Genomic DNA, 144,179 nt, shown 5'->3' with positions numbered 1-144,179 from the left:
TGAGTTTCAAATCTTTTAACTTTTTTATTTTCTTATCTTTCTGTTCTATAGTGAAGGAGATTTCCTTCTCATCTCTCTGTCCTTCTAATAAATGTGCAATCTGTTCCTCTCACATGGCATCTAGTTTCTGTTTATTTTATAAATGCAACTTCCTTCAATCTCTCTAAGAATACTTATTAGAGCTTTTAAAGGTTCTGTTCATTACTTGATTTACTCCTGTTTTTACAGGATCTTTTTTCTGGGTTTTGATGTAATTTTATTTAGCATTAATTGCTCCTTCAAATCTTTTGCTCATATTTTAGAATATAGAAATAGGAAGAATACTTGAAAGCTCTTTGCATGTGAACAAGGCTTTCCACCTTCAGGCTTGATTTTACATTTCAGAAGCACGTAGCTCTTAATGAGATGGAACCTCTAAATATAAGCACTAGCACCCCTACTAGCTGTCCTGATTTCCTCTGGAGTCAATCCAACTCCTTTAGAGAAGAATCATCTAATATATATTAATGGAGGTTAGCATTTGGTGTAGACAGGGAAGAGTGTAAACTATTAAAGAGTCTCTAGTTTGTACAGTCTCAGGCCAAGTGATCATTTCTAGTCTGTTCTCTGTTTAACCAGGGGTCTCTGTGTCTATAACAATAGATTTTCCATGCAGGCAGTGCTATTTCTCTCAGCAGTGCTTGCTCACTGTGGATCTACTATACAGCTAGCTCCTTCACTTCACAGGTGCTCAAATTTATCTGCAAGGTAAATGCCTAGAACTTGAATTGTGAGGACCAGGTACATATGAGTTTGTATTTTGATATGTAGTGATAGTTTTGCCTAAAAAAGGGTAGTTTCATTTTACATTCCCACAAGCAAATGATGAGTCTTTCCAAAACATTGTGTCATCAAAGTTTTCTAATATTGACAGATCAGTGACAACGACATTTCAGTTTAATCACCTTATTATGAATGAAGTGGAACATCTCATTCTGTATTTAGGAGTTTTTTATATTTCCTTTCTGTGAACAATCTGTTCAATTATTTGTCTAAGTACTCTGTTGGTCCTTTGTCTTATTGAATTTCAGAAACTCTTTATATATCAGAGATATTAAGGATTTGATCATGTTATAAGTTGCAAATATTTTTTAGCCATTTTGCAATTTGTCTTTTGGCAGAATTAATGATTTTTTTCAAGAAAAATTTTTTTTTTAATTTTATATAGTAAACTATTAATTTCCTTAATGGCTTTGGAATGTGGTTAATAGAGGACATTTGCCTTCTCTAGAGTAATACAAGGGTTTTTTCATGAATCTTCTAAAATATTTTATAATTTCACATTTTTATATTTAAGTCTTTGGTTCACTTGGAATGTATCCTTGAGCTAAGACTATATGACTCTTATAAAATATTTTGTGCCTTTTCTTTGGGAAAAGTATATTTCCTCACCCTCTGGATCTCAGCTTAGACCATGTGACCTGCTTTGGCCAATGAAATGTGAGCTGAAGTAGTATATGTCACTTCTGAGCAGGAGTTTTAAGAGATGGCGCATACTTTGTCCTGTTCTCTCTTTTCTCTTCAGCAAGGCAATAGCAATGTATCAGACAGAGTCTGTGATTCCAGAGTGAGAGTGATGATGACTGGAGCAGAGTGCAGACCTTCCCATTATGGATAAGTAACATTAATGAGAAACAAACTTTGTTAGATTAAATTAAGCCACTGAAATTTAAGAGTTCTTTTTATTGCAGCATGACCTAAACTCTATTTTTGATGTAGGATTTAACTTCATTTTTTTTTCCCCAGATGCCTGCCCAGTAGTAATATCTCAAATTGTTGAATATTTTCTCTTTTTTCATTTATCATATGCAAATTTAAATTAGAGTCAATTTCTGGACATTTTTTCTATTTTCTTTGTTTTCCATTGGTCTGTCTAGTCATACAACAAAATCTTACTTATCTGGTTATATAGTATCTTTTTATACATGCTAAGAGTATTTCTTGCCCATTGCCCTTCTATTACAGTTTTCTTCACTATTCTTTCTTAAAATTTTTTCCACATGCGTTTTCACCTTTCTCAATGTTACACATTTATTACTAAATATGTCATTTTTAAAATTTATCCTTTGACTCCAACTATTACAAATAAGATAGAGTTTTTTTCTCAATCTCTTTCTTTTTTTTCCTTTTAATAATCAGATTTGCCTCATTTCTGTATTACCAGGTTGTTTAGTACCCACATTTATGTGTCTTGGTTTTACTGTTAAATATGTGATACTTACTTAAGTCCTTTCATTGTGGTTTCTTTTAACATCTCTTCATTATCTAAAAAGCAATTTCTAATAACTTCCTCAGATGACCTCATAGAAACAGTATTTTCCTAAGTTTGTGCAAATTCAAAATGATTTGCCTGTAGCCCTTGTCGTTGAAGACATTTTGACTGATTATAAAATCCTTAGCTCACTTTTTGTCTCTTGGATATTTTTGTCATATTACAAAAGTAGCTGTGAAAAAAAAAAAAAGCTTGATTTTCACCCCCATGTCTCATTTTGCCAGGTGCATTGAAATGTCTTTCTTTACTCTTGAGGTCTAATAGTTTTACTAGGAAATGTCTCAGGTTGATTATTTGGGCTAAATATAATCTGGGATTTGGTATACTTTTTAAATACAGATTTAAGTTGTCTATTAATTCAATGGAAATTTTTGATGTATTATATATTTAAGTCAATTTATCAGGATTGTTATTTTGGTTTTCTTCTCAGCAGCTCACAAGTTAGATCTCTTTTGTTATCTATATTTATTTTTCTCTTCTTGATCTTTTTCTTTTATTTCAATAAAATTTCAAGCATAGTTGCAACAATAGTAGAAAATACTCTCCTTTTCCCTTTAACCAGATACATCAATTGTTTATATTTTGCTCCATTTGCCTTATGATATGAGCATGCATTCTCTCTATATATCTCTATCTCTATGCATACACATACACTTATTCACACATATATTTAATTTTTAACCAATTAAGAGTAGGTTACTGATACTATACCGTTATACCTTAAACATATTAGTATATTCCTTAACAATAAGCTTTTTTTTTATATAACCACAGAAAATTTTTCAGATTTAGGAAGTTTAATATTGATAAGATATTATTATCTAACTCACAGTTTCTATTCAAATTTCAAATGTCTCAACAATGTCTGTCATAGTGAGCTCCCCAGCCTCCCACCCTCAGTCCAGGACTTAATAATGGGTCACACATTATATTTAATTATCATGCCTCTTTAGTCTCTTTTAATCTGAAGTATTCATTACAGTTTGGGGTTTTTTTTGTAATGACTTGTCCCAGTTGTTTTGTAAAATATCACTTAATGTGTGTAACTGGATGTTTCGTCATGATTAGTTACAGGTTGTGCGTTTGCGGCGGAAATACCACAAGAAGTGATGTTGTGATCTACTCAGTGAATCATATCAAGAGGTACTTGATTTTGGTGTGTCGCAGACTTAACTTCAATCGCTTGGGATGTAGAGTCATGCATCACTTAATAGCAACAGGGATACATTCTAAGAAATGTGTTATTAGGCAATTTTGCCATTGTGCAAACATCACAGAGTTGCTTACACAAACTGAGATGATCCAGCCTACTGCACACCTAGGCATGTAATACAGCCTACTGCTCCTAGGTTACAATCCTGTACAGCACGTTATTCTACCTAATACTATAGGTAATTGTAACACCATAGTAAAAATTTGTGTATCTAAATATGGAAAAAATACAGTAAAAATATAAAAGATAAAAAATGGTAAACAGAAGTATTTACCATGAATGGAGTTTACAGGACTGGAAATTGCTCTGGGTGAGTCACTGAGTGGTGAGAGAATGTGAAGGCCTAGGATGTGATTGTATAGGACTATAGATTTTATAAACAGTGTACATTTAGGCTACACTAAATTTGTAAAACAACACAAGAGTAAATCAAGCAAAAGTAAGAATGCAATCAAGAAACATGGTAAACACAAGATGTATGAGGTTGCTGCCGACAAATACTTTTTTGATAAGTAGAAAAAGTACAATATAAAATAACAATAAAAATTATAGTATAGTGCGTACATAAACCAGTAACCATATTTTGTTATCATTATCAAGTATTATGCAGTGTACATAATTGTACGGCTATACTTCTATACAACCGGCAACAGAATAGGTTTATACCAGCATCACTGCAAACACATACGTAACACATTGTGCTATCCTAGGATAGCACAACATCACTAGATGATAACAATTCTTTGACTCCTTTATAATCTTTTTTTAAGTGTTTACTGTATTCCAGTCACCAGGCTAGCACTTTTAATAAGTTATCTCAAGTAAATTCAAAGACAGGTGAAAATACAGAAGAAAACCTGTAACAGAAATTGTCTGGTCAAGTGAGCACAGGATCTGCACATATTCAGAACGCAAGGTTGTTGAGCTTGCAAAAGCTGCAGGGTTTATCAATGGAGGTTTATTTTATGGGAACAATGTTTATATGTAGTCCTTAGTTAACTGAAATGTCCTTACATGGCACATGATGATATGGTGTCTGCAAGGTTTCTCTGCTGTAAAACTACTGTTTTTTTCCCGTTTGTAACTAATAAGTATCTTATGGAGAGACACTTTGATGGGAAACAGGATATTTACATAGCCTCAAACTTCCACCCACTGGTTTTGGCCTGAATCAATTATTTCTTTAACAGTTGTCTGACATTAATTTCCTAACTCCATTCTTCTCTCGACTTTTCTTTGTTGGTTTTTACAGTAAGAGAGAGCTTTTTCTTTTTATTATTAATTAATTAATTTATTTATTTATTTATATCAGTAAGGATTAGTTGATTCTCATTTTACTCAACGGCCAATAATTCCTTTCTATCATTTATTTTGATGCTCAGATTGTTCCAGAATTGACTGGTGGAAATATCTTTGTAAGTTGGCTCCTGGAGACATCTGGCATGTCTCCATCATCCTTTGATTGCTTTTTTATTTCCCAAAACAAATGGAGGTTTTATTGTTCATCTCATACTTTCCTTGCCACAATGCAAGAATCAGTCATTTCTCCAAGAAAACCATTTCCTCAAGTCATTTTATTAGAGAATGGTACTTAGAACCAAGTTCTGGGTACCCATTGGTGCTGAGGCATAGTGCTCCTTCAGCAAAAAGGGCTAGGAAATATATGAATTTGTGTATGTGTGTGTGTGTGTGTGTGTACATGTGTATATGTGTGCGTAATCATGAAATTATGCAAATACTTCCAATCTCATTACATATCACAGGGTTTATTTTCTCTTTACCTTCTCTGTACTTGTAAGTCAGTTTTCCAACAAGAAAACTGATTCTAGCACTCTGGCAAGGAAAGTACAAGAAATTTGAAGGCAATTATTCGCAATATATTTATTTATTTGCTCAATTCTAAGATACTCAGCATAGTGTCGGAATTACTAACCAATATGACTATGAAAAACAAAGCTACTAATTAGAATCAATATGTGTATACTATTTTTATCTTTAGTCCGAGATACATAGTCAAAATACCATGTTCAAAAGATATTTGGGCTAGTTTCTCTCATGCACACATACTCTGCAATATTTTCAGCATTTTTTTCTCATGTTCTTTTGAGCTTTTTCATCTCTTCTCTTCATGTCACCAATTTTTTTATAAGTGATGTTTTACCTTTGGATTTCATTCAGCTTCAACCTCATTTTGATGATGGTTGGTTGTTTCATCATATTTCTACCCTGAGTTCTATCAACCTATGTTTAATATCCCCCTGCTGGCTTACATCTCATTCCTGAGTTCTTGCATTTCTGCTTCATTATATACCTTTTTAAATGGTATTTCTTTTAAATTAATAAAAATTTTATTTTTTACAATTTTCATCTCTCCTAAAACAATAATTTCCTGGGGAATTTCCTTCCTCTGTTGTTAATTTTGCTTCTCCTTTCTTCCCTTTCTTTTGTAATATCTTTTTATGGATATTGTTTATAAAAGGTTCTAGCTCTTTTTCCACCACACTAGTCATAGGATTTGGTATTTTGGAGACATACAATCTATCTGCAAGAGATTTTTGTAGAAATAAGGAAGATTGCAAAAGTTTTCAGATTGGCTCCATTCCACAAAGCACATGCTCTCTTTCCTCAACCTCCGCATGCTTCCTGCAGAATTTTTGTTTCCGTGAAGTTTTACATGCCGTCCACCTCCTCTGCTTTTCTTTACTGTGCTATCCCATTTCCATACAATTTTTTCACAAATCTTCCATCACATGGGAGCCACACATTCTCAGATTTTACATTTGTTATCACTTTGGAAGATTTCCTGTCAGTGGGTTGTTGTTAAGAACTTTCACAAAAAGTTGTTACATCTACAGATTTAGTCTAATAAAAATTATATTTTCTTAAGACTCTGACCTCTAATTTTTACAACTGCCTCCTGCCAAGAGCTAGTAGTTATTTTCCCAGGGAACTAATTGAAATGCATTCAATGGATTTATCAAAGACTGTGTCAAGTATGTTTTTATGGATGTAAGTGTTCCAAATTGTTTAGCCTGGTTACTCAGAAAGGAGAACCTGAAGCATAGACGTAAGTGACACTGCTTTATCAAGAAGTGAGATCTCATGGATCAAGAGTGAGAGAAAGGGAGAAGAAAGCAGGGAATGAAGAAGAGGCTAGGCAGGAGAGTATGGCAGAGCTAACCATCCTTCACATCAAGAATGGCTATTTGTTTGTCCATTATAGTGTTTGGAAAGACCCTTTATGTCACTATCTCTTATTACAGTCTGTTAAGAGAAGGAAGGGAGAAAAAAATAATCCACCAGCTCCAACGTCCCATTGATCAAAGGTTTACTCCACAGGGTATTAATTTTCTCATACTTCCAAGTTGCAGCATGCATAGGCACAAGCTGAGACCAAGATTCTTACAACCCAGAGTCAAAAGGAAAGCCATGAAAATAATTGCAGGTGAGCAAACAGAACTCACTGTCAGATGGTGGCCACTGGAAGTCACTTGTTCAGACTTAGCTTGGCTATATGTTCTGGTTCACTAGACATTCTCCCATTCTCTGTGTGGCCACAGTGTAACTATTAAAATCATCTCCTTTTACTCTAAAAACTATTTGGATTGGATGAAAAATTGTATGATTATAAGGCTGATCCTGGAACAACTGGCCAAGATTACCGGAGACAAGTGAGTCTGAGCAGCGGCGTATAAAAGGTGTTTGATGCACAGTCCAGAACATTTTTCTGGATATGTCCTACCTTCAAGTGTGCTATCTAGTCTGTCAATCACTCTGAGAGAATGAGAATGACTTTTTCCTTTGTTCAGAAATGGTAACCTTGATGTTCTGGGGACCTAACTCTTTTCACCATTTTTCTGTTAATATCTTCAGATGTTCATACAAATAAAATGGCAAAATACAAGTTGGAGAGAGGTTGTGCTGACCTGATATCTCATAAGAAGATGATGAGATGTTTGTGCAGAGTTGATATCCAATACAACTTTAGAAAAATAAATGTGTATGAAGTGCAATATTCAACCCCAAAATTATTGACTTTCAGTATCATTCGTTGAACATGTTTAATTAACTGGTCCGTATGTACTATTAATAAGGGTCCTTGCTCCCAGCTACTTCAAGAAAAGGCATGTAATTTGGAAATTGGTACAAGGTGCTAAATTTAGCCATGTCTAGAAAGAGTATTATCAAGAAAATTTTTCTTCCCAAACAATCTCTAAATATTTTCAAACAACCCAGACATAGTATCCAATGTATGGTTCTGCTCATTGTAACTTTGGCTTCAAAGGTAAAATCTAATTAGATATGTTGAAAATCCCAATGAAACGCCAGAGATAAAAATGATTCATTTTAATCACAAAGTGTCCAGAGCATGTCAAATGAACAGTGGATGGCAAACATCCCATATGTAGATCATAAGTCATTCTAATATGAAAATCACAAAGCAAGGGGCAAGATTTTTCAAAATGTTTCTCTCCCACAGACTTCAATTTGCATTTGAAAGCATAAAAATAAATTTCCAAAAGGTTTGATCACAACACCAGCAAGGAAAAGGATACCAAGAGAAACATTAGCTATTAACTGCTAAAAAAGCTCTTTGCTGAAGCACAAAAGAGAGAATTGTGATAGGTGAGCCATGGAGCCTTTTAATCAACACAGTCAACAGATCAAAACATTAGGATATGAGTATAGAAGAAAATGTGTATAAGTAAAATAACTAGAAAATAAAAACTATTTTCTTGATTCTATGACATCATCAATTAGAAGGTGCATCATCAATCTAACAATAGGCTTTTGGGGAAAAAAAATGTGCATATGTTTGTTTTTGTTGTTTTACTTTAACTCAGCAAAAATAGCATAATATCACATGCTAATTCATCATCCTTTCCTTCTGTTATTATAAAAAGCTTCTTACTTTTAAAACTAAAGATTATTTTTAAAGATTTTGGTCATTAGTAGCCATGGATAAGATTATGATAATACATTGCCTTTGACAATCCATACTTGTTTGTGTTCTTTACATATCTAACAGCTTTAGGATCAATAGCATATTTTGAAACATATCAGATGATATTAGGGTTTTGTCTGCATTTCCTGTGGTTAAATATATAGCTTAATTTTTATCTGACTTGAATTGTGTTTTGCTGAAAGTTAAATGGTTTCTCTTGAAAGTCAAATAGAACTTTTGACAGATAAATATTCACTGTCTGAGTGACAGAAATATAAATTAATTGCATTAATCATTCCACACTCCCACTATGAGAGTTTTGGCAATTTCTACTGCCTTTGGTTATATTGCCTGGAATGTGACAGGAATTTTTTGGCATAAAAAATGGTTGAATTCTTAAAACTATAGTTATAAAGTTATGTTTTTAACATATTTTTAGCAATGAATTACATAATCAAAACAGAGTTAAATTTAATCTATTCTTTTTAGTCATTTGACAATATATACATAGATCAAATAATTACATTGTACACCTTAAATTTATACAATGTCATGTGTCAATTATATCACAATAAAACTGGAAAAAAATAAATAATCCAACACATCTAACATAATACAGTGTATTATCAGGACAAATGAAAACAAATCCTGTTCCAATAAAAACAAAAACATTATCTTTCCTATCTATGAACCTATGGAATAGATGGTCAGCACTTTTCCCTGTACTTCAAGAAAAAGAGAATAAACTAAAGATTTATCAAAATAAGAGCAATTGAAATTTTTAAGAGGATGAGATGGGCCAAACAATTAAAACTACTCAGATTGGAAAGGCTGAACATATACACAATAGCCTGACATTTTACGAAAATAGAACTCCGATCCAAAATCTGTAGCAATTGGTCTGGGAAACCAAACCTCAACGATGGTCAGGGCTTGGTCAATGACTGACAGCTTCCCTGTTTTTGTCTTTGCTTCCAACTAGGGACCAACCAGAGAAAGCCAAATATGCTCCTAAACCAGTCACACAGGATGCTCCATGCTAACAGTCTCCAATTAGAGCACACCTGAAGTCTTCCATTTTAGCTTTTCTACTTCTCACCCTGCCTTTGAATCAGCCAAAATATAAGTGATGGTGCCTGACTCTCAGCTATGAATAGCCTGTTTATTTTCATTTAATGAACTTTGTTTATTTTTTCAAAAAAAAAAAAAACCTTAAGAGTTGAGATGAGAAATATCTATAAAATATGGAAAGATATGCATAAAGTAAGCAGAGATTTATCAATAAATATCATCCTTTGAGAACAAAGTAAGTTTCTCAATGTTATCTAGCCTTAAAGCCAAGGTCAGAAAATGTCCCCTATGAAAATGATCATAACTAAGTAAACATATCATAATCATAAAGGTACCCATCTTAAATTATTTCTAAAGTTCATATTGCTATACACTGCGTTACCTCTGTTTCTTCCAATATCTGCCAGTCAAAAAGTTGACCCAGAGGCCAGTAATAAATCTACAGTAAGATGCAGAAATAGAGATATTTGAAGGTTAAATCCAATTCAAATTCTACCTCTTTCATGAAGCTGGTGTAGATCTTTTGAGCATACCTAGTGCTTTGCCTACCATCACACACTGCCCTCATAGACGGTGATCACCCATGACCTTAAACTCCATGCTGTACATGATGAATAATTAAGTAATACTGTCTTCTGGTCTTGCTATGCTTCATAATTCAACCTCAGCTCCCTCAAGCAAATGTTAATTTTCTGAGAGCAGGAGCATAGAATGTGCATTTCCTGGACTACTCACTGTAGTAACACAGTTGGACTGACCAGGAAGGTTGATTTCAGGAGGAACCACTGTCACATGTCCTCCTGAAGTAACTATGATTTCCCACATCATAGCTCTCCCCATAGTGCATTGCAGTGGGTTGTTTTCTTACCTGTGTCCACCATCTAACCAGAAAATCTTTAGGGCAATGACTGAGTTTTCTTTTCATCTTTAAATCCCCTGTACTTAGCATAGTAGCTGGCTTATAACAGGGCCTTGATATTGAATGTTTCGTTAACTGTCCACTTCGGTCTGAGAAAGAACAACGTATGAATCAGTAGTGATCTGACTTGGTTGCAACAGGTTCATTTAACATATCAAGGGGTAGCAAAGTTTTCCTTAAATGGGCTGATGGTAAATTTTAGGCTTACACGATATAGGATATCTGTGACAACCACTCAACTATATTCTTGTCAGCCAAAGAAGCCCTGGACAACAGTAAGCAAATAAGTGTGTTGCTGTTGTTACCACTTTTCCCACAAAAACAAGCAGAGAGCTGGATCAAGCCTGAGACCCACGCATGCATGCATGGAATTTCAAGGCTTCAAAAAGAAGTGGGAATTAGAAATATTCAACAAATCCAAACAGTACTTCATAACGGCCAACGGATTAGCCTCTGGACAAAACTCAGGTGATGTGATGTTGTCTACATTTATAATGGAAGAAAATGTTAAATTTCAGTCAGAGGCTAGTGAATACAAAAGTGGGCCTGGGTGAAGAACCCTATCCTAGGAGAAATGGATCCACTTTCCGTCACTGGTCTCCATAACAACATCATTCATGAGGGATTACATACCATGGGTTAAACATTTAACATACATCATTTTATTCAGTCCTCAAAGAACACTACAAAGTAGGCATCATCATTTCTATTTTATTCTTAAAGAAACAGTGATGTAAGTTAGTAAAATGTCTTTCCTGAGAACATGAGGCTTGTATGAAGACAAGACAATGTTAAGTCCAGGTCTACCCAGCTACAGAAGCTGCGTGCTCTTCAGGCTCCATGGAGAGGGTGGGAGAAACCAATGTCATGCAAGGTGTGTTGTATATGTTTTATAGCAATGACCTGTGTGACCAAGTAAATTTAGCTTGTATTCTAAATACAATGTTTGACATATTTTTAGCTCTTGAAATTTGTCACTTAAGTATTAGGAGGAATCCTATACAATGGAATTAAACATCTTGAACTAAGAATTGCATTGAAATTATATTTATTATCTAAGCAAAATCAACAAATTGTACATTTTAAAAGAAAGAAGTTTTTATATTAAGGCAGTTCTAGCTAAATGAAAGAAGAGACAAAAATATAAAATAAAAATAAAGTGGTTCTAGCTATTTCAAAAGTAGAAAATAGAGACTATTTTTACTTAAACACATTTTAAAAGTGTTTAAAGTTCTGGTTTTTCAGTTCTCACAAACATGAGATTGAACTTTCAAAATGTAACATTGATCTATAACATACAACTGGCTATGTACTCTATATCTGGCAGACTTTCTTATCTCTTATCGACAGTCTTCCTTTCACAGATTTCATTAAAAGGAAGCATGTGGATTTTTTTGAGGGAGAGAGGGATTACTAAAAACTGGCCTGCAATGTAACTGGCTCAAAATATGCACTAAAAAGATTATGTTGATTTGTTCTCCACTAGATTTTGACCTAAACGCATTAGCTATCTCCTTTCAAATGATACAGACTTTATAGAGGCAATGCAGAAACAATGGTTAGATTATCGGGTGTAGCAATGAAATTTTTCTTTTTGAGATACTGCTAAAGAGGTCATTCATGTTTGTTTGCCTGGTTTTAAACACCCCCCGCACACACACACACACACACACTTCAACACTCTAACAGTTTAAACTTGTTAGAGTTCAAAGACTTCTAAGCCCTAGCCCTCCAGCTGAGGAAGTCTTTGCACTTGACCGCACCAACCCCGCCCCCAGGGAGCACCTCCTGTGCTAGAGCGTCTCAAAATCCCCCTGCTCTTCAGAGGCCTCTTTGCCCTGTGAGCCTATCCTGGGGACTTTAGAAAATTCTTGCTTCCTCTTACAATGGTTTTAAAAAACAAACTCTTTTTTTATATATAGCAATTTCACATTTAGGTTATTTTGAAGCCTTCACAATCAAAGGCTGCACAAGTAAAGGTTCTTATAGCACTTTCACCCACGTGGTCCATATGTTATATTTCGGATAGGCAAGATGTTAAATATAAGCTTTAATAAATGCAGTGAGGCTAAATGAAGTCAGAAAACGTGAGATTTGCATTTACTTTTAACCATGATGTTGCCTCACTATCCCAAATAAAGACACAATCTTGAACATGAGAAAGAGAAAAAAAAAATCATTGTCTACTTGTTTTTTTACCATTTTGTAGATAAATATTCTGTTTCAACTCTACTATCTCATTCAGTCTTCTTTTTTTATTTAGATTTTTACTCATCTCCTTTATCTCTTCCTTCATAATCTTATACCATGGCTCACACATGGGGGGCGGGGGTAGGAAAATAATATTTCTGGATAATAGTTCTCAGGTATGTTTGCAGGTAAGATTAGAATACAGTGGATCATATTTGCCTTGGACTTGTGATTCATGTGATGTGAGTTACCATCTGGATGACTGTAGTGCTTTGTTTTGTAATTCAAGAATACTAATGATTGTGTAGTGAAAAGAAAAGCTAAGGAGAAATATATCTTTGTTATTTGATTTCAAGTATATTCACAAATAGCTTTCAACAGTGACAAAAGAGCAACACTCAGGTACTCTTCTTGTCAAGTAATGCCAAACATCTGGATGAAAACTGAAAAAGAAGAATCAAGCAAATTACCTATTATTGAATGAATAGTCATGAAGTGAAACACTCAGGTCTTTGGAAACATCAAACAACCTTTTGATGAATGTATCCTGCTTTGAAGCCACAATCCTATGAAGACTGCTTTGTGTTCTTACATATGAATTAGTGTCTTGTGTCACAGAATGATACAGAGTGAGAGAGAAATTAGAGGGCATTGGAGAGGCTATTCTAGAGGCTAGCATGTCCTCTAGCAAAGAAGACAGGAAGTGGAGAGATTCTACAAGAGATAGTTCTTAAGAAATGGAATAATATCCATTTACTTATCCCTGCACCAGGGGTAAGGCAAAGTACTTCATATGCATCACCTCATTTAAGCCTCAAAACAACCCTGGGATGTGATTTGTACTGCTATTATTATAACACTAATGTCACTAATAATTAGTTCAATTTAATAGATGAGGTATTCAAGACCCACAAAAGTCGACTTGCCTAATCAAAGTACCGGGGGAAGTCACAATCTATGTAAAGAGAGTAGTCCTAGAGAGTACCACAATGTGCAACCTATCCATAGTTCTCTGAAATCTGGGACAGTCTCAAAATGTTGTCTAGGGATCCCCTTTCATCCACTCAAGAAATGATTATTACGAGTAGCTGTTCTTTATGAAATGCTTATCATGTAAGACACTATGCTAAGTACTTTACAGGCACTACATCTCTATATTTTGTTACTTTTTTTCTTAGAAAACTGAAATCCAGAGAGGTTAATTAACTTGCCCAAAGTCAACAGCTATTGAAAAGGAGAATTTGGATCCATATCATGAAATTAAAGCTCTGAATTAAATACTTCATGAGCAATTTTGATCACATTCCATGGCAAAGTCTGGGTTAGATGTTGCATATGCTAGAGAGAAAGGCAGAGTCTTTTCCAGGGAGGAGCTAAGGACCCCTTGAAGAAGACATACATAGACCAACAACCAAACTATCTTAAAATGATTGTTTTAATTAAATGAGGGTGCATCAGGAAAGCACTTCATATAGGACATAGCATTTGACCTGTCATTTGAGGGATACATGAGAAGTTAACTATCAGAGTGATGTCAGGCTACAACAAAGAGGAATCTAGCTAAGATTAAATATATGTTTCTAGTCATGTGACACCTGTGAGAGACTTATATAACATACAAATAATATTTCACTGTAGAACCAGAATCTTTTGCTTGGGCTTGCACCATATTATGGCTTAGAATGTCCCTTCCTCCTTCTGTACCTTTTCATCACACCCACCTTTAGTTTCTATATAGCTTTAATACTTAGTATTCCTAAGGCAGATTTAAGTCACAGCTTCTTTTCAAGTAGTTTTCATCTTACCACGTTATAATTGTCTCCTCCCATCTCCATCTCTTCTACTGGATTGTGTACTCATATTTTCATTGCCTAAGTCTCTAGGTCTCTCTCAAGCCAGTGCCTTGCAGCCACTGAGTAGGTGGTTAAGAGGAAGCTTTGGTTAAGAATGGATCCCAGCCTTCTCATGTACTGAGAAGTTAAACTTGCCCCCAAACATGTAACTAGTAGGTAAGAGTCAGAGCAAAGATTTAGGTTTCGAGCTTTCTGGTATAGTTTTCTATCTATCACAATACATTGTCCCCAAATCAAACAGAGACTGATTAAACTGATGACCCATGAATAAAGAGCTATTAAATCAAAGGACTGGAACTCCAATTTAAGTCTCTTGAGTGAGACTTAATAATCTCCTTCACAGAAAATCAGCTAGGATTTCTTTGCAAAAACTTAAGGTTATATATATATATGGAATGACAGTTGTTAAGGCAATGATGAGGAGATATGAGAGAAATAGTGAGGAATATAGTGATTACAATATCAGTGATCAAACTGGGAACCATCTAAGTGATAGAAATCAAGGTGTTGTGTGTTATACTGAGTAGCTACCCCAGGAACCAAAGATCCATGCCAGATCTTCACACCTGACTCCTTCTTCAAGCTCCCACCTTCAAGGTTAGACTTGGCTTGACTTTTCCTAAGCTAAAAAAAGCTCTTCTCCCTCTCAAAAGCCTTTCAGAGCCAACTTAAGATATGAGCAAGCAAAAAAGGTAAAGGGGTTTCTAATATCTGGTCTGACGTATAAAGATTTTAAAAGTTATCACTCCCGTTCACATAACAACCGAAAAATAATAATAATAACTACAAACTGAAAAAATGAACAACTCTATTTAGATCAACTAGAGATTTAAAGTCATAGGGCAAAATACCAGCTCAAGTAAATACAGAGGATCACAGCTTACTGGGAGCAGGAGTTTTCTGGAGCCACAAACTGATAGAAAAACTTAAACTATAATTAATGAATTGCTAGAGGTTCTGTGTAGGCAAGCTTGAGAGATAAGCGAGGAGAACTCCCATACATTTATCAGTTTTAGCCCCAGGATCTTCATCAGGTTTTCACAATAAGGATCAGAGAAAAATCCCCTCCTTCTTCTAGCAGGAGAAGAGGAAAGTAACCATTTTGGACTATGCTCAGAGCTTTGTTATATTTAATAAAGGCCTGCCTGGTGGAGGTAGGGGACTATTTTAAAGTCAGAGCCTAAATGACTTTAAGTTTACTAGAACCTAAGGGAAGGGAAATACCCAAATCCAATCCCCTCTAGCTTTCCTGTTCCACCTAAGTGGAAGAGAAAATTGAGAAGCACTCATAAAGGTCACGGCCCATTGACACAGGCTCACCAAAATACTGAGACCTAATCATAGAACTATAGGATGCTTTCCCTCCTCTGGACACTTACGCCATATCTATAGGTATCAAGAGTTCATCTCAGCCACTCCATGGTATTGCTGCCTTGGCATTCATTTTGTTTGATCAAAGTGGCCTTCGGGGACCTCAAACTGACACTAGCCCCTTCATGCAAGTACACGCCCTAGATAGCAGCCACAGAGTCACAAGCATTTAAGTCCCTGATATGACTTCCCCACCAGTCCTAGTGATCAACAGTCTCCCCTATTTCCTAGTGCCTGTATGCCTTATGGCATGCCTTAAAGAAAACCCCATGGGGCTTACCCAAACCCGACTCTTTTGCTTTAATTTTACCAATCCAGCCCTGCCATGTGAACCCCAAATAACTCCAGCCATGGACCCCAATAAAAGCATGTGTCCCAGGTCATGCTTCTCTTTTTTTTCTCTCTACCCTCTGTGTAGCCCCTCATGGCATGTCATTTACTTTCTCTAGGAACTGTGAGTAATAAACTTCTCTATTTCAACTTCTCTGTGGTCTATTGTCAAACCATAGCTCACCATCCAGCACTCTGTGCTCTAATTAATGAATATGAATTTAACAAAGTTAAAACAATAAAGTTCACGTATAATAACAATGGGTTACAGGTAAAAGAAGTATGAGGCTCACACCCTTGTTCAGAAAAAGTCTCCAGGAGAACCAAAAGATAACAGGAAAGACAAAAATGGAAACACTAAAAGAAATTTTAGCCACTGACACAATAGCCAGAGTAAATTCCTAGACAGAAAACATAAACCTTCGTACTAAAGTCCTATTGATCTCAGTTTCTTTTATGCAATATATCATTTCTCATGTTCAGCAAAAAAAAATTGCAAAGCATACCAACAGGCAAAAAACACATTTGCAGAAACAAAACAGATATCACAACCAGACTCAGGTATGACAGAGATTTTTAGAATTATCAGACTGAGAATTTAAAGTAATACGATTGATATGCTAAGAATCAAATGGAAAAAAAGGAGATGACATGTGATAACAGATGATTAATATAAACCAAGAGATGGGAATTTAGAAAGAATCAATAAGAAATCAAAGACACTGTAATAGAAATGGAAAATGCCCTTAATGAGCTCATCGGTTAATTGAATATGGCTGAAAAGAGAATCAGTGAACTTGAAGATATATCAGTAGAAATTTTGCAACCTGAAAAGTAAAGAGAAAATAAAAGGATGAAAAAAAAAGAATAGAATATTCAGGAACTGAAGAACAATTATAAATGAGTAGTTTATAAGTAATAGGAATATCAGAAGAAGAAATATTTGAATTAAGAATGGCTGAGAATTGTCCAAAGTTAATGATAGACATTATACAACATCAAAATGACAATCCATAAAAAAAAAAATTGATAATACATTAAAATGAAAAACACTGGCTCTATGAAGGACATTGTTAAAGAGAATGAAAAGACAAGTCAAAGACTTGGAAAGAATCTTGGCCAAAACATATATCTGATAAAGAACCTGCATCCAAATATACAAAGAACACTTGGAGCTCAACAATAAAAAAAAACAATCCAATTAAAATGGGCAAAAGATTTTTAAGATACTCCTCACCAAAGATATACAGGTGGCAAATATGCATATGAAAGAACATTCAACACAGTATGTCATTAGGAAATTGCAAATTAAAATAACAATAAGATACCACGGAGTACCTATTAGAACAGCTAAAATCTAAAACACTGAGAACACCAAATGCTGGCAAGAATGTGAAGCAACAGGGATGCTTTTTGTTGCTGGTGGGAATAAAAAATGTGTATTTTGTAGTAGTTTTGTATGTATGTCCTCTATGGATGTCGATTCCAATGGGAAATTGTCAGGTCAAGTTGGTTAATGGTTCACTTAAAATCTTTTGTATACTTATCGATTTTTTCTTCTGATTTTGTTCTATTATGTAATAAGAGGAATATTAAAATTTCCCATTGTAATTGTGGATTTCTATGTCTTTTAATTTTGTGGATATTTGCAGAATATAGTTGAAGCTATTTAATCAAGTGCCTACAAATTAAAATACATTTGTCTTCCTAGTAATTTGAGCATTTTATCATTATGAAATTTTCTTCTTTTTCTCTGGTAATACATGTTGCTTCGGTACTTACTTTGTTTTGAATTAATTATAGCTACACCAGCTTTTTTTTTTTCCTTCCTTTTACTTTCAAACTTTCCATATCCTAAAAAATAAACTAATTTTTTAAATGACTTGTATAGGCATTTCTCCAAAGATGATATACGAATGGCCAACAAGCATGTGAAAAGATGCTCCACATCACTAATAATCAGCAAAATACAAATCAAAACCATGATGAGGTACCACACCCATTAGGATGACTTCTGTCAAAAAAGAAAAAAAAGTGTTGGTGGGTATGGAGAAGGTACATCTTTGTGCATGGTTGGTGTGATTATAAAATGGTTCAACCACCTGGTAAACAGTATGACAGTTTCTGAAAAACTGAAATAAAGAAAAAAACTGTCATACGATCTAGCCATCCCACTTCTGGGTATACATTAAAAAAAAATTAAAAGCAAGGTCTCAAAGAGATATTCGAATACCCACATTCATATCAGCACTACTTAAAGTAGCCAACAGGTAGGAAAAAATAAAATGTCCATGGATGAATAAATGGATAATCTACATGTGTTATATACACACAATGGAATATTATTCAGCCTTAAAAAAAAGTTAATACTGTCACATGCTGCAACATGTATAAACCTTGAGGACATTATGCTAAGTTAAATAAACCAATCATGAAAAAGACAAATAACTATAAAATCAGCCCAATCCAAATTTATGTTTCTTCCACTATTATCCCACACCCCTATACATTCCCACACATATTCCTTGGACTTGTGTTTGTATAAATTAGAAAACTCAACATTTGGAATGTAGCACACCTCATCAGGCACACTTTGTATCCCATTTTTAAGGGCCTGCTGGGACTTAAATTTAGTTATAGGTCTAGAAGCAAAGAGGGGTAGTGCAGGTGTGTCCTAGAGAAAATCACCAGTGTCTTGCATGTAACTGCCTCAAGGGAGGCCCTACAGTTTCCTCAGGCAATGCAGGCTTAATTTCTTCAGATGGACATATGAAAAGGCTGCTTCTGTGGGCAAAAATGTTTCATCAGAATTTAGGGACTTCAAGGTCACAGCTTCATCGTGTTCTTCCCATTGTGCATGGTGACCCAGATTCTCGCTCCTTGTAGTGTTTGATTAGGAATAGCCAGTGGCGATATTTAGAGTATCTCTATTGTGAAATCAAACCATGGACTATCTGAGCTCTCTTGACTACTGGAAACTGAGTCATTAGTATCTTTAAATCTAATTAGGTTAGACTGCCAGAAAACCCAGAATAAATTCTGAAGATTCATCTTTAAGATTCTGTTCCTCTAAAAGCATCCTCAGCACCAAAATCTGTGTCAGTCAGTGCTCTCTAGGGAAACAGAACCAATAAGATATGTGTAATTTTGATATCCATGGAATATATGGAGATTTATGGTAAGGAATTGGCTCACACGGTTATAGAAACTGGCAAGTCCAAAATCTGCAGTGTAGGCTGGCAAACTGAAGACAGAGGAGGACCGCTGGTGCAGCCCCAGTCTGGAGGCAGTCTTTTGTAGCATTCCCTCTTGCTTGAGGAGGCAAGTTCCTTTGTTCTTTTCAGATCTTCAACTGATTTAATGAGGTCCACTTATAGTTTGGGAGTCTGGGGCAACCTGCTTATTCAAAGTTCTCCGATTTAAATGTTAATCTCATCCAAAAAACACCCTCCAAGTTGGCACATAAAATTAGCCATCTGGGGAGCTTTACAAAATACTGATGCTTGAGTCTCATCCTCAATGATTTTGATTTCATTGGTCTAACATGAGTTCTAAGCATCTAGATATTTAAAAGTCTCCCAAGTGATTCTATTGTGCTGCCAAAGTTAAGAATCTCTAGGTTAGATCAATTAGGATTTACATCCTTGGGGCTAGAGAAGAGACATGGAACAAAATTAAGATTAACAAGAAAGAAGTAGGTTGGGGTACTGCGGCAAAGAGTTTGGGATTAGGAACCTATTGTCTCAGCCACAAAGTTAAAAATAAATTTTTTTCTAATTGTTTTTATTATTCATCAATATCCTCTATCATCCATGTTTTATATGTGGTCATTTGAATTTAAATTTATATTATAAAGAAATAAAATTAAACATTCACTTTCTTAATCACACTATCCACTTTCCAAGTTAACCACCTATGGCTAATAACTGCTGTGTCAGGCAGCATAGACAAAGGATATCTCCATCTTCCCAGAAAGACTTCTGGGCAGCACTAACCTAGCATAACAAATTTAGCAGAGTTCAGTTTGTTCTTGTGCCGGAAACTGAAGACAGAGATTATCAAGACACAGTCCTGCCCTCACAAAGCTTCCTATGCAGCTGAAGAAACATAGCATATGAATAAACAATTATAAGAAAATGTGATATTAACTATCATAACATAGTCATTACACAAATACTTCACAGGTAAAAGGTATCATGATCCACTATTTTTTTTTTAACAATTCACTTTTTCAAATATTTCAGGCCGATTTTTCCCCTTAGGTATTAAAATGGTACTTCCAGAAACTTAAAATGTTTATAGGCATAGGTAACAAGGGGTAATGGCATAAAAGAGACATCTTTTTAAGGTATTTGTCCACTCCACAAAAAGTTATTCTACCATTGTCACCAGATACAAGAGTTGATCCAGAACTGCCAAAAAGTGACCCCAGACTTTTGCCATTGTTAGTAGAACCTGGAAGAACTTGAATTAAACTAGAAATGAGAAGCATGTGAACAAGAAATTTCAGGATTTTCATTAAAAGCTTCTGTAAATGTGCTTGCTGCATGCAAGAGCTCATTGCAGAGCTCTTTTGCACCTTGTCCTATTGCCTTTTGCTCAACAAATGTAACTGTTTGTACTGTTTGTACTCCTAGCAGCTCCCGCTTTCTGTAACAATTTGTATCAGGAGACAACTGGAGACAACTCCTGGCCTTACCAATGTTACTACTTGTAGTCTCCATAGCAACTCCTGCTGTTTGTAACGGTTTGAGTTCAAACTGACCAGTTAGCTTGTGTAAAAATTCTGGTCTATAAGCAATGTTGCAACTGAGCCTACTGCCCAAACCTTCAGAGCACTAGCTCCTCTGGGACTGGGTGTAACAAACCTGAGTTCTCCTTTCTCTCCAAGTTACTGCTTGGTATTTCATTGGACTGGTTTGGGGTTTTTTCCACAACAATGAATCCTGAAATTTGACCAGAACTGGGGATGTTAGGTCTCCTTTGGAAAGCACACAAGATGTAGAAGTATGCAACCAGAATGCAACACTTATATTCATAACCAAATGGATCAGAAAATTATTTCAACCCCACTGATGAATTCTACCCTGGTACATGAGCTACATGGGAAGCCCAGGCATCAAAAGTTCATTTGTGCACATGGCACCAGTTATTCCACCTGGGCATGAAGTGGCGGCAAACCTGGGGTGGCCCAAGGAGTCTATGATTACAAAAAGGAATTACTGGCCAGGCTTTCTAGACACAGCGACGAAACAGTCCTTGATACACGGAAAAGAGCAGCAGATCAACGTTAAAAGTCTGGTTTTGGATCAGCTGAGGAAATAGTCTCCTGGACTCTTTCCAGGGTAAGCGACACACTCACTCCCTTCTCCTAGAATTCCTAACTGAAAACTGTTTTCAGAAATTGAGCAGCTCTTGCTCTCGCCTGCTCAGAACACTTGCTCACTCTACCACCCACACTCTCTTACAGAAGCTGACTTCCCATGGTCACATGGCCAGACCTTGCCAGGGTCTGAGGGGGTGACCAGAGGCCTCTAATCTCTGAGATCATGGAGCTAACTGAATGTTAAATGATTCAGTCCTTGAAGCCCTGTCCCCTGGCTGGTGAAGGATGCTCTTTTGCATTAGTAGAGAATGGCAGGCATTTGGAAACCTTTAGAAGGATTTGTAAACATTTAGGTGGATTTGTAAACCTTAAGTAACGTTGTCTTCTCAAAGAACAGACATGCTGGAAAGCGAAAATATGAATGAAGAATGAAAAGGTGTTTGCTTTTCTGATAGAGCCTTCATTATATACAATTTTAATCCTGTGAAATATATCTTAAGAAAAGAAAAAGGTTCCATAGTGGATTGAATAGTGGTCCTTAAAGAGATATGTCTGAGTCTTACCCCTCAGAACCTGTGAATGTGACCTGATTTGGAAAAGGGGTCTTTGCAGATGTAATTAAGTTAAGGATCTCAAGAGGAGATCATCCTGGATTATAGGAGTGGGCTCTAAATCCATTGACCAGTGTCACAAAGCAGAGTTACAGAGAAGCAGGCTATGTGAAGATAAAGGTAAAAAGATTGGAGTGATGCAGCCACAAATCAAAGAATACCTGGAGCTACTAGAAGCTGAAAGAGCTGAGAAAGGATTCACATCTTTGGCCCTACCAAAACTTTGATTTTAGACTTCTGGCCTCCAGAACTGGGAAAGAATAAGTTACCTTTGTTGTAAGCCACTACATTTGTGGAAATTTGTTACAGTAGCCCTTGGAATCTAATACAAATGTTAAATCAAAATGTAATTTGCTGAATCATTCGATGCTTTGGCTATAGGAGGGATATACCTAAAATCATTTTTTGTTGTTGTTTGTAATAATTCTTGGTCTGATGCTAAAAAAATATTAAACAAAATGCTTAGTGTTTATCCAAAATTATTTTCTTTCAAGCCACGCCAGATTTTGGGAAAGACCTGGCCTGATTTCACACTGGCTTTGAATTCTGTTTCGTAAGTCAAGAGCAATGTCACTTTTGACTGCCACTAGTGGTAGCAGAGAAAGATAATTTAAAAGGGAAGCTTTATCTTCAAATGTATTTCAGAATTCTTATTTGGAATGTTTCTAACCATGTGAGTATTTTGACAGGCACACTTAAGGCATTTAAAAGGATTTCATTGTTTGGTTCCATATTTTTACATTTCAGGCCAACATAAAACATGAAGAAAAGGTAAAATAGCTATTATCCTTCAGGAAATAGAGGACACAGTCCCTTCAATACATTTAAATTGGTTTCTTCATATTTTCACATTTTTCTCAGTCTTGCAGCAACCAAGGAGCAGAAATAGCATTTCCCTCTTATAAGGCATCACAGGGTCCCAGCAAGGAAAGCATCTTATGTGATTGTAGGAAAATTAAACAATTATATTTCCAGTTGAATTCTTACAATGTCCCAGTGTGGTAGTTCAATATTATTTCCAGTTTCTTGACATATGAGGAACCAAGGTGTTAAATTATTTTCCCCAAAGCATTGTGGCTCAGAAAATGACAGACTTCTGCCTCCCAGGAACCTGCATTAAAATATCAGGTCTTAGCATTAATTTACTCATCCACATGGCTCACTTGCCAAATCAAATCTTCAGAGGGATGCTGCTTTCTCTTAAACCAAAGCCAGATGTGAGCTGACTCCAGAACATGTGTAGGTGGCAACCCATTTGCAATTGTGTGTTATGAAGAACAGAGAAAAACAAAGCTGGTATTCCCCCTGGCCTCCCATCCCCACTCCCCATCCTATAACAGGCAGCTACTCAGAGGCTCAGTTGCCTAAAATTGCCCATTAGACACTCATTCATTTCTCTCTTAGAATGTAACTCAGCCTGGAGTGGTAACACAATCAATAGCTCATTGTGGATTTGTTCAGTGCTGTCTTAGAGAGATGAGCCATGGAGTTCCTCAAGAGCACTGGGGACTGCTCTTGAAGAATATTGGAATAGAGATTTCAAAAAGGTCAGTGAAGATGCTGAAACAAGACCCAGAGAAGTTAGCACCTCTCCTGCAAAACACATAGAAAAGCAAATAGCATGGAGGGAGGGCTGCAGATAAACAAGGCATTTTTTTAAAACAGATATTTTAGATTGTATACCAATATCTTTCAGTAGAACATTACAGGTATCTAGTAGGTATCTGTTTGGTTAGTGTTGATGATGTTGTTAGTGCTCTGCTCATTCTCCACCAGGTCTGGCCATAGTAACGTGCCAGGCTGACTTTTAACTGCCATCATTTCATCTCACTACCTGGAGACTTTCTCTGGCAGCTGGAGTCCTCTTAGCATCAAAGAATTAACACCACCTTCCACTGCCCGCATCTCTCAGGCAGCCCTTGAACAGAAATTGACAGGAACTAGTGCATAAACCCTGACTCCAACATACTCCAAGCTCTGTACAATGGTTGTGTCCATAGTACCCAAACACAATTGACCTCTGAGTGCCACATTGGTTATTTGCTTCACAGTGTACCCTTTATTCGCTGTCTCTGCTCACAGGTCTTCCTTCCCTACTCTCCCTCCTATTGATGTTTTCTGGGATCACCTCCAAACAAGCTTACACTTGTCTCAGGTCTGCTTCTTGGAAAACCAAACTAAAAATTTGGTTTTGGCAAAGTTATCTGTAACCAGAACCTTTCCTATGCCTAAACAACTGCTGGCCTGACATTCACAAAGGTTTTCTTTGTCAGTAGTGCTATCTTATCCTCTAAAGAAAGGATCAGCCAAAATAGTTATCTGGTCTAAATACATAGTAGTTTCCTTCTTGGCTTATAATTTGATTTTTAACACAGAAATACTTTTAGATCTATTATTTTTAATGCACCAACAAAGAAAAGTATGCCATGGTATCAAGGTGGTATCAGCTGAGGCCTAGAGAGGTACCTAAACTCTCATCCCTGCCCAGCAATACCAAGGAGTCTTATCCTGTCCCCACAGAGGCCAAGTGGAGAACTGAGACTTCTGCTACCACCTGGGAATAACAAGGTGGCATCCCTTTTCCCCCACTGGAGTGGTGTCAGAAGAGCCCTACCAAAACACAGGATTCTTATAATAGCCAAGGTATCCAGGTTTAAATTAAAAAATCACTTGTCATACAAAACACCAACATCTCAAACTAAATGAAAAAAAGACAATCAATAGACGTTGACACCAAAATGACACAGATGATAAAATTATCTGACAAAGATTTAAAGCAGCCATCATAAAAAATAATTTAATGACCAAATATGAAAAGACTTGAAACAAATTTAAAAAATAGAAAATCTCAAAAGAGATATAGAAAATGTAGAGAAAAATCAAATTAAAAGTTTAGAACTAAAAAATATAATAGCCAAGATAAAAAACTTGATGAAGGGACCTACTACGGAATGGAGAGGAAAGAATGAATCAGTGAACTTGAAGATAAAACAATAAAAATTACCAAATCTGAACAACAGAGAGGAAAACGGTTAAAAAAAATTGAATGGAGTCCCAGGGACATGTGGGATTATAACAAAATATCTAACAAAATATCAATATTTATGTCATCAGAATTCCAGGAGATCAGAAAGAGGATGGGAATTAAAAAATTTTTCAAAGAAATAAAAACTGAACATTGTCTAAACTTGCAAAATGCATAAACCTTCAGATCAAAAAGTGAGCAATCTTAAAACGGAGTAAAACCAAAGGAATCCATGCTAAGACACATTATAGGTAAACTTTTGAAAACTAAAAACAAATGAAAGTCTTAGAAGCGGCCAGAGAAAAATGACACATTACCAACAGAGGACAAACACTTCAAAATGACAGAATTTCTGTCCAGAAACAATGGAGGGTAGAAAAAAGTGAGACACTTTTCAAGGGCTTAAAGAAAATAACTGTGAACCCATAGTTTTATATCTAGTTAAATTGTACTTCAGGAATGTAGATGAAATTCAGACATTCTCAGGTGAAGGAAGATTAAGAGAATTTATCACCAACGGATCTACCCTGGGGAAAAAAGACGGCTAACAGAAATTCTCTAAATTGAAAGAAAATTATTTGTAAAAAACAATCTTGGAACATCAGCACAGACAAAAGAAAATGTAAGAGTGAAATATGAGAATTGCATTTCTTTTCTTTCCTTTTTTTCTTTCTTTCTTTTTTAAGCAAGGCAGCCCTTGGTTGACCTCACAGATTGCAAGGACCTTGTCAGTTTACAATCTCTTATTTTTTTATTTTTTACACCTACAGCACCTGGTCTTCCTAGGTGGTCTCCCATCCAAGTACTAACCGGGCCCGATCTTGCTTAGCTTCCGAGATCAGATGGGATCCAGCTTGTTCAGAGTGGTATGGCTATAGACAACATTTCTTTTCTTATGTTTTCTAAATTATATGGGCTAATGGAAGCCAAAATTGTAACAATGTCCAGTGTGGAATTCAATATATGTAAAGGAAATACATACAGGAAGGACATACAGGACATACAGGACATACAGGAAGGAAAGAGAATTATAAATGAGGAAATACATGAATGTAAAGGGACATAAGATTTCTACACTTCACTCAAACTGATAAAATACTGATAGTGGTAGAATTTGATTAATATGTACCTGCAATATACTTTCTAAAGCAACCACTAAATAAACTGTAAATAAGATAAAAGCAAACACTATACGCAAGTGAAATAAAATTCTAAAAAATGTTAGTAGTTCACAAAAATTAAGAAAAGAGAAACATAAATGAAAAACAGAAGAGTGAAAAGGAAACAAAATATAAAATGGCAGACTTAGCCTTAATATATCAATAATTAAATTAAATGCAAATAGCCTAAATACACCATTTAAAAGTCAGAGGTTGACAAAGTGGATTCAAATGTGATCCAAGAATACATCGTCTACAAGAAACTCACTTCAAATATAATGACGTACATAGTTTGAAAGGAAAAAGATGAAAGAATATATACCCTGCAAACATTAATCAAAAGCAGAGATGGCTATATCAGTGTCAGAAAAAATGACTTTCAAAGCAAAGAAAATTATCAGAGACGGAGAGGGACATTACATAATCATAAAAAGGGTCAACCCATAAAGAAGACATAACAATTCTATGTGTATGTGAACCAAGCAAAAAAGCTGCAAAATATGCGAGCTTAAATGAAAGGTGAAGTAGAGAAATCCACAATTATTGTCAGCAACTTCAACACTTCTCTTTTCTCTCTGGTATTGATAAATTGCTAAACAGAAAGTCAGGATTGTGAAGAACTCAACTACTCTAGTAACCAACAAAATCTAATTGACATTTATAGAACACTTCATCTAACAATAGCAAAAACAAAACAAACAAAAAAAAAACCCCACATTATTTTCAAGAACCCAAAGGAATATATACCAAGATAGATTATATTCTGGGCCATAAAACCAACTGCAACAAATTTAAAAGTATTAAAATCATAAAGACCACATTCTCTGACCACAATGGAATCAAACTAGAAATCAATAACAGAAACATAATAGAGATATCATCGAAACCTAGAAACTAAACAACACACTTCTAAATAATCCATTAGTCAAAGAGGAAATTTTTAGAAAAAATAAATAATACATTGAACTGAATGGAAATGAATGTACGACATATCAAAATTCATGACATGCAGCTAAAGCAGTGGCAGGAGAGAAATTTATACCACTGAATACATACATTAGCATAGACAAGATCAACATCCAAACATCTATTATATTTCTATATATTAGCAATGAACACATGGAAACTGATATTTAAAAAATAAAATTCTTAGAAATAAAATAAAACCTGTACTGAAAACTACAAAATACTGTTGAAAGAAATAAAAAGAAGATGTAAAAAAATGGAGAGATATACCAAATTTGTAGGTTCACGAAAGTCTGAATATAGTAAAGAAGTCAATTCCTTCCAAATTGATACACAAGTTTAACAAAATTCCTACCAAAATGGCGAGAATGTTGGCAAGAATATAGAGAAACTGGATCACTAATACATTGCTGGTGGGAATGTAAAGTGGTGCAGCAGTCCTCAAATAACATGTATTCTTTTGTGTCTAAACTATTTATGTCATTATTATGATACTTATAATTATTATTAGGTTTAGTATATATGAGTACATGTAATTAGTATTTTATATTAATATTATTATATTAGTATGGTTGAAGAATTTTGGAATGCTTCCAGATAATAGAAGTAATACTTGGGATAATAGAAGTAATAATACTACTAAAATCCTTAACTTATTGGTATTGTCAGTCTTTTTTTAAATTTTAGCTGTTCTGTTTTAGAGAATAATTACAGATTTAATTTGTATTTCTTTACAGAAGAGGTTAAACACCCTTTCAGCTTTATTGCTCGTTTGTATGTCCTCTTTTACAAAATATCTGTTGATTTTCTTATTTTTGATGTGGTTGCTATTTCTTACTGATTTGTAAGTATCTCAAGTTTCTTCTCTCATACTGTGAATGCACTTTTATTCTCTTAAAAATGTATTTGAATGAACCTCTTTTAATACAGTATGGAGAAATTTCCTACCCCAAAATCAGATATGCCAATATGCTGTCTTGTTTCCATAACAAAGGCCTAGTTGGGGAGGAGATGGATAAAGTCCACAAGACAGGTTAGGATGCTGTGATGGTACAGCTTTGGTACACAGGAGCACAGCAAGCAGTGCCCTCAAATTCTGGTGCCAGCCCTGGTACCCACGGCAGTCACCAAGTGCTTGAGATGCAGATAGTACTATACTCAGCAAAGACTGAAGCACAGGAAAGATTTACTTTTGAACACAAGTGAGATCTTAATCCTTCCTCCATTCCTCCAGATCTAGGGATCCTGGAAATACAATGCAAAAGACGTGAGATAATTTAGAGTGTCTAGCAACGGAGAACTAGAAAAAGAACTGGCAAAATTTTTGTTGTTATTCCTGGTAGAACAAGGATATTGTGGCCTGACAAAAAATGGTGAGCAAAGAATGAAATACTTCCTGGGTTTCAGAGTAACCGATCTCATGATAGAGGTGGATCCCTTTGTACTGTGATAAGTGGCATCAAAGGGTCACTTACCACTTAGGATGCAGGAGCCAAAAGAGGAAGTGGCTAATGTTAACTGAAGACACAGAGAAGGTATCAGATAAGAAGGGACAGCTAAACTGGGTTAGGAAAGAAGACGGAGGTATCGATAATTTGGGGAGGAGAGAAGGAGAGTAGAAATCAAAGGCTCTCAAACTTTTGTTTAGTGTCCTCAGTATCTTAGAAATTTTTCAAGGGCCTCTAGGTTAAGAGAAATACCTAATAGTTTAGTTCTATTTACTAATTAGTTGGATCCAAATAACTTTAAAAGTATATATGTATGTATGTATATATATACATATATACTTTTAAAGTTACATACACATATATATATATATATGTATATATGTATTCTAACAGCTTAGTTCAGCCGATTCTCATCATTTGCAGAGTCTATTTTGGGAGTTCTCCTACTTGCTAAAATGTATTTGTAACACCAAAATTGATACCTATGGCACTTTCATGGTCATTTGCAGACACATGCAGAGTATTGAAATTTTCACAAGATGAACATGTTTCCAGTTGAGGTCAAACAAGAGGACCCTCTACTTTCTAGTTTCAGTCCTATACGGTAAACAAGTCTTTCCGTGATCTATTAAGTGCCATATTTCTCATATTTTTATGCTTTTTGCTGGTGATTTCACTGTTTAGAACACACTGAAGCATGATGATGAAATGCTGTCTGTTTCCTGAGCACAGGAAGCTTATGAGGTGCCTTATGAAGAAAAGACACGTGCTAGATAAGCTTCCTTCAGGCACGTGTTATAATGCCACCAGCTTTGAGTTCAGTGTTAATGAGTCAACAGTATATATTAAAATGTCTTTAAACAGAAACACTAATTAAATAAGGTTGTGAACTGGTAAAACTGCTGTGGTCAGGAACTTGCAGGTATTTCTCCTTGGAACAATGATTCAGTATCTGTTAATTCACTGTTAGTGGGAACATTCTAGAACATAACAACTGCAAATAACAAGAATCAACTGTGGTGATTTTTAATATAATACATATTAATGGAAGATTAAAAAAATGCTTTTACTTCGTTGCTAAATACCCCAAATTATGTACTTATGTGCCTGGTGAGCACTGCATAGTTTCTCAAACTTGGACTCACATCAAACACTGCTGCCTTCATTTCTGGTTTCTCTCTGATTTTCACATGATACTTACTTTTAATCACAACAGCTGTCAGAAACACAGTTTGGAAGAGATCCGAAACCATCAATAACGACGTGGCACAATCTGATGTTGAGACTGTCGAACTACATGATCCTGCAGGTATCAAGCGGCAGGCACTGATTTCTCTTGAAAATTTAAAATATCCTGTATCATTTCAATGAGTTTGCTGTGGCATCTTGGGCATCTCTGCACACACAAGGTGAGAACCATGGGTCAAATTAAAGAAATAAGAGCACTATGAAACGGAATATTTTTTTAAAAAATAAACTGTTTGGTAATTTTTCCCATAAGGAAAAACATACATACTTTTGCAGAAAATAAGGCTGGAAAATGAAGTTTGAACCAGCAGATGAAGACTTTAACACCATTTTAAAGTGTTTAGTTTTTATTCTTAAGGTATTACAGCCAAAGAAGGTTTTAAAGAGGGGAAGGCCTACTGAAAAATCTGTACATAGATATGTTTGTATGATATGTAGATATATGTACACATAGAGATAAACTTATATATATGAATATATATTATATATACAAATAAATATAAATATATAAATAAATACATATATAAATAAATATTGGCATATATATATATATATATATATATATATATATATATGTATTTATTTTAGGAACCCAATATGATTGCCATAAAAGATGACTTGAATCGGGCAGAAATTAGAAGTAGAAAGACCAGACTGTACAATGTTTTTGGTGAGAGATGATAAGAATTGGACCCAAAGCAAAAGAAATGGATAGTGCAAATATAAGAGTTAAATAATTTGATTAACAATTAGGGATCAAGAGGGGTGTGTATCCTATTTCACTTTCTGCTTCCCAGCTTGTGTAAACAGGTAGATGCCATTAACCAAGCTATGTTCAGATTTGAGTTTAGAATTTTTTTTACTAGTGTTGGATGAGAAGAATAAATTAAAGCTAAATTTTAGTCCCTAGGCCAGTTAATCCTTAACACAGCTGCCGGTATCCATCACTGTTTCATTTTTCTGTCAATGCTAAACTACGTTCAGTACTGATGGCCTGAAATATTACCGCTTTTAGAGTTTGAGAGGCCTAAATCTGCACATTCCAGGCTATTTTCAGAGTTTGTTTTCAAGTCAAACCCTACTAAGTCAGATGTATGACCCTTGGTAAACCTACCCAGGCAACAGTTCTAAGATTAACATACAAAGGTAACAATTATTCCCATCTTCCCTCAGGACAACAAGCAGGGCCCATTAAAAACATAAATGAGGCTTTGGGGGGTGGGGGCGATGATCGCTATGCACTGAATGTCTGTGTCACCCTCAAACCCATATGTCAAAGCCTTATTTCCCAATGTGATAATGTTTGGAGGTAGGCTTCTTGAGGACACAGCAAGAAGCCCGCTGTCTGTAAGCCAGGAAGTAAGTCCTCACCAGGAACCAAATCTTCCAGCACCCTGATCTTAGACTTTTAGCCTCCAGAACGATGAGAAATACATTTCCGTGGCTTAAGCAGGCTAGTTGATGGTATCTGCGTTATGGCAACCCGAGCTAAGGCAAGTATGATGCATTTACCTGTAGGTCTGAGGAGTTCTAGGTGATCGGCAGGCAGAAGCATGCCTGGGGCTGGCCTGGGGCTGGCCTGGGGCTGGCCTAGGGCTGAAGTCGGTGGATGCCTCACACTGGGGGACATCATCTTACTGGTACCCTGAGGGTGATTGCTAGAGACGCTGAGTTGACTTCCTGAGGAAAGGCTCCAGAACAGGATGAATTGAGGGAAAGGGCCCAGATTTTAGAAGAAAGAGGGCAACTAGTTGTGCCGGGCTGCAAAATGAATGTGAGGTGAAATGAAGACAGAGTTAGCATGTTCATTCAGGATTCAACCAACAAATATTTACAGAACACTGAACACAACAGATGACATTCTCGTTTTTATTGATTTAAGCAGGGGAAAGAGATGCCACAGAAAGTGTGCCATTATACTTTAAAAGTATATACTTTTTTATAATATTTAATAAGTGAATAAAATCTGATTCTTTGCTGTTTCCCCTTTTACCATCCCTGGCCTGCTCCTATTGCATTTTGTCCCATTACTTTCTCAATGGGGCTTTCTCTAATCAGCTTTTTAAAAATAGCAACCCCCACTCTCCAGCAGTCTCTATCTTCCTTCCGTGTTTTTCTTTCACTGTAGCTCTTATTATCACCTGACTTACTATATAATCGATGTGTTTATTTGCTTATCGTCTGTCTCTTCCCCCGCCTCCTCCTCCCCAACTCCTGCACTGAATGTAATTCTATGAGAGGCTAGGTTTCTTTTCCCAGAACCTAGAACAGATCCTGGAATACAGAAAACACTCAATATTCCATGAGAGAAAAGCACTCTGTGCCATGAAGTTATATTTTAAAAAGACAACACAGTCCAGGCTATCAATACATTTTTCTCTGAGAAATTGAGGTTTAAGCTGAAATGTACAAGGTGAGAAGAATTGAGCTGGAGGAGGCAGAGGGCGGGCACCAGGCAGAAAAAAAGAGAGCAAAGGCCAGTAGGCGTGAAGGCCCCTGAGCAAAAGGAGAGGAGAAGTGGTAGTCTTAGGAAGAGGGACAAGGCAAGAGAGCCAAGTCACACAAGCCCTGGGGACAATGGCAAAGCTCTTGGGTTATTGAGGGAGTTTAAGCAGAAGCCAGACTAGTGGAGCTCAGGCTATTGTCAACTCATCATTGAGCCTCACCACATTTTAGGGTGTTTTTAGGGTCATATGTGTTCCAATCCTCTACCGTAGTGATTCCCAAACTTTTCCTTCCTGGCACTTCTTTACAAAACTACTGAGGACCCCAAAGAGCTTTTAGTTTTGTGGGTTACAGCTATGCCTGTATACTATATTTTATTTAGGTAGGTTATAGCTGTTGCATATTTACTAAAATTGAAACAGAAATGTTTTACATATTTGAGTCTTTTAAAAATAATAATAAGCTATTGTGTGTTAATATAAGTCACATATTTTTGTGAAAAAGTAACTATATTTTCCAAAACAAAACAAAAATAATCTAGAAAGAATCACATTGCTTCACCTTTTTGCAAATTGCTTTAATGTCTATCTTGAAATACAGGTGAATTCTCATAGCTGCTTCTGCAATAAATCTGTTGCAATATCACATGTCACATAGCCTCTAGAAAACTGCACTGTCCACTCATGAGAGAATGAGAATAAAAAAGGAAGAAAATATGTAATATTATTATAGAAATAGTTTTGACTTCAGGAACCATTATTGAGAGGGCCTTGAGGAGGCCCAGGGGCCACATTTACAGGTCTGCTGCTCTCTCATTCAGGAAGATGCCTATGGAATTCACTCATCTTCATGAGGATCACCCATGCTGACGTCTTTGAACTCTTCCTTCAAGCATGTCCTCAAGTGGATATTATTATTCTCAAAAGAATTAAAACCATAAACGTGTATATATTTTCTTTATCATTTCTCGATGACTCAATGGGTAGAAGCATCTTTCACAACCCACGTAAACTAGAAAAAAAAAAGAGTAAAATTTAAAAAGTTCTAACCTTTCCAGGAGAACAAATTATTCATCATATCTCATTAATGCTGCCACCACTATGTTATAGCTGAACTTAAAAGGCAAAAGCTATCAATTCTGTCCCTCTAATTCTGTCACAAGATAATTATTTCCTCTTTGCCAGATCACTCAAAAGTTTTAAAATTATTTCTTGCATGTAATATAATACAGTTTACTTTGGTGATTTTTTTCTAGCTTTTGAATTAAGAACTTTATGGCTATCTATGTTGTGCTATTTCATATATAACTATAATCAATTCCAATCATGTAAGAATTCTCTTGGAAGCATGTATTGATTTTTGAATTTCGTGAGATGAGACCTAGATCTATGTATATTTGTTGAGGAGAATAACTTGAGCCGAACAAGTGAAACATCACATGACTTAGTTCTTCTTTTAAAAAATTACCGTGTGAGATTTTTTAAAATTTGGTCCAAAGTTTTCACTTTGTATTCACGTTTCTGATGTCTCTTAAGTTTGTGCCATTATCCATTCATTTATATTACTAAAGCTATTTTCTACCATTTCTATCACTGACTGAAAAAAAGTTAAATTGCTATAGGATTTAGACTTTTGAAATGGAATAGTGTTTTCAACTGTTGTAATTGTGTGCTGGTACAGGCTACTTCACCTCAAAATGAGTAGGGTTTTCTGAGACATGTATAACAAATTGCAGGGCTAATCAATGGGAAAATTACTCAGCAGTTTTAATTAATTATATCATTAGCTTGTTAGAGACAGGTCTTTGAAACAGTAATCAAAGCAACATCACATATGGGCTGTTTGTTCTTGTAGAACTATGTTTAAAAAGGAAATGTCTTAACTAGTCTTCAATCCATGTCCAAATTCTTCCAAGGGTCAGGAGTGGAATTAGGTATCCTCTGGCAACTTTCTGACCAGTCTTGCTCTCCCTATGTGGAGATGAACACAGACTACCCAAATGAGAATGAGCAAAGTCTATGTATTCAGAGCTGGCTATAGCTAGGAAATCAGCCACCATCACTTGCATTTGGCAGAGACTCAGAGGTAGGCAGGGGAATGAGAAAGCTTTATGGTGGGAAAAAGGGAAAGCTCAGGTATGTCCTCCTGATCAGAGACCGTTGGCAAGGGGAAGCTGTAGGTAGGTGTATTCACTTGCTAGGGCTGCCATAACAAAGTACCTCAGTGGGTGGTTTAAACAATAGAAATTTATTTCTCACAGTTCTGGAGGCAGAAATCTAAGATGAAGGTGTTGGCAGAGTTGCTTCCTTCTAAAGTCTCTCTTCCTGGCTTACAGATGACTGTCTTCTGGCTGTGTCTTTTCTCCATGAGAGAGCATTCCTGCTGTCTCTGTGTGTCCTAATCTCTTCTTCTTATAAGGACATTGGTCATATTGGGTTAGAGCCCACTCTGAAGACTAAATTTTAACTTAATCACCCCTTGAAAAGTCCTAACTCTGAAGACAGTCATATTCTGTGGTATAGGGTGTTAGGGCTTCAACATATGAATTTTAGGGGGACATAATTCTTCCCATAATCATAGGCTAACTAGAAATGGGACATCTCATATGATTGGTTAGGGGACCATATTTGGCTATGTATGGTCTTAAGTTAGAGGGGGGGCAAAATTTTGAGATGCTAGCAGTTATTAAGCCCTATTATAATTGCATTATTATAAGCCCTATTATAATTTAATTGCAATAGGCACTTTAAAGTAACTATCCCATTTAATCCTCTGAATAGCCCTACGACATGGATTATTACTCTCATTTTACAGTTGAGGAAATAGATTCCGACTTATTATCTTGACCAAGTTATTTACAATTACCAGATGTGTGTTCCAGAACAATTCGCTTACTCTCTCTGTGACCCTACAGTTACCTCTTCTTTAGAAAAGCGGTGACAGAAACACTTGCATCAAAACCTTGTTGTGAAATCAATAAATGGGGGAAAGAAAAGCTCTAACGGCAAAATGCCAACCACTAAGTGTCAAAGAATAAAGGAACTAGAAAATCACCATCATTACAGGCAAGAATCATGAATGGAGACTACAACTGGTGAGTAAAGATTTAGGGAGAAACAGAATATTACATGGCTTCAAAGTATCTCCACAGAATTACTTTTTAATTATAAAGGAAGGAATAGTAATTTCATTGTGGAGAAATTGGCAGACACCACTTTAACCAAGTAATAAAAGTTAAGTTTGCTAGTATTGGAACAAATAAACATAACATCATTTTGAAATGATGCTCTAAGAAAAACATAAAGCTATGATATTCCTGGCCAAAAAGACAAAAGAAAAAAAGCACAACCTGAATCTAATCTGAATTTAATAGTGAGGAAACAACAGACAAGCCCAAATTGTGGGCGTTTAACAAAATAAATAGTCCGAACTCAGCAAAAAATCTTAAAGTTAAAGAAACTCTGAGTGGCCAGTCCAGATTAAAGAGACCAAAGAAACACAACAATTAAATGTAGCAGATGATCCAGGATTGGATCCTGGGCTCTTATTATTTGGTATGAAGGACATTGGTGGGACAATTGGTGAAATTTGAATAAAGTCTGAGATTTTATAGTCTAATCACGATTATACTATGTACTAATTACAATAACTATTCTGGTTATGTAAGAGAATATCCTTGTTCTTAGGAAAATAAAACAGAGTATTTAGAGGATGAAGGGCATGATGTATACAACTTACTTTCCAACAGGAAAAAAATCATAAATGGAAAGTAAAGGAATGATAAAGCAAACACAGTGAAGTGTCAATGTTTGGAGAATCTGGATGAAGGTATTATTTACCCAATTTTTCTGTAAGTTTGAAAATATTTCAAAATAAAAAGATTTTTAAAACCTCATTATGAAGATTAAATGAGTTGATAGTTATAAAGGATTTAGAATTTAGGCCTTAAAATATTAGTGTTAAATATTATCATTTATACCACACAATTAAGAAGTGAGAGGGCCACCTCTTTTTGGCCCTTAATACCCTCACACCTTCATTTCATGATTCGGAATTGGGAAAAATCCAATGAGATGATGGACAGGTAAGCCATTACGTAAATTGTGAAATATTGTGCCCTTGTGAATGTTTATAATCTTGTGACGTGAGCTCAGATTCTTGGAGGTAACTATAAAATGGATTTATTCCATATAAAACTTCACCAAGGCAACAAGGTCAGAACTAAATCTCAGATATCCTAGACTTCAGTTCTATCCTTTTAACATTAGATTATGTGCTATAAGGAAGAGATTAGGGAAGAAAATTTCTTTCACACCAGACATGTTTTTATCCTGCTATGTCTAGAAGGTGCTGGTTGCCAACTGGTCAGGCTGTGACCCCCTGACCCCACCTTGAGGTGTCTATGTTTCCCTGACCAGGGCAGACTATGGATCTCAGCGAGCCGGAGGGCAGCCCATTGCATCTCAGTGTGTTCTTTTCTATGTCTGATGCTAAAAAGGCATCTTTCTTATATCTGATGCTAAAAACAATTTTATTTTTCTCTCCGCCTGAAAATATTGAAAGAAATAATGGGGATAGGGGAGGTTCTGGCCTCAGATTCTGGTCTCTATACACATTCACATAGCTGAGGTTATTGCTTCTTAGTAGCGGTCTGTTTCCTTATCAACATTTCTAAAAACTAAATAAGTTAATTAAAAAAAAAATCTATGAGTTAGCTAGGAAAAACATGTCTTCCTGATCTTAGCACTATAATGGGTTCCAAAAACGTGAGTATGCAAAATTCATTTCTTACAATAACCACATACAAATTTGTTTCACTGATTAAGTATAAAAAACACATTGACGAGTGATGTCCTTCATGAAGTACTAATTTCATCTGTGGCAAGACAATCTCAGGGAAATAGAACCCAAAGACATTATGCTTAGAGAAAATGGTCCTAATTATTTCTGTTGGCCTCGGTTTCCCCACCTGTAAAAATTCTTTATTTATTATGAGAGTTGAATGGCATAATAAATAGGAGAGAAATATTTTTTATAAACCATAGTTAAAGGAAACAAATAGCCCAGATTCAGCAAAGGTACCGTTGGAATATGTTTACTCTTTATTCCCTACTCAACCCAAATACTTCTCAGCTGGAAGACTCACTGAGCTTCTTGATTTGACCACTTATGAGAAATTCCTGAAAATGGATGGAATGTTCCCTTGTAAAACACAGCCCATCCATCAATAGTTCATATGAGAAAGGACAGGGGATGAACCCTGAGTTTAAAAACAGAAAAGGAAATTCAGGCTATTATGAGCAAATGGATAACAGCAAGCATGTTTTAATGTCCCCTATTCGTAGGAATAGGTTTATTGTTTTGTTTTGTTTTGTTTTGTTTTGTTTTGTTTAAGGAACGTGCCAGAAGTGTCCGGAGAAGGTTTCACGAATCTGTAGACTAATAAAAAAAATTAAATAATTTGCTCCTATTTGGAGTGCCTCTAAACAATTAAACTAAGGGATGTCAAATATTTTATTTACCACACACTTTGAGAGAAACAATCGTCAATTAATAGCTTTATGCATATCAACTTGTTCTCTTATTTCTCTAGGAAGCAATAGATTAAGTTAGTTTAGCCCCACTTTATTACCCCAACCATAAATAATAAACTCAACCCACTTAAAATTTTAGACCGATGATTTGCATATTTGCCTTCGGGTGCTAATTTTTTTTTACAAGCATAAAGTTAATTGTTATTTGCCCATTCTAATTTCTCCTGAAAATTTCTTTGAGGTAGTCAAGACATCAACTTTTGCAGCATTTAAGATAAAGGAACAGAAAGTATATAAAATGCAAATAAATACACTATAAGAAGTTTCTAAAATTATGCTTCTATTTCACGCAGAGTGTTTTAACACTGGCTACTATTATCTATTAATTACAATTTATTAAGTATCACATTCCAGGCACTAGGGGAGACACTTTTAACACAAGATCTCTACTTCTTACAATAAGCCTGTTATATGCATTATTCAGGAGAAAACCAACGTCCATTGAGTACTCAGACTGCTCAGGGCTCCTCAGCTGATAAAGGGGTGGGTGGATTTTTCTGCATAATTTCCTTCCCTCACCTCCACTAGCATGGGATTCTATCATGTCACTTTTTTTTAAAAAAAAAAAATACTTTTAGCTACATAGAACATAGTTCACATTTATGGAATATAGTTTTCAAAACAAAAACAAAAACAAAAAAGACATATAACACATTGTCCCTCCATGCAGTTGTGCAGAATTCCAGGTGTCAGAAGCAGTTACCATAATTGGGGAAATATTGAGTAAGTATTTCTACTCCACGATATGACTGAGTGCAATGCTTTTTTTTCCCAGTAGGTTTTAGCTGAACCCCTCTGATGTTTTAAACTCTTGCAAGCTTCTTGAGGGTAGGAAAGTGATATTATTGCATATATGGGAAAGGAAGAAACTTTCCTCTACCCTTCAAAGTTCTTTCAGCTGGTCTAAAAAATCTGCATGAGACAGATTAACGAGACAAAATGACCACATTTAATTACATATATATATATATATATATAGAACCCCACCGATATGAACGGTTCAGAGCCAGAAAGGAAAAATGAGGCATATATGGCATTCTGAGCTAAGAATAAGGTAAGGTAACTTGGAGCTTCAGAGGGGAGGATGGTCACTGTAGGAGGATAAGAAGAGCAGATGTTCAGTAAATAGATGTTTGCCCTGCCCTGTAAATAGGTCATAAAAACTGATTTCTGGTGATAATGCTTATTATGGGCAAGGACTCTCATAAATTCTTTATGGGAGAGGAAAACATTTCTCTTGAACTTGTGGGGTATCAATAGCCTTCAGTTGACATAATTCATGTACCAAAGTGGCACATCTTGGGGATGCTGGTTCTGAACTCATTCACATATCTTCTGTTGAACCCAGAGTCCCTAGCACTGTAATTGGCACTCAAATAGCTAATGAATTAGTTATCCAGTTAATTGTTTTCTTTAAAATGGATCAATTAGTTAAATGAACTTAAATACGAATTTTAAAATAGTAAATTTAGTGAGGGTTTATGTCTCCAAAATGGGAGCCCCTCCAGAGACCTGGAATGAGGCGAGTGAAGGGACAGGGTAGGGGGACGGGCAGATAACTTCTTGTCCTTCTGAGACTGGTAGGAACTATGTGGTAATTCACCCAACTAAACCTCCACACCTGAACAGCTTCCTGTGTCCCGAAGAGGACCACTGAATAGGGAACCGAGTCCCACCACCACCTTCGCGCACCTTCGTGGGGAGCCCCCTTGAACTTCAAAGGAGTGTGTTTACTAACAAACAAAGGGAGGCGCTGTCTCTGTCCCAGGACCAGCCGCGGCTGCCTCGGAAGAGCAAGAGAGCCACAGTGACAAATGGACATTCCGCACGATAGCAGAGGGACACCTGATCTGCTGCTCCGCGTGGCCCCGCCCGCTGGCTCCAGCTGCTCACACCCGGTTTTCCACGCTCCGCGAGAGCAGCCTCGGGCGCCACAGTCCCAAGAACTTTCCCCGTCCCTCTCGCGAAGGGCGGGCAGGTGGAGGTCTCTGGTGAATTATTTCACTAGATTTGGCCAGAGGTCCTTCCCAAGTGGAAGGTGGCCCCCTCTCAAGGCTAACCCTGACCCTCGGGTGCTTCGGAGAAGCTCTCAGGACAGAAGGCCAGGGGGCAGCGCGGAGCCAGCCGAAACTGGAGGAACAAAGGGAGCCAGCGGGCCGGGGAGGATGCTGCGCTCCTCCGTGCCCCACCCGGCTGGCTCGCGGGCGCTGCCTCGCGTGCAGGTAGCCCGGCGTTGGGCGCTGCCAGGAGGGTGTGTTCGAGCGGGATACACAAAGACTGACTCCCGTGGAGTCAGGCACTTGGACTCCCCTCTCGCCACCCACAGCCCCATCACATTCCTTCATCCCTGCGCCTTCAAGGACCTGTATGTCCGCTGAGTGCCTGGAGGAGCCCGTGCAGGTAACCCTCGTGAAGCTGGGGCTGGCTGGCTGGAGGCAGTGGCTGGGGAGAGGTATGCCTTTTTAGGCAGCCGCACCGCCCCACGCTGCCCATCTGCAATTACTCTTTGCCAGAGTCAGGGGTCAGCGCGCAGCTGGGGAGCGTCCCGCCGTGCACCCCGCCTGCGCTGGCCGGCGGGCTGGCCAGCCCGGCCGGGGGCGCGGACAGTGCAACTTCCCAGTACCGGGCGCCCGCCCGCTAGGTGAGCCCAGGCCCGGTGGGGGAGGTGGGAGGCAATGGCGGAGGAAGAGGGGGCCAGGAGTAGGCGGAGAGGGCACGCGGAGCTCGGGGGTGGGGCGCGGTGCAGGCCCTGAGCGGGGGCCAGGAACCTCCTCCTAATCTCGCGGCCCGAGGCCGCGGTCCCTCCCGCCGCCCGCGCCGCCTGCGCGCCACCGGGAACAATGAGGCGCGCGGCGCGGAGCCGACCGTATCCCCGAGCCGCCCAGAGGCCGCGCCACCCGCCGCGCCTGCAGCTGCCGCCCGGTGCCGAGCAGCTCTGGCCCCGGAGAGGTGATCCCGCAGGCCGCCCGGGACGCGAGCGCGGATCGCTGCTGGCTCCCTCGGAGAGGTGGCACTAGGAGGCTGCTCGGAGGAGGCGCGGGTGGACACGAGCAGGAGGATCTGAGCTGCGCTCTCGGCGTCCGCAGCCCCCAAGTTCCGCGGCACGCGGCACGCGGCGTGCGCCCCCGGCCCGGGTTTCCCGCTCCAGAGGGCGTCCGTGTGAGTGTGGGAGCGCGTGGCGCGCGCACCCGAGCGGCTGCTGGAGAATAAAATGTGACACGCACGTCCTCGACTCCAGCGCCGTGCGGCCGGAGGGCGCCGAGCACCGCGGTGTCGGGCGCTTCCAGGCTCGGAGTCCCGAGAAGGTTGGTGAGCGAGGGTACGGGGGTCGCGCGGCGGGGCGGCGTTTTCCTTGGTGTCGCCACAGCATGTGAGCTGCTCGTACGGAGTTAGACTCGGCTACAGGGAGACTGACCTGTGTGTTGGGGACATTGAAGGTGGTTTTGGGGGGAGAAACAAGGAAATTCTTGAGGGCGAGAGAACAGGAGGGCTTGCGCTTTGGGATGAGGTGGACACGGTTGTGCGCCTGTGGCTCAGTCATGGTGATTTTTATTTTATTTTGGCTCTAGAAAATAATCCGAGATTTTTAATTGTCTTTCTCGACCCCACCTCCATGCAAAACTGCACTTCGTAAAGCTTAAAGTGTGTTCTATTGATTTCTAGTTTTCGGTAGCTATAATTAGAGACAGAAGAGATCTTGAGAATCCTAAATACCGAGTGTTAATTCTTATGCACTTGTACGGGGAGAACTGCTTTTGATCCGTTTTTACTTTCCACCGCGTACAAAGAGGATATATGATGCATTCTTTGGGTACGAATCGCAACATCCGTCGCGTTCCGATTTGACTGTGCTGGGGGACCGAGTGAAGTTAACGTCGCGGCTCGAACAAGTGGTGCCTTCCAGAGCCAGCAGCGAGAAGCCGTGCTTTCCAGGAATGTAAATGAGACTTTTGTGTTCGCCTTCCAGGTCTCTTCTCCTAGTACCATATTTGTTTGGTCAGGCCGAACTTCCAGAGAAGCACTGTGGGGGAAGAAGTGCTTGGCAGGATTTTTGTGAACTTATTTTTACTGGTCATGCTGAAAATTCGGCGAGAAGCAAACCATATTTGGTCGAAATCTTTGTTTTCAGTGCTGTTGGCGTTCTGATCAGGAAGGGGCGCGCGGAGGTTCAGCGCCGCGGACTCTGCGGGCGTAAGGGTATGGTTGGCGGACTTGCAACATTTTGTTTTAAGTACTTTCTACAGGTTTGAAAAGCCTCGTGCGGATTACTTGATACATAATTTTTTTGAAATTCTGTTCAGTACATTTTTCCATTTTGAAATGGAATTTGTGACTAATGGAAAATTTCAATAGATTAAAAGGCTGTTTGTCATCCTGTTGCGACCTCAGGGTTAACATTTCTTTTAAAAGAAAAATGGATGTATGGCCTTGAACCTGTTTTAACTGACTTTCCTTCCCTCATTATTTTTTGAAGCCAACAACCAAAATCTTTACAACACATGAAGATTTGAATTTCCTACTGATGCATTAGAAAAACCGTTGACAATGGTGCGTGGATATTGCGATGGAAATGGAGAAAACCCTAACATAATAGGTGAATTGCCTTGAATTTTACGGTTAGGTTAAAAATGGCACTCAAATATGTTGCAATTTTTGATTCAGTTTTTGTTATGATTGATAAAAATTGTAGCATTTTACCTTTTTGCTTGGTGCACTCGAAGCTTCAAGGAGTTTTGAGCTTAATCTCTGGTAGAAATTGTGATGTGAGCACCAGCTTTGAGTGGAGCTCTGAGCCCACAGTTTAGAGACAGGCGGTGGAGACTGTGGGAGAGAACTGGAAGGGAGACTAGCCTTTGGTGAATTTCTTATGTAATGCACACCACCTAGGAAGTAATGATAGAGGAATGAGGATTTTTAGATTGGAGGGTTCAAGGGTGAGATATTTCATATTTCAAAATATATGAATGGTTTTTATGCAGAGAAGAGCAGTCGTCTGTGCTTGGTTTCTGATGGGGATAATTAAGTGGGAAAGGGCTTCCTCTGGGGCAAAGACTTAAACTGGATCTAGGGAGGGATCTGCAACCAGCTTAGAAATTCTTGTACATACATGTTTCTGGAGCTTCCCCTTCCCCCCCGAGAGTCCCCTCTTTCTGAGGTGATTTAAGTGTGCCAGTCTCTGATCTATCACTTATTGCAACTGAAATTTGATACTCTAGGTTTATATTATCCAAGCATTTCTCAAGTGCTTAAGTTTTCTCTAAAATGACAAACTCATTCCAAAGCTACTGCACCTCTGCTTAGATAAATAAATAATGTGTTCCTTTCCAAAATCTTGGAGATATGTGTCCTTTGAGAAACTTTTGATTAATTTGCAGATTTGGTGCATCATTCTTGATATTTTTGAATAAAAATATCTTATGCATGATAATGATAGTTTCTTAAAACTATGCATCTTTTAAAGTATGATTGTTTTCCCCCTCCTAGATCTTCTGTTTTATCTTAAATTTTATAATCTTAAATTTAATTGTTTAAATTAAATGAAGTATTTTATTCGACTTGCTTAAGTGTCTAAGCGAAAGATAGTGTCCTCATGTTAGGTGTATGTTAAGTTTTGAGTTTTTAAGCCTAAAAAAGAACTGTGGGGGTGAAATAAACAACTGACTGTAAGAGAAATAATTACATAGAATCAGGTACTAATTTTGGAATCAGGAAAGTGCAGGTATACATTTACAAAGAAATGTTCAACGTTTTTAGCAGGTTGATGCCAAGGCCAAGGACGGAGTGCACTGTAGATGACCAGCTCCTGTTAGTGAATAAACATCAGACTTTCAGTTTAATATATCTGCCATTTTTGCAAAATCCCTTTCTCTTATTTTTGAGAGATTTGTTTGCAAATATTTCTAATTATATAGGGCACAGACAGAAGCATTAGAGGAACATGGACTTATTTTACCTCTTACCAATGCCATCCTGATCTGAAACTCCAAGCTTCCCCACCCTAGAATTGATGGGAAATAGTTGCAATTCAAAATGCTTTGAACCCAGCTAGTCTGTGGGCAAAATGGCAGCTGTATCTTCAAGGGCGTGAGATGAGAACTGGGCAGTGGTAAAGCTTGGTAGAAGCTGGTGGATTTGTCCCAATATCAGTCCTAGACCTACTAATTGATGAAAGCTGGATCTCAGCAATTGCCCAGCTCCTGTCTTCACTTGGCAACCTGCAGTTTCCAGACTGTCCCTCAGGACCAAGTGCCTCCTGCTTGGGGAAGGAATTGCTTTGTGGATAGAAGTGACACCAGAAACATGCTGCTCATTCTTGGGGGAATTTTGTCTGCTTTGAACTATTTTGTGCCCCCCTCTTGGTTTCTGCTGCCCTCTATAGTCTCCTCTAGGAAAGAATTCTGAATTCAAGGCAGATGTGGCTCTAACAGGGTGTGAGGGCTGGGTTTGCGGTTCTGCATTGGCCCTTCTCTGAGTGTCCAGGGAACCCCTTGGCAGTGCCTCAGACCTGAGCCCCGGGAATAAGTCTGGGTCTCACCAGAGCTCAGTTTTTAGAGCTGAAAAATGAAGACTCTTAGATTTAATCCTCTCCAAAATGCCACAAAATTGATAATTATATATTCTGGCATACTGAAAAGCTAAGTCCTAGGCTCAAAAGAGAATTAACCTGTACTTAACATGCTGAACATCCCTTCAAAGACCATGTCGCACAGGGGAGAGTAGTGATTCAAGGAACAATGACAGCGACCGATTCGAACTTTCTATGCATCATACTCTGCCCCCTGCCATTTGCTCCATGTAGTTTATCAAAGTACATCTTAGGTACAACCCTGGGACGTTATTATCATCCCCATTTTACAGGTAAGGAGACTGAGCCTCAGAAAAGTGAAGCACCTTCTTCAAAAGTCCCATAGTGAGAAATTGGTAGAGCTGGGATTCGAACTTGGGTTTATGTGTCTCTAAAGTCCATACTGTTAGATCCAACTGCACAGAGGATGGGGGAATGTCTCCTCTGAACAGCTCTGTGAGCTTTCACTTGCTCAAACCACGGCTGAGTTCACCCTATCAGGAAGACAGTACAGATGGAAAGGAATGGCGGGGGGCCATGTGGATGGAAAGTCCATGTATTTATTTACCAGAATCTGGAAGCAGAAAGAGACTTGAGCTGCAACTTACAAATGTCCCTACAATTTGGACTATCCAGGCAGTCAGTATTAGGACAAAATTCAGGCTCTTATGAAGTGTCACTTCAAGTGAAATTTCCAAAGAAAAAATTTTGCTGAGATTCGAGAAAATTATTCTTATGCTTTGAGTTAATAGGTTGGTGAAGAGAAGAAGCTCAGAAAGTAGTCTCTTGGGACAGAGAAATACATTGGCTAAATTATTAGAGAATACAGTGTAAAGAAAAAATCCTGCAATATCTTGATTATAAGCCTCTGTTTTCAGAAGTTTATAATTCACACATTAAGTTCTACTCTGGACTGCTTCTAGTGTTTGAGCCTGAGAGGAAAATGCTTTATTAAATTTAAGACAATTGGTTTTCCGCGTTCAAATTATACAGATTTTTCAAGTAGAGGTACTTGCATACTGGTGATAGTTGTGGTTTCTAAAATTACTTATCTTTAAATTAAATTTGGGAAAGGGTAAATGTCTTAGATAATCCAATAGCTTTCCTTATTCAGAAATAAATTTGAAAAGTAGCTTTTTTGAAAGTGTAGTGATGACTTTTCTGAAATATAAATATATTATTATTTGCTAAAAACCTATATTTGTACCTCTGACCACAGATAGAAAAAGCACAATTAACATGGATTTGTTTTCTAAGTGATATAGTTAACCAATTACAGTATGAAACTATAGGTGCGTGATTAAATTAGTATGTTTTTACTATTAGAAGAGGGATCTTACTACATAAATTATATTTTAAAATTGGGGAAATTATATTCCATTAGAAATCCCAATATGAAAAAGAAGACCATCTTTAAAGAGAACATGTAGACACGTATTCATTCCCTTCCTCTCCTTTTACCCCCCACACACACACACTCAAAAATACAGAAGGAGTATGACCTTGTGTTAATATGTTTTTAAATTCGCAATTAGGAGTAAGAACTTGAATTAGGATACTTAAGTATTAATTATTAGGATTCACAGCTATTGAGTACAAAATCAGGACTAGAACTCTGACCTTCTGACTGAGAAGAACGTTCTTTTTTTCTGTACTATCTCTTTTGAGAGTTGCATGTTGCAAATTGTACCTGGCTTGTGGGAAGATATCAAAAATGTTTCAGGTTTAAACTTGACTCTAAATTTAATATAAATAAGATATATATGGGAAAACACTTATATTTATGTGTGTATATGTGTGTTGTGTGTATTTATAAATGTCCTTTATAACAACAGCATCTTCAGGGTACCTTTGGTGGTTTGCAGAATGACTGGGTCATGTATATATATATATATATATTCAGGTCAACCTAAAGTTGGCCAAATAGTGTAGGTAATTCAGTCCCTGCTGGAGAACAGATTAGTATTTGCAGTTGTCCTGAATTACAGTGTCCTCTAATCACTTTAGGCTTTAGGTAAAAGAATTAGGCCAATAAGCTCCAGAGTTCTATTTTTTAAAAAGTACTATACCCTCTAATTCCCAGGATAATTTTTTTGAGCAATTTATGAATAAATGGGAAGCTGACAAGTGCTACATGGTTTACTTTATTAATGTATATATATACACATAGATAATGTATGTATAATTATGTATAGGTATATAGTTTCCCATTTTTCAAAGGGCATTTTCCCCTGCTTGAGTCACAGTGTAGTTACAAACTATATTCTTCTGCCCTGTGTTCAAGATTAGTAGCTCAGAGAATTGAACTAATTAAGTAATTGGCCTCACTCAATACTTGGTATTTTATAATAACATTCAGAGATGCCATTAAATAATTTACATTATTAATTATTGGAGGTGGGAGAGTTTCAGAAATTGACTCGATAGTAATAGGAAAATGTCTACAAGGTGTGGCTTTAATATGTGCTTGCTTCTATAAGTTAAACCCAAACATTTTTCTACTTGCTTCATTTTACACTTTCCACCACATAATTAAAACATATGGTGCTGTATTGTAGTCACACCCCAGTAATACCCCACATATCACTGTTTGACACTTATGCAGAAAGAGCAGAATGAATTCTTTGGTTTGTATTTTTATTTCAAAATTTTCATGATAGGTAAGCATAATATTAGGTGTAAAACCAGAAGTGGGTAAAAGGAAAGTTTTAGATTGTGTTAAATAATATGCCTCTTAAGGGGGAGTCAGACAAATCCTTGACCAAGGAGACCGTTGCTCCCAAATGGTGTGTATAGCCCAGTTATGATGTGGAACTCTGTGAGTGTAACCAAAGCAATGACGTGCATATTTTACTGGCAAAACTAAACTCACCTCACCCCACATCTCCTTCCTGGGGATCCCTGCCTCTCAGTTGCCCAAACTGTCTGTCTTAAATTTATCATACTGCATTGAAGATGACAGTGAGTTTATAGTGTAGAAATATATAAAGTGATCCTGCATACTGGCCCCCCTATTGGTCTGGGAATTAATTATTGAGTCCAGGTGGTGCCCAGCAGTCACCCCACATGCTCCCTGTGATCCTTGTAGCATGCAGTGGTCCCCCTTCCACCTAGACCATACCAGCTTCGTCAGAAGACCAATCCTTACAGTTCATTCTTTGATGGACTAATTTGCTTTCCAGAGTGTGTTTCCTATGAACCCATCTATTATTTTTTTCCTGAGTGAAAATTCAAGTCATTTATGTAAGAAATGAGAATGGAACAGGGTTATAGGAAGGAGATCATGTGTTTTTGTTTGTTTGCTTTGTATTGTTTTTTATATTGTGGGTAGAAAACCAGGGCTGATGTTTGCAAGTCGGTATTTAAACACTCCCCTCGTTTATCCGGTGTAGTTGCTGAGCACATCTTTTTTCAGAGATGAGATAAAGTCCCTTGGAACCATTGATTCACCTGTGTACTCCAAAATGATATTTCCTTCATTTGGTACTAACAGTTTGTAAGGTAGAGAAAAAGCAGTGCCCTACTGTGGACTCCATTGCTTCTATTGGTAAAATAAGAGATAGAGGTTAAAGTTTGCCAAAAGAAATCATACCACAGCATTTGTTGAACTCTGAGTGCTTGGAGGAGGCTTGAACAAGACATGTCTGGAGCATGTCTTTTGTTTTCAACATTTTTTTTAATTCAAAGGACGGTATTTACTTTCATGTGATATTATTCTTATCACCTATCTGTATGCTCACATGTTAGGTTTTATCAGCTTCAAATACAAAAAATAGAGGTGGAGCAATGCCCCCAAACCACCTCCTGGGATCTCAGAGGGATGCGGAGAAGCACGCTTAAATATCCCCAGTTTGCAAATCAAATAGACTGTAAGAGGGTTTGCTAAGTCATCCACAGTCTGTGCACTAGTCAGAAGAACGTACCTCTTTCTCCGCCAGTCCTCAAACCAGAAATGGAGGATGTCCAAGGGAATTTGAGAGAAAAGACGCATCGAAACAGGGCATCCTCATCTTTCTGCCCGCTAGCTTCACTTGTTTTTTTTTTCCAGCAGAGAGTTCAGAATTCTTATTTTCTTCATTTCCTCTAAACACGTCTGCATCAGTCCTGTGCGTCTTGTGTCTGTAGGGAGGAAGTGATGTCACTTTTTCTAAGGTTCAGTTTTACTCTGTTTGGGGGGCAACTACGTTAGCTGTCTATTCTTCAACTCTATTGCTAAACCAGATCATTGCTACATAGAAAAGTTAATCAGTGATTCCCTTGCTAATGACAGCTACACACAGGTCATAAGTGTGATGAATTTTCATAAACCAAATTTACCTGTGTAACCAAGTAGATGAAACAACAAATATTACCAGCATCTCAGAAGTCCCTTCTGGTCACCGTTTCCTAAAACGTAACCACTATCCTGATTTCTGACAATAGTTTTGTGTCACCTACTTACATTCAAGTTTAAACAGAGTAGTTTTTAAAAAAATTTAGTATATTATTTTAAAGTTAAGGCAGAGTTAACCAGGTATGAAATATAGGTCATGCTATTAAAGTAGACAAGTTTGATATTTATTCATCATTGAAACCTTCATGCTGTATGAAATGTGTGAAAAATAAACATAAGAGCTTGGTTCTGACATTTGTTGGAAACTGTAGATCTTTATCTCAGTCAACTACAACCACAGGATCAAAAATAAATTTTAAAATGCACTAAAAGCTACAACATTTATGCTCTAAATCTTGAAGATGTATTTTAATAGTTTTTAGTTTATTAAAAATAAAGCTAAACCTACAGCATTTATACGGAAAAAAATACTGCAAAAATGAAATTTCCTTTACTAATGGAATTTATGTTCATTTGGAAACTTGTAGCTTCTGCATGTGAATACAGAATATTTTAATATCGTAAGTAGACGCTGCTAGATGGATAACTATGGCATATTTTACATAATATAATTAGACTCTTAGGAGATGTTTTTAAGGAACTAACTCATAGAAAAATTCAGCAAGACATCGACAATTGATTTTTGTCCCCATAGAGAAATTCTGCTTTGCAATTTGGAAATAACTAATAAAAATCTAAAAACTCATTCCAGGCTATCAGTTGCCTGGCCCGTACCTGGAGGTCAGTCACCAACTTACCAAAAAGGAAAGTTCGAAAGGCTGGAAAGAAAAGCTAGAATGATATTTAAAATTTAGTAGAAAGGAAGAATGAGAAATGGAAATGTGATTTTAAAAGTAAAAAGGAGAACAGAGAAATTGCTTAATATGATCCGATGTACACAGATCATGTTGTATAAATTTAGGATTTTGCTAAAGCCGAAGAGATTGGCTTAAACCCAAAGCCAGATGCCAACAGAACCAGCTGGTATGGAGCCGCATGCTTGGCAGCCAAAGTTCACACTTGGTAGTAAAAGTTTCGTGATTCAGTTTCTGTCTCCTGTCAAGGAAGGTATGTCTTACCTGCGTCTGAAAATGCTGGCTTTTCTACAACATGTCCTTGATGCGTGTTATTTAAGTGGCTTGGAAATACGTGATTATGTTTCATGTGCCTGTCCCGAGCCTCTTTCCTGATGGAGACAGTGACATTTACAGTTCCTGGAGGGCAAAGTGTTTCTTGGGCTTCAGCTGCTAGTAGTTATCATACATATTCTTTACAGAAAAAAAAAAAAAAAAAAATGGAGAGAAGCCCTGCACTATTAGTAGCCAAGGGGCATTTTATATTAGAAATTTCATTTTATAGATGTCCTCATCCACTCTTGCTCATCTTCTGCACCCCCACCCATTCTCTATATTGGCAGAGAGCCATCTTCCCAAACCCTAAGCTTGATCATCTGACATTTCCTCTCCCTGGATGCTCCAATTGCTCTCCGTTGCATACAGGACACAGTCTGGAATTTTTAGAATGTCATGGGCTTCTGCATTGGGCCCAGTTTATTGTCCCCACTTTTCCACTTTCAAGCTCGCTCCTCTGACCGTATAAAGATGAACCTGGTTCTTTCTCGCTTTGTCAGTAAGCCTTCCATCACACACATGCGTGCGCACACACACACACACAATGAATTTATGGTGCTACAGCATCTTCCCTCCATTGTTGCACTTACTGCTCTGTATTATAATTGTTTACTTCTCTCTCATCCTTGCTTAACTTAGGTCCTTGCAGGCAGCCTCTGAGACCCTGTGTCTCAGCTACTGGGAACATCTCCAGGCACTGTGCTCACTAAACGCTTGATGAGTGTTTGCTGAATGAATGGAGCCAAGAGCCCTATTAGATTGAAATGACTAGGTCCACTCCCCAACATACTTTCTACAAATAAAGGGGAGAGCCAGGATCTTTTCTGTCTTTTTGTCAAGTCCCCATGTGTATAGCTCCCCCAGTTCTAGCGATCTGTTTATAAACGGCATTCTGAAGACCAGGGACCGTGGCCAGCTGAACCCACATCATCTTCAGAATTACAGTTAATCACTTTGGAGAGGCACATTTACAGCAGGTCCTTGAATATCCTCATTTCATTCAGTGTAGTTTTGTTATAAGGTTGATGAAATGCTGTGAGAACTGAACTCTCGTTTATATAAATTCGCCTGTGGTAAAAGTGGCCGAAAGGCTTAACTTTGATTTCCTAACACTGCTAGTACAGTAAGTCGTCACTTCACGTCGTCGATAGGTTCCCTGGCTTTAAATGCTGAAAGACGCAGAACTTGTCAAATCAAAATTAAACCATTCAGCCTTATGATTTTTATGTCACTGTGATTCTCACGGAGAAAACCTGAAATTCACATTTCTTTACATAATTCTCACAAATGTGGTTGTGTGTTCGTACCTTTTTTTTTTTTTTTTAACAAAGCATTCAGAAGTTAGAGACCATGTGATTGGTGAGTCATTAGTTACAACATTGGGTAGGGTCTGTCCAAGGGAGATTCTCTGAAAGACTTTGTCTGGGATTCATAAACATTGTATCAAATTTTAACAATTAGAGTTACAGAGCTACATACATTATCAGCACCTTATGTGATAATAAAGGCCATTCCACAGCAAATGGGCTCAGCAGCATTTCGTTGTGCTGAATTTTTTTTCTGTCTGCCCACGAATCGTCTGTGAGTAGATATTAAAATTTGGAAAGCTATTTCTAGACCAGGGAGAGTATAAAATATCCGCTGGCCATGAAGAATTAGAAATGCAATGCGTTGACCCTGAGTTCAATTCAACCCGGTGCAGGTGGGGAAACTAACACAAACCTTTAGTTGAAAGCCTGGGGAAGGAGCTGTGCTGTGCTTTCAGTGTGTGTGTCTGATGTGTGGCCGTGACCTCCTTCTGTCAGTGCTCCCCACTGGAGACAGCCACCAGGGCTGAATGCTCCTTCCAAAGACAGGGTCAGCGTGCATTTGGGGTCATTAGAATTTATGAGGAACTTTGTGTGTTTTCAAAGTATCTTCCCGGAGTCATAGCCTCTTGAGTGCTAAGCACTGTGCATTTCTTTTCCCACAATCTAAGAGAGTTTTGTTTTATATTTTGCAGTTTTCCCAGAAGGTCGAGTTAGAGACGGGGGCATGCCTGGGATGTGTCAGTTAATTAAATGGACTTTTCCCCTTACTTTTAACCCACAGTAGAATTAAAATTACAAAACGTTACCAGTGATTGAAGTTAGGGACCTTTAGTGATTCTCAGTGGTAAATAGAATATTGCGGGGAATTTAATGAAAGCACACAAAGTTCAAATACATGTATACATACATATATTGGGGGCACACAGTTGAGAAAACAATTTCATTGCTCCATTTATGTATGTATTAAGATACCAGGGACAGCTTCAGAGTAAAGAGAGAACTTACTCTAACCCATGGAAATAATTTTAAATCACTTTCATAATCAGGTAAAGTAGATTTTAATGACTTCGTGTGTGTTGGCTATTAGCTGTTGTTGTACTGCTGACTGTGGCACTCTGGCAGTTCTGTCTGGTGACCCACTGTCCCCTGGGCTGTAAGTAATCTCCACATCAGCAGACGCAGATCTGCCCCTGGATTCACATACCAGGCAAAGAAAGCTCTTTAATTAAGAAAACTTGGTCTAGTGTGAGAAGTCTGGCTGAGGTCCCAGGACATCAGGGTGTTGCTGTTACTTAAAGTAATGTTACATTTTGAAAATCTGTGAAAATTTTTTCATTTTTCTTAATGACCTTAGGGCTCTGCACACCCCAAGCCATTTAATATTCCTTAGAAGTCCTGCTATACCAGCTTAATAAAGTTTGCATTGCCAGTTGTTTTCTCTGTACTTTTAAATTGTTGTCCTGGACAATGTTTTTGATAACTGGATGTGGCTAGAATATTCTATTAATGTGTTTTGGAATTCTGATGCCAGCCAGAAAGGCCTAACTCTGTTATAAAACCAACTCACTAACGTATGCTGTACTTTTGGGGAAACTCATAGTCACTGGATATTGGAACTGGTTTCAAATGGATCCCAAGCTTTTGGGAGAGGGGTAACTTACCCCAGGTCTGCAGTAACGCGGTTAGTGTTTCGCTTGTTTAGTTGTTTGGTTTTATTTTCTTCGACTGCTTTAGACTCCTTGAAGGTTTACTCTCAGGCAGTGAGGCTCAGAGTAAACACAATTCTGTGGCTTCCTAGAAAATGGTAATAAATAATAGTGGTTCTAATACAAAGTCCTACATTTACCTTGTTTACATTTCATGAATATCTGAAGTAACTGGAAATTTTAACTTTTCAGGCCCTTTTAGTGAACTACGATTAAACATTTAGTTTGAACACCAAAACAATTGTCTTTATTCTTTTTTTGGAAAGAAAGGCCTTCTCCTGGTGCCCTGAGGAAGGAAAAGCTAGCATCCTACAGAGTGATATGCATAATGCCTTCCGCTCTCTGCCAAATGAAACTTGGGGAAGATCTCACTATGTGGTGATGTGGAAACCGCCTTGTCCAAACAGTGGCTGAGGGCAGTGATAGCCCAGGTGACTATACTGAGCTGGTTTTCCCTGCCCTCCTCGCATGGGCCTCTGAGCAGTGGCCCAGGCAAGTTCCCTGTGTTGGCAGTTACACCACGGAAAGTGCAACGTGGCCCTGTACGGAGGTCTGCCTGATTGTAGCCTCCGCAAATAAATAAATAAAGGAGAACCTGCCTCCCAGGCTCGAAGGTCAGGAGCCTACTGGCAGGACCCTCTGTTCAGTCCTGCTGCATGTCCGGAAGGGGCGCGGCCCTATGTGGTTAGCGGGGATCCCTTCCAGAGGTGTAGGTGCTTCACCGGCCCTCAGCCTCGGATCCCTGCGCTGCTGAATATGCCTGCGCCTCAGCTCTCAGTCAAGTTAATGAGAAAGGCTTAAAAGCAAACAAATCCTTTCTTTCCTCCCCGGGTTCTTCAGTGTTTTAGAAGGGGCTGGCTGAGAGCTTTGAAAACTCCACTTCTGCCCAGAGAGCTCAGGCGGCGGGAGAGGGCTTCTGCACTTTGTAGCCTGTCTGCCTCTCCCCTCCCTCAACTAGAAAACAGAGTGGGGTCCCTCTGCCCCCAACCTCGGCAGGGTTCGGGGGACAGGAACAGCTCTCCTTGAGTTTAAAGGGCAGCTGTCCTTTGGGGTCTTCTGGAAAGGAAGGCGAACAGATGAGGGAAATGTGTTTTCTGTTTGCTGGAAGAAAACAAATAGTCCCTTTGGTTTTTCCCAGAATGCCTAAGTGAGAGGTGAAGCTCTGCACTGGGGAAAGTGCCTGGGGTCCCGATGCTCTCCCCTTGCTCACGGGCTGCACCTGCCTGAGGGGTGCCCCTCCAGATGGCACGTTCTGGTGAGGCGGGAGGCCTGGCCGCAGCTTGTAATTCCTGGGGTACCTGTCTTATACTTGTGAATATTCTGGTTACCACCCCCAAGTCCTCTCTACCTCCTCTCCCCTCCAAATTCTTAGATCTGGGAGTTTACCTAATTTACCTTTATGTCCCCAGCAACTAGCAGATTCCTCCTATAGATATTCGTTGAATGAAAGAGACTTCTTTCATCCTAGACACAGGTTTGCAGCAACCTAACAATGGATGACCACCCATCTACTTTTTGTCTTACTACTAACTTATCACAGAATGTAACGGCCCTTCCTTAACAAATAATGTGTTTAATAGGTTTTTTTAAATTGCACACTTACTCATGCTCTTCTGCCATAATTAACATATATGGAAGCAGAAATTTATAGGAGAAAGGTATATTCTGAGATTAGCAATTTCCTTCTTAAGAAGAGAGACGAGTTGGCATATTATAATTGTCACTTAAGCCTCCAAACTCTGCATCGATGCTAGATTGATGACAATATTTTTTATATGGGGTTCTCTCCTCACCTTTCTTCAGCTGCTATCTCTTTCTCGGATACATGTCAGTATGTGAGTACTGACAGCAAGTGTTCCTGAAACACTACTGGAGGTTTTCTGGATAGTTATCTTTGCTTTGGGACTTGTACACAGATATTTAGTTTATTATGGCAGGTTCTAAAAATTTATGACCTATGGAAAGTTTATTTTCAGTGTAACTGGGGTCAGAATTGGACATTCAATCTGAAATCCATATGGCACTGAGTCGCATGGTATGTGAAAGCTCTTTGTAAACTGTAGAGAGGTGGCCTGAGAAGAGATACAGGCTGTGGAGTCAACAGATTAAGTCTCAAATTCTAGGGCCTCCACTCTGCAGGGATTTGTGTGAGATATCCTTTCCCTTTTCCTCATTTTTTTACCCCTACTTTTTAAAAATTGACTTTAAGAGCGGTTTTAGGTTCCCAGCAAAACATAGAGATTTCCCACATACTCTCTGCTCCCTTTCCTGCAGCCTTGCCCCCAAAAAGTCCCCCACCAGATGGCACATTTGTTATGACAATGAGCCTACACTGACGCGTCATTATCACCCAAAGTCTGCGGTTTACATTAGGGTTCACTCGTGGTGGTGCACATTCTTTGGGTTTGGACAATTGTAAACTAGCATGTATCCACCCCTGCGATATCATACAGAGTCTTTTCACTGCCCTAAAAATCCTCTGTGTTCCTTCTATTCCTTCCTCCCCCCACCTCTCCCACAACCACTGATCTTTTACTGTCTCCATAGTTTTACATTTTCCAGAAAGTCATATAATTGGAATCATACAGTATGTAACCTTTTCAGATTGACTTAGTGCTATGCATTTAAGGTTCCTCCATGTCTTTTCATAACTTGATAGCTCATTTCTTTTTAGTACCGAATAATATTCTGTTCTCTTGATTTGATCTCTTGATGTACCACAGTTTATTTATGCATTTACCTACTGAAGCACATCTTGGTTGCTTCCAAGTTTTGGCAATTATGAATAAAGCTGTTATAACTGTCCATGTGTAAGCTTTTGTGTGGACATGAATTTTCGGTTCCCTTGGATAAAGGTCAAAGAGCGTGACTGGTGGATCATATGGTAAGAGTATGTGTAGTTTTGTAAGAAACTGATAAACCATCTTCCAGAGTGACTGTACTGTTTTGCATTTCTGCCAGCACTGAATGAGAGTTTTTGCTCCACATCCTCACCAGCCTTTAGTGGTGTCATCGTTCCAAATTTTGGTCATTCTAATAGGTGTATGGTGGTATCTCATGGTTGTTTTAATTTGCATTTCCCCGATGACCTACAATATGGAGCACCTTTTCATCTGCTTATTTGTGCCATCTATATATCTTTGATGAGGTGTCTGCTAACATCTTTCAATCAGGTTGTTGTCTTTGTACATTTTTCATAACAGCCCTTTACCAGATGTATCTTTTGCAATTATTATTTTATTTTAGTCTATAGCTTGTCTTTTCATGCTCTTGACATTGTCTTTCAGAGAACAAGTTTTTAATATTAATGAAGTCCAGCTTATCAGTTATTTCATTCATGAATCATGCCTTTGCCGTTATATCTAGAAGGTTTTTGTCATACCCAAAGTCATCTAGGCTTCTCCTATGTTATCTTTGTTAAACATAAATTTTAACTTCCATAACTGAGTCATTTTAAAGGGAAAGGTTCATTAGTCTATTGCTAGCAAGAAAGAGACTGGGTCCTGGGGCATGAAGTCTAAATCACTGGCAGCCTGGCAAGGTGGAAAAGGCAAACCATCCTGAAGTTGGAGAGAGTTTTTATACATCAACTAATGAGGAGACAGATGTAAGTTGTTTAGAAAGAATTTACATTGTAGGTAAAGGGGCGGGAGAAGGAGAAGCAGGGGCTCGTTCCAGGATAGGTGCAGAGTTCACAAGGAAGAAGTGTTTGCTCCTTTGGGTTGGCTGTTGGCAGTACTCTGGAAAGTTAATATGTAAGCAAGAAGCAGAGGTGCCTGGGGTGCGGTGGGGCCTGGCTATTCGCTTTAAATAATTGAGGAAATAGCCACCTAAGGTAAATCGCAAAGTTCCAGCAGACACACAGGAGTGTGAGCAGTCTGTCAGCTGGCCCACAGGTAACTGTTCTACCTCTTCCTCTCCGATGGGTGTAATTTAATTTAGAACATCTCAGAATTTTTTCTTGTCATCTAGGAATTTCATAGTTTTGCATTTTACATTTAGCTCTGTGATTTTTTTTCCTGCTTTTTGTTCTAACAAAACAGGAAGATTTAACCATATTTGAGGATCATTTTCCTCCTCTGTAAAATGAGAGTAAGTGATCTGGGGCTTTTTTGACAAACAGTATTTTTAAGGGTCAACTACCACATCTGTACTGGGCTCAAGGGTGGCATTCGTAGCCGTTATTAGAACACAACCCAGCCATCAAAGGACATGGAACTAGCTGCTGTTTCGCCTTTTTTTTTTTTAGCCCTCTCTTTGAGCAGACCTGATAAGTGTTTGGTCTTTGCTAATGCTTACTTTCTTGTATGACACCTTATTCTTTGAAGTGACTTATGGTCGATGTAACTTTCAACCTAACCAGTGGTTTGGAGGATCCTGAAGGTGCAGAAGAGTTATAGGGTGAAAATTCCCACTTTGAATCCTTTTGGACTCAAGCACACAGAATTTTAATGTGCTTTTAGTCCATATCTGGCATTCAATTAAACAAACCCTCTTTTAAACAGAATGCCTTCTTAGCAGCTAGCCAAGTGCTCATTTTAGTCCCTCTTCCTTCCTCGCCCAGCCCATCCTTCGAAGTATAGCCTCTGGTTATAGAGGTGATCAAGTATTGGGGAAAAGAAGCTGACTTTGAAGTTACATAAAATTCATCATTTATTTGTTTTTATTAAGGTTCTAAGAAATGACTTAGCCGTCTTCGTCTCTGAAATTGTAGGCTTTGCTGATATACTGTTGGGTAACAAGAGTTACCCAACTCTATATGTTCCTGGCATAGAGTGAGTATCTGCTCAGTGAATGGAGAACATACAGCTTAAATGATTGAGAGAAAACAAGAAGGAAAAAAATAATAAGAAAAACCAAAGGGAATAAACAATTAACAGTCAGGTGTCCAGCTTGCTAACAGCAGAATAATGACAAGATTTTTCTGAAACTATATGAAACCTGTTGCTTTTAATGGGAACCTGTGTCAGATGGTGTCAAAATGGAGGCACTTTGCAGTCAGCCTGGGATACTGATTCTGCTACTTTCAAGCTGCTTGACATCGAGGGCTGGCTGAAGGACACCGGCCAAATTAAAATGTGGGAAAGTCAGGAAGAAAACACCCTTAATGGTATTAAAACAAAATTCATTTTCCTTCTCTTCCCTTCTCTCTTGACTTGTTGTGGTTATTTTTAATATTGTCCTAGGTGAAGAAAAACAAATTTAATGATTAGCATTCATTGTACCATTCATCTTTTATTGTACAATGCCAGTTTAAATGTAAGTATAATATAAGAGCATTTAACGCTTATTCAGAATCACCGAAATTACACAATGTGTACATAACTGGCACATGCCTGTGTGTTTTGTTCTTACAAGAACGGTGTTAATACAGCTCAAAATTAACTCAGCTGTTTTTATTTTACCCTGTGATCCATGCACGTTCTACCAACATTCAATATTCTGCTTTCTTATAAATAAGGAAGGACTTTCTCTCTGTGTTGACAGTTTTAGCACATATGGATGACTAACAGGGAAATAAGGAAGGAGGTGACAGGGGCCTTGGTTGAGTGTGTTTCTGGGAACACCATTGCTGCCTTTTTGCTTTTGAAGCAAGTTCTGGTTCTCACAGAAAGGATGGCCTCTGGGAGCTGTCCAATTTCCCACTTAGCTGCTGAGGTAACATGCTGACCGTGTACTCACTCTGACTCTTGCTGACTCCCATGCCTTGTGGGCTCACTGGTGTTCTGTGCTCATGGAGTATCACACACATTGTATGTGAATGGGGTGGCAAGGAGTAGTGGACATCCATACTGCTCTCATATTATACGTACCTTCTTTGTTTACACACATGCTTCATTGTCCCATTCTCCCATAGTACTTCACTTACAACACCAACTCAAAGTTAAAGTTTTTAAGACCTTCAGGAGAGTAACAGGAGAGCATTAAACCAAGTGTGGCTCTTCCGAGGGTGGAGTCCTGTGGGACTGCATAAGTCATGTGCCCATGAAGATAGCCTTAGTGGAGTCTGATGGGTTCTTACCTCAAGGAGCCCCCGTTTCCTCATCGTTAAATCGAGGCAGTACTATTACCTGACCCAGAGTTGTTCTCATGTTTTAAATAAGCCCTGTTTAGGGTTTATGTAGTACCATACTTGGCATTTAGGAAGTCTTCACTAATACTTTGTTCCTACACTTCCACTACTGAGCAAGTCTTCAAACAGACACCTCTACTGTTAGAAAGAAAACCTAATGCAGATGCAAGCTAGAGCCACTAAATACCACTTCTAGAATCGAGCAGGATGAAAAACAAATGTTATAAGTCACAAATATATTTTATTATCTCCTTTGAAATGAGTCAGTGTCTCTACAAATGAATAAGCAAATAAAATAGTGCTTCTTAAGGGCTTCAAAGAGCAAAGTAGTTTTATAAAAATTTAAGACATGGCTTCCAGTTCCACATCTTTACTTACAGCCAACTTGCTGCCCTCCTCTGTGCCTCAGTTTCCTCATGTACAAAGTGAGAGTGTCAGATGTCTGACATGGATGCTAGAAATTGCTACATCATGACCTATGATTGAAATCAAAGACATATACATATATGTAATAAGGGCATGATGGAGAGAGGGCTGCAATAAATCAGTTTTATCTTCGCCATTGGTGTTGGCTGGGTAATAAGCACTACAGGCCTTTCTCCACAGCCAACACTGTTGCCCAGCAGGACCAATGCACAAGTGCACTATGTGCCATGCAGACATGTGAGGTTTTGTATCCATATTTCACTCTTGCAGAAAGTCTAAGCATCTACTTTCTGCATCCATTCAAAGGGCCCTGCAGAAATAAAGCCCTCTAGCTAGGCCAAAAACCCTGGAAGGAATTCCCTTGTGTAGTCAGTGTTTTCTTGATGGGCCGGAGCTGGCTTGTAAAATTTCAGGAACTTTGTGAGCCAATTATTAAATTATATTAAAAATGAAGGCAGCAAATTCTCAAAACTCATCACTTTTTACTTATTCCATTACATTTTCCGATTGCCTGTTATCTTGAGGTTGTCTGCTTGTACTGTACCCGTGTGATGCAGGTACTGTGGTGATAACCTTCTAGTGTCTCTTCACAACTGTGTGTTCAGTGATGCCACATCGGCAGTTAGAATGGACCTTGGTGGAAGTATTTACACCATGGAAATAGACAGATGCTAAAAATCAGTCTTCTCTTCCCACCCTCCTTCTCATAGAGCCAGATGAAAAACATTTATCTGCCCATTACTGAGTAGAAATGAAATTTAATGTAAAAGTTCTTTTTGGAAGATTTGTTACAAGTTGTGTCTATTATAGACCATTACAGAACCCATTAGAAGGTATAAACAGGGAAAAAGAGAAGAAGAGATTGAATGTTCTTCAACATCTGTGCCTAGCACTACATGAATTGACTTTCATCTAGAGGTCAATTAAAATAGTTTCAAAGGCTGGCTAAGCTGTGTGGTATTAACCTCAGTCTTGCAGTTGAAGAAACTCATCTATGGCTTAATAAAACATATGTGTTTGTGTCTTAACTCCTTATTATCTTTTCTCTATAGAATAGAAATTTAAATACACTTTGTAAAGAAAATAGGGTCAAAAGATATGGTAAGATTTTCTGTAAGTATAAATAATACTATATTTTTTATTTATTTGTAGATCAGTCATTTAAAGTCAAGTACGTGTTGGTCACTGGTCACTTAAAGGTTCTGCCTGAGGGAGAAATAGGTATTTATGCAATGTATAGTATGGTAGCCCTGGAAATGACCAGGGAATGTCAAGGAAGGATGCTTCAGTTGATTCATAAAAGGTGACAGCTCCAGTTTTCATGTAGAGAAAACAACCCTTACAAAGGGCTTGTAGATGTGTGCGTGGCATCACGTGTGGCTTCCAGAGTTTAACATGCCATGGTGGAGGCTGGTTTGGTGGAGGTGACAGGAATTAGGAGATTATGGTCAGACGGGCATCTGTGCCTGGTTTGGGGATTCCTTCCAGGCTGCCAAACTCTCACTGGTGGCACACACGGAATGCACTTCCCATTCCTACCAGCTTCTCTGGCTTTCACCCATCCATCCTCAGCCCCTTGAAGGGCATGCCGTCAAAAGGAAGCTCCCGGGCCCTACCCTTCAGGTTTTGTTCTGCAGATCTTAGGTAGAATCCAGAAAGTTTCATTTTATCATCCATCCTTAGATTTTCTGAGGCAGCACCAGGCACCACACATTGAAAAATGTGGTTATTCTGTAGTTATGTGCTGTCTTCACCAAAAAGAAGAAAGGACACGTACATGATAATAATAGCTCTTCCTAGCTTCACAACACTTTATACCCAGTCTCTGTCTATCCCCACAATTAGCCTGTGAGATGTTCAGAACAGTTAATTTTCTTATTCTATAGTTGAGATAACTGAGGATGGCAGAGGTTAATTAAGTAGCACCAGGTCCCCGAGTTAACAAATGATGGACCCAGGCTTTTTGGCATTCGCCAGTGTATTTTCCTCAGTGTACAGTGCCCATGGGGCCCACGTTCCCAGGGTGCCACCTCTTGGTGATCTGCCCAGGGGCCAACCTCGGAAACATTGTGCCTTAAACAGAGCTCCACTGGCATACCCCCAAATATTTTGAACTCTATCGGAATGACTCTACACATTTTACAATAAAGTAATTTTATTCTTAAAGTTCCTTGTCCTCAACTTCTGCCAAGTTCTGTTCAACCACAAGACTTCAAAATATTAAAGAAATAAAATCCATGACCTAATCTATTTAGTATCATTAGATGACCAGTAGACTAGGTTTCTACAGATTTTAAGTAGTGAGTCTCTTTCCTTCAATTAATCAAGAGAACAAGACAGAAAGAGAGAGTGAGCTTCAGCCAGGAAACCTGTATTCTCATCCTGTGTCTGCCTCCAATTAGCTTTGTAACCACAGGTAATACACTCCACTTCCCCAGAGTGCGAGCTCCTCACTGGTAAAGACAGGAAGTTGGAGTCCCTCTAAGGTCAACTCAGCTTTCTTTAAAGCTCTAGGACAGAGAGAGAGAGAATATTACTGCTGATTACGTGTTCTTTGGCTTTTCCAAGACAAATAAAACGTTTATATTGTGAGCAGTGAACTGATGATTCTATTATTATACTTGTTTATTTTAAGGTAGGGAAAAATAGAAATGTTTTTCACTCATCAAATTAATTAGATTTAAAATAGTTCAGGTATTTTTTTTTTTCTCTAGTTTTGAGTCACTTTTATCAACTGCTCTGCTTTGCCTCCATCTAGATTTGTCGTTTTTTATATGACCTGCATCTGTTAAGTCCCTGGGTCAAAAAGTAAAGCACAATAAAATTACATTCGTCTCGGCCCATGTTTCTCAGTTGTTTTCCTTTAGAACTGATATATTGGTTCATTGGAGAATTGGGACTAAAATTTTTACTCAAATGGGAAGGGCAACCAAGTCGGAAATGTTTTTTTAGCACACAGTGCAGCATAAACACACAGTAGCCAAACGTGGTTTAACTTGAACTTTACGTTCTGAGAGAGCGATAACGTATTTTACGGTATACTCTTTTCCTTTGACTTCCAAGTAATAACTGTGCGCTGTTCAGAAATGAGTTCCAGATATAGATTTTTATCAAACTCATCTGACGTTTTAAATAAATTTCAGACTGATAAATTCAGTGTTTCTGTGACAGAGATCATAAACATTTTCCTTTTTCAAAATGCAATCTGGAGAGTATATATTTGTACCGTAGTTAATGCTGTGTTAAGTCAGTGTAATATAGCTGCTGCAAAGGAAAAAAGCCTATATTTAAATCTTGCCAGGAGCAGAAATAAAATGAATAAAGGCGCACTGGAGTGAGAGGCAACATATAGATTAGTACTGTTTTATTACTGTGGTTCAGTGGTGTTAACATCTCATTTAAACTGCATGCAATATATGTATGATCATGGATAGCTTTATCTCTGATTGTGTGTGCCTTATAAGAAATGTTTGTTGAGTGAATAAATGTTGGATCAGTGTTTGTTTATTTGTTTTTCTGCTATAGAGTTTTCATTTACTCAGCATGGAAATTAGATACAGATACTATTTGTATGGTAATACTATTTGTGTAGTATAACTCTTTGTAATACTATTTATAAAGTTACATAAGAGTAAAATACAAGTAAACATCAATCTCATTTAATTATGAAGTGTCCTTGGCTGGCAGTTACCATGAAGACAACTTCAGCAGTTATTTCCACTAAATTATGGAACCATGACAAGGAAGACTGTTTTGTATTGCCCTTTTAATTTCCACCATCTAGCGCAGTGCCTGGATATTTAGTAAATGCTCAGTATGTTTTTGTTTTCATTTTTTGGTGTGTGTGTATGTGGGTATTCCCACCAAGGGCGAGTGGGCATCTTATATGCCATGACTTATTTACAGATTAGACAAAAGAGCTTTTTGCAGGCCAGAGGGAAATTAGAGCAGTAAGAAAAGAGGGCTGGGGTCCACTGGATGGGGAGATAACCAGGGTACTTGTTTAGCATAGATGTTGAACCAGAATTCATCAGAATGACTTAGGATTTATGGTGTCATCTCAGAGAAACAATTTTCAGAGGGCATCTTCCCTCTCCTTTAAAGTGCTATTGTCTTTTGCCATCCTGATTAGCTTCTAGTTCAAGTCTTGATGATTTAGACATGACTATGGTCTCTCTATCTCTCCTTCAGTTTCTGTCCCTGACATTTCAAGAGTTAGGCTGGCCCCTGCCAGGGCGGATATGGGTTTCCAGTGTTTGGTATTGGTGCCGTCTCAGTGTGTTGACTGTCAATATTTGGTTCTGCTGAAGCCCTGTAAGAGTTTGTGCAATCAATCGAGGCTGGGTGGGTGTGGATCTATTATTATTTTAACTTTTCTCTCTTCTTCCTAGTTCCAAAAATAAACTTCCAGAAGTCAGACTTCTAAGTTCCCATTTCTCAGTTGCATGCGGTTTTAACTAAAACGGTTTGCGAGGGAAGGTTTTTACTGAGCTCTGATGGATGGGCTGAAACCCCTTGCCTTTCATTTATTTCATTAGATGTAATAAAGATATTAAAGTTATAGTGTTTCTCACAAGTTCTTGTTAGTGTACTTTATAGAAGCCAGTGTTTCCATATCACTGTGTGTTTGTAGAGTCAGTAACAAGAGGCTTGATCTTTATAAAGAGGATCTGTCATACACCCATTCGCTGACCCCAGTTATGATACATGGTGTGCAGATTTCTTCCTGTCTGACTTTCACAGACCTTGTTCTTCCACTTGCAGTAAACCAGCCCCCAAGTACCTAACTCCTCACCATCCATTTGTTCTAAGCTTACATGTTACTGCCTCCACATGACCTCCCCAGGTTTCTCAACCTAAATTATGCTCTGAAGTCATTCGGCTTACTGTCCCTCATGCCTTTCCTTCCTGACCTCCTTCCTGGAGTGGTTGAACACTTACTCTGTGCCAGCCACTCACTGTTCCAGGCACTGAGGAAAGACAGGTCTCCCTCCTGGAGCTTACGCCCTTTGGAGAACATATCAGGTGGTGATTAGTATCAGAGGTGAAAACAAAGAGAGGATGAGAGAGAGTGTTGCAGTGAAAGCCTTTCTGAATGGGGCTGAGACTTGAAAGCAAAAAGGAAGCCAGGCATTTCTAGGGGAGGGCTGCTCCCTTCATAAGGAATGGCCTGTGCAAACAGCCTACAGAGGTGGGTGGGAGCTGAGCATGCCCCAGAAGCAGCAGGGGATGGGAGGAGGAAGTGAGAGCGAGGAGCAGCGATGGGAAATGAGTTGAAACAGGTGGGGACACTCCGTATACAGTGTTGGGAGACCAAGACCATCCATGCCTTCTATGAGGGAGGAAGAAAGGAACCGGGAACTGGCCACGTTAAATCCCCATTTTAAATGTTTCATCGTGCCACCGGGAGCATCGGCAGAAGAGAGGCAGGACTGAAGCAGGGAGAGCTGTTCTGGGTTTATCACACTAGTGCAGGCGAGACGGGGCCAGACCACACTGGGGCACTGGAGAAGGCAGCCAGTTGTGTGAGTTTAGATGTATTTTAGAGTTAAGGCTGTCAGTGTCAAGTTAGGGCTGGTAAGATTGGGACTGGTTATGGGTTTAAGTGGAAAGAAAAATCAAAGGAGAACAAAGTTTTGACCTGGGCAGCTGGCTGAATGCTCATGCTATTTACTGGATGGGGCAGTCTAAGGATGAAAAGAGAATAACAGATGCTTTGTGTGCACATGTGAAGTTTAAGATTCCTAGAAAACCTTAAAGGGGAGACAGCACACAAGCAGTTGGTTATATGGATTGCAGTTCAGGGGAGAAACCAAGGCTGTGGATGTAAATATGGGAGGTATCAGTACATAGAAAACCTAGCACCATTGTAGCCAGACATCTATGTAACATGTGTATATTTTCAGTCTGCATCCACAAGTGTTAAATGAATGTAATTTTATCTAAATCCAACTTAAAGCTGTATTTCGAAACCCCATTCCACTAAATACTGGAAAATTCAACTGCCAATTCAGCCAGCCTTTTTTCAGGTTGATTAAATTAAACGAAGTTGACAGAAACACTTATGTTCTTTGTTTCCCCTCTGACTCCAGGGGCTTAGAGAGCCTCGTGACATCAAGAATTGTCTAGTGCTTAGTCAGCATCCATTTATACATGTGCGTGTTGTCCCGCTGTCCTGGTGTTGAGTCACCTCCCTGGTTTCCTGCCTTGCGGTACATAGTGCTACCCTCTGCGCCGCCCACCCCTGCCATGTCCATGCCTGCAAATCTCCTTCAAGCCTGTGGATTCTCTCTGTTTCGGGGGCTACACTGAGTTTTCCTTCCATGCCCTCTGGGCACAGAAAACCCTGGTTTACACAGTCATCACTGTGCTGCTGATTCCAGCAGGGTGGAGAATTCTCGCAAGCCTTTCCCTCTCGAGGTTTGAGGTGCAGAGTGGGGCCAGATGCCTTCTAGGTTTAGTCCCTAGACTTACTTAGTGTTCTAGTGTCCTCTTTCGTGGCATTAACCTAGTGGGTTTCGGTTTTGCAGGATGTTACAGCCCTCTTCAGAGGCCCTCACTAAGATTTAATTCTGTTTTAATTCCCACAGCCCTTCTCATCAGCCCAGAGATAGTTTTATCTCCCCTTAAGCAAGAGAAAACTGGCTTAACAAGTAATATTTCCAATTTTCGTCCTCCCTTCCCCACTCCTTGTTTACAGCTTTTGAACTTAAAAGCCAGGAATTGACATAACTGTCTTCTTGTTTCTTTGTGACAGCTATCCTTCGAGCATGGCAAGCCTTATGTTTATCGCTGTGAATGGAGGGATGTCCTGGAGTAAAGAAATGTGGTGAAAAAAAAAACAACAAAAAACAGTCAATTAGGACTGCACAATATGCTGCAAGACTTGTGTACTTAATTTCTGTCTTTTCCATATCACTGTAAGCTCAGTAGGGGTAAAAGTCATATTTGATTTGCTCGGCATAATACACCTAGAACCTAAATTTCTGTAGAATTTATGAATGAATTAAGTGATGGGTGAGTGTGTAATGAAAGATCACCACTGTGCTCATATATACACATGCATACAGACAAAAATTTTACAGTGCTGTTCACATGGGAACTGGGACCCAGTGATTGGCCATGACTGGGGTTTGTTGGCAATTAGAAGATATTTTAAGGGTGAGCTAATCCTCAGAGTTGGAAACTTCAGAAATTATTTCTAATCTGGCAACTTTTTACTGGCTTTGAAAAATGAAAGCTGAAGAAGCATACTAGAGAGAAAACGTCTGAACTATGTCTAGGTTATTCTAAAGCCCACTGGGGTTCTTATTTTTGTCTCACCCCAGCTGCTGAAATTTTTCCACAGGGAAAACTGTGTGGATGGAGAAGAACATTCAACTTTGAAAGATCAGAAGGCAGAGCTAAAAGTTCCACAATGAGAAATTTCTTTGAAGTCTCCTGTTTTATATTAAATCTTCAAGTTGATTTTATATTTGTCTCCATAGTAGGTGTATATGTGTTTTAATATAAAAATTAATGTGTTTCTCCCAGCTCAAGTCTTCTATTACAATTACTACCCCGGGCAGACATGGCAGGCCTATTTTCTTAACTTCTATGGCAAATGTAAGAAGTGTGTTATTAGGTCATTTAACAAATTGGCATTTACTCTATTAAAGTTTTAAAAGTTCTATCTTCAAAACCAAATCCCGGGAGTGTTAAGGCTGCATTTCTAAAACCACTAAATAGCTTTGCAAAGTAAGTCAGAAAAATGTTCACATGTCTATAGTTTTCCCTGGTACTTCTACATCTGCCAAGGTGATTTTTTAAATGTATTCTGGGATTATCTTTTTGTTTACACTTATTTTATGAAACAAAGAATCATCTAAGATTACATCAACATAATAATTCAATCTAAATATTCACAATTCCTCATGTCGTGAAAACTGAATAAATTTGTAGCCCATCTAAATGTAGAATGTTCTTAACACATTTTTCCCCTTGGCATTTCAACAACGCTGGGATGTAAGGAGAGCAAACATTTTCATCGTCCTCATTTTGACTGCTACAATTATACCAGGTACTGTCTTAGCTCCAACACATATTAACGGTGAGACTTTCAAGTAACTTCACTGTGACTCATGTTTCTCATCCATAAAAGGGACTTCCCCACAGTTCCCAGATCAAGGATTTGAGGGACACTGAAATAACTGCTCAGAACTATGGTTGGTACCGTAAATGCCAGACAGGCGGAGGTTAAGAAATCATGTGTTATTACTGACAAAGTCATGCATAACTTGTGGCTCAGCTGTGAGAACAAACTGGATTGCCAGTCTTCCCTTTTCTTCTCCAGACACCCAAATCTAGACTTTGGGCCAGGTCAGTCGGGTCTACAGAGTCATGCCACGATGGCTATCACTCAGTAGACTGGGGACTCCTTTTCTGTGCAGAGGATTAAGCGGTGGAGCAGAGGCCAAGGTGTTACTCTAAAGACATCCTTCTGTATGGAAACATGAGACTGGAGGAGACTTCATCTTCCCAGCCAGTTGGGGGTAAACGAGATGGTACACAGTGCCTGCAACCCCCAGCGTAGATGGTATTTTTAGATACCTATTATTGATGGTAGTAACAATAGATATTTTATTTACCTTTATATTGCCTTCAACAACCCTTTAAGATCAGGATTATCTTCATTTTACAGAAGGTTAAGCCAAGGCTCCAGCAGGTAAAGTAACTTGCCCCAATTCCCATGGATTTGGAGCCAGGGCCAGAATCTTATTTCACTGTAAGCTCAGTGCTTGTCTGTGCTTTCATAACTCATTGTAGCTTTAAATTATTCTTTTCTAGACTGATGGTGTTGTCACGTGAAAGTTTTAACCAACGCTGGATTCAGTGTAAAATGTTAGATTTATATTTTCGGCTAATGTGCTAGCAGGAATTACCCAAAAGATTAGGAAATAGATATGTAAATATTAACACAATTAATAATGTCTCTTATTTTTACAGCTTTTACTACTTTTATTTTTACAACTTTTGTTAAAATCGTAAATACTTTAAATCTGTAAAATAGAGACAATAATATATTGAGTTTATTTACCAGATTTCATATAAGTTAATGTTTTGCCATATCAATTCAGATATCTTCTTTAGAAAAGAAATATTTCAGCAGTAATGCAGGCATCCTCTCTTCTTCTGCTCATCCACATCTTTCCCCCTCCTCAGAGGTAGCTACTGGCTGAAGTGTGTACTGGTGTTTTAAAATTTTACATAAATGGTACAATTCTGTGGATTTGCTTCTGAGAGTTCTCTTCTGTCAGCATTTATACTTGAGATCCCCCCCATCCCCCACCTCCCACTGATCAATGGCTACGAAGCTAAAGCATTTAGCTTTTTTTTTTAAAAGACGTGGCTCTTGCCACATGAAACACTTTTATGTGAAAGCGGATCACCTAAGCACCCTTTCTTCCCTGGGTTCTTGTCAGAGGCCGTACTGTCTGGACTAAAGAGAGATTTCGGAATTTGAATCTATAGTACACTTTTTGTTCACTCTTTTGTTACTCAGAATTTAGATCTTAATTTCCCCAAGAACTTAATTTAGTTCTTCAAGGGCAAAGCATCATGTAATATATATTCAACTTCATTTTAGGCATAATAAATATTTGTTGAATTATAGCACCATAAATTATAAAAGCTGATAAACACAATGAAGCCATTAGAAGATACTTATCAGGCATTCAGTCGGTGACAGGTTTGCTCTTTATGTCTGAAACACCGGAGAGAGGTCTTTTTCAGGCAGAGTTTATTCAGTGCTTATTTGCTTGGGTCAGGAGGTAGTGTTTATACCATGGCATGTCAATTTAGAATGCCTACTGGAAACTGTTGAGTGTATACGCATGGGGCTGATACTCATGCTTGTTCTACCAGTTTTTTACTTCTACAGAATTTCAAAAGCTGGACTGAAAAATTATATTTATCAAGCTCCATCTCTGGGCCAGGCACCGTACCAGTCACATCACGTGCAGCACCTTGCTCATTCATCTCATAAAGCAGTGACGATCGAGGAAGTGTTAGGACGCACACTGGGTGAAGAAGTTGAGGCTCAAAGAATTTATCCAGTGTCACACAGCTGGCAGGGATCTGAACAGGCTGTCTGACATAGCACCTTCTGGTCAACGACACACTGCCTTTTCTTGTCCTAATGGGTAGCCAGTCATCTGTCTCATTCTGCAACCCAATGTGATAGGCCAGGGGCCCTGACTTGCCACCTGAGTGGTGCCAGTACTTCCTCACCATCATGTGCCCATCCACCAGCGACCCATGCTGATGCTCGGTGCCCCTCCTGGCCTATGACAGAGAGGTGTGCTTTTCCTAAGAAAGGGTGGCAGCTTCTGCTGATACAGAGGCTTCCTTTAAGAGCCACCTACCTGCCAGGTACCTACACTTTCACATTTGAGGAATCGGAGTAAAACTTTCAAATCTCAGTGGCAGGTATGCAGCCTTTCATCTTTTGACTATTGAGCATCAGTGCTGAAGCTAATTTACAGCTTCAGTCATGAGCCTTGGCACATTGATATAGAGTGTAAATATTTGAATGCTAATTATCATAAAACAAACAGGCCACTGTGTCCAAAGCAGACGGATGCTGTTTCCGGAAACCAGCAGACCCTGGCTAGTAGGCAGCTGTGTTGTCTCTGCACAACCAATAATAGATGTCTGGAATTATTCCCGCATCCCCCTGCCCCAGCAGCACCTGCCACCTCATTGCAAAAAGTTCTAAAAGCTAACAGCTACTCAGAGTGGCTCATGTATGTGAGTGTGTCTTTTAAACTATTTTCCATCTGCCTTGCCACTCGAGGAAAAACTTTGTACTGTGGAAATCATTTGCCCAGAAATTAATACCATCATTTTAATAAGAGTGGCCCACCCTTGTCTAGCTGCAGTCCATCACTCCTGGTCGCCAGCCTGTGCACCATATTCTGCATATTCTCATCCCAGGCTTACTTGGCTCACGTGTTCCACTGGCTGAAAATGACTAACTCCCTGCCATATTGATGAGTCCTTCAGTGTTCAACTCTAGTCTCCTTCCTCTTTGAAGCACTCCAGAATTACTTGAATCTGTTTCGCTCCTCTGTACATTTACCTATCCTGGGACAGAGAAACAGCAGCCAGAATTGTTTTGTCTTCCTATGTAGATAACAAAGTCCTCAAAATCTTGGGCCTTCACTGACATAGCTCAGTGTCGATGAACTGGCGGCTCGTTCTGACCGACAGAATCTACGTGGTGGTTGTGCTGAGCTTTGCACGGGGAGCGCTGAGCGCGGGGAGCTGTCCATGCTGGATTCTGAAGCCTGACTTAGGAAGGTCTGTTCCTATAGTGAATGTTATGGAAAACGGAATGTTAGGGGATCTCTTGGTCTAGTCGATTTAGAGGACTAGCCCCAAATCTGGCATCATCCTTTATGGCAGAGAGAAAAAAAAAAATTTTGAGCATGGTGCAGATTTTTCTGGCTTTGTGATCTAGTGCAAAAAAGATGGGGATTTTGGAGCAATGTATAAGAAGGGGACCACTTAGAGCTTCAGTTTCTTTATTTGTGGAATGAGAATAACAGTGTTTACTAAGGGATTTGTTGTAAAGATTAATCTGAGAATGAAGAATTAAAATGACACTGTACAAGATGTCTGGCACGTAGTAGGCGTCTGGTAAATAGCTGCGTCTGATAGGACTGCTACTGGCTCCCTCTGCTGCCCTGACTACCGCTGGGACTGCAGTTCATGAGACTAACCTAACCATTCAACTGGCCATTTGGTTGGAGCCACCTAGACAGCTTTGGTGGCCTGGGGAACACAGCATTCCCTCCCTCCTAACCCAGCCAAGAGCCCGGTCTGGGCAGTCCCACTTACTATACTTTATTAATTCCAGTCATTCGTTTCATTTACTTCAGAAATATTAATTGGGAACCTTCCATAGCTCAAGCTACTTTGTTTTCTGGGAATACAAGACTGAGTATGATGCGGTCCCACCTTCAAGTAGCTCACACACCTCCCACTGAGACAGCTCGATCATCTAAAGTTAACTGGAAAACCAGGCATGCATTTTCTAAACGTATGCCTTTGCCAAGCGAGCTTATTTCAGTTCGCCAGTCCTAGCAGTGTCCATCCTCGCACATGAGGTTACCAAATCCATTCTAGAGTCAAGCGGCTCCTGGTGGCAGGGAGACTTGGCCTGACCCGGGACAGCTGCCTGGCCTTCAGGGCTCACACGGCCAGGCCGTGGGGCTGCCCTTCCACCATCAAGCTCTGCTGGACCTGGGCTGACTTTTTCTTCGTTCTTCTGGACATCGGCTTAAGAATGGGCTGGGCCTAGAGAGAAAACAAATTAGGGAGTGGACTTTTAGTGTCAAGCATTTAGCAGTCTGAAGGCTTTTTAAAAAATAAAAACTGAAAAAGGAAGAGAAAGGGGATCATTTGTAAAAGGCGCCTATGAGGTTGCAAAGTTAGAAGAATTCCAGCTGGAGGTGGCGCCTTCCTCCTTTCTGCAGACTGGGTGTTTTCTTGGATATGCGACAAGAGCTAATTTTAGAAAAATGATTCTTGAAAGAAAATGACTGCTGAAGGCTATTAAGATACCCGACTGTCTCACTATCGCTCACACACTAAATCTCCTTTATTATTTCAATGTTAAAATAAATACTTAGATTTAAGATCAGTTCAGACAACTTCTACACAAAAAAGAACATGAGTGTTTCTCACACCAACAGAAAACCTGGCCAGATAGCAATTGTAGCAGACACATCAATTAAAGTGTGTTGAAAGATACTCTCCATTCAAGAAAACTGTTGATCAAAACTTGTCAACCTCCGGGCTTACGAGGGACATTAAAGCGGCAAAGCCCAGAACGAACTTCACTTTACCCTTGAACAAAATAAGAAGGTGGCTGTATTCACCCTTAGCTGTGTTGCACTGTTCATCTCTGGCAGTGCTTGCAATTCATAATTTCATCTGACAACTTTTAATAAATTGTGCCCTTTGGAAAATGTGATTTCTTTCTCAACAATTTGAAAGAGAATTTAAACACTCTTTTGTACGATTTTGAATACCCATGTTGGAAATGTGAGTCATTTCTTTGTTTGAGAATTAGTTCCTAAGATATGGGAACCAAAATTCCTGAGCAGGTAGAACAATTAAAATAATTTCTAGTGGTAGGTCATTTTTTAAATTTTGCCTGTAATCACAGCCTTAGTGTTACCGTGCAGGTTTGCTAGAGGCTTGGCTGGAGAGGCAACACACAGCAGGAAAAGGGTGGGGATGGACAAATGCCGTTCAGATAGGCAGAAACATGCACTTGGAATTTAAACTTTAGCCCTGCCAGATAAAATGTTAGAATTACCATGGAAAAGAAGAGAAAGCCGCACCTCACAAACTATGCATGTAATCTTGCCAGTTCTCTTCTCAGGGGAAAACTAGCAAGAACTCAGCAGCTGCAGTCACTTACACCATCCCCAACAAAGCACACATGGACGTATGATTAGGGAGCACTTTTTCATTGGTGCCTGGGGACAGATGATTGCCCTGATGTGCCACTTATATGTCACCGATGTGATTTATATCACACCAGCTAATGATGGGATATAGCAATGAGCGTTACTGACACCGTTGTTTAAGCTATGTCATTATACTATATATGATATATTATATTAGAGAAAAATATGTGTTTTTTTTTTTCCTATTTCTTAGCCAAACATTTCTTCCTATTAGGCTGTATGGTCATTTCAAGGAAAAGAATGATTTAAGGCTGTGACATTGATGATGTCCTCTACCTCTCTCTAACCTGGATTTTTACTAATACGCTGATGACTGAGACACGGGATACACACAACGATTTCCGTAGCATTTTGCTAGCAGAGGGTTTACTCTTACCTTGAGATTTAATCCTTGGAGAATGTTCCCTTAATTGGCGCCAGGCTTGCAGTGACAGAGTTGCAGAGAAGGCTTTTGGATTATTAAAAGTTGAAGCCTAATCAAGCGTTGAGGCTGCGACCTCACTCCTTCCTGTTACTACTGTGCAGGAGGCGCCATGTAAGTCTCCCTTAATGAAAAGTCCTCATTCTTTGTATTCTGATACTTATTCTTTTCATGGTGCTCAGAGAGCTTCACAAATCCCACCCTTTCTACTTCCCAGCCCACTAGGTGGAGAGGACAAAATCTGTCCCAGGGTCCTGGCCCCACAGCAGCCCCCTCTACCCAGCTAAGCTTTCCCTTTACTTTTTTTGTGTCCACAGACTTCCTCTCATCCTTGTCTCTCCCTTTCATGTCTGTCATCTCTGCACGGGGGCGAAAAAAAAAAGACTTTTGCATGTCTTCGGCTGAGAACAAAGCATTTATATGTGAGAAAGTCTATATGTCTGATACTCTGAATCATGAAATTTAGCAGGTTTACCTTTCAGCTCCAGTTCCGTGGCTTCCTGACTCTGCTGAACTGAGGCAACTGAGGGTTGTCTGGTACGAACGAGGTTTCTAGCTTCTTCCCAACAGATCAGGGCTTCCTCGTTTTACCTAGTGTGGCCCTACGCACACGCTTCACCTTTTGACTTTGCGTTTTAAAAATAGCCTCTCAAACAAATGCTGAAATAAGAAGTCTCGACTTTCCATTCTTTAGTAATCCACCCCAGTAAACCCTCAGAGTGTTGCAGAGCAACCAGGAAATGACAATTTCCACCAGAAGCAGAAAGACTGCCTTTTAAATTAGCCTACTGCAGCCTTGTGATACGCATAATCATTTGTCTGGTGTTTGTCCTGGGTTCCTGGCATGGATTTTCCAAAACCCTCGAAACTTCCTGAGTGACCTGAGTGTCTTTGTTATGCTAATGAGGTGAGTCTTGGCCTCTAGGTAGCTTCAGAATGGGTCTGGTCACCAGAAAGACCTGCCTGTGATTAGAGAGTGGGGGACTTTGGGCCAGCCTGACTCTGGAGAAAGGAGGGGTGATGGAGATTGAATTCAGTCCCATGGGCAATGCTTCAACCAATCTGCTTACCAATGGAACGCCAATAAAAACTGGATACCAAGGCTCTGTGGAGCTTCCTGGTTGCTGAACACATCGATGGCCCAAGAGGATGATGTGCCTGACACCATGGGGAGTGGACGTGGAATCTCTGCATTTGGGACCCTCCTGCCCGCCCCCCGCCCTCCCTTCTCCGCCGCATACACTCCTTGGACTACATGTATCCCTTACAAAAAAACCAAATCATTTGTACAGTGCCCAGTTCTGTTAGCCTAGCCGAGGAGTAGCGGTAACCTCTGCAGTGGTGGCCAGTGAGAAATGCAGGAGGCCTGGAGATATTAATTAAGGCTTCTGTTGGAAGTGGGAGTGTCTCGTGGGACTGTGCTAATTCAAGTGATTAGTGTCAATTGTATTACAGTGTGTACTCCATTGGAGTGGAAGCGGAATAACTTATTAAGGATACTTTTGTGATTTCTAATAGAAATGTTGAAATACCAGAAATAGTTCTAGATCTTCAGGCTGGACATTACAATTTGAAGCACCACCTCCTGCGTGGATAGGTTCAGAAATACCCCTTAGCAGACTCTGCCGTAAGTGTGGCCGGCAGACTCTGCAGGTCTGCAAACTGCTTATTACCAGTTCCTGATTGAGATGTGTATGGAACTGATGGGAAACATTTAGAAACTTTTTTAGCAATTGGACATTGCCCGAGTAGGAATGGAAATATTGAAGTATCAGGTCATGACAATTTGGGGTGGGGGAGAAGATCTTTCACCATAGTTTAAGGAGGCTTGTTTAGAAAATACAGCTTCAGTTGGTATGATCAGATAGAATCAGAAATTAGTGTTAAAAATGTGAGCCCCAGAGTCGAGCAGAAGGGTTTGTACAGCATATCTGCTGCTTACTGTCTCTGTGGCTTTGGGGAAGTTAGTTAACCTTCCTGGACTTTAGTTTACTCATCTATAAAATGGATATAGCAATATTTCCTACCTTATTAGGTTCTGAGAAGACCGAATGAGATAATCTAGAAGTGCTAAGCACAGGGTCTGGCACAGAGAGAGTTAACTGCTGGTATTATTTCTCCTATGTTCATTTCTTGGCATCAGTGTTTTTGGCTTACTGAAAGCAGGTTCTGTATATGTGTATTTGATTTATCATTGTATATAAAATCTACAGCCTTGCTCCCATGTGAAGACCAAGAAAGCAAACACTTTTTGAAAAGCTACAATTAATGCATTAAATGAATGTTGCTTTTCATATCGTCCCTGTGAGAGGCTAGACTCTCATCAGTCTCAAGGACGCCACAATTGTTGGAAGCATTTTGGGCACTTCTCATTTGGCATCTCTATTAGAGCCTGTTCCAGTGATCTGTTCTGATTTAACGAATCACCTCAAAACTCAGTGGCTTAGAAAAACAAACTTTTATTATCACTCATGGTTCTGCAGGTCGACTGCCTCGGCTGGGTTCTTCCTTGAGGTCTTCCATATGGGTGTAGTCATAGGTTGGCCAGGGCTGGAACCATCTGAAAGTTCACCTGGCCTGGCTGTGCAAGATGGCTTCTTCACTCTTCACTTCGGTGCAGGGGCAGGGGCAGCTCAGGGCTGGCTGGCATCTCTCAGTCCATGTAGCCTTTCCACATGGCTAGCTTGGGCCTCCTCACTGCCTGGGGGATTAAGGATACAGAGATGTCTTTGTTGGTGGCTGCCTTCCTCCAGGGTAAGCTTTCTAAGAGGTAGGAAGTGGAATTGGCTGGACCTGGGCCTGACAGCTGATCAAAGCAGTCATGCCTCCCCTTGCCCCCTGCCTTATTAGAGGGGCCGAGATGCAGACCTCATCTCTCCATAGGAAGAGAGTCAGAGAATCTGTGGCCATCTTTAATTATCTTCAGAACTATAAGGCAAACGTAGTTTTCGTCTTTGGCACATTTTGTTTCCCCCACCAAAGACAGTGTATGGCTTCTCAAGGTGCCTACATTGACAGATTATCACTCACTTTGATTTCAGTTCTCATCCAAATAAAAACCCCAGCATTGTGTTGCATTGTGGCCACACCTCATGTGCCTTGGTGTTATAGCAGTAGGCAGCCCAGGGTGGGAAGGGTTAGACCAGTCACTGCTTTTCCCTTGAGCTCTTCTCATCAGACCCTTTCTGAGTGATGTCTACTAATGACCTCCTCTTATCACTCCTCCCTGCCCCTGCCTCACCTGTTACAAAATCATCTCTTGAAAGCCCATGCAAGCAGCACATCATGTCTTGACTCAGAGAACTTCACTCTTCTCATTTCTCATACAGCCCAGACATCCACGTAGGCCTTTAAGGTCCTCCACAGCTGAAAAGGCATAGCTTCCCGGTTAAGTTTTCCCTAGATGGTTTCCCTACTTTTTCCAACAGTGTCACCCAAACACACAGCCATGCATGCCTGTAGACCCAGCGCACATACACATGGACTCATGTCATTCTCTCAACTCATGTTTATTCAATGTCTGCCTGAGCTGGGTGCTGTGCTCAGCTTTTAGTTCTAGCAAGCTCAGTTATTGTTCCACAAGTATGCCTTACGTTTTTGCCTTTCTGGGTCTGGCTTACATTCCTGAAGCTTAGGTGCATTGCTTATTAATGTTTTATTGTTTCTCTTAGTACCAAGCACTGTGCTACCCAAGTATCAATGTAGCAATAAACATGAGTTCCAATACTACATGGAGGAGCGCTTCCTTCTCTCTTACATTCTGTCTTATACTTTTCTCTGCTGCCTGTGTCACCCTTTCTCCGTTGGAGGCTCATCTAGAGTCAGCAAGCTCTCTCATCCTCCCTTATTTAAAATTTTAACATACTTCCCTCTTACTACCTCAGAGACTCATGGTGAGAGTGGAGTAGGTGAGCATAATTTGAGGCACTATGGAAGTCCACAGAACTCCTGGTATAAGCCATAGTCATTGAAACATGGCTCATTCAGGCCCATAAGTGGACTTCTGGCATGTTTCAAGCAGCCTCCCAGGCCTAGGGCAGACCATGAAGAATCAGACATGGTTGTCACATTTAAGAAATTCACCCCTTAGAAATACACAGCAGTGCTGCTGTACAGTATACAAGACTTGAGCTTTTGGCCATCTGATAAGCAGATAAGAGATGGCAAACTCTGCTCAACTTTCCTACTTTGCTTTACCAAATTAGAATTCTATAAACCCAGTTGTTGGGGTGGCTCCAATTAAGCAGCTGTAGAGGTGGAGAGGCAGACATGTCACTGAGTGACCCAGAGAGGGTTTCCAAATATACACCTACTCTGCCTCTTCTCTCCCAAGACTCTCAACTGAGATGATGGGACCCCTTCGCAGAGGTCAGGGTGGGGAAGATGTAACACCTGAGTTTAGCCAAAGCTCCCAGATAATCCTGGGGTCTTATGCCCCATCTTAAGCCTCCCCTGTGAAGATAGACTCTCGCAAGCGATGTATGAGTAGGTGTCCTACGTTGGCTAACTGTAGACCTGGCTGTTTTTCAGGTTCATTCGGCCCCTGGCCACTTTAGGACACCAGGTGCTGACCCCAGAGACCTGCCATGAAACCACACCTGAAGCAATGGAGACAACGAATGCTCTGCGGGATATTTGCTTGGGGGCTCCTCTTCGTGGCGATTTTCATTTACTTCACCGACAGCAGCCCTGCTGAGCCTGCGCCCAGCTCATTCTCCCTCCTGGAGACCAGGAGGCTCTTGCCCATGCCAGGGAAGCAGAGGGCTATCATGGGCGCCATGCAGGAGCCCTCCTTACCCGGCAGCGTAGACGCAAACAAGGGGCTGCTCGATGGACGTCCCTCTGGCCCCTTCCTCATGGGTCCGCGTGACCTGCAGAGATGGGACCAGGTACAAGATCGTTTTGAAAACGAAGAGCTCTTTTCACCCCAGGCCAGGAAAAAGTCTCAAAGTGCTTTCCACCCGGGGGACGATGACTACTTTTTTGCTGCTGGTCAGCCAGGGTCGCGCACCCACACTCAGGGCACGTCGAGGTCCCTTTTCCCCGGGGACGTAGACTGGCGCGAGGGGGTGTCGCCGGCTCTTGAGGCCCATAGAGGGCCGGTGAAAAAGAGGCACCGGCAGCAGGGAAGGAGGCATGTGTTGGATGAAGGCGACGACGGGGACAGGCTGTACTCCTCCATGTCCAGGGCCTTCCTTCACCGGCTCTGGAAGGGAAATGTCTCCTCTAAGATGCTCAACCCGCGCCTGCAGAAGGCGATGAAGGATTATCTGAGCGCCAACAAGCACGGCGTGCGCTTCCGCGGGCGGCGCGCGGCCGGGCGGAGCCGGGCGGCCCTGCTGTGTGCGCTGCGGCGCCGGGTGCAGGTCCGCACTCTCGATGGCACCGAGCCGCCCTTCTCGGCGCTGGGCTGGCGGGCACTGGTCCCCGCCGTGCCGCTTGGCCAGCTCCACCCGCGCGGCCTGCGCAGCTGCGCCGTCGTCATGTCTGCCGGCGCCATCCTCAACTCTTCCTTAGGGGAGGAGATAGGTGAGTGTCATCGTGGGGACTCTGGTCGCAGCCCCAAGCTCGGTGCGTCATTTGAGGTTGGCAGCGTCTCCACCTACCTCTGGACCGCACTGATAGGGCACACCCGGGACCCGGCACTGGATGCTCCAGCCATTAGCTGAAGAGTGCTTTTCCCTTGCTGGGACGGAATGAGCCTGTTGGGGACCCCGGCGGAGGTTTTCTTTGGCGCAATTTTAGAACAGAGGTGTTCTCCCCATAGCTGGGTGAAAGGCCAGCACCTCGCCTTTTGCGGCCACGTCCTCTCTCACAGCTCCTGTCTCAGGATTCATTTCTCTTACAAACTATTCTGACTTGTTTGGCTCCCAGCCTGGCCCACAGAAGCTTGATGCACCTATAATGTGGTAGAGTCATGGGAGAGAAACAAGAGGATGAGAAAGGAAAGAACTCCCATGGGGCAAAGACAGGGGTGTCAGCTGGCTAAATGGATGTTGTGGCCTCAGAGGAGAGTCTGACAGCTCTTGAGAACACTATTCTTGTCTCAACAATGAGTTCTGACCTCCTACCCAGTGGTACAAATCCAACCTTTGGGTCATAGCCAGTGCAGCTAGCAGGGACCTTCTTCAGAATGGTAAATAACATGGCTACACCCCAGGCTCCCATCTTTCCTTCTGAACAGTGTCTTCAAATTCATGTACAGTGCTGGGGCACATCTGTTTCATAGTTGTTGTATGAGAGAAACAGACCGATGGAATGTATGTATATAGAGAAAGACTTTCTCCTGTGACTATGGGGAAATATCTATTCTGACGTTTGTAGGGCAACAGGTAGGCCGGAAATTCAAGTAAGAGGAGATATCTGGAGCCAGAAATCTGCAGGCTAGCAGGTGGGAAAGTCAGGCAAGGTTTCTCTGCTGCAGTCTGGATGCAGAATTCCTTCTTCCTCAGGAAACTTCAGTCTTTGCTTTAAGGCCTTAGATTTCCCTCTGCCCAGGCTAATTCTCTTGCTGTACCAGTGAGCAAGCAGCTTGGCCCTTCAGCCTCATTAACCCATTTAACAAACAGGTGTTTAGCCTCTACTACGTGCCAGCTTCGGTACTAGGTGACAGAGGAACAAATGTGAATCAGACACAGCATTGGCCTCAAATGCACATGTAAAACAACTGAGTCTAATACATTCTCACAGTAGACTGTATTAGCTCATAACTAATCTGGAAGAGACATTCAAGGGGTGTTGCCCACTTGTTAGAAAGGAATAACTCTTGTTTTCTGCATCTATTAATTGTGCTGTGTCCCTGAGGAGTGGCTGATACTCCAGAGCCATCCTGAAATTGGGGGGAATGTCATTGTAATTGGGCTCCACAACCCAGACCTTGTCTCAGATGTTCTTGGGAAGGAGGCTCTATGTGAAATTTTTAAAAATAAAAAAACACACAAATCTGGGCTTGAGGTCTGGGATCCCAGTGTCCCCGTGCTGACATTACAGCAGACTCATAATAACATTGTCCATGTTTCACATAAATGTGTAGCCAGAGCAAGAGCAGGGCAGCCTGCAATTGATTAGCAAAGAGCCATGGTTTAGATGTCCCTGGAGTGAAGTCACATCACAGTTCTTTCTCGTTTCCAAGGATCATTGTTAATAATGTAAGAAGAAATTTAAGTATTAGGCTTTAAAGCAGGCAGTAACTTGCTTCTGGTTTTGTTTTGCTTTGTTTTAAACACCTCTGCATCATGGTTGCATATTTGGATTGCTCTCGTTTGTCAGGGAGAATTCCCTTGCTCTTTATTCTGGCATAAATGACCCTGACCAGAGTGTTATAAACTCTACTCTGTTCAGAATTTGGAATAGAGTGTGAAACACTGGGGATTACATTTCTGGGGAATGTAAAATGCCAGTTATAGCTTTATTAATTTTTAGTATCTAAATTTATACTGTATGTACTTATCTGAAGCTTCATGATTAGAATTGTGGAATCATAACTGAAAAACACTCAGATTTTTGAAAATTCTCTTTACCGTTTTGCCTGTTCCTTTCAATTCAGTTTTAAGAATATCATCATGGCGTAATACAATTTGTAAAAACAGACATTTTCATTTTAATAGGCAGCAGCAGCAGTGTATGTGAGGTGCTGACGTTTCTCTTCCCTACTCACCGGAGTGTATACATGCTTATCAGTACATAGTTGTTAACGACTCTCTTAATAAAAACAGATTCTTGTAGAGGGCACCTTGGAATATTGGGAAATACTGAACTATTTAGCTAAATTCATCTTGGACCCTAAACATCTGCTTGTAAAGTGGCTTAATGAAGATCAGATTTACAAAAGGTCATAGTCTTATGAAAACTGAGGGCAGAGAACCTGAGACCATCTCCATGTCAGCCCTGCTGGGAGGCCCCCTCCAGGCTGCAGTGGCCCTGAATATTCAGCAGGGAGTCTCTACAGAAAGAAGGGTTGCCCCTTGGTTCCCTTTGTGGCTGCCCTCCAGCTCCCTCTGCTGGTTCTGTTGGCAGCACAGCCCTGTTTCCCAGTTCTTTTAGACTGGGTGATACTCTGTAATTGTTTTTAAGAACGTTATGTCATAGCGGTTGTAAACATTTCCACTTTGAATATGTTATTGAAAAGCAAACTGAACTGTTTCAAAAATGTGGGACATTCTTTCCTAGAGTCAGTGAGATTTTTTTTTCACCCATACATAAAAATAATAATTTGGTAATGAGATCACCTGCCAACAGTCCTATGGAAACACGCTGCAGAGATGTCTACACTGAACTGACAGTAGTGGCCTTTATATGGGAGATCAGGATCTGTGTACTTGAAGCTCGAATTCTGGGAAGAATGTGGGAAAATGTTGGGGGTAGAGTGTGTAGGGAGTGGGGCATAAAGTACTTGCTGGTGAGAGCTTGGGATTTGGCATATTTTGGTACCTAAAAAAAAGTGAGAAAGTAGGTCGGATAGTCATTCAGTAAACGATGATTATTTATTGATCCCCACTTCTCCAAGGCCTGATACTATGCCAGCTACTAGTGACACAAAGATGAATAAGGAACAGACCTACACCTCAAATTCGCTGCAGTCTAGTGGGGAACACAGACTGTGAACAGGCAGTGGCAATGTCGAGATTTGGAGAAGGACAGAGAGCTATGTAGACTGATAGGGAGGACGGTGAAATCCTGACCCACTGTGAGGGCTGGTGCCTGGGCAGAGAGAGGAGGTTAGCAAAGATTCCCCAGAAGAGGGGAATCCAGGCCAAAGGCCAGCATAGCAAGTAGGTGAGAAGCAGTGTGCATTGTGCAGGTGATGAGAGCTAAGTGAGCACCAGGGGCCTGGCGGGGAAAGGAGAGAAAACTGGATTGGTGGGCAGGGGTTCAGCCCCCAGATGTTCTTGCGCATCATTCTTTAGAAATACTTTAGCTAATAATTGTAATCACAGACAATACTTAATAGGGTATTTACAGTAGACGAGATCTAGTTCTAAATGATTTTATATGTTAACTGCTAGAAGGCTTGCAACCCTAAATAATAGATAAGATTATTCCTATTTTACAAATAAGGCAGTGACTTAGTGCTCATGCACCTCCTGGCTGGCTGCTCTTTGAAGAGTTTTAATCTTTGTCAGAGAAAGTGCTTAGCCTGGCTCCGTTCTCAAGGTCTACGTGAACTGGCTCTTGCATGGAAAGGCCTTCTCCAGAAATGATGCTTTACTTTATTCCTCTCGTGTTTGCTGTCTGATACATTTCTTCTTTTCTAAATAGGAATGGACAGCTTAGTTTTTAAGGTGCGTTATCAAGGAGATGCACACACAGCCAGACATACATTTACAAAACATGTCTGCGTGATGGACGCACTCAGCTCATCCTCCCCCACACACTTTTTCCTCTCATCTTGATCCACTTCTACTCACTGTTTACTGACAGCTTTAAGGAGGTTGTCTCCATCCACAGCAGCCTCTGACTCTATCTCCCTGCCTCCTCCATAAAACTGGCCTTTCAACTCTTCAGACTCATACCACTTCCAAAGGAGTTAAGCTAGATTAGACTTCTGTGCCCTGTGCCGTGTGGAGTTGTTTGAAGGCTTAAAACACCTCAGTGTCAAACACTGGCATTTAAAACCTGGGACATTTCCAGGAGTGATGCGATGAATTTGGAGTTACCACCTAATTAAATTGAAATGCATCCACTGCTTGGGATCCTTGGTTTGTTCACCTTACCTTTGGACGGGGCTGTGTCTGAGGGCAGTGTGGTTCAGTGCGAGGGCTGCGTCTTAGGGGTGCTGGCACCACTCTGCTCGCCCCAGTGTTGTTCTGAGGACCTCTGAGTGCCTGAAGTTTACCTCACTGCTTGGAACCTTTTCTCACTCTCTGCCTCTTCAGAGGGTTGTCTTAGGTCAGCAGTTCACACAGGGTGGTCTGCTTACACTGGGGAGTTCAAGACTCTTTCTGGGGTTCATGAGGTGAAAACTATGTTTATAGTAATACTGAGAAGTTTGTTTACTGTTGACGCTTGCACTGATGATGCAAAAGCATCGGTTGGTAAAACAGCTTAACACAAATCAGGACCCAACTCTTTAGTCATGCTATTTTTCACTACCAAGCATAGAAGTAAAAGAAAAAGGTGCCAGTTTCACTTATGGAGGTCCCTGATGAAACAGTAAAAATTATTGGTTTCATTAAATCTCAATCTTTGAGTAAACACGTTTTTAAGACAAAGTAGGAAATGATCTGAAAAGCACTCTGCGTACCAGCACACTGTGTGTTTGAGTCATCAAACACCACTTTTACTTGAAATAAATGACTGACAGACCTACTTTAGTCAGACTTGGATATATAACAGGTATTCTCTCAAAAAGGAATTAAGCGACCCTGTCACTTTTAGGATCATAACTAACAGTATTTGTTTCCTGCGATAAAATTCAAGCTTTCAAGCATGAGCTTGGAAGCCTCCCATACATATAACTGACCTGCAATCCATGGTAACATTAACTAATTTTTTGATAGTTTATGGTGAAATGCATCAATATTTGGAAAATCTGTGTAACTCATTGAACTGGGAGTTCCAGATGATCACTGCACAATACTGCAAAATTGTGCACGGCTGGATCATCCATTGAGAACAAGATAAACTAATGTGTTTTAATGTAACGGAGCATGAAAAGTTCATTGATATTGTGTCACATTCCTCATTGCAACTAACTTTTAAGAAACTAACACTTGTCAAGTTTTAATGAAGTATTAAAGAAGACTATTCCTAGTAATCTGGAAAGGCTTAAAATATTCCTTTCATTTTCAATGATACGTCTGAATCTTTATACACTTCCACTCAAGCAATATATTGCAACAGATTGAATGCAGAAGCAGCTAAAAAGTCAGACTTGCAGACATTTAAAATGGTGCCAGTCTTCTCACTATTTTTGTTTTTGAAAATATAGTTATTTTTGTAAAAAAGTATTTTTTAAGTTAAATTAATAAATATATATTTTTTTCTATTTTACTTCCTCCTATGGTATATATTGATAAATATGGTCCAAATAAACAAAACGTCTTTGGGTTGTCATAAATTTTCAAGAGTGTAAATGGGTCCTGAAATCAAAAAGTAAGAATGCAGAGATTGGCTAACTTCTTTTTTTTAAGAGCCAGGGAGGAAATGTTTTAGGCTTCGTGAGCCATGGGGTCTCTCACAACTTGGTTCTGCCCTGACAGACAAATAGTGAACAAATAGGTGTGTCTGTTGCAGTACAGACACACTTTAGTTATTTAGTTCAGTTATTTACTAAAACAAGTGGCAGGTCATAGCTTGCCATCTATGGCAAAATTTCCCCTAAAAGAACATTATGAGATTTTTTTGATGACATAGCCAGGTACCTTTTATGTATTCATTATGTGTTCCAAAGTTTATTAATTTTGGTACTTAAAACTGGAATCTGAATTATTCTGAGTCCAGTGCTTGTCAAGAGAAACATCTTTTGTAACAGTTTTAATGGTGGCATGCATGCTGAGTTTCCACTTCTTAAGCAGTAGGAAGATCTCTCCCAAGGAGACTGCTCAGGAGGGGTTAGCAGGACTCAAGAAGCCTAGCTGCTTTAGGGACTTGAGTGGGGTATGGTCACGGTAAATGTGGCATGTATCCATAGGCTCTCTGGCACATCAGGAATACATGTTCTCACCTCGTACTCTCCCACAAATAGGCATTGTCATTGCTCCAAGTTAAACTTGAAATGCGCATGGAATTCTAGAAGCTAAAGATAGCCCGTGGAAATTCCTGATTGCCGATTCACTCTGATTTCAGTCTGGTTTCTGGGAAACACATTAGCTGGCACAGGAAATTTCAAGACACATGAATGTATATAGACCGCTTTGTGGAAAGGGGACATACCTCCCATTTCCATCTGCTTTCCTCTACCTCTCACTCTTGTCTCCCTTGTCAGCCTTCATGATACGGGAGCCTTGTTTTCACTCAGGACCTCAGAGAACTTGGAAAAGTCTGTCTGTCAAGTCGAATGAAGAGGCATAGATTTATGTTGTGGTCTGAAGGTGCCCTTACAGAATATAAAGAGCCTTGGTAGCTGATGCCGTTGATGGTGGTCGCTCCCTTCCGCCGGGGCTGAGGCAGTAAGTCAGGCCATTGCTGGAAATTAGGCATGCTCTAAGATTGCTCACACCTGGGTTTTCTTGGCATCGTCAGCAGTGTGTAAAGCCGCACAGAAATCAGGGCTGGTTTTCTGTTTAAGCACAAAGTAGCACTGTGGTAAAGTTGAATTGAAGGCTGTGGCTCTCGGTGTGTGAGAGACGCACTTGGTCTTGGTGCAGGCAGCAGCCTTAGCGGCACCAGGAGCAGCCTCCGTGCTTTACAAACAGTGAGAAGCCACAGGTGAGCAGCCTGTCTATGGCATCCTTATCTGTTCCTATAGATTCCATCTTCAAAATGTTTTGGGATCTTTAGGGAAATGGCTGCATAAAGCATGTCACTTTTGAAGAATGTATACACATAACAAGTGTCTAAATATAACTTAGATGTTATAGGACCACTCGTAATTGAATAGATTTATATGTTTCCATGTTGATTTGCCCCTAGCCAGGACCTCATTCTAAACAAACAGTATTCTAAAAATATGTATATGGACGGATCTCTTAATTTTTGGTGTCTAATTAGGTTCAGGTATGGAAAGATTAACTTTAACATATTTTCCTAGATTACGTTGATTCTACAGAGAAAAAAAAAGCAAGTTTGTCACTTATGTGCCCTTAGATTCCCATGATGCAGTTTTGAGATTTAATGCTGCTCCTACCCGTGGCTATGAGAGAGATGTCGGCAATAAAACCACTGTGCGTGTCGTGAATTCCCAGGTAAGATGGACGCAATGTTTTCACAAATGTACTTTTTATAGCTAAATTGTCTGACTGCATGAGTGAAAAGAAATAACCAGTTATCCGTGATCATGATCTTGCTTATTTCTATGGATCTTATAATTATAAAAAAAAAAAATTAATGAGGAAAAATGAAGATAAATGAGAATTCATGTGTGACAAATAGGAAAAAATAAGCAAATACGATCAAAAGGAAAAATCAGAGTGTAGATTAAAAAAAATATATATATATATATCTTACACATATATATATGTAAGATCGTAGACTTGGCACGATGCATTTTGTGAACTTAGAAAAAGACTGTTAAACTTGGAAGAGCTTGTGACCATGAGAAGGCTTAGTGGATGAGGGAGAGAAAAATGAAAGCACAAAATCCAAGAGTCTGTTGGGTAGCTTGAAAACTTTTGTCTGTTACTTGAAAAATTTAAAAAATGAAAATGGATTGTTTAATGGAAAAATGAAAATATCTCTTTCTTTTGTGTTCTTACTAAGAACGTTTTCTAAATTTATAGCAAAATTATTCTCAGACCAAACCACAACAATTTCTAGAGTTTCAAACTTTATAGAAAAATATGAGGTGATGAGTAGTGTATGGTAAGTTGCTTGAAGAACAAAAGATTAGATTTCTTTATGCTACCCTGAGCCAGGCAGTGTGCAGCAACGTAAAAAACAATCACTGTATTTCCTTAATTTATAAATAGCATTGATTATAAGAGTCACCATTTGTTTGATAACAGCTTTTTAGAAGAAGAGATAAACCCCATCAAATTAAGGTACGTCCACCTGTGAGATACATTTTAACTTTGGATACATTAAAATGTGAAGGAAGAAAGTGCATCTTAAAAGCTGCGAAAAATTGTACCTTAAAACTGAGGAAAATCAAGACTTTTTTCCCCCAAAACTATAGCTAAAAAAAAAAAAAAAAAGTGATTGGCAGGTGAGATTGAAGAACCAGATAGGACCACAAAGTCAGGACTATTGTACTGGGGCTGATTCAGGTTGCCTGTCTCTCTGTGCCACCTTTGTCCTGAGACTGGCACTCTGGAGGCACCTTTATAAATCAGTTCATCCACGCCTGCAACTCATCAAATAACTCATGAAGGCAATTATAGAAGAGGTTGGGGGCACCTGAATTAGCTAGAGAGTTACATTTTTCAGGCACCGATTTGATTAAAAAAAAAAAACCTCATTTCCCCAAGCATTTCTTTTAAGTGCTTTAGCATGCAGTGCCAGCCTCTCTCTCATTCCCAGAGGAAAACATAAAGTCTGAGGAACTTTAAAAATAAATCAGAGCAAGAAAAATATTTTTTTCTCTCGTCTTAAAATATGATTTTGAAGAACCAAACACTTCTTTTGAAACAATTTTTCTATATATTTGCAGATTCTGACCAATCCCAACCATCACTTCATTGACAGTTCATTGTATAAAGATGTCATTTTGGTGGCCTGGGACCCTGCTCCTTATTCTGCAAACCTAAACCTGGTAAGTGTTTCCTTTGGTACCCCTACCCTGACCCTAATGGTCAGAAGGTACCTTTGACTGGTTATTAATGGAGGCAAGTCAAAGATTAAGCTTTGATTGACGGAATGAAACTGATCTTGGATGATACATATGCATTCATACCATTTTGATACTCACTTCCAGTAGCCTATTTAGTGAACATTGTCTGTCTAATGAAAAAGAGATTTTGCTCTGGAGGATTTTTAAAAATATATACCATGTCCAAATGTTCAGAAATTTCTAGGTATGCTGGAGGTTGGGCTGACTAAACTTGAGAATATTTCCGATGTGATAGGGTTACATCACCTTTCAAATAGTTGCAAGGCCTTTTGAAATAAATTAGAAGTGCTTGGCAAGAAAATCTAAATTTATGTATCAAGAGCTTATTTTTATTTAAATGGAACCTGTTAGGCTTTTTCTAAGTGTGTCACTCTTTGGCTTCTGTCTCTAAACCTTATTAATTTTATGTGCTATAGCATAAACCAAATGATTATTAGCCGTCAGAATGTAAGCAAGTTATGTTCATGACTATCAAGTCATTGCCTATCTAAATGAGCAGCTAGTCACTTTTGGTGAAACTTTGGGTAAAAAGCAGGTGTAATTCGTTTTTTAAAGAGGGTGGGGGAAGATGCATGATAATTCAGCCTTGTGACAGATGCTGTCGGCTGTGCCAAGTGTCTTTTGACTTGTTCTGCTATGACTTAAGAGAATATATCTTCTTAAGATGAAAGTGGGGGAACAGATATTGGTTCCACCAGGAAAAAACTTTCTAAGAGAGCTGTCCAAGGTCAAGTGGCTCCCGCTAAAAGCAGTGTCTGTCACTGTACATCTTGAGATTATGGCTGGACTGGACCTAGTGTGATTACTAACTGGCTTTTAACCAGGAGCGCAAATCAGAATCACCTGGAGAGTATTTTTCAAATATATCTGTCAGAGCCCCATTTCCAGAATGTAGCATACAGCCTTGATGTATGTTTTTTGAGAAAGCGCCAGTTGATTATCATATGTACCCTTTATTGAGAATCAAGTGTCATATGGCAGTTTGGACTTCTCTGCCTCCGTACCAGCCTTGGGTTCTCTGGCTTTAAGTTCTGACAGCTCTCTTGTTTGTGTACAGACTGAGAACTTCTAGTTGTTGGACCTTGTTTCTTTCTCTGTTGGAAGCATCTAAGCCCCGGGCACAGAGCTGTCTAACCCAGTGGGTGTGGGAAGCAACACTGCTGGAATCCAAATGTCAGGCCTGTGTCTGCAGGGCCTGTGCCCCCTACTGCTGGCTGAGGGCTGGGAGGAGGCATGCAGAAGCAAGGCCCACGTTCCTCATGCTTAGTCCCACCACCTTGTGGTTCGGGGGCATACTTTGCTAAAGACGACCTGGTCCAGTCATTCTCAAAGTTTTAAAGCCACAGAACACATTCAACCATGGAATATTCCTTGAGATCTTACTATATACACAGGGTGTCTGTTTGAAGGGAGCATGAGACCCCACACATCTTCTCCAAGTCCTTTTTCATGGTGGCACCTGATATCCTTCTGAAGACATTTTTTTAAAATCTTTAAAGTTCATTTTTTCATAAAATAATTTGTATATAATCAGTGTAAGTGTACATTTTGATGAGCATTCACAAAAAAGCATAGTCATGTATCTGCCAGCACAATTAAAAAAGAGACTATTTCCGTCACTCTAGAGAGTTCCCTTGTCCCATCCGTCAGTCCTTGCAGCCCAGTCCCAGACCTAAGCAGTAACTGACGTACTTTCTGTCAGTGTAGATTAGATTTGGAAAACATGTTTTTGAAATACACTAATTGAGCCCAGGGTTCATGAAACTATAGCCAATGGCCAAATATGGCCCTGTTTTTTTAATAAAGTTTTATTGGAGCAAAGCTGTGCGGATTTATTATGTATCTTATGTGGCTGCTTTCACAGTTCAAAGGCAGAGTTGAGTAGTTGCCACAGAGACTATATGGCCCTGAAAGCCTAAAGTGTTTATTATCTGGCCCTGTACAGAAAAGTCTGCCAGCCAGTGCCATTGCCATCTTCTTCATTTTACTGAAGAATAGTGTCAGCCTCTCAGGGCTGGAACCCTGGTCTCTCTTTGTCCTCATTCCCTCGGCCCCTCCCTCAGTGCTGCCCTGTTTCCTTCATACGGTGTGGTTCTCGGCACTCCATTCTTTTGATTTTTTTTTTTCTCTTAGTGGTACAAGAAGCCAGATTACAACCTGTTCACTCCATATGTTCAGCATCGCCAGAGAAACCCAAATCAGCCATTTTATATTCTTCATCCTAAATTTATATGGCAGCTTTGGGACATTATCCAGGAGAACACTAAGGAGAAGATTCAGCCCAACCCACCATCTTCTGGCTTCATTGGTAGGTGTATGTTAAAAAGTGGAATGATTGGAAAGGAGGGGTGGGGAGGGGAGGGGGCAGGCGGGGTTAGGCCCGATATTTACTGTGCACGCATTTGCGTTATCTATAAGAGCAATTAAGAGGTGTTTTGGGAGGGAAATAGCTTAACCGAAGAAAAGAGTAATGTCTGTTCCATTTGCTATTGCTCTGTAACGTACTACCCCCAAATTTCAAGGCATAAAGCAAGAGCTGCTTAATTTTCCTCTCATGATTTTGTGTGTCAGGACTGGCTTGGCTGGGTTATACTACTGTTCCTCTGGCACTGATGAGGGTCACGTGGTTTTATTTGGCTGCTTCCTGGGGTGGCTTCATTCTCATGTCTGGCCCCTCGGCAAGAATGGCTGGGAGGCCGGGCTCAGATGGGGCTGCATGTGGTCTCTTGCATGGTGGTCGGAGGGTAACTGGGCCTCTTAAATGGCAGCCAGAGCTCCTGGCGAGTGTTCCAAAAGACGGGAAATAGAGGCTGCCAGTTTCCTAAGGCTGAAGCCGAGATGTTGGCACAGCATCACTGTGCTGTGTTCCGTGGGTCAGAGTAGTCAAGGGCCTACCAGATCTCAGAGGAGGACCCACAGACCCCTACCTCAGCCATCTTTGATGCCCCACCCACTCTCATGCACAGTATTGACATGAGACCAGGTTGAGGAGCTGAATTTGTGACCACAGTGTTGTGCTAGGGGTGCCTAGGCTTTGATGAGACTAATTCTGGCACCTCGTACAGCTCTCACCACCAGAGTCTACTAGCTCTAATCCAAAAATAGGTTTTACATAACAAGATGATTACACTTGGCTTATTATATATTTTTTTCAGCCAGGCTTTGATCCTCAAAGTTTGTGGTCTTACCCTATTTCTCTACCCATGTTTTAGTTTATCACCCAATTATTTCCTTGATTTTACTTGAGAGGGGTAATATTAAGAAATTTCTTAGATCCCCTTGGCAGTATGAAAGCTGTAATAGAACCAAAGGATATTAGTTTTGTTCGTAAAAAACAGTACTGTTCTCCACCCTAATTTCAGTGAATTTACAACGCTGCACCTTAATTTGAGCAGCACAGTGGGTCCCTGTGAATATGAAAGAGATGTGAGGAGGTAATACTGATTTGGTTATGGATGCAGGGCACACAGGTGTTCGAATTGAGGATTTCAGATTTGGGAGTGGGTTTTTTGGCATTATAATAAAGTAAACTATTTTGCGTGGAATTCAAGATAAAACTTATGATGACTCTTTGTATATTTTCCTTAAACATGGCTCCCCCCACACACACTTTTTAAAGTCACACCTTTAACATTTTATTTCTAGACATTCTTTTGAAATCCTAAGCTCGTTATCTTTTGTGTAGTATCATTGGATCCTGTTGATTTAGAAAAGAAAGTATAATCTAGTTTGTCAGCAATGGGTGAACGGAATAGAATGATGCTTAGCATAATAGGAAGTGGCAGAAGTTTAATAAAGTCTTTTTCATATTGTTGCCTTCTCATGAATTCATTTGATTAGAGCAAAAGTTTTAGGGCACAGTGTGCGGGAGCTGTCAGGTATACTTAGTATCTACACATAGTTTGAGGTAGTCAAGTTAGATAGTCATAGCTAAAGAAAAAAGTTTCCCTATGTGTTTTTGTTGAAAGAAATTATGCCCCATATGGTCAGCTTCCTTTCCTAGCTACTTACTGAGAATTTTGAGCAATTTGATGTTTTCAGAAGCCAATGCTTGCCTTGAAGGCTCCTTTTACCTAAAGAACGGGGATTACAGTTTTATGTCATTGCAAGAGTGCCATTGGGTTGGGCAGATTGGGTGTGAATTTCTTTCTGCCATTTACTAGCTTTCTGATTGTGGGCAAGTCATCCTGGGAGCCTCCATATGCTCATTTCATAAATGGGTATAACAAAACCTTTCTTCAGGTGAGTTCCTGGGCCAATTTGCTATTGTTATTATTTTCTAACACTGCCCTGTTTGGTATGGCAGCTATTATCCACAAATGACTATTTTAATTTAAATCAATTAGGATTAAATAAGAGGAAAACTTCATTTCAAGTGTCAGTAGCCACATGTTCCTGGTGGGTACCGTGTTGGGCAGCAGAGAGCAACTCCATTATCAAAGGAGGTCTGTAGGGCAGCACTCTTGGGTTTTACTAGTTACAAAAGAATGAGAAAGAGCAAGTCGATAAAGTGCCCTTAAGTTCCCTCTGGGGAGGCTGGGCTCTGTGAGTGGGGATACTGATGTGATAGAGGGCATGGCCTGATGTCACTGAATTTGTTTGTCACTCTTGTCCCTTGCCATATTTAAGTGTGAGCCCCTCACTAAGGATAGGCAGGAGATACAGCCTGGCCAAGCTGTGCCAGTAGCCACCCTCTGAATCCCCCACTTGATGTGATCTGTATGCTACTTTTTGATCTAGCTCAGAAATATGCTGAGAGCCAGAGTCTGTTTTATAATTTATCATATATTCTTATATATCCGTAAAATGATGTCACCCACATCTCAATCTGTCTGCCAGAAGAGTTTTTTAAAAGTCAATGATTGTTTTTTCTTTTATCAGAAAGTGTTCTCAAAATGCTGAGGTCATGTTGAAAAGCTAGTGACTTGTCGTCTCACCGCATCATTTCCAGACACTCTGCTGTCTCATGTCATTTACTGAACAGAAGAACCCGTCGTGGAGCCAGCTGTTCAGCGAAATTAGAAAGTCTCGGTGTGCAGGCTCACAGGTTCTGCCCAGGCACGCTGTCGGTGGGTTGCTGTCCAGTGGAGAGCACCCTGACAGTGTTCCCAATTGCCTGCTCTCCTAATTAGCGCAGGGCTCCACCTGGCGGTGAAGTGTGTGAATCGCTTTTCTTCACAGATAGACTGTTTATCAACCCGTGAAAAATAGTCTCACATTTAATGTCTTACATCTCTAAACCCACTGCATACATTTTCCTTATAAGTGTTTATGAATCTGCATGTGTGAAATAGAAGGGCTCTAAAAGTTGACTGTTTTGAACATAAAAGACATTTCTTTTTCTGGAAATTTAGCCAATGGCAGTTAGATTCCCAGGGGAACACACCTGACCTCCTTAAAAGTAATGTTATTGGTCCTATTTAGATGCCTGTTCTTGGGGCCAGGATTCATCGTATCAGAGGAAGGCAGTGAAGCTGGAAGGGAAAATTCATCCTTCAAGTGGATATTAGTTGAGCATCTCCTGTGTGCCTCAGGTGTATGGTAGTGGGGAAACCAGACAAAGGCTCTGTCCCCCAGAAGTTAACAGTGCAGCAGGTGACAGACATAACATAGGTATGTGCACATAGATAAAATATGCAAACTGATAAGTGCAATGAAGAAAAACAACAGGAGGCATTGAGGTCTGGGAAGTGTCTTGTTTTGTCCATCGTTGGGTTCCTGCTTTGTTTGGCACACATTAGGTACAAAAAATAATTATTTAGAGAATGAACGAATGTTCTAGCATTGTGGTTCTCAAAGTTTAGCTTCTGAATCACCCAGAGGTGACTGAGTTTTGCTAGTCACAAAAGAATGAAAAAGAGCAATGCTGCAAAGATAATTACCCTAAAACTTAGATGCTGAAAAGAACAATAAGCATTTACTATCTCACACAGTTTCTGTGGGTCAGAGTAATCTGGGAGCAGATTGGCTGACTGACTTGGCTCCATATCTTACAAAGTTGAGCTGTTTAGGCTTGGGCTGGCCACTTCGCTTCCACAAGGCTCACTTGTCAGATGGCTGTTTGCCAGAGGCCTCAGTTTCCTACCATGTGGATGTGTTGCTAGGTCTGCTTGAGTACCCTCACAGCATGGCGGCTGGCTTCCCTAGAGTAAAGGAGCCAGAGAGAGAGAGATCAGGGAGGGAGGAGGCCACAGTACTTTTTATGGGGTCATAAACTGTCCCATTGGCTACTTTCTGTTTGCTGTAGAAGTCAGCCCCATTGTTGTGAGATGGAGCCACACAAAGAGAGGGGTCCCTGGGGCCTTGCTGGAGGCCTGCTGCTACCACGACCTTTTGACATGGATGCTGAGACCACTCTTGGAGTATCTGAGTAGGTGGAGGTAGCAAGAATTTGCATTTCTAACAGATTCTCAAGAGATGCTCCTGCTAGGCCTAGCTTTGACAACCACTCTCCTAGCTTTTTAGGATCTTACAGTTGGAGAGAACTTAAGAAATACAGTCCATGGTTTCTGTATTGATAGATGTGCCTTCAAGGTGATATGCATTTGGCTCAGTGTGAGAACAAGGAATTCTGAAATTCCATTATCCTTTTTGTTCCTTTGAAGACAGAGCTATAAAATTTACTCCCAGCATGGACTCATTTTAAGTCCTGAAAACTTAGTGTAAAGTGACATATGTAACAGCTGACTGTAAATGTTTTTCTTAAAAATGGATTTTTGGTTGGTTGGTTGGTTGGTCATTTTGGGAACCAGGTTCTTAGATATACTTATTAGTGAAATATAAGTTTGGGAACCAACAAGCAAGGTCCCAATCGCCATTAATTTCAAGAAACCAACCTCTCAGTAATATTTAGGCAGATGGTTCAGGCAGCAACATCTTTCATTCAAGAAATATAATGTTATTTTTGCACCTTTGTTAGCTACCTTCAGCCCAGCACCAGCAGCCTCTTCGATGGTGCACAAATCTTGTGGGCTTGCCTTAGAGGACAGGAGCTTTAATGAAGGGGATGGAGGGGGAGTTCCACTGGGAAAGGAAGCAATACATGGAAAGGAACAGTCTAGAAGCAATATCTGTTCAGTGCAGCATTCTGAGCGTTCTTAGTTGGAGTGGGCCTGGAGGTACTTCTCCGTCAGCAGTGTCCTTGATCTCAATGCCAGAGTCACAGGGCTGTGCTTTCCCTGGGTTCTGTGGGAACTGTGTATTATTATTAGTTCCTATGGAGAAGTTTTCGTTTGGGTAAGATGTCCTAGCAAAATCAGATTTGGGCACAAATACTTAGTTTGCAGCAACATAAGCTCCTGTTTTATCTGCAAATACAAGGGCTACTTTTTCTACTTCAGTGAAAAAGCCAGGAAAGTTGTAGGAACGGAGGAACATGTTGACCTAGCATTGCTGAAAACTCTAAGAACCTCTTCACTGAAACTCATTTTATTGTTGGGAAAACATTTCAGAAGTTTTCAATTCACTTACATAGAGAATTTATCAAAGCTAATAATTTATTATGCTTTCTTTATAATTAAACTTAGAGAGCACAGATGAACAATTATAATATCGACACAATATAAATACATTTTAATTTTAAATGAGTTAAACTCTTTTTATTACCAGCCTATTTAATATTAATAAGATCCTTCTTAAAGTTTTAACATATATGATGTATACTGGTTAGTTATCTCAAATTTCTAAATGAATATTTTTAAACCATATTTTCTACTTTTTAAACATCAAATCCATATTATCACCAAACAACTTTACCAAAGTATTTCTACGAATTGTTATCAAAATGAATATTTACTGCAATTAAACAAGAAACCTAACTCCAAGTTGCACATTGATTACTGATAATTATTTTTCAAAACAAATTAATATAACTGCGAATATATTTTGATTTCTGGTAACAAAATGATTATGTAGAAATTAGTGAAAACTTGACTAATGTTTTAAGAAATCTCATTTTATTAACATATAAATCAAAGGAGATTTAGAGAAATTATTTATCCTCACATAGATATTGGCCCAAAGCTTTCACAAACCTTGAGGGAGAGAGTTCTCTGTCTTACCTTACAAGATTTTTCTTTGCAACTGTTATCGAAGAATCTCCTCTGCAGGACTTATAGAAAGGGACAAATACTTTATAACTAAATATTTAAACATTTTTTAAAGTACCAGATAACCTCCCCATCCTCAGTACTGCCATCCTGATTTCGTTTTCGTCTGTAGTCTTCCAAATCTTGACCTCATCTAGATTTGTTTATTCTAAATGTTATAATAAATTAGCTTCCTTCAACTTATGGCACCACAGCACAGGCACACAATAAATGTTTGTTTAAATGAATGAAGGAATGAGCAATAGGATGGAAAGGTGTGATTTATATCTCCTTATAGACTCTCACCTTTGGTTCAGCAGGTCACGTATAGAAGGATGCCCTCTTCCTTCTGTATCACTTTATATGTAGTTAAGACTGGGCTCTACAGAGACCAGAATCAAATATTGCCTCCAGCAACCAACTTAAATATGTGACCTTGAACGAGTTACTTCATGTCTATAAACCTCAGTTCTTTCAACTAGAAAATGAAGAAGATAATAGTAGTACCTTTATCTATTGTCATGTGCCTAGCACAATAGCTGATATTTACTGTTTACTCTTATTGTGATGTTACCTCATCTAAAACTTTATGCTAGGTCAAATAAGACTATATTCCCAAATATATAAAAATCGTTCTTTTATTAAGGTATATAATCAAGATGAAAATAGACTTTAGTTTTTTTTGATATTACAGAGGTCATATCATATCATCAAATGGACATGTTATAACTTAAGCCTTTCTTTAGTTGAGTATTTAGGTTGTTTCAAAGTATTTATTATTATCAAATAATTATATTGATGATCCATTACTATATTTATGTACTAATATGTACTACAGTTTATTCTATATGTCTATATAGACTTTTTTCCCTCTTAAACTATTTCCTTAAGATAAGCTCCCAGGACTATTAGTGAGAGCAAAGGGCATGACATCTTGATAATTGTTGGTAAGTATTAATATACTGCTTTTTCTTTGAATTTCTGATCAGATTTTATATTTGCCCTATAGTTCACAGAAAGAGGCACACTAGTATATACTGGAGATGTATTACATGTACCGTCTTCTCCAGAGAAACAGTAAAAGGGTCCTTACACCTCTTAGACTGCACATAGTTTTTCAATTAAAAGGAAGTTACCAGCATCACAGTTATTTAGATCAGGGGTCCCCAACACTCGGGCTGCAGACCAGTACCAATCTATGGCTGTTAGAAACCGGGCTGGACAGCAGATGGTGAGCGGCGGGCGAGGGAGCAAAGCTTAATGTGTATTTGCAGCCACTCCCCAGCACTAGCATCACTGCTTCAGCTCCGCCTCAGATCATCAGGCCTTAGATTCTCATAGGAGCACCGGTCCCGGGTGCCAAAAAGGTTGAGAACCACAGATCCAGATGACCCACGAAGACTTGTTTCTTTAGAACAACTTTTCATCTTACTGGGTTCTTTACCGTCAGCCCACTGGGGAGCTAGCTGTTCACATGTGAGTCTCATTTTTTGCTTTCATCCTGATTGGGTATTAGAGATTTACCTTGTTATTTGGTACTGTGAAGTCCACTGTACTGTAACCTAACTGAGGATAAAGAATAATTTACTTGGAATCCTACAGCTTTCATTTTGCTCTCATAAAGACAGATATTTTTACAGAAGCTCGGCGAGCTTACCTGGGGTCACAAAGTGTGTCTGGATTGGTTTGCTACCTACATGCAGTAGAGCACTCACCTAAGCCAGTAGGTAGCAGCTTCATCACCCTTGGCTCATAGGCTGGCACCTTCAGGCAAATGGGCCTGGAAGCACAAGTCCGATCAGCAGCACGGAGGTGAGGCTCACTTAAAATCTACAGTTAACAATATTTTTATTGTAGAAACCACCCACACCTCCTCCCGCCCTTTTAAAAGGCAGTCACTACTAATTATGTAAGTGGTATTTCTGGAATTTATAAATGTAAACACTATAATTTCAGGCTATTTAATATACACACAAGAATAATGTGCTTAAAAAAAGCTCATAACTTTTCTGTTTTATACTGCTTTTGGGTTTCCAATGTTCCAGTATATAATTCAAACTCCTGATTAACACAAAAATACTGTCACTAAACATCCACATTTGTGATTGTGTAAAATATGTCACAATTATGTTGATTAGGAACAACTTTTTGCATTCCCCTGTAATTCTGAATATGTGCTACCATCAAATAATACAATATAAATGAGCTAAATATTGGCCTTAAGTATTATTCTTGCATTATATGATTTTCTTTAATTTGGTAGGTGCTTCTTAAATTATTATATGAAGTTCAGATTTCCAAATCACCTTTTAATTAGGAATATTTTCTGGGAATCTCACTTAAAAAGTCAGTTTTGCTCCTTAAATCTTAATTATTGGTCTTATAATTTTCCATTTTGTGATAAGTTTATGCAAAAACCACAAAACAGCTGCTAGATTTCCATTAGGCTGGCACACTCAATACACTCATTCAGAAATATTTGCAGTATTCAATTGGTCATTGTCAGAAATTCTTGATTCATCTGACATAAAAATGATGTTCAAGTGTTAACTGAAATTGATGTAAGCCAGTGTTTTTCCTGTCATTCGCATTGTATTCTGTTTATACATAGCTTATTTTGCCACATGTTGAAAGGATATGGTCATCAAAGAGAAAATTCTATTGTTTTTAACGATTTCAGGTATTACTTAAATATGGCCAGGTGAAAAGCAAATTAATTCTAATCTAATCACAATTAAGGTAAAAGTTATAAGTATTTAAACTGTGGTAGACTCTGGAAACACCTCAAATACACCACTGTATACAAAGCGGAGTTTTTTAGAGGGAACCTTGTTCATTTAGAATTTGTGATAATCTGAACACGGGTTGAAGTTTACTTTTTATCCAGGTTTTGGAGCAAATAAATAAGTGTGCATACACTTGTTATGCTGAATCATATGATGGGACATTTTATTAAGACCAATTAAAATGCTTTTTTAATTGATTTGATAATTATATTGCATTATACAGTATTTAAAAACATGTAGTCTGGCAATGAATGCCTCTTGAGTCATAGTTGCATGGAAATTTTTACACTTTTTTTTTTCTTCAAATGAATTCCTAATATGGAGTCATTTGTAAGATCTGGCCAAAGAAACTTAACATTAATTGATTATGTTTAAAGATTTTAAAAAGTTGGCCAGATGCTCATTTGATTGTCTTACAAGAATACATTAAAGATGTCTAAATGTTGATCTGCCTATCAAAAAGTACAGCTCCACTTTGAAAGCAGTAAAATTTTATTAGTGACGAAAGCAGTTTCTTTTTGGCAGTCTATAAACAAGATTATTTAACATAAAAGTTCTGTAAACGATTTTTTTAAAATTCCATATTAAGTAACAGAATTAGATATTTGTATTCTTCTTGCTTTTTAGTTAATCCTGAGCAATCATAGAAAAGGAAATGAAAAAAATAATAATAACATTTTTAGCATAACCAGATGTGAATTCCCCATGTCAGTCTGGCATGGAGACATGATTAGGAAGCAACCCAAGACTGAATTTGTACATGAATGGTATCTGTGCAGAAAGGACCTAACATGGTAGGTCTGCCTGCTGGTCCTTAAGAAGGCCTGTTTGCAAGGAATGCGGTATCTAGGAGCTTGGATTTGGGGTGGTTCCCACCCCCATAACCGATAAGAGTGGCCCACTGTGCCCAGACTGTTGATGCCGCACACCTGTTTTCCTCCTGGAAATCTAGAGTTTCGGCAGGTGCCAGGCAGATTGCCTACGTCCCCAGCCTTTTTGGCACCAGGGACCACTGCTCCTCTGAGAATCTAAGGCCTGATGATCTGAGGTGGAGCTGAGGCAGTGACACTAGTGCTAAGGAGTGGCTGCAAATACACATGAAGCTTAGCTCACTCTCCCGCCACTTACCAGTCTGCTGTGCAGCCTGGATCCTAACAGGCCACAGACCGGTACCAGTCCATGACCTGGGCATTGGGGACCCCTGGCTATGTGACTAGTTTCCAGTAAAAAGCTTCACTGATTGGCAATATTTCCCATATGTGTGTTGAGGAATTAAACAAATCCTGTGTGACTCTACTGGGAGAGGACTCTGGAAGCCTGCCTCTGTTTTCCCCTAGACTTCACTCCATGTGCTTTTCTCCTTTACTGATTTTGCCTCATATCCTTTCACCGTAATAAATCATAGTTGAGTAAGACTACATGTTCATATCTTCTTTATAACAAATCATCAAACCTGGAGGTTGGTCGAGGACTCCCGGCATGGAACCTTATTGGTGGTAATTCAGAGACCATTTGAGAAGTGTGCATTGTTGATATTTATGTCATTTGGGGATGACAGAGCTCAGTATCACAGTACTGCAGAAGAGATGGTGGTGGTTGTGCTCAAACATTTTCTCAGTACAAGATTTAACACACTATCTTCAAGCCATCCTAAGTATTTCAGATTATGGCCCCTGTTTCTAAATTTTTGTTCCTTAATTTACATATTTTTATTCCTTAAACTTTTCTTATAAATGCCCAGTGATTAGCGCTGTGCCCAGTTTAATAATGTTGAATTTAACTGAAGAGGCTTCCAACAGTACTTCAAGGCTCTGTTCTTTCTCAGTTGTGCCCTAAGTCTGCCTCCTTGCACATTTACTCCCCAGACCCCCTATTCTCTAACACCGCACTCTGACTTCTGCCAGAGCTGTTATATGCCTATTACACGCCTCTAAGCATTGATATCTGCTTAGTTCCTTTTAACAAAATATGGGTAAATTTCATCTTGAGGATTTTGTGTATTGCTAAGTACTATTAACAACTCTTAGGAAAACCAATGTGTAGATTTAACCACATTTAATAATGATTTTCAGTATTTATTATATGACAGAGTCTGAATCTAAATTCAGTTTATGTATAATAACAGCCTTAATAAATTAAAAATCAGAGTATACATAGGCCAAATGAATTCACCATGCTGTCTGGAAAAAAGGTTTAAAATAATAAAAAATATTCTCTATCTTTCTCTATCTTTGGTACCATAAAACTTGTCCACCTTTCACATGTACCCAGTGAGTTATAAATTAATATTTCCCTTCCCTTTGAAGGTGCTGCTGTTCCAATTCCAGTATCAGTACCACAGCTGGCTGCCTGTTAAATACTTAGAGCAGATTCTGCTATTAAATTTAGAATGCTTGGCCACAGCTCATAGTCGTAGGAAGCTACAAATTCATATAAGAGTGCAAAACGAAACGAGAAACCATCATTGCTAAGTATATATCAGATAGGCAAAAGTCAGGAGGGATTTCACAGGTAATTCAAGAAAAGAGATATTTCTTAACCTCTGTTAGCCTTCAGTTTGGACTGTCATGAACTGACTGACAGGCTCCTATTTTTCTGAAGCTCTGGAAGTTATTTTAAAGTATAAAATATTTATAAGAATGCTAAAATGTACCTGTTTACTTAGAGAGAAACCATAATTTTTTGCGTAGTCTTGTAACAAAATATATATTGTATACTTAGCAAATACATGATTTAAAATGTAATAATTAGTAGCAAGAATAAAAATTTTCTCTAAACTTAAAAAAATAATTAGATTCAAGCATCTAGCAGCCCTTTGAGACCAGGAAGACAGCAAGGACATCTAGGGGCACTCCAACTCTAGGATAGCTGTCTAACACACAGGATATCTGGCTACTTTGAGACAGCCTGGGGATCCCTTATGGCAGAGTTTTTCAAAGAATACATGTGTTAGACCAGCGTGGTCCTCCAAGCATGGTCAAGGGGCCAGTGTTGGGCCAGGAACACTTGTTACTAGATCAGTGTAGAAATTGAAAGTATTTAGAAATTTTTATAGGAATTTGATATAGAATGGCATCCAAGTATGCGATCATTTCTCTAATAATTCATTGTTATTGTATTTTACAAAAGTAATGGTCTGCGATGGATTGGGATTTATTTTTAGATGGCCTTTCACCACAGATAGTTTAGGAATGCTTATTAAAAATTTTGTTTCTTGGACCCCAATGTAAAGTAGTGGACTTCAGACCTCTGGGACTGGGGACAAGTCCCCGGCATCTGTATTTAATAAGCTGTCCAGGCCATTTTTCAGGCTGAAGTTTGAGAACTGCTTTAGGAGGAAGAATAACAAAACTGACTAATGTATTTCTTAAGTATAATATTAACTTTTGAAAGCTGTCCACCTTAAGAACCAGTTGCCAAGATGATAATTTGTGCACAGTTGAGTGCGATCCCCATGGATGAGGTATATCACTGGCTCACAGAAATGCCCGCAAAACAGAAATGTGTGCAGTTTCTGTACCATTCCACTGGTAGTTTATGAGATGCTTTTGTGCCAAAGGCACCCTTGAAGCCTTTTCCCTGCCATCTGCAGGCAGATTGCTATAATAAATATGCTAGAAGATGATGTCTAGAATATGACAGGTGTCTGAGATCCCCAGTCTCCTGCAGAGCTGGCACAGCCACACGCCAGACCTAGGGGAGAGACAGCAGCCAGCACTGGGTCAGTGTGCAGGAACTTGTCCCGATTGAAAACACCAAAGATCCTGTGGCACTCGCGGAGAGAACAGACACATCAGAGAGGTTCCTGTTTGTTGCAGGTTTAAAGAAACTGGAAATAATAGAATTATATTCTCCCTGGGCACATGGCTTTCTCATTCACCGTGTCAGTTCTTTATAGATGATTTCAGGAGGAATAGAAAAATGGTTCACAGTAATTGCTTCTCAGCAGGAGGGAGATTTCTTTATTGCCTGTGTCACATGATCAGATGTTGGTGCCCACGCCCCTCAGTGAAGGCACTGGTCATCAGTGGTCCTCTCTGGGCTCCATTGTCACTTTCAGCCGGCCCAGGAAGGGGCCACAGCCAGGCAGTAGGTCAGCCATGGAAGAGAAGGAGGAAATGGACAGGAACTGACCAGTAACCAGAAGTTTTGACATAACTCTAATGAACAACTTTACTTCATAGAATTTGATTGCAATAATTTCTTTGTTAGGACTGTGTTTTACCTGTAGACACAATATTGTGCTCTCAAGTCACATCTTTAAAGTTTTCTAAACAGGATGCCATTGTCACCCTTGGAGTAGCACCCCATCTCCTGTTTCCCTTCCCCCTCCCCATCTGCCAGACAGCGCTTTTAGGTTCAGGCCTCACCTCCCTGGGTGAGCTTTCTGGATCTCCTAGGAAACACTATGTCCCTTATGTCCTGGTGTCCCTTATGCAGGACGTTCTCTGGTTGTGGGGATTTTCATGAATCAAATAGGGTTGATTAATTAGAAATATGGTTGTCCTCTGCAGACAAATATTGCCTATAACAGGACCTAAGTGTGTGACTTTGTTTTTTTGTAACAAGGGGTATCCCTTTAATGAAAGGGACGGGTACATATATATTTTTTTAAAGTTAGAGGATATTAACGAGGTATTGATGACATTAGGAAAAGAAGCCCTTTAGCCTAGATCAAGAACTAGATCTGCTCAATGACGATTAGATTTATAGCTAGTTGAAACATTAAAGAAATTAAAGCAACTTAATGCTTACAGTTTCGGTGAGAAAAATAATTTTGTTAATATGAATCTCAAATTGTGTCCACAACTCCATTTCTTTCCATTGAAACAATATTTTATATTCAATTTATAACCCAGCAATTATTTTATAATCATTTTTTTTGTAAGACGGGACTTGCGTGTAGAATGTGATACTGTGACATTCTAACTTGGGGGATACAGATCTCGCTCACTGGACTGTGGTCTCGGGTAACTCGTTCTTTTCACGTCTCGTTTCCGGACCCATGGTAGTCTGCTGAACGCGCACGTACGTGAGCGCGTGCTGGAATGACATCTCAGCAAGCCCGCATCCCCCGAACCACCTCTCACTGAAGTCCTAAGACTGCCAATGTGAAGAGTACAAGCGCGGAGCAGGTTTCTTGCCGCCATCATTCCCCTCCCCCCAGCCGCGCCAAACATCCTCCTCCCACTCAGAGTTGCTCATCAGGTCCTGATTTTCCTTCCCCCTCAGGCATCCTTATCATGATGTCCCTGTGCAGCGAGGTGCATGTGTATGAGTACATCCCGTCCGTCCGGCAGACGGAGCTTTGTCACTACCACGAGCTCTACTACGACGCGGCCTGCACACTCGGGGCGTACCACCCGCTGCTCTACGAGAAGCTCCTGGTGCAGCGCCTGAACACGGGCGCCCAGGGCGACCTGCACCGCAAGGGGAAGGTGGTCCTGCCGGGGCTGCGGGCCGTGCGCTGCCCTGCACCCGACTCTTGAAAAGGGACTCTGGGGAGTCAATGTGCAATAAGGTACTGCTGTTGTCCTCTGAGTCGCACAGGAATACTTGAAGATGCATTTTCGGCGACGCAGTCTTGAGTCTTTAAACTGTAGCTTAGTGATGGCCGTGGGAATTCTTCTCTTTCTAAGCCATTGAGTATTTATTATTGCTTTGGATATAAAAATGGAGTTAAAAGGATAAAAGGTCAAGAACGATGCAAAAACAAAACAAAACAAAAGCTGTAAAGAAAGCAAATACATAAAGTGAGGGTACCGCCCAAACTGTTAGGCTCTCCTGCGCTGTGGACACCACTTAGCAGTGTTGCTATTATGAAATGATTTATACCTTGGAACACCGGCGTTGAGGTACAGTGTCTGTAGCATCTAGCGTGTCCTTTGTACATGCATTCACCATTGAAGATCCGAGAGTTTACAACAAACCTCTGAATTATCATTCAGATGTGTTTATTTTAACAGCAGAATTCCCAGTATTGTCTCTGAGGGGCCCATGTTTCGAAACCATTGCATTCGCTGTCTCTGCTTCCCGTTGCCCACTGAGTGCTTTGTTCTTTGTGTACCAGCACACATTTCTAAAATCATGCTGAGCAGCTCAAGGAAAAGCCAGCCCCAGAATAGCACCACAGAGGAGACACTTTGTTTTCTTGCAGTATTCCCTTAACTCAACTAAGAGCACCACTCAGGAAAGGAAAGTCACTGGCAAGTAATACAGAATCACAGGCTGCAGGGTGGCTCTGGCTCCAGTTTTTCTGCCTTGTACCTTCTCCCCCGCCAGTCCTCCCTGCAGCCTTTCATAACTACAGGCACTGACAGGACACATCTGTGAGAGAGGGCTCTCGGATCCAGAAGGCAGAGTTGCGAAGCAGTAACCTTGTGCTTCTTGGGGTGCGCATCTATCTCTTTTATTCTTGCAGAGCTGCTTGCAGGTAAATATCGGCTATTGGGAATCCGACAGTGATTTAACAGTCACAAATTCTTCCTACAGATTGAAATTTAGGAATCTCATCCTTGTTTTCACAGATACATTTTATGTCAGCAACGTAACAAAGCCATATAATTAAATAAAATGTGTGAAAGCATGGCTCTTTAACAACAAGGAAACTACCTATATGCTTCAGAGGGAAAGGCAGCTCGAGGCAGAATTGTCATCCCAGTGCTTTAGCTGTATACAGTTTTCGCTTTCTTTAATCTTAGTTTTTGTCACTGATACATTAAAATAATTTCGATATGAACATAGTGAACCAAACATTTTGGAAGACCATAATTAAACCTGCTGTTATTTCAGTATATAACCAAAACATATCTCAGCGGCACAGTTCAGATTTCCTGACAGTATCCAGAGCAACTTAATTAAATATGGTCTCTCTTGTAAGTGAGCAAATGTCGAGATAGTTTATGGAAAGTTATTTTTTGTTGTTCCAGTATTTGTGTGTGTGTGTGTGTGAGCCCTCTCAGGACTGCTTTCTTGAGCAAGAATGATTCACAAAAACTGACAGCTCTTTGGTTGGTCTACTCAGCAGAAACCCAGTTGGATAACAGACATCTCCTATGGCTTATTATAATGATGAAGTAGGAGTAACTGAAAAGTTTTAATCATGGCAGTGTCCACTACAAGCTTATTTAGAGGACTTCGTTTCTGGACCTATGAGAAGGGATGGGTAATTTTGTCTTATACATTAGCTTATGTCTAAGCAGACATGGTCAAGCCATTCTTCTTTCTGATTTCCTGAAAGAGCCTTGTCCCCATGTTTAATGAGTTATGAGTTCAATGATTCTGGATGCCGGTGAGGTAGCTGTGATGCAGGTGAGCCATCCTTCTGCATCCTTTGTTTCTCCCTGGGCCTTTCAGGCTTTGCCTTCAAATGCCCATGACAATGAAGTTTTCTTGATAGTTGTCCTAGTGGATTTCCTTACCAGCATCCATTTTATTTAGGACAGCCCCCTTTGATGACATGAGAAATTGGTTAGAGGAAAATTTATTGGGGTCAATGTAAATATTCAAGTTCAAAAGCCCCAGAAAACAGTTCAAAGATTTTTAAATAGCATTATGTTGTAACATATGTACTTTGGAAAAGTACTTTTAGCCTCACTGAGGTTATAAGAAAGACTGAAGAGCATAAAGGAAATTTAATTAAAATTTTTAAATTTATTATGGCCTTAAAGACTCTTGGGAATCAGGGTCTGTGAAACATTCCAGAAATGTGGAACACATGTTAATATAGTGAGGTCTGGGCATTCCTTTTAAAAGTTTAAATTGTTTAGCCTTTCAAAATAGTAGGCAGTTAGAGTTAACGTGATGACTGCTTCTAGTATGAGACAAATTGGTCTAAGTGGCAGTATTTTGCCAGACATTGATTAAGTCTTCATTTGCTACATTTAATGAACTGCAATAAACACACAGGCCTTTTGTGGCATAGTTAACAATAAATGGTGTTCTACTGTGTTTCTTCCAGGCTCTGTCTTTTCCAAAACCCTCCAACTTCTACTGTGAAGGGACACTGATAAAATCATTATGGTGCAACCTGAAGCCCTCAGGTGTCCCTTTTTTCACTCTCAGGACAAACAAAGGTCACATTGCTTTATATTTCAAGATATTTTCACATGATCTTTTTTAAAAAATTTTTGTTGTTATCACAAAGAAACAAATGTTGACCAATAATGCCAACTCACTTTCATCTAGATTCTCCTGGCTTGTTCATCGATCCCTCCACCAGATATGAGGGTAAGGCTTAACAAGTGTGGCGTTCCTACTGTCACCATGGAACACAGGCTGGCCTTGTATATCTGACCTCCCCACGAAGTCCTTACAGAACTGATTTTATCAAGAATTTTGTGCACAGAGTCAATAGTCAGTCAGTTAAAAGTTGTATGTAGGTATCCTGCAACATTGGGAACGTTCATTAAAAGGGGCCAAGTGAGGGGCTTTCGCACATCTTTCAGTCAGTGGGTCTCTCCTAGCCCTCCCAGACACAAATCTCAAGCAGCCCAGCTTGAGCAGCAGTACCTCCCATGAGTCATGCCCTCAGTCTCTCAGCCAGACACTTAATCAATCCTAGATTCTGGTAATCATCTGTCATTGTAGCCATAGCATCTGCACGAAGCAATGCTGAAATAATTGTTAGCATTTTCAAAATTGGGAAATAAACAAAACTGTTTAAAGCTACCACAGGATCGCTCTGCTCCATGTTTATGAGGCAGCTCATTCTGGTGGAACAGATTAATACCTCCTGTCGTTGGGCAGGAACACTTCCATCCACTGAATTAATTAGGTCCTGTTTAGCTGCATTAGGTGGGATCAATCTCACATGAGTAATGGTATGTGATGGAGACTTTTGTATGCACAAAAGACGTGATTGAAGTTTTCTCTCCAGCCTTTCCTAGAGACCAACTCACAGTGCGTGTTTGAGGCTGGTGGCTAAAGTGACCTGGTCCCGTTTCTGCTTAGCTATGGGAAAAAACAGAGGTGTGTTGGGGGTGAATTATCGAGAAGTATGTGACTGAATATATAAGCCAAGGAGTCTCTGAATATATTCTATCGTACTGTCTGTTTCGACTTCTCACTTTATGGTAGTTTAGAACTCAATGCAGTGGTTACACAGCTGATGAAGGCAGCTACATTTATAAATGAGTTGCTTAGGTAAAATGTGCCTGAGTTCAAATCTGTTTTTTACACTCCAGATATTTCCATTGTGAAAATATTCTGCATGTTTCTGTCATTGGGGCATTATTTACACAATTAGTAAATGAAAGCTATTTCTCTGTCAATTCAAGGATAAAATGTAAGTGCTGGTTCTTGTTTTTATTAAATGAATGTAGCCTTTTAATAAGAAAAAATAATCCAGCATATTCCTCTACAAGCTTGGACTAGTTGAATTTAAAGAATTAAGTAAATTGATATAGTTCTTACTCTTGTTATAAAAAGTGTGCATGTAGATATAGTTATATAATTGTGTATATATACATATCTACACACATGGTTGGTTTTATATTGTCTTTTTTCATCACACTTTATTTCCGAAAACTTTATAATAAATTTTAATTATGGAAATGCCAGTTTTTTAAGAGAAGGAAGCAAGTGTTATAAATCCTTCTGTTAAAGGAAAGTCTTCCCACACACTCTTATTTAACACATTCTGGCTACATTAAAAAGCACAGCAGGAATATTTAAAAGTCGCTGTGAAGATAGGTCCACTACCTGAAGGTTTTATCCTAGTCAGAAACCTAATTTGACTCTGAACGTTGATGAGAAGTTTATAGCTCATGGATTTTATAAAATTAAGAGAAGAAACATTTATTAGTTCTATGGAAAATAGTCTTCTTACTAGGTTGATTTCCAACAAATTTAACTGCATTGGTAGCATTAAAACCTAACATTTATTATACTGCATGTCCTGTTTTACCCTAGATAAAGATACTTAAGAATTTTTTCCGGTGGAAACCAGTGAACTTTTTTAACAGCCTTGAGAATTTTTTTGTATGATAATTTTTAAGATAAAATGTGTACTCTTCAAACTGAGGCTTGAGGTTTTCCAGGAGTCACATTTTAAAAGTGTTTGTACACATTTTAACATTTTGATATTTTCTATTTTGGTTTTGTATATTTTTATGTATAAACAGTGTACAGACTTTTTCTTGTAAATAAAACGTTTTCATTTGTCTAAAAGTTTCTCTGTTTCAATTTGTAGAAGTTGCACACACAAACAAGCGAGTGGCAAAACAATGAGCTGTCCCGAAAAAAATAGCACAACGTGTAAATCTAATGAGATGTCTATAAAAGAAGTAACAACGCCATGTCTTACAACTATGAGTGTGACACACCTGGGCCTGAAACAAGAGGCGGGTTGCTTTTTCTTCGTCTGGGGATTAACTGCTACTTGTAAGAGAATGGTAGTGGCGATATCACGCAGAAAAGGCATATTTCGGCTAACATTCTGATGTTGATTTATCCCAGCATTTTGACTGATTTATTGCCTTGGGAGACTTTCTCAGCTTGACAGGGCTTTAAGTCAGAGAATGTAAATAACTTATTAGAGGAAGGCATAGAGACGGTGAAACCCCCTTAACCCATTGCAATGTCAGATTAGTTTTGCTATTTTCATACTTGCCGCAGGATGGGCAAATCAGTTAATTAGGCTCCTGAAAAGTAATTCTTGGGCATTGGTACCTCTGGTTAGAATGTGAAGGTCTCCTTGAAGGGGAGCATTAGGGTGTTCAATGTGAGGGCCGATGTGAGCAGTAAGGGAATTTGGGTGACAAATCACCTCTGACAGTTGTGCTGAATCAGAGAGGACTGCCCCCCACCTTTGCGTTATCTTCATTTTTCTTTTCCTGCAGGATGACTTCTTGGTTCTAGATCATTAAAACAAAGGCCTGGCTCTGTGGGGCCTGGTTAGGAAGGAACAAGAGGTGGACCCCTCAAAGGAAGTTACTCCACACTCAGAGGGCAGCCTGGGATGGGCCCGCCCAGGACACATTGGTGCACAAGCAGACTAGCAGCTTCTGAGATAGAAAGGAATTACTTTAGGTAGCACTCAAATAAATGAAGGAGAGGCCAGCAGATGAAAGTGGGGTGAAGAACAGGGTAGGGAAAGAGAAGGCTAAAGTGAAGGGGGTGAAAAATAAAGTTCAGGTATCTTCAAGGCCATTCGCATGTCAATGGCATTAATTCAGAATCAAAAGTGCCTCAAGACTAAAGCCTCATCTGGTTGACGCAACTCCCTACACTGAAGCGCCCTGTTTAGGAAACTCTGATGCACAGAAGCTGGCAGCGGGCAGGCCCTCCTGCACGAAACCTCTGCCAGCTCTTCATTGTAGCAGGGGTTGGCAAGCCACAGTGCCCACAGCCCATTTTTGTAAATGAGGCTTTATTGGCACGCAGCCATACTCATTTGCTTACATGTTGCCTATGCATGCTACATACAAAGGCAGAGTTGAGTAGTTGTGACACAGACCTTATAGCCTGCCAAGCCTAAAATGTTATCTGGCTCTTTACAGAAAAGGTATATTTACCTCTGATTATAAATACAATTTACTGAGTACTATTTAGGAAAGATTTATGATAGATGGTGTGCACATAGTCTGCACAAAGCCACTTGCTAGGGTAGATGTTATATTTGGCCCAAGAAAGATGGGGTCAGAGAGGTTCACCAGCCTGCAGTCACACAGCCGCGAAATGACAGAGCCTGGCTTGCAGTCCTGGCCAACTTCAAAGCCCATGCTTAAAAACTTAGGCTTTTGAAAGCAGCCCCCGTCCCCGAGATATTGCTTTAATACTCAAAAATCCCGTTCCCCAACCTACTCCAAGGGCTCAGTTTGAGAGGATTGTACTTTTAATATTTTCAAAAATTGTGCTTTGAAATTTATGGAGATTAAAAGAGGACCCAGGCTCTTCAAGTTCTAAATTATCAGAATGTTAAAATATATCCTAACTACATGTGTCAGTCAAGTATAATTTTTTTGTTATTAGAAGCCAATCTCTCTCTTTGTCACAACCCAATGGAAAGAGTACCTCTGATGCGACACAGAGAAAGCAGACGTGGGGGTTAGACTTTCTGTCAGCTCTCTTCCCAGCTGCTATCCTCACTAAATTGTATCATGCTGGAGAAATAGACAGCACTGAATTTGAAAAATGAAATGCCAGCTAAGAAACTGATCACAAAAGTCAAAGTAAAAGAAAAAATCAATGACTGGAAAATGCATCTTCTCCTTTTAATACTGATTTCCTGATACAAGGATGGAGTTAGAATAGCAGCACGCCCCTTGGCTGTTCTAAAAACAATCCTGGCATGAAGAGATTGGGGAGGATTCTTTGAACTGCATGTTTTCACCTATGAAAGCTGTTTGGGAGACCTCAAAAGGACATTGGAAGACCTAGCGGAACACATGCAGAGGCCTTGGCAGCCCATTGGGTCCCAGTAGATGAAAAGTCAGTAGCAGTGATGCTCCTGCTGCCCCACTGTAGGGAGTCTAAGAGGCCGACTCAAAGAGCTTATTTAGGAAGACTGAGCCGGCAGTCGTCTGGAGGGCTGTCATTGAAACTACATAGCAAGTGCGTGTGGGAAATGTGACTTAACTTTTTTCGTAACTAAACTTAATTTCTATTTTGAATTCCCTTCCCAAGACAAGATAAAAACTACTTCTGGATATTGAACACTTGAAACATGTCTCCTCAGAATTGAGATGTGAAGTGTAAATTACAACCCGGATTTCAAAAACCTACTGTGAAAAGGTGAACGTAAAATATCTTCATAATTTTGTTATATTGATGACAAATCGAAATGATATTTTACATATACTGATTTAAGTAAAAAACATTATTAAAATTAACTTTAGCTGTTTCTTTTTACATTTTTAACATTCTTACTAGGAGATTTAAGATGATGTCTGTACTCACATATTTCCAGTAAACGCTAGTAACTTAACACTTTTATATTTGTTGGAAAAGCTTTTAGACTTATTTAGACACAAACTTTGATTACATGTAACCTTTGTATATACAGAAAAGCAAAATATAAGTGAAACGAATCATTTAAGTTATTCTTAAAACATTCATATTCAGAAGCTTTATCTTCTAAGCATTTTTTAATGAGTTATTGATTTCTATGTTTTTCTCACCCAAAAATGCCCTCTGCACCATCAGAGGCAATGGTGATACACCATTTTTTAAAGAGTGCTCCATTATTATCTCCAGGATTTTCTTCTAAGCTACTGTTATTTTCTGCAATTTTGATGTCCACAAGTAGACAATGACAAATTCCTCAGGACCACTGACTGGCAAATAGTGATTGCAACATGCATTTCTACCTTGGAGAGATTAAAATGTGAGGGGAAATACAGATCTGGGTATTAATGAAATAATATTTCTCATCCAGCTTGCGTTCAACCCCATTCTTTGAGTCGTGTTTAAATTCTGAACTGTAGAAAATCACTTCTGATATGGCAGAAAACCACTTTCTCTATAAAAGCAACCAGAACCCTGGCAGAAATTATTGAAATCAAAATTTTCAGACATTAGGAAATTAATCTAAGGCTTGCAACAATCCAAGGCACGTTATTCAAGAAAAAACTGGCTAAATCTCAGAAAGAACAGTAAGCTTTGTGGCATTTTAATCTGCCCATTTCCATCTCTTTCCTTAGCTCCATGAGAGGCTGAACAATAACCTCATAAGTGGTGGTTTGAAAATCAGAATGCTAGCAGCCACTGCAGGGTCCATACAGCTTTTGTGTTTCCTCAAAACCTTAGAGAACTGTCACTATTTGACCTTTCTTGCAGGTCACTGAAAAGCTCCATTCTCAGAGATCGTGGTATCTTTACCTGACTCAGCACATTTTAGGCTAACAGAACAATCTTAGGATGTTTGTTGAAAACAACCAATGATAATTGTTTAACATTGGCACCGTATAAGACAGGGACACCAGCTAGGACTAATAAGAGGCTGGGTAAAAAACCTTATAAGGAACAACTGGGAACAGATGTATCAGGCTCTGAAAGTCTATGACATAATCCTGTGAATCTGGAAGGTCACACACATGTGCGGGATGTGTGCATGCCCAGGAAAGGCCTTAGAAGGCCCCAATCTGTTGCATCTGGCCAACCTGAGGTTCAAGTGTTGAAGACATGCTTCAGCACACACATAGACACTTCAATAAAGGCTAAGTGACTGGTTCAAGGCATTTAGGAAATTACTGTCCAATTATTAACTGAGCAAACACTTCAATGGCTATGTACAACAAGGAATACAGAATTTACATAATTAGTCCAGGAAAGTCACTAAACACAAAGAGGAAAAATAAATAACCATGGAAAAGGGAGAAGAATCAGACTTTCAGAATTGCCGTATTATATTATTTAAAATGTTCAGTTTTCAACAGAAAATTATGAAACATAAAGTGAACAGGAAAGAATGATCCAAAGACAGTGGAAAAAAAATTCATGAAGAAGACATATTTTGGACTTACTAGACAAATTATTTGTCAACTATTATAAATATGTTCAAAGAACTAAAGGTAACCATGTCTTTATATATCCACATAAAAATCTGTACATGAATGTCCATAGCAGCCATATTCACAATAGCCAAAAAAATAGAAATAATTCAAACATCCATACTGATGAATGAATAAAGAAAATGTGGTATATCCATACAATGGAGTTATTTATTTTGCCATAAAAAAGAATGAAGTAGTGACACATGCTATAACATTTTTGAACCTTATAAACAATATGTTAAGTAAAAGAAGTCAGTCACGGAAAGATAAATATTGTACATTTCTATTTATATGAAATATCTAGAATTAGGCAAATTGATAGACAGAAAATAGATTAGTAGTTCCTAGAGGCTGGAGAGAGGGCTAGATAAGGAGTGACTGCACATAAGTATGGGATTTTTGGGGGGATTGATGGAAAGGTTCTGGAATTAGATAATGGTGATGGTCGCACAAGCCTGTGAATATATTCAAAACCACTGAATTCTGCGCTTTAAAGGGTGAATTGTGTGGTATGTGAATTATATCTACTCTATTTTATTTATAAAAATTATACTCAAATATATTGATACTCAAAAATAAAACCAAAGTTTTATTAAAATGAAATTGTCAGCAACGTGAGGCAGAAGCTGCTTGTGGTATGTGAGGTACCGGGAGGAAGTCTCTGGTCCTCGGCCATCATGCTGAAATGTCCCCCTGGCTATCTAGTGCCCCACTCCAGGCCAGATCAAGCAGAATTTCTGCCTCCCTGCTCTCTGCAGACTCAAGGCCTCTGAAGTCTGGTTCTCTCCCAAACCACTTAACTCTCTGCTTTGGGACTCGGGGATCCCAGCTATGCCTTGCTGGGCAATGGGACCTGCACAGAGTCTCTGTGGCACATTGCTCAGTCACATTTGCCATTCTATGCCATTCTTTTCGAGAAGCAGAACTGCACAAATCGCTGCCTCCTACAGTTCCTCAGGACAAGCCACATGTGTTCTCTCTGGGCATCTTCAAACCCACCTTCGAGTTCTCTCACAGCTCTGTGTTCTGGGCCCGCCAGCATTTAACTCCCTTGATTCCTCTCTAGCTTTTCTTTCACCCCTACTTTGGAGGATCTTTAGCCAATATGGACATAGTTAAAAACATAATGATATATTCTTTCAAACCTTTTGTCTTAAAACCCAACTGTGGGTAATGAAAATTGAAGCCAAAAATCTGACACTTCTTAATTTTTTAATTTTAAATTAAAAAGAAGGAAAAAAACCTATTCCAATATCAGTATTTTATAGATTTTCATATGAAAATATGAAAGTGCTAAGGTGTTGGGTGTATTTAAATTGAAAAAAAAAAAACCTTACAGGTATATTATTGTCAATTGAGAAAAATATAACAGGTTTTCACTTTTTAAAAAATCTGACTTTTTATTCCTCTGTATTTGATAGTTACATTCCTTCTCTGAGGAATGATGATAACATGTTTTAACTCCTTGAGCAGAAGAAAGAGCTTAGGGTTTTAGGGATCGTGGGAGGAGAACCTTAAATTACTATTCACAACATTATTGCCACATACCAAATTACAAGATGGCCAAGCTCTGGGCGAGACACAAATCAGAAACAGTTCATGGTTCAGGGACTTGCTCTTTATCCATATTCTGCTTTAACGTAGTGATTTTTTTTTAACACCTGAAGGTTTTTGTGAAACTTTAAAATAAGGATATGCTAAATTCATCTCATATACTAGAAAAGTTTTTTTTCTGCAGAAAATCTGTCTCTCACCAGTGTTCAATATAAAATGATAACAGTGGGCATACCTGAAGAGCAATAAAACAAATTTCTGACCAAGAATGAAAATTCATTCTTTAGGTTTGCAATTTATCTTCCTGAGCTACTTGGTTATTTGTTTTGTCATTGGCTGACATCATTAGCAGACAAACAATACTCGGAGCCAAAGGTTTAAGCAAAAAATATAAATGACACAATTTACGTGGAGGAAAATCTATCAATAAACACAGATTTCAAAAAGAACAAACTAATCAAAAACAGACTCACAAATATAGAGGACAATCTGGTGACAGCCAGGGGCAGGGGGGCTAGAGGGCTGGGAGAAAGGAGTGAAGGGTTACGAAAGTATAAATTAGTAGTTGATAGATGGTCACGGGGATGGGGAGTACGGCAGAGAAAGCAGTTAACATTAATGTATTGGCTAATTAGAGAGCCAGAGGAGAGAAAGAGCAATCAGGGGGATCGTTTTATAAACTATATAAATGTCTAACCAATGTACTGTATACTTGAAACTAATAAAATAAAATTTCTTAAAAAAAGAAAGAGATAAATAAATAAATAAATCTAAAAAATAAAAAATAAACACAGATTTCTCTACCCCCTCTCCCCACACTGTGAATTAGGGAATGAGTGCTGTATTAGTAAAGCGAGTTGTTGTTGAAACAACTCCCAAATGTCAGGTGTGGATTTTGCTTACATGATAGCTCAACAGGGTGTTTAGCCAACATCTTTCCACAGGTGAAAAGGGACGGTGACTCCGGCTTGAGGCCCTCCACCTGCCGAGGATGTCAGGGCCCTCATACATCTCCACATGTGCTCCCAGGGTGAGTGGAGAGCCTGCAAGATTGCCTGGAGTCAGGCGCCAGGCCGCTAGAGGGTGTCTGTTACTTGTGCCCACAGTCCCCAGACCTGAAATTGGTCATGGGCCCTGGCCTAACAAAGGAGCCTGGGGAACGCACCCTGGCTGTGTGCCGGCAGGAACAGGTACATCACAATGTCTCTGCCTCAACTGCTGTTAATTTAAATTGGGCAAAAAGCTCTTTGGGTGTCAGCATTTTAGGGACTGAGGTTTGAGAAACATGACATAACCAAAGTGCTAAGCAGACAAACAGAAAAGAAACTATTAAGACTCATTAGATCGATGAGAGCCAAGCGAAATGCCCACAAAATAGGAAGTTCTGGATCAAAAGGAGGGCTCTGGAAATACCTTAGGTACAGACACTGTATGCTGACTTTGAAAACTCAGAAAGTGCATGCCAACCAGAGATCTATGAATGACTGTTATGGTGACCAACACCATGGACATGAGGTCCCAAAAGCAGCATGTCCTGTATTTTTCACACAGAGAAAGGCACAGAGCACTTTTAAAGAAAAAAGTACTCCTGGATCCCCACTGCTAACTCAGATTATCTTTAGTATCACAATACTGTGATATATTCCAACAAAAATTTATGTAAAAGCTCTGTATGCTTATAGCTTTTATTGCATACAACTATGCAATAAAACATTTTTTAATCCAACATAAATGTTATCAAATGAATTAAATTTCTATTAACAACATTAATGTGACATACTATTATTTTGTTGAAGCTGGATCACACAAATAGGGTACAGACTGTCATGGGGCAGATTCATTTTAAATTCTTTTAATTTTTTATTTTTTAAGTAATTTTCTTTATTTTCCAATTACAGTTGACATACAATATTTTATTAACTTCAGGTGTACAGTATAGTGATTAGACATCTATATAACTTATGTAGTGATCTCCTTGATTAGTCTAGTACTCACCTGGCACCATACATAGTTATTACACTATTATGGACTGGGTTCTCTATTCTGTACTTTACTTCCCCATGACTATTTTTGTAACTGCCAATTTGTACTCCTTAATCCCTTCACCTTTTTCACCCAGCTCCCCAACTCCCCTCCCACCTGGCAACTATCAGTTCATTCTCTGCATCTATGAGTTTGTTTTTGTTTTATTTGTTCATTTGTTTTGATTTTTAGATTCCAAATATAAGTAAGATCATGCTGTATCTGTCTTTCTCTATGTGGCTTATTTCACTTAGCAAAATACCCTCTCGGTCCATCCATGTTGTCACAAACAGCAAGATTTCATTTTTTTTATGGCTGAATAATATTTCCATTGTATATATGCACCATATCTTCTTTATCCATTCATCTATCAATGATACCCTGTCAGAATGGCTATCACAATAAATCAACAAACAAGTGTTGGAGAGGATGTGGAGAAAAGAGAACCCTCATATACTATTGGTGGGATTGCAAATTGGTACAGCCACTGTGGAAAACAATACTGCTGTTCCTCAAAAAATCTAAAATAGAACTGCCTTATGACCCAGCAATTCCACTTATGGGCATTTATGTAAAGGAATCTGAAACGCTAACTCAAAAAAATATAAACGTTGCTATGTTCACTACAGTGCTATTTACAAAAATTTAAAATCCTTTTAAATTTTCTAGTCTATCCTATCATGGACCATTCCCCTGACACTTTCTTCTAGATAAAATTTATTTATATAGCATATTTTCACATAACTTGGCATTAAATTTGTGATCCTCTCTCAATAACCCACATTTGAAATCGTATCATACAGTGCCAACTTGAATATTAAAAGAAAAAAAAAAGAGCAAATACTGAAATATGACAGTGCTTGGTCAGCAAACCATGGCTGCAGCTAAATCCAGCCTACTGTTTGTTTTCGTAAGTACAGTTTTATTAGTGCACCAGGCTCATTCATTTACATGTTTTCTATGGCTGCTTTTAAGGGTACAACAGTAGAGTTGACTCGTTCTATCAGAGGCTAGAAGTCTTTCAAAGCCTAAACTATTTACCGTCTGGTTGTTTACAGAAGATATTTGTAGGTCCAGGTAGAGATGATTTGGAATAAACGTACACCGTTGGGCTAGTTATCTATTGCTGCCTAAAGTGCTCCAAACATTAAACAACAGCCGTTTTATAAAATCTTGTAATTTTGTGGTTCGCGTGCTTATACAGCACTTAGTTGAGTGATTCTTCTGCTCTCTGTACTCAGCTCGTGGCTGAGCTGGTCTGGATGCTCCAAGATGGCTTCATTCACATGTCTGGCACTTTGTTAAGGATGGTTGAAAGGCTGGGCTCAGCTGGACTGTCCACGAGAGGGTGTGCATGTGCTCTACCCAGCATCCCAGTCTCAGGGCTCTCAGGCTTCGTAAAAGGCAGCTAAGAGCTTATAGAGAGAATATACTATTCCCAGGAGGCAGGGCTGGACAGTGAAGGTTTTGGATGCTCTATCTTCAGAAGTCTCAGAATATCACTTCTGCCATGCAAGTCATTAAAGCCAGCCCAGATTCAATGGGAGGAGAATTAGACCCCACCTCTCAATGGGAGGAGTGGCAAAGGATTTGCAGCCACCTTCAATAGATCACACCTATTTTTTGACTATCACTGAAATGAAAGTATACAACTTAAAAATACCCATGAAGCAAACTCACCAAACTCTGAAAATATATCTGAGCAGGCTGATGAGTCTGTGGATCCTAGTTTGAGAAATACTGCACAGAAGATTTCAGGCAAAAGACTGGAACACATGGGCAAGGCCATCTAAGCAATTACTTCGTTTCAATTTTCAAGGTCTATATGTAAATGTGTGTATTTGTATATATATGTGTGTATGTGTCTGTGTATATATATATATACACACATACCATGTATACACACCCACACACAGACACATACACCCACACACACACGTTTGAATTGAAATGAAATAGTAAGCCAGAGAAAATTAAGATTCCTGGGGGTCCTTATGGATCTTCTCTTTGGAGATAACAGTAAAGTCCTTTTGCTCAAGGTAATCTAAGAATTAGAGAATGGAAATACAAACAGATAATCCAAAATGTCATGTGGATAAACCCAATGATAACTTTCCTGGACCATCAGCAAAGCAGGGAAAACAATGAAATAATGTTCTAGTTAAATGACGTCTTATTCTCTTAATAGTTGAGTAAATGGAGCTGTGGACAGGAGGAGGATCAACCATCTGCCCTAATGTCTGCTTTTATGAGCTGGCACACTCTGGGGCATTGCTCAGAGAAAAAAGTGCCAGAGAAGCAGCTGCCAGGGGAATTACAACCCCTGTGAGGTGCAGATGTTTAACAGTAAGAGCTAATGTTTATTAAGCATTTTATTCTAATATCTTGTCATAACTGCTTTACATTGTACTCACTTCTTTAATCTCGTAAAGGGAGTACCATAGTTTTTTATCAGACAAATGAGAAAACTAAGTAAAAGTAATTTAATAAAAAATAGAAATACGTAAGTGGCAAAATCAGGATCTAATCCAGGCAGATGTCTTCATAGAACTTATTTACTGTGTTGTGCTGCTTGTGTTATTGATTGTTAAAAGGAGTCCTCTGTAACATCGTATTAGTTGCCAGACACATTTCATGGACACTACGAGACAAATAATCTGTATCTGAAAACTAACCATGCTCTCTCTTCCCCAAAGAAAAGAAATCTGGAGAAAGAAGTTAACAAAAATGTCAACACCGAAACCAACATTCACCACTCAGTCTGTAGCAGATGCTGCACCAACATTATCTGATTAATCCTTACAACGTCCTTGGGAGGTAGATATCATCACCTCCATTTGATAAATACAAGGAAACAGAGGCTCCAGAAGCCTCTAACTTGACTAAGATCATCGTGACAGAGCAGGATTTGAGTGCAGGTCTTCTTTATCCAAAGCTTGTATTTTTTTCACCTAATCTTTCTGCCTAAGGAACAAAGTGATCGCAAATAAACAGTGGGGCTTGCTCTATGTCTTAAACACCATAAATGAATAGTATTTTCAAGGAAATTGTCCTAGGCTCTTCTATGTCCTGACTTTGTTGAAACATCATAGAGTGATAGAACCAAAGTCTTGAGGAATTCCATGCAGCCATGAAAACCATGGCTATAAAGAGTATTAATAAAATGGGGGAGGGTTCATGATATAATGGTGAGGAGACAAATAGGATAGAAAACTATGCACATTGTAATCTTTTTCTTACATATATACAACTATATATTACTTATACGTTTGTACATATATGCACAAACACAAGTCATTCACATACAGTAAGTTCTCACCTAGTGTCGTTGAGAGGTCCTGTAACTTGAAGCGGAACAACTTACAACAAAACCAGCTTTACCACAGGCTGATTGATATACACGTGAGTTAAGTTCGTACGGCATCTCATCAATGCTATAATGAAATTATGTTGAATGAAATGACGTTATTTGAGGACCTGCTGTGTGTGTGTGTGTGTGTGTGTGTGTGTGTGTGTGTGTGTGACTTAAAAATCTTTAAAACTGCCAAGATAATTACAACAATAGAGATCATCTCTGGATGGTGGTAAAATGGGTGGTTTCTATCTTATCCTAATACTTTTACGCATTTTAAAAACATCTGTAAGTATAATCACAGAAAGCAAATTTAAAAATTATTTGAGAAGTCTCATGGTCTAGTGGAAAGAGCGTGAGCTTTTATGGTGTGGGTGATAAGAGTAGAAAATATAGGTCTTATATAGTGTTTATTCATTTATTTGATTCAGGCGTGATGGGGATCAGAGTTCCCAAATGAGCACAGCAATACAGGCTGGCACAGAACCCAGACTTTCAGAAATGTCACCACCAACAACTATCAAGCCATATGGCAAGCACCTGGGATCACATTATTGGTTAGAAAGGCAATGTTCAATTCTCTGCCTCCTAAACAAGCTATGTGATCTTGAGTAAATTATCTACTCTCTGAAGTTCAGTTTCCTCATGTATAAAATGGAGATAATAACAGTACCTATTCATTGAATTATTGCAATTATTAATTTAGATAGTGAATATAAATTATTTAGCACAGATCCTGAATATGAATTGTTGGTGATATGATTATTATTATTATTATATTTTGATTTCTTCTGTATAATATATCTAAATAATTATTAGAAGAGAACATTGATGTGTGCTAAACATTACAAATAGTTGTTTTTTCATTTGTTTCATTTGTTTAAATTTTAAAAGTAAAATAAAATTGTCTTTGTGGTGATAATTTATTTTCAAGGCCCTGTAAACAAAACTCTGTAGGAATTCTCTTTCATGAAATGAGAAAATACAGATAAATATCTTCTTGAACTTCTTTCTTGTTTCTGTCCTTTCCCCCCCCCATATATAGGATCAAGAGGTCTGCAATTTATTGCCCCCCAAAAGGGGTTAAACATCTCTAAATGATTCTTGTAAGAATCTACACACAACCTTAACAGACAGCTCACTAAAGATATAGATGAAAAATAAGCAAATAAAAAGATGTTTCACATCTTATTTCATCGAGAAAATGAAAATCAAAACAATGAAATACTACTACTTACCTATTAGAATGGTCAAAATCTGGACCACTGACAACACCAAATGTTAACAAGAATGTAGAGCAACAGAAACTTTATAGATTCAGTGTAAACCAAATCAAAGTCCTAGCAAGTTATTTTGTGGATATTGACAAATTGAGGTTTATACGGGAAGGCAAAAGACATGGAATAGCCAGCACAATATTGAAGGAGAATATTATGGAAATGCAAAATGGTACAGCCACTTTAGAGGGCAGTTTGGTGATTTTTTACAAAACTAAGTATACCCTTACTGTATGATCCAGCAATTGCACTCCTTGCTATTTACTCAAAGGAGTTGAAAATATATGTCCCCACAGAAATCTGCACACAGATATTTATAGCAGCTTTATTTACAATTGCCAAAACTTGGAAACAACCAAGATATCTTTCAGTGGGTGAATGGATAAGTGAAAACTGTGGTACATCAAGAAAATGGAATACTATTCAGTGAAAAATAGAAATGAACTATCAAGCCATAAAAGACATGGAGTTACCTTAAATGAGTAGCACTAAGTGAAAGAAGCCAATCTGAAAAGATTAGGTACTATACGACTCCAAAGTATTTGAAATTCTGCAAAAGACAAAACTATGGAGACAGGAAAAAAATCGATGATTGCCAGGGATTGGGGCAGGTGCGAGTGAGTACCCTAGTGAGATGGGGCACTACAGCAAATTCATGCTGCTGGTCAAGATGCTCAGCACAGAGGCCATATGTCTCTGCAGATACCCTGGGGTCTCTAGCAGGTCCTGATGGATATCACATAAGCATGGTCCCTTTGGATTTTGGAACAAAATTATGATCTCGTCTTCTGATAACTCCTCTCCTTTAAAAAATATAGCTCCTAGCTTACTACTGGGCCTGGATAGCTCCTATGTGACCCAAGACACACTCTAAGAGCTGAGCATTCTCTAAGTTACTGAGTTACAAAGCCAGGCACAAGCAGATACTGTCCATCATCAGGTGGAACTGGTATGTGATAAGATGGGCTCGAGCAAGTCCTAAAGGCACAAGTCTGTTGCTTGAACAAGCACCTTCTCCTCCACTGACCCTTTTCTTCAACCCATACAGACAGCCCTATAATGGACTGCCAGTGACCAGTTAACTGAGGACCAAAAAGTGTGGGGCATGTTTTCCCATGGTTCCACATATTATGCTGGCACACTCAAAAGTGGACAGCTATAGTACCTCAGCCCCATCAGTGGTGTGTTTGAGGATAGTGGGGAGGGAGGTCCTCCCAGTCTTGTTTACTATGCCTGCAAGGAGAGATGCCTGAGGTATGAAACTACATTGACGGAGAGGTTATGGCTAATGGTTGCACAGGATGTTCATGGACTTGGAACAAATGAAAATGAAAAATCAATGAAAAGTTTCTCTGGGGAAGAAAGCACTTGAATGGACCTTTCTGAAGACACAGAATGTGAGGATATTGGTCCTTTGGGAATTCTTCCCAAATAGCAACTACTACAAAGGTGGTTCTCTCTGAATAACAGGTTTAGATAGTCCGTCTGTGGGTGTCAATCACTGTCTCTGTCACCTTCCTGAAGCCTGTCCAATAAGTTTGTGAGCCAGTGACAATACTGGAAGGTTTGGTGGTCATGCATGGGCCCGACAACATGGGCTTTCACACAAAGGCAACGACTTCTGCTGAGTGCTGAACCCGTCAACAGCAGAGGGCAACATCAACCTCTCTGATTCAGCAGCATTTATTTGGATGGTCATTGGACCACCTGGTTTAGTGCACTGGACTCCCATCATGGAGTGGGAAGGGATGTATGGTACTTTGCTGGAATCTTCACTTATACAGAATGTGAACTTTCATTCTTTGCCTGCAATACTTCTGTCTCTGCCTCCACCCATGGGTTTTTAAAAGCTTCATCTACTAAAGGCTCCATTCCAGCTAAGGAACAAAGGAAACTAGGCTTTGAAATAAATGGAGTCTTAAAAGAGTTGGGGAGGGAAAGCCAGTTTGAAAAGTAAAAACTAAGCTGGGGGAACTTAGAGAATTAGGAACTAGTCTCTTGGGACCAGGCCAAAGTAAGTTCAGTTAACTGGTAGGAGGGGGCAGTCAAAAACTCTGTTTTTCATAACAGTTCTTAGGACACCTATATCATGATGCCACTTCCCAAGCCACCTTCCTGGACCTCTTCAATCATGATTTCAGGAACTGGTACCCAGAAATCAGTATTGTTTAAAAGGTTCCATGTGATCCTTATCGCTAACAGCCGTGAGCTACTTGTCTGTCCAATAGTAGATGCTCAATAAATGTCGATTTTCTCTCTATGTTTTTAAAGGACACTTAAAAAGATCCTTATACCTGGAGAATTATCTTCTGGCTCTTACAAAGCTGTGTATCAGAAAGAAATTAAAATTAAATACTTTATTTGCATATAAATTTTTTTGCCCTGTGTTTCCAAAAGATCTATGTTCAGTTATCTCTTTTTCTTTTATTTAACTCCAATCTATAAATAATCTTGGAAAGCCTAAGGTCTTAGCATCCTGAGTGTCTTATTCACTTGTGTGTATATGTACGTGTGTTTTATTAACTTTGTATCTTCAGTACCCAGCATACAAAAAGGTTCACAACGAGTGCTTATTGTAATGTGTTGAGTTTTAAAATTAGACACAAACTAGAATTTTGGCTTAGTTTATTGGTAAAATTCTATTCACATCATTCATTAGAAGTTCTATCAAAAAAATTCAGCATCTTTATTCTCTATAATGAAATAGCATTGTTCTTGGTGCTCTTTCCATGCATTTTATTAATCACTAAGACTCAATAATATATAATTATAAGGCCAAGATTTGCATTTACAAAAGCACTAACAGCATATATGTGTGTCTGTTAAGAAATGACACAGTTTATAACAGTATATGATAAATTATTAAAATTGTGGGAGGTATTATTTACTGTTGTTAATGGTGTGGGTCCCAGGCCTGGCTGGTCTCAGGTCTGGCTGTGATCCAGGCTCGTGGCTAGGAATAGGACCTCTGATTTAGAATGTTACATCAGTATAATAGGGCACCTGCGCCTAAAATGTGTAAACATAATTCAGCTTATTGTATCACACATGTGTGGCTGAATGACACTATTGTACTCGGATATGTGTGAAGCCATGTGGTGCCCAGGGGAGTAGAAGGGGAGCACAAGAAGGGTTGCAGAAGAAGAACAGAAGCAGAAGTATGCTCCCCACAATAGGACTGCACTACCCACAACAGAAGTGCACTCCGCACAATAAAGTTGGTGCCTGCCTCTTGTGCATTCTTCTAACTGGGCAATTCACCACTGAAACCTTCCTTTCTCGATCAGCTCGGTGTTGACAAATGAAATGCATCCAATTAAGACTGTTAATGTTGAATTCATTTTTGATCGTTTTACTCTTACTATACTCAAAAAGCTTTGAATAGAATACTGTTTTTAATAATTCACAACAGAGAGGGGACATATCAGAAAAGAAAAAAATAATTTTAGTATTGAATAAGCCAAAAAATTTTAAATGGGTTCTTATATGATGTATTCATACAAATATATACATATATATATATATACATATATATACATATATACACATATATATATATATACATATATACACATATATATATATGTATATGGAGAGAGAGAGAGATTGAGAGAGAGGGAGAGAGAGAGAGCGAGAGTGCACAGATACTATGTACCAGGTGCTATTCCAGCTGATGGAGCACTCAGATAAGAGAATGAAGTCTCTATTCTTTGGAGATGTTACAGAATAATTATAAATATGTGTAAACAATAATTGTTTAATGAACACCATCCTTTGTTCTCTTACTTCCTTGAACCCTGTGCTAGTCTGTGAATCCAGGACAAGTGAGAGGACGCAGTACATACAGCACTCCAAAGGGTATGGCATGCTTTGTTAGCTACTCAGGGGTCCATTAGGAGAAGAGGCAAGCTCTTAGATAGAAGGCTCTGAGTCCTTGCTCTTAGAGAGCATCCTCTCTGGAGGGGAAGGGAACTGCAGTACTTTAAGAGTTTTAAATCCATAGGAAAGCGCAGTCCATGCATGCCACAATACAGATGGGGCAGAAGCTGAAGGGCTGGGCCATGCTTGCTAAGCAGCCAGCTGACTGGCTTTGCTTCATCACAAATGGCTTCCCCTAGCCTTAGAATGAGTGCCCTGAAAAGATGCCTGACCTGTAGAAGCTTGCAGTGCAGGTGAATAACAAAGCAAAGAAAATTTCCGATTAGACAGCATGTAAGAACCAAACTTCAGTGATTCTGAGTTTATTGTCTGGATTCTGGTAGCCTAGTCCACTCCTACTCCAACACTAAACTGGTTAAGCTCCCTCAGTCTCTTTTTCTGCAAAGTCAGGCAATACTAATAATACTGACCTTTTAGGCTGTTGTAGTCAATGAGTGAACCTGAAGAAGGTGCTTGGCACATCACGCATGCTAAACAGGTAGGCCGTTCTGCTCATTTCTCTCTTGACCAGAGCCCACTGAGAATCTGCTCCAGCTAACACTCCAAAAAAAAAAAAGTTGCCTGAATAGTGCTCACTTCCCATTGCATAAGAAAGATGGTGGTTTTCAGGAGGAAGAGTGGCAGGCTATGATTGAACATGAAAGGCTTCCTTACCTTTGAGCAAGTCTGTAATGGGTTTGGGGGGAATCTCTCCTGCACAGGTGCAGGCTAGCTGTCCGTCATTAGGCTATCTTCTCTAAGATTAGTGGCAAAACTTCAGCCCCCAGGAGGGTTCATTTTTTCTCAAATGAAAGACTCTTAATGTTGCCCAACAAAAACTGCTCTTCAGTAGCAGCCAAGTTGAATTAAAGGCATCTCAGGGTTTAATTGAAAGAGAAAATAGGTTTGCCACAGTAATTAACCAAAAAAGAGATGAGACATCTTAGAAGAGAGATTCCAATTACCCAGTGCTAAAGTTAATTGGAATGCTTTTTTGGTTTTCTCCCTAGAGGTTATGTTGATCTGGCAAATTAGTAGTGTTTCTCAGCTCATCAGTACTCCTCGCCGAGAACTCCTAGAAGCTGCAAAATAAAAGATGACTATAGAAATAAGACTTTGCAATATGGCTTTCCCCTGAGCTTTCCTAGAGGTTACCTGGTTTACTTACCCTTCTCTTTCTCAGTCTGATGATTCCTGACTATAACGGGTGGAGGGTGGAAACCAGGAGGGTTAATTTTTACACCATGAGTAAGAAAAGCCAGGAACCCATACCTTAAGAAATGGTCAAAATAGTCAAGAAAATAGCCAGTGAAAATATGTGAGGAAGACCTGGGGACACCCAATCGCTATAATCATAGTATCCCCAAGCAATTCAACACTGTCTCTGGGAAATCTGACTGCCTTTTCACCAAGTTTTTATTCACTGATCCATGCATTCATGTGTCAGATATTGAATGGGCATCAATTATGTTTTAGGCACTCTGCCATACTTTGGGGGTACAGGCATAAATTAGATACCACTGTGTGTCTTTGAGATTTCCCAGCTCCAGTCTTCTTCAAATCTGTCTGCCTCTCTCAGAATCCCAGTTATAAGTTCTGTCTTTGTTATTCCTTGGTTAACGATTTTTTAGGTTAATGTGTCCTTTCATTTTTCTTGGACCTACTTAACAGATATTTCAAACATTAAGTTGAACAATAGTTTTAGAGAATCATATTGTTAGGTAATTAGTCAGATAGGAGCAACAGAGAAACAAAGGAACAGAGGCCCAGCCCAGATACAGCCCAGAGACCACCCGAAGAACACCCTACTGGTAGTTAAAGAATTCTTCCTGCATCCTAAGAGACAAAAGACGGATGACCATAAACCTATAGGTAAATCCGCCACAGACATGCGCAGAAGGTACTACCTTAACCTGCCCACAACCTCAGGCTCATTATATCATCATTATAATACCATGTTTATGCCCAGAGTTTATGAATCTAATTATAAAGACTGAATTCTGGGTATGCACATGTGCACTAGGCCAAATGTTATATGTAACCAAATGTCAAACAAAATGACCTAACATGCCAATCATCTAGAAATGTCCTTGTAACCACCCACTGTGGCCCTAATATAATACAGACCTTCTCACTTCTGCATTATTATAAGCCACTTCACTGAAAACCTGCACCTCCCTTGGAGTGTACTCTTTTATCTTTTCACCTCCCAAATTCCACAGGGCTACAGCCTTCCTTAGCCTGTCTCCTTCTAAAATATACTTTAATAAATCTTACTTTTTCTAAATCTCGCTGACCTGTAATTCCTTGCTGCATTGAGTTTGGGAAGAACTGAGGAAAAATGCAAAATGCACGTCTGTATTGTTATCCCCTCCATGCTGCTGGGGTGACGCCAGAGTTCAAATTGCCCCTAAATGGTAACAATATCTGGTCTTATAGCTTGAAATACTATTTAATACCAACAAACCTCAAACTGATTCTTCAGCACCTAGTTCTAGACTTGTGCATCCAAATGCTTTGTTGAACTCCACTTGGGTATCTAATGGCATTCTCAAAGTTAACATGTTCTGAGTTCACAGTCTTTTCCCCAGAAACTTCCCACGGACTTGACAAATACAATGTCCTTTCTTCTATTTGCCCAGTATAAGAACCAAAAAGTTATTCTCGACTCTTCTCTTTCTCTCACACCTCATATTCAATCAATTAGCAAATGTTGGTCCACCGTTTTTAGATCACTAGTCTAAGCTATTATTCTCTCTTCTGAGGAATATCTCAGGAGACTAGTAACTGGTCTCCTTGCTTTCTCTCTTGGTTCCTTTCTGTTTGATAACTTGAACTATTCAATTCTTCTAAATCTGGCACAGGATGAACTCTCAATCAATGTTTGCTTATTGAATAAAGAATGTTAGAAAGCTCTCATAATTTAGTAGCCAATATGCATTTCATGTGGCTTTAGTATACCAGTGGTACATCCTGGATGGTTTTTTCCCTGAACTTTGATATAGGATGTTCAACAGAAAAATCACACCATCCTTTCTACGTAAATTCTGCAGAGCCCCACTACTACATTTATTAACTGTATCTACTGTATTCCTTTCTTAAACAATGAGTGGCTTCACTCCCTCGAAAGGAGGTGGTGCCAAGCAGTGACCAAGCCCCACTTCACGGAACATGAAAGCTGCTGCATGCTATCTCAGCCTGTCACTACTGCATTCTGGCACAGACCACCTAGCTTAGACGCTTACTCTATGAGATTTCATGTCTGCTGCTGTTAAAAACTGCAGAATGACAGAGAGCATTCCTGTCTGTTTTCTGGATCATTGATTCCCTCATTTAATTTTAAATCTCAATAGAATATCTTTTGTACTTACTGCCTGCCTCCATGTTGTATGTTTTGAGTGCTGTCATTATCACCTTATTCAGTGGAGAAATTTCAGTAGAGATTTAAGATAAACATACAATCCTAATGAAGCTATAATGTGTGTTTTCATTGCTGCCATTACCTTCATAGCAATGAGAAACTGTTTTTAAGAGATTAATAAGTGATGTTGAGAATTTAGGAAAGTTAATCAATATATGTGATTTGCTTTCTGTTAGAATTTGTAACTTACAGGAATAAAGCTTGGCTATTTTATATAAAGACATAAAAAGAAAAAGAACTCATTTACAAACTTCCCAGGAGAGAATTCACAAGATTTTTTTAAAAAACATTATTTCTTCAAGTAAGGGGTTAAAGTTTAATATAGCTTTTGATAACTTTTATAAAATCCTTAAAATCTACTGTATTCCAATTTTTAATGAAACTTCTACAATAAGAAAAAATAGTAATAGATTTATAAGAAGGCATATTTTTCCATATATACAATGTTACTTCTCAGTCATATTTAGTCACATTCACATTACAGCCTGAGGGGAAACAGAGTTTGCCACCCCCAAATATGCCTTTTTGGAAACATTGATTATTTTAAGCTGGTTATTTCTGGGAAACAAAAGACTCAGAAAGAACCACTGACCTTCCTATAATAGTTTTTTAAAAATCTAGGTAGAGGACCTGCTCCAGGAAGGGAGTTATCACTATAGTTAACTATATTTTAGTATAAACTTGGTGCGATAGGGAGGAACCCAGCAAGGTCCCTTTGATCAAAGTTCTCTCTATGTCCCATGGTTAAAGACAGCCCAGAAAACTTTTGTTTGCAGAACATTTGCTTCTCCATCTCCATGTGAATCGCCTTCCTCCTCTTTGAAGTCCAAACCACTACCCCTACCTCTTTCCCCTTAGCTCAAGATGGCACAAGACCCTGATTTGTCCTGTGTCCCATATTCTTATGGAATCTCCATAGGTACATATATAATTAAACTTGGTTATTTTCTCCTGTTAATCTGTTTCATGTCAATTTAACTTTAGGCCAAGTAAAAACTTTTCAATAAGACACAGCTCACTCTCAGACCTCCAACAATACCTAACAATGAGAAGGATGCAAATGGGAAGACCTAGGAGTGTGCAAAGGAGTGATGGAAATTCACCTGCACCACCCACCAAGGTGTATGGGGGTGTAGAAGGAGCAGGAATCTAAGGATCAGAGTAGAGTGTGCTTCTACCTTAAATCACCTCTGAAAAAAATAGAAACAAACTCCAAGCAAACCCAAAGAGTAGGAATAAACAAGGTTTTAGCAAAATCAGATGGATGCAGTTAGAATGCAATTTTACTCAGAGCAATTTACAAATAGTACATTTTGCACTTATGAGTTGGTACATTGCAGCATCCCATGCTGCCATTTCAGGACTATGAAAATTTTTAAATTATGGTGGGAATAGAGGATCTGAGGAGGAGCTGCCCCAAATGCCTCAGAAGGCTATTCAATGCTGCCACTGATTTTCAACAACATTAGCACATATAGTAAGCTTGGAGTTAGGTCTCCTTCAATGAGTTTTCAATTCCTCAATCACAAGTGATGGAAATTAAATCGTACTTATTTTTCTCTTTCATATCACTCAGCCCATGGACTAATCAAACCAGACAGAAAAATGGATACACTTCAGAGTTTCTGCAGAAACCTAAGAAATATGTGGGAAATGCAGGAAGTCAGAACTTGGCTGTTGCCCTGGTCAACAACTTATAGTGACCTTGAGAAAGTTACTCTTTCTACCATTGTTGGCTTCTCTGCTAATTGAAAATGACAGTTTTAATCTATATCCTAGGAGAGCTGAGAGGAAGAAAAGCTCAAAATATCCTGAGCTGTAACTATCTAGGACACCCCGGACAGTGAGGTCTCCATGTTATATAGGGTATGAATGACCCTTTAAAAAAAAAAAACATAACGGAGAACTTTTAAAATCTGGAAGTTTAACATATCATACAGAGAACTTTGAAACAATATATTATTCCCTTAGTATCATACTCAGCCATTGATTTGGTTTGGATGAAGTTCATAAAGACACGTATAAACAAACACTTGGGGTCCACAGGTGTGTGTATGTGGACTTCGTGTCGATCAAGTCCTAGCAGAAAACAAATGTCACACTCAAATTGTATCACTGAAGAAGTTCAATAAAATGATTATTTGTAAAGATGTGGACATGGTGTTGAGGATCACAGGGGATATCAGAGCACATGGGGGTACTTCTGCAACCAAAAGAACAGAAGAAGCTAATAGAGAGGGCTGAGGGAGAGAAGTTGTGACCTGATCCAGGGTCATAGTCCAGCCAGAGGTGATCCCAAAGAACAGGAACAGAAGAATAAATGCCCCAACCTCTTTCCTCTCCTCTCCCATCTCCTACTGCCGATTCCCATTTGCTCAAATCAATATGAGTTAAAAGGCAAGGAAACCTACCGATGGCATTCATACAGGCCAGCCTCCCGAGAGAATGTCACATAAACTACACAACTCTCTGGGGTATGTTATTGGGGTATTTCTGTATTTAAACCCTCCCTACAAGGTGTATCCCCACAGAACTTCACTTGAAGTGAAGAGTATGCATCTGATGTGGGAAGAAAGACCCTGGGTTGTTGCACAGGTTGTCCCAGACCATATCGGCTGAGGCTCTGGATTATCTGTAGCCCAGAAAGTACTGGTGCAGGGTACAATCTCTCATTTGGGTGAGGCTGATTTGACAAGTAAATCAGAACAGGGACTAGTGGTAAGTAAGCAGCGTGACTAATACACTGTTGAAAGAGGCGCTCACTCTCAGTGTCATGCAAACGTATATGGACACCTAGGAGTGAGGCCTCCTTCCATTTAGTATATGCCTCTCATGTCTCAGGACTCACATCGAGCCTGTTGTCTGGATCCCTGCTGTTCAATATGTGCTCAGGAAGCAGCGCCAGGTTCACCTGCAAATTTTCAGGCCCCACCTCAGACCCACTGAATCATTGCCTGCATTTCAACAACATTATTAGGTGAGCAGGTAGATATTAAAGTTTGAGATGTTCTGCTCTTATTCCCTGCAAACTTTCACATCATACCATAATTAGTGGTTGAAATGGAGGCCAGTTTGGTTTCTCATTGTCGCAAAACTGAGCGTGGAGGTGATATGCAATACAAAATACATGCAGAATTATTTTTGACAATTTTCATATGTGATCTGGTTTTCAAGGGATATATTTTAATTTTTTTAATTTTTTAGATGAGGCAACCCTTGGTTGATCTCACAGATTGCAAGGATCTTGTCAGCTTACAATCCCTTATATTTTTATTTTATTTTTTTATGCCTACAGCACCTGATCTTCCTAGATGGTCTCCCATCCAACCAGGGCTGACCCTGCTTAGCGTCTGAGATCAGATGAGATCAGACTTGTTCAGGGTAGCATGACCGTAGACTCAAGGGATATACTTTTAAAGCGCTCAATTCCTTTTATATTTTTGTGTACCTAATTCATTGGTTCTTGAGAGTAATGAGTAAACAGATGGTACGGCGTGTGGTGCTTGGAAAGCACTATCCTAGGTGAGTTCTACTTAGGAAGGAAAAAAAAAATAACTGAGTTATACGTTGCATTGATTTTGATGCAGGACAGGGCAAATATCCCAAAGTGGGGGAAGACCAAGACCTGCACTGAGAGAAAAGAGAGTCCTTTCACAGAGACTGTAGAAAGAATTCAACATATATGCTAAAGTTAGGGTCATAAAGAAAGTTTATTAGAAAAGGGGCAACACTCCACAGACATGGTCTCCTCTCAGAGGCAGAGAGTGACAGAGCCTAAGGGAGATAAGGACAGGGAGAGAGACAGTAAAGAGTACTGAGAGAAAGACAGTGAGAAGGACCCAGAGAAAGACATTGAGAGGGATGGAGAGAAAGACAGTGAGAGGGACCCCAAGTGTTCAGAAAATTGTTTATATATCATTCTTTCATTCCTGTGAGTTACAGTTTAAAGACTTTGTTTACTCATTTCCTTTGATATGGACATACAGTGAGGAAGGCAAAGGGGAAGAGTATATAGCCTGAAAAGGTAAGACTATGTAGCATGAAAGGCCTGCTGACAGTTCTCAGCCTTTAAGCCATAGGTTCTCCCTGGTTTCGGTCATAGGGAATGAAAGATTTTACTTGTGTAGGGTGCCACTTAAAGACTTTTTTTCATCTTTCCCCTTCACAGGTGTGGGAAATGGGTTGTTAGCAACCCCAGCAAGAATCATCCTTTGTTCTGCAGGTGTCCTCCTGGCCTGGCTGCAGGGATGATCACTGAATGTAGCTTGATTTAACACTTTAATTCGCTTGCCTCTTTCCTACATTAATTTGATGGAATACATTGAGAAATTTTAACTATTAAGGGTTTTTAACTTTAACTTCCAAAATCAAAGGCTTCTCACCCACTTTCAAAATTGATATGCAGATAAGTACACTTAAAGAACCATGAGGCAAATGAACCTAACATAATTAAGGAAGATGCACCACAAATGACCATCCTTTATATTTTTTACACCTATATTTCAGGATTATTGATTTACAAAGGGGACCTGTTGTATACCAAGGCTGATTTGTCCATCAGTCTGTACTAGACTGAAAATTTATAAAGGTAGATTTTATGCCAGTTCTTGGTCATTAGAGTATTTCTAGGCATTGGGGGAGAGAATTTTCTGGCTTTCTTTAGAGAAAAGCCATCTATGATCTCAGGACGGGTTATAATTCTTCAAATGTGGCAGTAGCCAAGCAAAATAAACAGCAAATTTTTATTTTAAAATCAAAGTCCACCATTTCTATTCTATTGCTAATTTATTGTATGTGGAGTTAACAGAGTGGAAGCTGTCATGTCTGATTCATTTATAATTGCGTTTGGAAACTTAAGTCAGGGTAGAGCTACTGTTGGTTGTCACAATGTTTTACAATTCTTCATAATGAAATTTTTAACCCAAGTTCCTAGATATGTAATTAGCAACTCAGACAACTTCTGCCACTGACATCCAGAAGGTTTTCCTCAAAGAATTCTGAGGTTCAGTCAGGGTGATACAAGTTGACCATCTTATAAGACCCACTGGGTCACTCAAACTATGTCACCAGCTTCACAATGTCAAGGTTGAAGCTGATAAACACTCTTGAAACTGTGAATTGCCGGGAGAATGACAAATATTTCAACTACTAGTTTGTGAATTGTAACACTGAAATTAATTGCATGTGAAAAAAAAACCTTGATTTTCAGGAAAATGAATTGCAATATCACACTGTAGATTACCATTCAATTCCTTCCCCGTACTAACTCGCATAACAAAGAGACTTTCAGATAGGATGGCCTTTACAAGGAGTATGACTTTGATAGTAAATGAGATATGTTCAATGTATTATGTTAGTATTATATGAAGAAAAAAACTTTTCTAAGAAAGGTGCAAGATAGTTTTAAAAAAAATTAACAACCAAACTAAAAATTAGGAGAGGAAAATGAGGTTGAGTGAAAGTATGAGATCATAGCCAGTTTCTAAAAAATTTCGCTAGTTTATAATAAACTTAAAAAAATAATGAAATTTTTTTTTTAAGAACATGGGCTGGTGTTCAGGTTTGGAGTTCAGTTATGAATAAACTGATTTGTTTCGTGCGACTTCACATCAAGTTATCTTATAGGTAGTTACATTTACTGCTATGATGTTCAGGATATTTTTTTAAAAACTTAGGCAGCGATGCTGATAGGAGGTGGCAAAAAAGTTTAAAAGGAAAAGTGGAAGTGTTACAAGAGAGTGGGGTTCCCCTCTTGATGCATCGTCCAGGCTCTAGATGTCTTAAACAAAGAATTGAGCAAGACATCGATGTACAGCAGAAAAAGAACAGCTTTATTGGAAGGGAGAGTAAGGCAACAGTACACTTCCAGCTGTGGAAGTTGCCTGAGCAGGAGAAGGGTGGCTCAGAGGCCAGTAACAAAGCCTTTGGGGTTTTTATCCCTATTTGCTGTGAGTGGTTACTTTTCTTGATTGACAACTAAATGGACAGGACTCAGTGACTCATCATTTGCTTTCCATGCATGTTTGTTCTCAGAATTCAGTCTGTTATAATGATATTAAGCTACTTCCGGGTATTTACATTATATTATAATGATGATATAATGACGCTAAGGTGAATTGAAGGTGTGAGTGACTGGCTTAAACTAGTACTCAATTTTCTGCTTATTTGTTTCCTTGTATGAGTTACTTTTAGCCCCCAAATGCCCTTTCTCTTGCTTAATTGTGGGCGGATTGGGGCAGACCCTTTTTAGAATAGGATGAACTCAGCATTTTGCAGGCAGACCTGAAACCGCCCCAACTTACTTTCCTTCTTAACTTTTTTCTACGCTATGACTTTCTTCTTATTAGTATGGATGCTTAGGGACAGGAGGTCCCTTCTTCTGTATCTACTTCCTGCTGAGGGTCGCAATCCCTGTCTATTAGGGTTTCATGGAACTCTTTCTGTCTCTGTCTCAGTCAGAACAGTGTCTTGAGTATCTCACCAAAATGCCACCTCTGTCCCTAGACAAGGGAAAAAGAAGATACAAATTTATTATTTAAGTCAAATACCTAGTTATGTCTCTATTATTGATTTGCCAATTAAGAGAGTAAAGGTAAACAGGCTTGGTTAATATATTTCTTAAAGGAAAAAAAGAAAAACTCATGGGTTATAGGTCCCCTCTCCTCTTGGACTCTAAATGCCATTAGGCCTAAAGCTAGTTCTGTCTACATTGGACCAAGAAGAATGCTGAGCTTCAATGATTTTTTTATCAATAGCCGGAGGCCCTGAGTCACCAGTTTCAAGGTAATTCACTGAGTTTGAGGGAGAGGGCCTCTTCCCCAAAGAAAAGAGGAAAGAAAAAGACTTAACTGTGTATACTTAAAAAAACGCACACACACAATTAAAAGTTCTGGAAGTATATTTCGTAAATGATGGTTTGTGTTAGAAGCACTGAAGGCTAATCATTTCAGGTTTTGATCCTTTGCCCAAGGTTATGACATCTTAGCATAAGCTCTACCTGCCTCCACCACAGGGACATGTGATGCTGTTGCAGGAAACGACACCCGACAGAAGAAATCGAACGCTCAGACAACTTTGTAGGAGGAAGGAGAATTTACTGCCGGTGGAGTGCATGGGGCTTTAAACAGCACCAAAACACGAGCTCCCCTTGGTTAGATTTCTTCCAGCTTTTATACTTCTGCAGTATCCATGCAAGGGGCACATGATTCCTTTGTCTGAGGTTCTACGTGCACCTTCTGACTCAAGATGGAGAGAGGGAGTTTCAAGTAGGGGCTGCAAGGGGGAAAGGATTCCCGGACCACCAATCCTATCTATTTATGAATTGTTTCTCTTATAGGTATGACAAGAGTTTGCAGAAGGCCATTCAGAGATCTATAGGATGTGGTTAATCTATAACTGCCGATCATTTCTGTAAGCCCTTTCCTTTGCATTTTTCAGATGACTCTTCTCTTAAAGCTACTCTTTGCTTAGAAAGAGAAGCTGCATTTCTTGGTTCCTTATTATCAACTATATGCTCATTTGACTCTCAAATTAATGCTGAGTGTCAGCTATCATCTCGATTTCTAGAGAAGGAAGTGCATCCAGAATGGCTAAATAACTTAGGGCAAGTTTGTATAGTTGGCCAGTGGTAACTCTGAGTGACTCTGTATTTCTTTGATACCAGAGCAAACTCTTCTCCATAATGCCATCTTGGTTGGGAGTAGGGCTCAGGGTGAACCATGAGAGTTTAGTAACCATAGCAAATTTTAAAAATCACCTGATGTCAAAAAGGACATTCTATTTTTAGATAAATTATAAGCAATTTATTGAAAAATTTCTCCCTTTATATAGAGATTGATATGACTACTGCAATATTATTATTTTTCTTACATGTAAATTGGTGGAAGTGAAGAATTATCTATCCATATTTCTTGCTCATTATTTAATAGTTATGCATGCATTCATACATGTACATTGATTTCCCTCCCTTCCACTCACTCACACACAAAATACTATGTTCTCTTACCTCAATTCATCAATTACCACCACCTCAATCAACTTCATGTACAAATGGGAGCAACGTGCACAAGGAAATCCAGGATTATATAACATACCAAATCTACCAGTGTTCTGACCAAGTTCTTGGCAAAGATGATTTTAGAGAAAAATGAACATCGAAATGCTTCACTTCCAATCCGATAAAAGGCTCAATTTGGAACTCAGTTGAAAAGTTTCAAACTCTCTGTTACACTGGTGATTTTCCCACATCCTAAGGTTTTCCTTACAAAGAAGTCAAAGCTCAGAATTCTTCATAAATGAAATCTGTCTTCTCCTGCTCTACACTGAGATTTTATACCACAGGGAGTCTGACTTGGTGTCTCACATTCCTGGTGCCAGAGCTAAGGCCTTTCAGGACTTGATGTAGACTAAGTGTTCATTTTTTTCAAATAAAATGACAGTTCTCCAGCATTTTTTTCTCATAAGTTAGCAGACAGTGTTAAGTTCAGCATTTATGTATTTCTCTTGTTCAGCCAAAAAATACACTTGCCATTTTGACGTTAAAGATTTAGTAAAACTACATCTTTTGAAGATGGAGCCAGACCAAGATGGCCTATAATATAACTTCCAACAATTAGAGTCCATAAACCTTAGATATATTTGGTGTCTATGGTGGGCAGACCAGTGGTAACCAAAGATGTCCATGTTCTAATACCTGGAATGTGTGACTATGTCATTTTACACAGTAAAAGGGACTTTGCAGATGCCATTAAGTGAAGGATTATAAAATGGGGAGATGATTCTGGAATATCTGAGTGAGCCCAGTGTAATCATAGGGTTCTTATCAGAGGGAGGCAGGACGGTCAGAGTCAGGGAAGATATGAAGACAGAAGCAGAGGTTGAGTAATGCAGAGTCATGAGCTAAGGACTGCAGCCTCGAGAATCTGGAAAAGGGAAAGATTCTCTCTCAGAGCTTTTAGAAAGAACATAGCCCTGCTGACATCTTGATTTTAGCCCAGTAAGACCTATTTCAAACTGTTGACTCCAGAAATGTAAGATAGATTGTGTGACTTTAAGCCACTGAGAAAAGAGTCTGTCTTGAGTGCCTGATCTGTAATAGATAAAACTTGGAACTATTCGATTATTTTCCTATCTCCTCTTAACTCACCAGGTGCCTCTATCACGTGACATAGGTAAGTCATATTTATCCACTCTGCATATACAAGGTGTTTTGAAAGTCTAGAAACAGATACTATTATTTTGCTGTATGTTGTAATATCAATAAATCATTTATTATGTATTAATAATAAATATATATCATAAAAGCATGTTACATAAATATTTATGAGTTCATGTTTCTGGACTTAGTGGCCAACCTATAGAATGAAATAGAGGAGAGCAGAGTCTTTCTTTCGCTATGGCATTTGAGTCTCCAGATCCTTTTGATCCAGATGCCTTCCCTCTTGTGCTTGTCTTATCCCATCCTTCTTGCAAAATAATTTAAGATTTTACAACCGTGAAAAGCCTAACTAGTATAAATCTTTTGAAGACTTGCCTGTGCACTGCCCTGTAACTGTGAGCCATCTTCAAGCACCTTGACCTCCATGCAGCTTGGAGAAGCCAGAAGCAGCCTACGGGAGTCCACATGTGATGATTTCTCCAAAAGACACAGGTGGCTCAGCAGGACTGAGAGAGCAAGGAACCAAGGTCTGGGAGTGAGGAACTAACCTGAACTTACTGGCCTGCTTCCACTTATTAGTAAAAGACTAGGGAATTAAGGCACCAGTAGGTATATCAGAATTGTTGTAACCAGAGGCCTAAAAATTCTTTTATTAGATCTACATAGATTTAGGATTTTACACCTTCATGCCTGACTTGACTTCATTTACTTAAGACTCCAGAAACAAAGTTATGAGACTTAGAGAAAATCAAAATTATAGCATGTGGTTGCTAATATATATTTTATAAATATTAATGGTTACAATATGCTTAACAGACTAGGTTCTTTAATGGTTAACATATTCTGAATAATGTATCTTCCCCTTTGTAAATAAATATTTCGAGGGAGGTACTTTGAAGCCATGTAAATTTCTGTTCCTCTTTAAACTTTTGTCCACTAGTTTTAATATTCATCAGTGGTTCTTGCCTACAGCAATTATTACTGTGGTGTTCTAATGGTAATTTCCTTTTTCCTTCATTACTGCAACATGTATTAATTGGAATTATTCTGTAATGAAGAGTTGTCTCTTTCCTCCATTTATTTATTTATTAGGTAATGTATGTAATATGTTATTCATTGGATGATAATATATCTTTTTTTTTTTTTTGCTTAAATTGTTCCAGTTTTGTACACTAGGAGCTCTTTAAAATGGCTTCTATGCCCTTTGACAGTCTCATCAGTCTTTTTTTTTTTTTTAACATTTCCTTACTCTCTGGCATCACCAGGCTCATTTTATATTATCCCTGCCCCAGCTATAGAGTCACCACTTCTTCAAGGACACCTGGTTTATTTCATTACATAACAGTATTTAGAAACCAAGATCTGGGCATTTGTTATGCTTATTGCTACTGGGATGTCACAGCTTCCCCAGGCCCTCTCAGCTATCAGAGCTAGGAAATATATGTATGTATACTAACCATGTAGACATACATTTCATTTTAATAATAACTCAAACTAAAATAATTTCAAATCAATTAGTACAGTATTTTCATATGTGTGTTTATAGATGTTAAAAATGACATGAATTCAGACTACGCCTCTTGATATCACGGGATTCGTTGTAGCCTTGCTCTTTGCTTCTTTGTGCTGATCCTCTATTAACAAGCAATAGGCAGCCAAAGGGGCCCTAGACCCAGAGCGTCCATGGAGCCTGAAGTGGTCAGCTGGAGCATGGCGGTGCCAGGTGTGGCACTGGGAGCAAGTTCCCAGATCCTCAGGAGTAGCCCGACTGGGACCCATCAGATCTCTTTTGACTGTGAGAACCCATGTGACTTCTTCAAAGGCCTCAAAACACAATTTGTTATTCTCTCTTACAGGAAAAAGTAAACTAAGGCACTCATACTCAATGTGAAACCTAGATGGGATCCTTCAACACAGAAAAGTTATTGCCATGAGTGCCAAACCACTTATAGTCTTACTCAGAATTTACTGGAAAATAGGAAAGCATAAGAAAAATACCTATTGAAATAGTAAATGTCACCTCAAATTTTTTTCTGTGGGTTTGGTTCTTTGAACTCGAAGACTTCTCGAAGCTATCTACTTGGGTGTGATAATAGAGAAATGTTGTGAAGTAAAGATGATGAATTAGTAGTTAGAGAGCAACTTGAGAACCACAGGATCTGAATCCTGGTCTGCTGTTGCCTTGACTCACTGTGAGACACTGATGTGTGTTTTCTCAGCTTTACTGAGAGGTCAATGTGAGGGCTCTGACAGGTGAGGAATATTCACATGCACCTCGGAGATCTTCCGCTGGCCCAGTTGTGTCCAGGTTGCTCTCAAAGCAGCTCTGGTTAGTGCCCCTATTACCTTGTCTTCTAAAAATAGAATACCAGACACAAAAAAGTGAGAAAAATAAATCACAGTTGCCCAAGCTGGCCCAGACCTTAGATCATGGATACGACTTTTTGCTTCAACATTTTAGGAACAGTCAGGTTTTAAATTTTAACAGGCAGTTTCCAAGGAATCGATTTCCTGGCAGCAGAGGTATCAGCTCAGAAGGAAACTCACAGGACTGCCTGGGGTACATTTTAGGGCCTGTGGGGACAAGGTTGTATCTTCTTTATCACAGCACTTGTCAGCTGTCACCGAAAATAATTGTTCTCCTGACATTTTGCCAACTGCAGGGTTAGAAAAAGTTCTTCCACTATGTTTATTCTTTGTTCAGACTTCTGTACTTTATGTAATTTTTTAATGTTGTTGCTTTAAAATATTAATGCCCATTAATTCCACCTTTAGAAATTTATCCTAAGTGCATATTAAGAAATACACTTAGTAATTTATAAACCGTGATGTTAATTGTACCAATATGTCTATTATCACAAAATGTTAAACAATCTAAAGGGTAATCAATTAGTGCTTAAGTAAATTATTATTCACTGATTAGATGGAATATACTACAATTATCTTTAATTGTTTTGAAAGTCTATTTAATGATATTTTTATCCCTCCAGTAAGATCTCCCTTACCTATGTGCACAAGAGACCTCACTGAAGTGATGAAAAAGTTCTAAAACTAATTTGTGATGATGATTGCACAACTGGGTAAATTTGCTAAAAATCATTGAATTGTACACTTGAAATGGGTGTTTATATAATGTGTAAAATATATCTCAATAAAGCTATGAAAAATATTGTCATCCATGGATATTACGGAGATTACGAATAAATAGAATATAGACCTAAGTTGCCATCACAGTTGTCGAAATAAAACCCCCTATGCTTTCTCTGATTATTCTCCTAGTTCTTCAAGAGAATATGTATGTTTGGAATTGTTATTCTCAGCACCTGGAATAATTTTCATTTTGGCTCCTGGACCCATTGAATAGGGAAGAAAACTTGGAGGTCTGTGAACCTGTTGTAGCATTCAAATCATGTTCTAGACCTACCACATAAGAAGCAAGAGATACATGAGATGACCTTGGAATACACAGGTATGGCAGAGGGTGAGATGAATGCCATGAACCTATGGTGTTCTAAAGCAGTAGAGCAGTAGAGTCTGGCATCCTAAGGCATGCCAGGGTACCCCTCCGAAGTGAAGAGCAAGCTGCTAAAACTAGCACTTCCTACCACTGGGGGGAAAAATAAAAAGTCAGATTTGCACTTTGGAGGTAATCCATTTCATAACTTTTGATTGGCTTACTCTGTCTCATTTACTGTCTTTCCAAATTACTTCCAGTTTTGAGTGGTACCCAGAGGAAAAAATAACTTTTCAAGTGATCAGCTGTGGTGCAAGCAGCTGGGTAAATCAACCTCTGCAAGCTGGCAGAGTTAGTGGAGGGCAAAGTATCCACAGAAGATTGGGCAGCTGTCTGAAGCCTGCAGCAAGTACCAGTGGAGAATGAAACTCCAAGTCCGCATCGCTAGTAATTATCTTCCTTCTGAAAAATAGCTCCTAGTTCGTTACAAAGCCCTGTGGAAACTGAATGCCTGACTATCATCACCAGGTGCGGTAGGCACTGTTGATTGCCAAACCAATTTCCATGCGCAAACTCTTACTCCCATGTCTGTGCCATTAACAGAACTGGAAAAGCTACATTATCAATTTCCCAGCTACTTTTGCAACTGAGGGTGAAGGTGTGGGTGGCCTCTGACACAGTTCTGGCCAGTGAGACCAAAGCAGAAATCTCCGGGGCATCTGGTGAAGATGTTCCTCTCCTGATCTAAGAAGAGGCTCAACCTGCACTCCTCTTTCTCTTCTTCTTCCTGCCTGGAATGTCAATGTCTGGATGAAAGATATTTCACATTTCATTCTGGATGAAGGAGCCATTTGAAGACCAAAAGGAAAAAGCCAAGAAAATCATAGAGGTACTGGCCTTGACTTAGGTGCTGAACCAAAGCAGTAGTGCCGGCCTCTCCTTGAACTTCTGTCTCCATGAGAGAAACAAAGCATTTTATGCTTAAATCATCATTTGTTAGGCTCTGTCATTTGCATGCTGGAGCATTCCTAACTGAGACACTAGGGAGCTATGTGACCTGAGTTGCTGATAATTACTTGGGAATTACCAGGAATTATGCATCTTGCATAAGTTTTGTACTCCATAATCTAGCAAACCTGGAGTCACTCTCAGAGTGCCTTGTCTCACCACCTTGTTATCTCTTCCTTAACTTTCACTTTTGTCTTCAGGAAAAATTCCTGATGAATCATTGACTGGGAGGATACAGATAGCTCTGTATGGCATTCTAGCACCAGCCAAGCACTGCAGTGCCATTCAATGGTAGCTCTGAAGGACAGTAGAGGGACATTGCCTCATCGAACAGAACTTCTAACTGGAATGAGAGGTTGCCAGAGATAGGGGTGTGGTGATTCATCACAGTTTAGTTCATTGGCCAAATATCCAGGGATTTAGAAGAAGCATAATAGAAGAACTAGAAACAAGAATTTTGGAAAAGAAGATGTGGATTACCTTTTTAGAATAGTCCAAGAGAGTCAGAATATCTCTACCCTATGTGATTGTTTACCAGCTGGATGAGATGTCCTTATAACTTACTCAAAGACTATTGGTTAGCATCCTTCTCCAGTCACACCATTGCTTGTTCAATGTGACACTAGAGAGTGGCCAAAATGGCAGGAAGGGAGGCTATACACAGACTCAAGGACAATTTCACCAGGCCATGCTTTGCCATACCCACTGAGAAGTGCCCGAGAAGCTGGCATCATTAACCAAACTGAGATTTCAATAGTTTTGCCCCCAGGGGAACAGCCAACTTCCCCATGGCACTGACCACTCAGAACTGTGCTTCCATCACAGAGGCACAGCCATTTTCCTACACTAGAATTATTATTTATTTTGTGTTTTAGTTTGCTTTCATGATTCTTTCAGCATCACCATCCCTGGACTTCATAAATATATTATGCATTATCATGTCAATTCATCTTATATTATTTCTGATAATATAAAAGACAGTAAGGCATTAATATATGTGGGGTTCACTGGTCACAGCAGGTATATTGTCATCTAGATATAGACAGTGTATAGTTTTATAAATATATATTAATGATTTAGTTTTGACCTGGGTGGGAGTAAACATCTTGAAAGTTTGGGATGTTGTCCTGTGAATGTGACATATGCACTGAACAAGCAATCCATATGAAGTACTTTCTCACCATTGTCCAAAATACACAGAGCTAAGGGTGAGAATAAAGGTGTTACATCTCGTGATTAGACCTACTGCCTGAAGAGGGGCAGAACCTGCCACCCCCAAATATGCCACTTTGGCATAAGGATTATTTTGAGCTAAAATCACTTGAGAAATAGCGAGTGCAAGAAGGGTGTCTGATCTCCTGTTTTCTTCTTGAAGGCAGGAGATGAAACTGCCATTTGAAAGATGTCTTTCCTTTACCAAGAGAAAAGAAACATTCTCATCACCAGAGATGAAGAGTTCAAGACAAGAGAAATCTGTACAAACAGATCTTGTTAAAATAACTTTTTTTTTTCAGGTAATGCTCCCTCTGGCTTTCACATTTTTTTTTTGCCGAATTTTTATTAAGGCATAATTGACATATAACATTATATTAATTTCATGTGTACAACATAATAATCCGTTATTTGTATATACTGCAAAATATTCATTACAGATCTAGTTAACATCCATCA

The 144,179-nt window shown here is 39.3% G+C and overlaps 1 protein-coding gene and 1 pseudogene across 4 annotated transcripts; one reads left to right on the top strand and one right to left on the bottom strand.

Moving 5' to 3' along the window:
- Positions 1 to 25,926: 25,926 nt before the first annotated feature.
- LOC120584477 (uncharacterized) lies at positions 25,927 to 26,045 on the bottom strand (annotated as a pseudogene).
- A 14,068-nt stretch (positions 26,046 to 40,113) lies between these two features.
- ST6GAL2 (ST6 beta-galactoside alpha-2,6-sialyltransferase 2) lies at positions 40,114 to 106,785 on the top strand. Of its 4 annotated transcripts, XM_039840159.1 has the most exons (7): positions 40,773 to 41,331; positions 42,501 to 42,620; positions 78,080 to 79,078; positions 86,297 to 86,394; positions 87,798 to 87,899; positions 90,111 to 90,285; positions 104,083 to 106,785. In XM_039840159.1, the coding sequence occupies exons 3-7, from the start codon at positions 78,136 to 78,138 to the stop codon at positions 104,337 to 104,339; spliced, it is 1,575 nt and encodes a 524-aa protein (XP_039696093.1). In that variant the 5' UTR covers positions 40,773 to 41,331; positions 42,501 to 42,620; positions 78,080 to 78,135; the 3' UTR covers positions 104,340 to 106,785. The 4 variants fall into 4 exon arrangements, with proteins under 4 accessions (XP_039696092.1, XP_039696091.1, XP_039696093.1 ...); XM_039840158.1 differs by lacking the exons at positions 40,773 to 41,331; positions 42,501 to 42,620 and adding an exon at positions 40,114 to 40,426; XM_039840157.1 differs by lacking the exons at positions 40,773 to 41,331; positions 42,501 to 42,620 and adding an exon at positions 40,523 to 40,667.
- The last annotated feature ends 37,394 nt before the right edge of the window (positions 106,786 to 144,179 follow it).

Source organism: Pteropus medius, unplaced genomic scaffold (assembly GCF_902729225.1).
Source record: "Pteropus medius unplaced genomic scaffold, Ma_sr-lr_union100, whole genome shotgun sequence".
Taxonomy (NCBI): domain Eukaryota; kingdom Metazoa; phylum Chordata; class Mammalia; order Chiroptera; family Pteropodidae; genus Pteropus; species Pteropus medius.
Note: the sequence above shows the minus strand (reverse complement) of the source record. Positions and strands in the feature narration are given on the sequence as shown.

Bases quoted from the DNA above. Each gene is read 5' to 3' on its own strand.
- ST6GAL2 (XM_039840158.1), top strand. From the start codon at position 78,136: ATGAAACCACACCTGAAGCAATGGAGACAACGAATGCTCTGCGGGATA. The intron at 79,079-86,296 runs GTGAGTGTCATC...ATGTGCCCTTAG, and splicing joins TTCCTTAGGGGAGGAGATAG to ATTCCCATGATGCAGTTTTG. The intron at 90,286-104,082 runs GTAGGTGTATGT...CTTCCCCCTCAG, and splicing joins ACCATCTTCTGGCTTCATTG to GCATCCTTATCATGATGTCC.